General features: G+C 39.9%; 1 protein-coding gene and 1 long non-coding RNA gene across 3 annotated transcripts; one reads left to right on the top strand and one right to left on the bottom strand.

Annotated features, from left to right (window-relative positions):
• Positions 1-35,317: 35,317 nt before the first annotated feature.
• Positions 35,318-94,169, top strand: LOC140518722 (uncharacterized). Of its 2 annotated transcripts, none has more exons than XR_011971997.1 (4): positions 35,318-35,406; positions 36,450-36,523; positions 90,958-91,023; positions 91,407-94,169. It is a non-coding gene; the product is annotated as an uncharacterized lncRNA (long non-coding RNA). The 2 variants fall into 2 exon arrangements; XR_011971996.1 differs by lacking the exon at positions 35,318-35,406 and adding an exon at positions 35,832-35,985.
• On the bottom strand, positions 77,435-129,510 carry HRH2 (histamine receptor H2). The gene is given in 5 exon segments (XM_072631072.1): positions 77,435-80,338; positions 80,341-80,417; positions 80,420-80,529; positions 96,872-98,718; positions 129,094-129,510. Coding segments are annotated over 4 exon segments (1,512 nt in total). The 5' UTR covers positions 97,957-98,718; positions 129,094-129,510; the 3' UTR covers positions 77,435-80,098.
• Between the last annotated feature and the right edge of the window lie 14,669 nt (positions 129,511-144,179).

Raw genomic sequence — 144,179 nt, 5'->3', positions numbered from 1 at the left:
CAAGAGCCAAGATGGCAGGGAGAAGTCAGGAAGTTCTCTGAATTCCCTAAGAAGCAGTGTTAAATTAAGCTTCTAAATGGATTATGGAACAACAGAATCTACAAAAAGACAGAGTGAGACAATTTTCCAACTTAATATAACTTAGAAGGACTTCAGGAAAGGTCTGTCTTACTTGGGCAAAAGGGGAGTACAGCCCAGCACAGATGGTGTCTGGGAGAACCAGCAGGAGGCTCTTAGCCACAGCACAGATCAGCAACTGAGATGCCTTGGTCCTGGCTCAGCAGAACAGTAAGCAGGCCAGCTATGAGGTCTCCAGCCCCAGGGCAGAAGGCAAGTTGTCAGCCCTGGAAACTAGGTAACAACAGGTGCAGCTAGGCCAGGTCACCCCAGTGCAGTGAGCAAGCTGTCAGTACCTGAGGTCCTGTAGAAAGCCAGTAACCAGGCCTCTGGCCCCCTGTTCAAGAGGCTTGAGAGAGTGCCCCCTGTGCCCCAGAAGAGCTCAACTTTAAAAGCAATGAAATATGCCAAAAAATGAGCAAGAAGCAAAAAAGGAACCTTGACCATAGAAAATGACTATGGTTACAGGAAAGATCAAAACACAAACTCAGAAGAGGACAACATTGTCAATTTGCCTGCATCTGAAACCTCAAAGTGGAATATGATTTAGTCTCAAGCCCAAAAAGCCTTTTTGGAGGAGCTCAAAAAGAATTTTAAAAGTCAAGTAAGAGAGATAGAAGAATTGGAAAAAGAAATGAGAGGTATGCAAGACAGAGTCAACAATTTGGAAAAGGAATGCCAAAAATTGGCTGAAGAAAATAATTCCTTAAAAAATATAATTGGTAAAATGGGAAAAAAATCCACTGAAGTAAACAGCTCCCTAAAAAGTAAAACTGGCCAAATGGAAAAGGAGGCACAAAAGCTAACTGAAGAAAATAAGTCCTTAAAAATTAGAATTGGGTAAGTGGAAGCTAATGACTCTATGAGACATCAAGAAACAGTCAAACAAATAAAAAGAATGGAAGAAATAGAAAAAAATGTAAGATATTTGCATATGTTCTCTGTATCTTTTCCCCATTAGACCATAAGTTCCTAGAGGCAGGACCTACATAATTTCCAATCTTTGTAACCTTAGCACTAAGCTCAGGGCCTGACACATAGCAGATGCTAATAAATATTTGCACAGTTTAATTTTCATGTATTCTCTCTTTATGAAGAGGAAGTGGCTTTGTACATATGTATTACATATAAAGTGCTTTGAGATTCTAGGGGGCAAGGGAGTAAGCCATTCATTCATTAGGAGAACCTACGCTCTGTCATATAACCAACTGGACAAGCCATTTAACTATTCTGAGTCTTTGCTTCTTATTCTGTCATTCTCCTCTTCATATTCCTTCTTTGGCTTCAGTGAGAATCTCCTAAAGTTATTGCCCTTTGAGGAACACCCCTGACTTCTTATTGCCTTCATCCCCATTTCCCCTCCAGTGTTAAATTTTTCTTCTTCCCCCTAAATACTTGGACAATTGTCTCTTTGGAGAGACATAGACTATTATAATTGGAAGGGACTTTAGACCACATCTAGTTCAATTCCCTCGTTTTTCAGAGAAGAAAGTAGGTTCAGACCAGGGAAGGGACTTATCCAATGTCACACAGTGGTTTTGTGGCAGATAAAAACCCAGGTCATTTGTCTATTAACCCATTGTTCTTTCTGCCACATGTGATTGCCTCCTCTAGCCCACAAAGTATAGTTTCATTGGTTAATCTCATTTCAGGGTGATTGTATTGGAGAGAATTAGAGTCTGATACAGTAGTCAGGGCTGGGAATGGTGATGTTTTGTTCAGTCTTTTACTGAAGGATTGTTCTCATACCCCAAATCATGGGAAATCTCTGAGTTTTGGTGGAACGGTGGTGTAGACTGAGTAGTACACTGTCATGGAAGCTGAAAGAATTTTCTTTGTCCCTTTTCTTATCTTCTTGCCTTTCTTATCTTCTCTGGGAATGATGCCTAGGGGTTACTGACACAAAAGAGGGGAGAGAAGGTAGATGAAACTGAGAGGAAAGGAGAGGAAAAGAGAAGAAAAGAGGAGTAAGAAAGGAAGAAATAAGAGCAGTACAGGAGGAATAAGGGAGGAAATAAGGAGGAAAAATATGGGAAAGGAGAGACAAAAGTAGGGGAAAAGAAGTAGAAGAAGGAAAAGAGAAAAAGAAAGGATGAGAGAGAAGGAGAGGGAGGTAGAGAAAAGAAACGAGGATGAGGAAAATGGAGGAGTAGCAGAGGAGAAAGAAGGAAAGCATGGGAGGCAGAGGAAAGAGAGAAGAAAGGAAGGAAGAAGGGGAGAAGAAAATAAGTAAAAGAAGGAAGGAGAGGGGAAGAGTTAAACAGAAGGGAGAAAATGAGCAGATAATAGAGATAAAGAGATAGGAAGAAGGGAAAATATGGGAGAAACAGGAGAGAAAAAAGAAGAAAAAAAAGACAGGAAGGAGAGAAAGGGAAGAGGAGAAGAAAGATAGGAAGAAAAAAGTCTTTTCCACTCCATTGGTTTCCAGAACTGATCTTGGGAGCTCAATCCTTTGTGAAGGACAGCCAGAAATCCTTGGCCCATTTTCCACATTTGCTTTCCTCTCCCTGTTGCTTCCTACCCCTGTCCAGCATGATCTGATCTTTATCTCAAGGCTGCTGTTTTTGGAACAAAAGTTTGAGACTACCCCCAGGGATGCCCCCAGTGTGATGGTACAGCAGAATTTGTGACTAAGGTTGATCACCTAGTCTGGCCACTTGTTCCATAGGAGTCCTGGCTCCCCTCTCTCCCCTGCCCAATACTGATGTAAACTCCAGTTTGTTGTGTAAATCCCCTTCTCTGCTTTGGGGAAAGGAACCTCAAACTGAACTGACATTAGCCAGGCATTTGCCAAGAAATATTTGAAGATCCCAAGGAAACAGCAGAAGCCAGATAAATTGTGGGCCTGCTCACTCTCTGAAGCCTTTCCCCACACAATGAACTGCCTTGTCACTGAAGGTTTCAAGAAGAACCTGGAGGACCAACTGCCAGAGAAGCTGGGGAGAGAATTTTTCCATTGGGCGGGAGGTCAAACCAGATGCACTTCCAAAAATCCCTTCCAACTCTGAGATTTTGTCATTTGATGAAACCATTTGCTTTTATATTATGGAATAATATAATCTTAGATTTAGAAGGAACCCTAAAGGGCCTCTAGCTCCATCTTTACTTTCACAGAAGCTCCTTGAGAGACCATGTGGTACACTGGGAGAATACACTGACTCTGGAGTAATAGGACCTTGGTTCAAATCCTGCCTTTGAAGTTTACTGCATTTGTGACTTTAGGCAAGTCAGTTCACCTCCTTGGACCTCAGTTTTCTCATCTGTAAAACTAGAGCAATTGACTAGATGCCTTCTCATCTTTAGATTCCTTCCATCTCTCCCTTCTCTCCTTCTCTCCTTGTAAGGGGGTTATTAAGAAAATTCCCTGATGAGCTTATAGGGTTGTGAGCCTTTGTTTGTAACTGTGATTATATCTCATCTATTGAAGGGTGAATTGATTGGTTTAGACTTTTGTTTTTGGTATTGATACCATTCTTTTCTGCTGGGTCGATAAGAAAAGTCAGTCACATAACAGACTTTTTTGTATTTTTTTTTCAAAGGCAGACCAGAGAGTAGCAGAGCTAAGAGAAGCCTGTGCACACCCCAGCCCTCTGTCTTGGGGCAGGAGTGTATGTGAGGTGCACATGCTCTTACCGATGTGACCTGAGAGGAGAGTTCCTTGATCCCAAATTCTGGAATTGAATCTTGTAGATAGAGATGGGGAGAGCTCTTGGGTAGTGGCAGCTTTAGGATTGGCTCTCCAGCAGGCCCAAATTTGAGAGTTTGGGGACTCTATACATTCAGAGAGAAAAGGGGGAGTTCCTGGACAGTGACAACATCTTAGGGGAGAAGGGCCTCTGGCCTTGAAGCTGGAGGATCAGCAAGGGATTAAGCTATAAACCTTGCCTTCAACTTTTACAATGAATTATTTGGATATGACTTGTTTGGATAATCAAGGTCCAGTGGAAAAGGGTCTTTCTAGTAATTTCAAGTAATCCTTGCATTCTAGGAGGAGTGCTAAACTTTTAGGGTAGTATCATAAAGCTAGAAGTCTTTATGTGTACTTGGGGTGAAAGTAAGATTTAGTAGATGGTTGGGGAGGGGGGGACAAGAATGCTTTTGCAACATCTCCAAGTTTGTTTTGGCCATTGAAAACTCAAGGATGGAAATATATCAGCAAAAACCATCCAGGATAGTCTAGGGGATCTGAAGAGATGGGATTCTTCTAGGAGGAAGAGAGGGGTCAGGGAATTTTGGAAACAAAATACAAAACAAAGTTTGCTTTCATAGTTGAATGTAGAGCCCCCCAAATTTTTGATGAATATGAGTAATATAAACATTGTATAGTAAGGAGCTGTGGTCCAGTGGAAAGACTTGTAGACTTGAAACCTTCCCTGCTGTCAGTATGTATTGCCCCTTTCCCCTTCTGTCTGTTTCTCAGGAATTGATAATTTTGCCACTGTGAAGGATGTGCACTTTATAACTTCACTCAGAATTTCCAGGTTGCCCAGGCTAAAGATTTTGTGGCCTGATCACCATTCCCTGTTCATTCATATCCATCCCTTTAGTGTTCCCAACCTATTCCTCCCTATCCTTCCAATGTATACCCTGAAACCCCTGTTCTATTGATAACAAATTGACCTTCATGTTAGATATGTGTCGTTTTCCAGGAAATTACCTTGTATATATTTTATGATTATATGTGTAATGCTGCTCCCCCCAGTAGAATATAAACTGCTTAAAGATAGGAACTGTTTCATTTCATCTTTGTATCCACAGTGCCTAGAACAATACCTGTTACGTACGAGGCACTTAAATGAATAGCTGAAATAAAGAAATTAAATAAATGCTCATTGAATTCAAATCACAAGATCTCAGCTTTCTGACCCTTACTTGCTATGTGACCATGGGCAAATCTGTTTTTTTTCACTGCAAAATCAAGGGGTTGTGCTGGCTGATCTTCAAGATTCCTTGTAGCTCTGACATTCCATGTCCTAAGGGTCCTTCCAACTTTGACATCCTGCTGTGGTTTCATTAATACTTCAGAGCAGAAATGTGGCTAGTATTGAAATAGCCCTGAAGCCTTATTCACACAAGTGTACTAGAGAGCAATACTCTGGAACCCTTGGGTTTCATAGGTGGCCAAGGAGAGAAGTACAAGAAAACAAACAATACTTAGATAGCAGTTTCAAATGTCATCAAGCAACAACTCCTGATCGAAAAACCTGTTTGACCCTCTTGTCATCACTACACACACAGAATCTCCATTTCATCCTTTCCTTCCTTTCTCCTATCCCCTCCTTCTCCCATCTAGGAGGGAGAGTCTGGAGTTGATTGAATTGGAGAGGAAACAAAATCCTTCACAGCTATCTTACTTTAGCTCCTCATCTCTTTTCTCCTTCCTGAGCTATTTTTAGAGCCTTTCAACCAGTCCCCTGACTCCAGACGCTATTCATTCCAATTCATCCTACCCTCTGCCTCAGGTATCCTAATGCAATGCCTTGATTATCCTACCCCTCTCCTTAAAAACCTTTAGTAGCTCTCCACTGCCTTCTGAATAAAATCTCAATGCTTGATGATGATATCCAAGGTCCTCTCCCATGTGGCTTCAACATACTTTTGAAACATTATCACCCACAACTCCCATTCAGGTGCTCTATATTCCAGCCTAAGTGGACTACTCTTTATTGTCCTGTTCTTTCATCATTTCTGTCTCTGCTTATACCGCCTCATGTGTCTTCGTCTGCTGAAGTGTCCTCCTTCTTTCGAGGATCAAATCAGATGCTGATTCCTCCACGCATCTTTCTCTGATTGCTGTATTTTCCCTCTTTGAAAGTGCTATCTCCCACCTTCAAATTCTCCTAGCACTTTGTCCAGACTTTTCATCTGCATTCATCTCAGTTTCTTCTATAACAGTTGTTTGTGCACTTGCCTTTCTCCTTATAACATTGCAAGCTCTTGCAGAGAAGAGTCTTTGTCGTATCTGTCTTGATATTTCCAATGCATAATACCATGCCTTGCACATAATGAGTACTTAATGTTTTCACTGAATATGAATGAGTTTTTTTTAACTCTTTCCTGGGAATGTGCCGTCTTAGAGAGGGAAATCCTCTTCTTTCTGAAGATTGGACAAGTGAGTGAAACTTATTGACAATGAATCCAGGAGTTTCTTTATGACCAATCTCCAAATACTCAAACTTTGGACCCATTATTAGAGGTTCTTAACATGGAATCCATTGCTCCTAAGGAGTCTGCAGATAGATTTCAGGAGATCTGAACTTGGATCGAAAAATTGCATCTTTACTTCAATATAATTGGTTTTGTAATCCTTAGTCTTTAATTTTATGCATTTAAAACTATTATTCTAAGAAGGGGTATGTGACACAAAAAATGTTAAGAGCCCCTGATATGAGGAGTCACTGTCCTAGAAGCAATTGTTAAAAATAATAGGAAATCAGATTTTGATTCAGTGAAATAACAGCAATAATAATAATTAACATTTATATAGCTCTCACTGTATACAGGGAAGAACTTCACAGTAGTAATTGTTTTCTACTAACAGAATGGATTGTATAAGAGGTCATGAACTGCCTACCACTGGAGGTCAGAAAATCACAATATATTTTTCCTCAGGTGTTTAATGCATGTTACTAGTGAACATGTGACTTTCACAATATTTTTCTTGCATGTTAAAGAAAACCTATTTTTCTATTATTTCTTTCCTTTTAAAAATGTTTTATTGACATTTTCTCTTATCATTATCACTTCCCAATGATCTCCCCTCTCTAGAAATAATACTTATTCTTATAAAAATTAAGTTCTACCAAACACAACAAATCAACATGACTATGAAAAAAATATGAACATATATACACACATACACCTTATTCTGTGCATATTACTCATTACTTCTTTGCTGAGAGGCAGGAGGCAGAATCATAGGATCTTAGAGTTGGAAGGGGCCTCATATAGACCAACTTGTTATCCAGCAGAGGAATTCTCCCTTGAACATTCACAAGAGATGGATCACCCAGTATCCATTTAAACAACTCCAGTGATAGGAGCTTGATGCCTCCAATAGCAGTTCCTTCCATTTTTGGACAACTCTAATGGTTAGAAAGTTCGCCCTTCTACCAATTGGTTCTAGGTCAATGATTCCTTAAGCTTGTGCAGATGAGGATTGTTCATAAAGATACCCTCTGGATTCATTGCCAGTACCCTGTATTCACTTCTCTGGAAAAAAAGGGACTCCCTCAGTATGATGGGGCATCTCTGGTAAATAATTAAATTGCATTCAATGAGACATATGAGCCTTCTTGTGGTTTTCCAAAGTTAGTCTGAGTTCTCCCCTGTTAGTCACATTGAGCAAGCTTAATTCATCTCCCCATGACAACCCTGCATATATTTGAAGATAGTGATCATGTCCTCCTTAAGACTCTTCTGCTTCAGGCTAAACATCCCCAATTCTTTAAACTGATCCTCATATGACACAGTTTCCAGCCCCCTCATCATCCTAGTTGCCTTCTTTTGTATGTACTCCAGATTGTAAGTGTCCTTCCTAAAATATGGGAGGTGGAGCCAAGATGGCAGAAAAAAGGCAAGAAGCTGCCTGAGCTCTCCCCAAATTCCCTAGAAACAACTTTAAATCATGCCTCAAAATGAATTCTGAAGTGACAGAACCCACAAAAGGATAAGGCAAAACAATTTTAAAGCCTAAGATAACTTACAAAGACTGTAAGAAAGGTCTATCTCACTTGGATAAAAGGGGAGCATAGCCCAACACATGTGGTGTCCAGGTAAACTGGTGGAAGGCCTCTGGGCCCAGTACAGATCAGCAACCAAGGCCCTGAAGCCTGGCTTAGCAAGCTAGTGTCAGAGCTAGCCAGTTATGAAGCTCCAGCACTTGCATAGCAGGCTAGTGATCAGGTCTGGCAAAGGCCCCAGCATAGTCAGCTAGACCTGGCAACTCCAGCACAGTAGGTGAGCCACTAGCCCAGAGACCTGGTGCAGAAAGACAGTGAGTGACCAGGCTCCTGGCCTTGGTGCAAGAAGTCTGGGACAGCATCCCTTGTATCCCAGGAACAGAACTTAAGTTTAAAAGTCATGAAATAGGCTGGAAAATGAACAAACAATAACAAAAGAAGCCCTGACCATAGAAAGCTACTATGGCCACAGGGAAGATCAAAACACAAATTCAGAAGGGGACAACAATGTCAAAATGCCTACATGTGAAGCCTCAAATAGAAATATAAATTGGTCCCATGCCCCAAAAGTCCTCCTGGAAGAGCTCACAAAGAACTTTAAAAATCAAATAAAGGTAGATGAAAAATTGGGAAAAGAAATGAGAGTTATGCAAGAGAATCATGAAAAAAAGTCAACAGATTGGTAAGGGAAGTACAAAAAAATGGAAAAAGAAAACAACTTCTTTAAAAATAGAATTGGCCAAATGGAAAAGAAGAAACAAGAATCCACTGAAGAAAAAAGCTCCTCCCCAAATATGGTCCCTGGAACTAGAAATACTTCTCCAGAAGTAACTGACCAGATCAAAGGACAGCAGGACTATCATCTCCCTCAATCCAGACACTATGGTTCTGTTGATGGCATCTGCAATTTTATTAGCTTTTCTAGTCAAAATGTCACATTACTGACCCTCATTGAGCTTGTAGGCCATTAAAGTATCTAGCTCATTTTCATACGAGCTATTGTCTAGCCATATCAAAATAGCCCTTTTTATCATTGTCTACTCCACCCTGTATCCAAGGACTTAATTGATCCAATTGCATCTCAGTCTTGTAAGGAGGTAGCTTTACTTCCTTAATACCACAGTAGAAAAATATAATTCTCCCCTCACCAGCTAGTCACCTTTTGCTTCTAGTAACTGCCCTAGTGAGGAGGAGTACATCCAGAAAAGTTAGAAATGAGGGAAACAACCTTACCTGTGATCTTGGCTTCAGCTGGATCTGTGTTTGCCTTAAGTTGACTAGTGCAGAAGCTCCTGACTCAATGTATACATGTCAGAGGAGGCATAAACCACTACAGGAGGAAAGAAAGGAGAGGGAGTAAAGTGAGCTACCATGTAAATTAGTTTCAAGTCTCCAATCTCAGATCTCAGGTCATGCTTTCATCTACAGGTGGAAAGAACCATAGATGTCATCTTGTCTAAAATCTTAAATTTACAGATGTGGAAACTGAGGCCCAGGGCCATGGTAAGACCTGGGTATAGTTGCAAAGAAAAAGGTCAAAGAAACTAAACCTAATGACTTGAATAATTTCCCCTTTCTGAGCTTCAGTTTTTCCTTCTGGAAAATGAAAGAATAGGATTCAATTATATGTAACAGGTCCCCTCTAGATCTAATATTTTGTGTTCATAGCCTCCTCATTCTGAAATTCTATGTTTCGTATTCTAAGATAGATTTCAATTCTGACATTTACATTCTAAAGACCCTTCCAACTTTGACACTCTATTTTAAAAAGGTGTTTTCCAGTTCTGACATTTCATAAGTTCATTCTATGTTTGCTCTAATGTCTGTAATTCTATGTTCTATGTTTTAAAGTCCCTCTCAACCCTAACATTGCAGGAACTAACATTCTCTGTTCTAAGCTCCCTTTGAACTCTCATAGGTTATAAGCCTGTGAGTTCTCAGAGGACTCAATGATTCTATCATGATCTCACCTCTCTTGATAGTTATCATGTGATACAGTCCTGTGGGACCAGTGTAGCTCTAAGGAGAAGCTGAGGAGAGAAGATGCCAGCCCTCTGATCACTCCTAAACTGCATCTTAGCAACATCACAGCCTTTGCTTTGGCAATCTTGGCACTGCCTACTCAGCTTTTACTCTGTATTAAGCTTCACTTGAAGGTGGCATGAGACTACCATACCTTTAGACACCTTCTACTAGACAAACTCAACTAGGACATAAACAGACACTAACTCCTTGCCCAGTGGAGGCAGATAATGTCTCCAACCATCATTTTTCCCTCTGGATGGTGCCATAGTGGTCCAACCTTGGGCTAAGAAGGAGAAATTTACTTGGATCCTTTTAGGAAGGTAGTGTGGTATAATGGAATGATCAAAGGCCTGATAGTCAGATGACCTACCTGGGTTCTTGTCTTTATAACTAATTCACTGTGTGGTCTTGGGAAAATAACATTCTCTTTGTGTGTCTTTTCTTCATGCGTAAACTTTCTTCAAATTTGAGCTAAATAACCTCTAAGGTCTCTTCTTGTTCCTATATACTATATTCTAAAGTTACTTCCGTATCACAAAACATATATTAGTCCCTTATATGTTATAAAATCTCTTATATAACAATGAATTGATGTATCAATTATTCCATAAGCATTATAATCAACCAATGACTTGCAGGAAGCACCAGTAGATGAGGGATCAGGGAAAGTCTCCTAGAGGAAGAAGGTAGTGTTTGAGCTGAGCTTTGAAGATGGGGATTCTAGGAAGTGGGGCTAAGTAAGTATCATATTCCTTATGGGCCTGAGAAATAGAACAGCAAGTTGGCCTGGATGGTAGAAATATCCAATCACACTAGAAACTCAAGTTCAGAGCCAGATTATAAAGGGCTTTAAATGTCAAATAGAAAAGTTTGTGTTTTGTCTTAGCTGCAATGCCATGGGAGATTTTTGAGCAAGGAAGTGCTATGGTCAGACCTCTGCTTTAGAAATATTGCATTGGCAGGTATATGGAGGCTTGGGAGGGGAGAGATATGGAGGTATGGAAGCAAATTAGGAAGCTATTGAGATAGTTCAAATAAGAAAGGATGAGGGTTGGAACTGTCTTAGAACATAGAATTTCAAAGCTAGAAGGACCCTTTGAACATAAGATGTAAGAGTTGGAGAGGATGCAAATAAGAGATGGTGTAGAGAGAGAATTGATAAGACTTGGCAACTTGATTGAATATGGGAAGTAAGTGAGAAGGAAGATTTGAGGTTGATTCTGAGATTGTAAATCTGAGTGACTGAAATGGTCATGGTTTCTTCATTAGAAATAAGGAAGTTGGCAAGAAGGGAAGCTTTGGCAAGGGATGGGGGCGAAATGAATTCTATTTTATATATGTTGAGCTTGAGCTGTTTATGGACCATCCAATTCAATAGTTAGTTGGTGAAATGGATCTGGAACTCAGGAGTGAGAGTAGAGCTGTGGCTATAGTCTGGCTAGTCTGTGTGTAGAGATCATAGTTGAACTCATTGGATCTGATGGGTTCAGTGAGAGAGAGGGTGTAGAGAGGGAAAAGGGCCCTGGCAGAGTCTTGATGTATGCCCATAATTAGGGGATGCTACATATCTTCCTTCCAGAAGACTGAGGTGAGAGAACAGGGCCATGAAAACCCAATGAAGAAAGTATATTTAGGAGGCGAGGTGGACAACAGTGTCCAGTGTTATTGAGAGGTCATAAAAGTTGAGGAGTGAGAAAAGGACATTGGATTTAACAGGTAAGAGGCCACTGGTAATTCTGGAAAGAGTAGTTTCAGTTGAGTGATGAGGTCAGAAGCCAGATTATAAGGAATTGAGAAGTTGGTAAGAGAAGACCCAGTGCGGGCCCTGAATGTAGAAAGTTTTTTCTAGTAGTTTTAAAGTGAAAGGGAGGAGAGATATAGGACAACAGTTTGAGGGGATATGGAGTCACTTAGAGTGTTTTTCTTGTAAAGAATGGAGAGTGCTGGGTATATTTTTAGGCAGTAAGGAAGGAGCCAGTAGATGTGGAAAGTTCTATGAGTATATGAAATAAGAAATGAATAACTTAGTAAAATAATGAGAATCAGGATTGTTCACTACCTATACGTCAGATTTCTCAAGCAGAGAATTCAATTAAATCCATCATACTGTGGAGTATTTTGAGGGTACCCTGGCCAAATAGCCGAAGAAAGGTCATTTCAGATGTGGGAGGGCCAAAAAGCTTGGCAATTTCTGGATCCCCCATACTCACCATAGGCACCAAATTTCCTCACTGAAAAAAGAGACTTCCCTCCAACAGGACTGAGCTGAGAATTCAACTGTCCCTCTGGGGTCTAGGCTGAATGCATTTCATTAAACACTTCGGCCCAGAGAGAGCTGCTGTCTGTGACCAAGGAGGAACAACCTGCAATTTCACAAGGCCCAGGGGTGGAGGTGGGGTAGAATTGAGCAGTGATAATATTTCTGAGGTTTGAGAATTACAGAAAAACAGAATATTAGTGGGGGACTATTTTCTTATCTGTACACCAAGGGAGTTATATTGGTGAGAGGCAGTGTAGTGGGAATGGAAGGCTCCCACCTTAGGATTCACTAGACCTGTATTCTACTCTTGACTGTCACTGACTCATTGTGTGGAGTTGGGAAACTCCTTTCTCTTACTCAAGAGCTTCAGTTTCCCTATTAGATTAGGTATTTTCTATGATCTCTTTTGATTCTGAAAGGCCATGAATCTATAGTTGCTCTTTCTATAGCACTTTATGGTTTACAAAGTGCTTTTTCTATAATACACTTGTGAGGCAGTACCAGTGTTATCCCCATTGTTACAGATGAGGCAACTGAGGCCCAGGAAGTGACTTGCATATAGTCATACAGTAAGTAAATGATAAAATCAGGACTCAAAGATGGGTCTTTTGATTCTCAGTCAAGGATATTTTGGTAATATGCCACTTGAACTTCCTTTATCAATGTCATGCCAGTGTAATTCAGATGTAGGTGAGGGAGAGTGGGAAGGTTTATATTAGAGTTTGATATTTTTTCTTATATTATTTCAGGATACTTCAGATTTCAAACTAGTCCTGCAAAAAAGGCACTAACCCACTGATAGGATAGGGATAGGAGTGCTTTTGCATATTGTTTGTCAGGTAAACAATTGCTCTTATTTGCCCTTTGAGCACAACTTTTCTAACTTACTGGGAATGTACACCTACTCTATGTGTGGGTAGGTCTTGTCCCTAAATGCTTCTGCTAGCAAGGGCTGGGATATAGTGGATTTATTTGGGAGGTAGGAAATTGATGGAAGAGGGTCTCCTAATGTCCCACATCATCTGAATTGTTAAATCTATGTGTGCTTCATTCTTAGCCCTCAATCTGGTATCCACACCAGCAGACATGTTCTGACTTCTCCAAAAAGATATTTTAAAAATAAGGGTCTTCAAGAAGACATATCCCTAAACATACTCATAGAATCTCAGGGTTGGAGGAGACCTCACAGGTCATCTTGTTCAACCTGCTTTTGAACAGAAGTCTTCTTTACCACATTCCAGAGAAAGGATCATCTAGCTTTTGCTTAAAGACATGAGCAGGAACTTACTCTCTCCGGAGGCAACTTATTCCACTTTTCAGAATCACAGAATGTCAGAGTTGGAAAAGACCTTAGAAGTTTCTAGTCCAAATGAGAACTGACCACGAACCCTCTAGAATAATGGTGTCAACCTCAAATAGAAAGCTTTACTGCCTCATATTGACTTAGAAACTCACAAATTGACATTATCTGTGATGTATTGTTTTTAAAATGTATTTTGTTAAACAATTCCAAACTTCATTTTCATCTGGTTCCAGCCACATTTAGGGTTTTGCACCTGGAGGCTGCAAATTTCACACCTCTGCCACATCCTCCAAGAGCAGTTATCAGTATTCTCTCGAAGATCCTTTCTTCCCAAGATAGTCTGTTCTTACTTTCGGAAAGGTCTGATAGGAGGTTTTCCCTTATATTGAGCCTAAATCTTGCCTCGCTGAAACTTCCACTCATAGTTCCATGACCAGTCCTTCAAATATATGTTTCTTGCAAGTCTTTTCTTCTCCAGGCTTAACATGTAATATCAACCAATCCTCTTATATAACAATCTAGAACTCCTTCACCATCCTCATCATCTTTCCAGGGATTGAGGGCCTGTTGCCTCGAGGCCATATGTCTCAAATGTGTCCCTTTATTCAGTCAAAAGGCAGCACTTGAGGACCTAGAGGGCCACATGTGGCCTTGAGGCAGGTTTCCCACTCCTGTATCTAGATCAATGCATTCCCAAAAATGTGGGATCCAGAGTTGAACACAATTTATCAAATGTGATCTGATTAAGTCGATGTACAATGGGATTATGACCTTCCTAGTCCTGGTTATCATGCTTCCCTTAATAGTCTAAAATTTATTAGCTTTCCCTCCTGACATATTACATGGTTGACTCACATCAAGCTTGCAGTTTACTAAACCCCTAGCTCTTTTTTCAGATAAACTGATTTCTCCAACAAAGCTCCTCTAAACAAGTTTCCTTCTCTTGAAAATAACACTCAGTCACTAGAACCTTTGGCATAAAATAGATCTTTGGCATAAAAATAATCTTTGTCTAGGAATTGAGATTCCCAGGTTCTAGTCTTAGCTATACAATGAATTCTGTGCATGACCTTGAGCAAGTCATAGCCTCCTTCTAGGGCCCATTTTCCTCCATTGTAAAATGAAAGAGTTGGACTATGATTTTTAATGTTCTTTCTAGCCCCAGTGTTTCTGAATTCTTCACTAGAGTGCACAAAATCTGTTAACTATTGCTATTATTTTTGAGAGATCATAGATTTAGAACTGGAAGAATCCTCAGAGGTTGAATCCAACTACCCCATTTTACAGATAAGGAAACTAAGGTAATTTTTCTTCCCTGTAATAAGAATAACAACAATAGTCTCTTATTTGTGCATAGAGTTTAGTTTACAAAATGCTTACGCTCCTTTCCCCTCATTTGATTTTCATAACACTACTATATGAGTATGACAGGTATTATTAGCCTCATTTTATAGATGAAGATGCTGAAGCTCAGAAGTTCAGTGGTTTACCCAACGTGACCTCTCGTCTTTATCCTAAGATGACTTCTCACTTTGAATTCTATCTTTTAAGACCTCTTTGAGGACCAATGTTCTGTTTTCTAAGGTCTCTTCTGATGCTGATATTTTATGTTCTATTTTCCTAAGGTCCTTTCCAGCCGTCAAGTTCTATGAACTAGGAAGAACCTAGGGTGAAAATCAGCCAGCCTTCTCCCCACTCCCCCCCCCCCATTTCCTGGCTGCTTACAGCCTCCTGGCTTAACACCCATTTTCAGTTTAGTTTCTTTAATTTTTTTCAATGAACAAAAATCTGTGTTCTCTTCTTTCCATCTACTCCCCTTGCAACAAAAATGAAAGAAAGAAAAAAGAAGAAAAAAAGAAAAGGAAAACAAATCTCTCATAACAAATAGCTTAGCTTTCTAAAAAGATCTGGGATAAATCTAAACTGTGCTTCCAGCGCAGACCTAGGTGGTAAAGGGCTTTCTTTTTGTTTAGGGGGCGGGGCATGCACAGTGGGTGCGAGGGAGCAGCAGGAGGCAGTCCGCTACCCGAGAGGCTGCTTCCCAGTGATTTCCCTAGCCCCTTAGCAAACTCTCGGCCTCACTCACACTTTCGAGGGATGTTCAAGGAGGGACCAGTACAGGGTGATGGCAGTTCCCATCCGCGGGTGAAGTCTCAAAGCCGAAGGCCCTGAGAAGATCTGCTGCTAGGGATCTCTCTCGAGCCCTTCTCCTTCAATTTCTTCCAGCCCCCTTAAACTCTCTGCAAGCTGAGGCTCCAGGCCTTACCCTCTGGGAAATCACGCCTCTGGTACCCTGGAAGAGTAACTAAAAGGCCTGGGGGTTATTCCTCCCGGGCCTAGCCCCCACTTTTAAAGGAACCCGGCCGATATCTCCTCCCCTCCCCCCATACAAAACTCCCTCCTTTCATATCCCCCTCTACTCCTCACCCCAGCAAACGCTTCCAAACCAAAACAAATTCTGACGTAGAAACGCGGTTATTAATAGCTTGGGGGAGCCAAGGCCTTGTGGCGTCTAAACAAGGTGTTGACTGGGACATCCCTCTGGGGACTCATGAGGGAGGAGGGAGGAGAGAAAGCGAAGGGTTAGGGAGGCCCATAGTCCCGGGCCCATTATCCACCTGCAGACCGCAGCCTCCCCCGGGCTCTGCTTTGTCTGAGCTACAGGACCAGCTCGGCTAAGGGCTGAGGCAGTTGCTGGGGTTCAGGGGCTCTGGGGAAGCGGAGTTGCCCCCTCAGGTTTGGTGATCAACTAAAGCGGCCTCGGGCTTGGTAGTAATCAGTCGGCTTCGTACTGACCCAGGGAGGCTGGGGTTTGGGAGCTGTCCCCTACCATTGTGCTGAACTATGGAGGTTCTAGTTTAAAAGCTCTGCACCCACAAGAAGCTGACAGAGGCGGCGGGGTTCCGGAGCTGTCTCCCAGCATAGGGTTGACCTGAGGAGACCAGGATGAGATCCATTAACGGAGTGGTACTGAACCCATGAGGCTAGAATTTGGATCTGTCCTCCGTGTTGGTGCTGACCCAGGGCGAACCAGAAAAGAGGAAAGGGAACGAGGGAATAAGGGCGCTGCCTGGAGCGTGCTCCAGCTTAACAGGGCCTAAGACTAGAATATCTCTGGCGCTCTCGCTCTGAGAAGCTGGACGATTCACAACAAAGACCGTACGGTACCAACCTGCTGCGGGCTGCGGTTCTTTCCACCCTCGGCGGCTGGAACACTGTTTTCTTTCTCGAGCTTCTCTGCCTTCCTTCTCCGCTCTCCCGCTGCTCCGTGGAGACTGGCTCCCTCTTGCAGGGGAACCGGGCTAGTACATATGCACTAGGGGAGTACCAAACAGGGGCTCTGGTCCACACCGACTCTCGGCCGGCCTCCTAGGCTCGGGTTTGCAGCTCTCAGGCGGCCCCGCTTCCTGGGTGAGCCAGGCTTCCTGAAAGGAGGAGGGGGAGGGGTGGAGGAGGAAAGACGAAGAATAGGGAGAATGAGTGAGCTAGAGAGCAGCTGTAGCTGCAAGATAGAGAGGGAGTCGGCGGGTCACTCATCCCTCTTGCAGTCTATACAGATTTCTACCCTGACATGGGGTGAGTAAAAGTCCCAGTATGTTGGCTAGAAAGGTCATTCTCTGGGGGAGGGGGTCTTGACAGCATCCTTATCTCGTTCTTAATTCCAGGACTACGAGACCCTTGGAATCGATATCTTAAAGGCACTTCACCTCCTGAATATCGAGGGGGTTAATGAGAACGCAGCATTACAAGTGGAAAGGGCACTGAAGTGAGAACCGGGAGACTTGAGTTGATGTTCCAAATCTGCCACGGTTTAATTCTGTGACCTTGGATAAGTCACTTCCTTTCTTCACCCCTTCAGTTTTCTCCTTGTAAAAAAAGGAGTTGATGATCTTCTAGGTCTCTTAAAACTTTGAATTCTGTGTTCTAACATTTTCTATTCTAAGTCTACTCCCAGCTCTAAAACCCTATGTTTGGAGAGTTCATACACCTCTCACATATTCTAATTCTATAGTGAATGAGAATTTCCCAACTAGAAGTGGACCAACAGACACTGATAAAGGATGATAGCTTTGGAGTAGGAAGGAAATTTAGAGATTATCTGGTCCAATTCCTTCATTTTATCAATTTGGATACTGTTAACCATAGAGCCATTGATTTACTGAAGGTCACAAAGGTAGCAAGTAACAGAGTTGGAAATCAAGGAGGTACATGGACTAAAACATTCCAGTGCTCTTTCCACCAAATCTTGCTGCTTCCAAAGCTTTGCCTCACAGTAATGGGTGGGAAGAGAAAAAACAGAACCAGGAAGTTGGAAAGGCTTGACATTGGCCCTTTTTGGATTGGTCTTTTGGATTGGTCCTTCAGTGTCTACTCTCCTACCTAAGGAGAGCACTTGGTTAGACTACGTCTCAGGAAGTACATGGTAAATACATGGAGGAGTTGCTGAAACACATATCTTTGCTTTATAGGAATTTCCTCATAGCTATTCTTTCCTCTTTTTATTGGGACGTATAGGCAGGATGCATGGATGCTCTCAATGTTTCAGTTGAGAACAGAAAAGAAGGCAGTTGGTATAGTGGAAACCATTGAGCCTGGAGCTAGGAGGTGTGAGTTATGGTCTCAGCTCTGTCACTGATTTACTGTGGCTTCAAGCAAGTCATTTCACTTCCTCAGAGTCTCAGTTTCCTCATCTGTAAAAAAAAAAAAGGCTAGATTAAATGATTTCTAAGTTCTCTCCCAGTTCTCACATATTATGTTGTATGTCATAAGGGCCCTTCTAGCTTTCACATCCTATGTTCCAATATTCGTTTAACTTGTTAAGGTTGCATTCTAAATATTTTTCAGTTCAATCAATTTGTGTTCCATGCTCCAATGTCTTTTCTGGTGCTGAAAGACTATATTATGTATTCTAACTTAACTTCCCTTCTCATTCTAATTTAAAGACCCCCCCCTTTGACTTTGACATTCTATGTTCTTGGATCCTTTCTAGCTTTAACTTTCCTTGTTCTACAATTACAACTCTAAAATCAGAATATCCTAGTTTGGAGAAGGTTGTAGATAAACTTGAGAGGATGGAATTCTAGATGGAGTTAGAATGAACGGGAGCATTTGAAGGAATGCTAAATACTTAGAGCCAGGAGATATCAAGACTTTCAGGCAAAAGAATTACCCTCTGCTGTAAAAATGCCACAGATTTGGATTGAATCTGTCAAACTGTGAAGTAGAATTGGATACAAATTCATGGCTGGAATCCAAAACCTCTCACCAGCTGGAGCCTTTGCTTTAGGGAACCAAGAGGGTAAATAACTCTTCTATCTTATTGAGTACTCAGAATTCTTAGCCTGGTAGGAGGGTGGGAAGGTTGCTCACTAGCTGTGTGACCTTGGGCAAGTCATATAGTCTGTCATAGCTTCAGATTTCTCATTTGTAAACTGGGGATAATGATTCTTGTTATATGCCTCTTGGGGAGGAAAATCCTTGCTAATCTTGAAAGCACAATAGAAATGGGATATGCTGTTATCATTGCTTTCTGTGATTTCTGTAGAATCAGATGTAAGTAAATGTTTTGGTAAGTTGACTTTGTAGCAACTTGTTAATATGAAACCAGAGAATCATAGCTCACTAGAGCTGGAAGAAATCTCAGAGATCATCTAATCCAAATCTCATTTTTACAGAGAAGGAAACTGAGGCTCAGAGAGACTTGCCCTCTCAGAAATAACACAATGGGTTAGTGGCAGAACCAGGAGCAGAGGCCAGGATTTCTGACTCCTATGTTAGAGGCCTTCTCCCCTCCTCTCACATTTATTTTTGAGAGTCTTCTAGAGATCTCATTCTTATAGAGATGTGTGATTAAGAATAGCTATTTTTGAAATTCTTAGATAGTGGAGGAGTATTAAGGTTAATTACAAGCAAGATCTACATTCTAGTCTACAAGTAACTCAAGTTTTCAATAAGAAGTAAAAACAGTTCAAATGCCCAGTGTCTTCATGGCAGTGTTTCTCCCTGCCACTAGCTATATCAATATTAAGATACTGTGAAGTATACAATGGAATGATAAGTTTTCAGAGACATTTGTGACTTTAGAACATGGATAAGACCTTCAACAATTCATAGTTTGACAGAACTAATAAGGGGTCTCAGCACATAGAATGTTAGAGCTGGAAGAGGATTTAGTATATAGAATGTTAGTGCTAGATGTAGAACATAATATGTTACAATACAAATGTTAGTGCTGAAAGACACCTCAGAACAATGAATTGATCTACAGTATTAGTAAATAGAACCTGCTATTCTAGGTGTTTCCTAAGCAGTGAAGACTTATGTTGATTTATGTTGAACCATTCATTCTATCTAGTCTCTGTTACCTCATACCAATAAGACACATTGGCAAAGTGGCTTTCCTGCATCTGCATCTACTCTCCTCTGGTTTTACTCTTAGCTATCTGACCACTTCTTAATCTCTTTTACTTGTTTGTCATCTATGTCTTACCTATGGTTAAGTATTCCCCAGAGCTCTGTCCTGGGTCTTATTCTCTTCTTTCTTTATCCTGTTACTCTTGGTGATCTCATCAATTTCTGTGAGTTCAGTTAATTTCTATTCAGATGACTCCCAAATCCACATATCCAGTTTCTGTCTTTCTTCTTAACTCCAATACAATATCACTAACTGCCCCAAAGTCATCTTCAACTGGATGTTCCATAGGTACCTCAAATTCAGCATATCCAAAGCAGAACTAATTTTTCTTTTTTGTTTTAAAAATGTTTATTTATATATTTTATTTTTGTATTATCTTTATTTTTGAATGTCTTCTCCCTAATCTGATCCAATAATCTATCCATTGGAACAAAGAATTAAAAATGAGGAAAAAAAAATCAGTTCAGCCAAATCAAACAAAATGATCACTAAGTCTAACAATGTAAGCAATAATATTACATATCTATAATTCTTTGTTGTTGTTTTGTCATTTTCAATTGTGTCTGACTCTTCATGTCCCCATTTGGGGTTTTCTTGGCAAAGATACTGGAGTGATTTGCCATTTCCTTCTCTAGTTCATTTTTTAGATGAAGAACTGAGGAAAATAAGGTTAAATGACCTGCCCAGGGTCACACAGCTAAGAAGTGTCTTCCTTACTTTCCTACTTACCCTGAGGGCTCTATTATGCTAATTACCCAGATTTGCAACATCAGACTCTTCAGCTCTTCCCTCTTCCTTATTACCCTCCATATTTAATGAGTTGTCAAATCTTGTTGATTCTATCTCTACAGTGTCTCTCAAATCAATTCTATTTTCTCCACTCACAAGCTCATACCATAATTCAGGCCTTCATTAACTCTCACTTGGATTATGGTCATAGTATTAACTGGTTTCCTGCTTCTAATCTCTTCTATTTTCCCCATGTAGTTGCCAAAATGATATTTCTAAAGTATACTACAGATCTAACAAAGTCGCTTCTCGAGAAGCACAAGGGCTTTCCTCTCCTTTATGCAATTACACATTTCTCTGTTTGGCAGTTAACATCCCTTGTAATCTGTCTCTATAGGCTTATTGCATGTTACTTCTATTATATACTCAACTTTTCAATTAAGTCAGCATACTAGCTGTTCTTTACACCAGACATTCCCTCTCTTATCTGCTTATCTTTGCACAGATCATCCCCCTATGATGCTCACTTCTGCCTCTTAGAATCCCTAATTCCCTTAAGATAAAGCTCAGGTTCTTTCCCACAAGTCATTCCCTGACCTCTCTAGTTAGTGCTGTCAGCAAAATTGCTTTGTGTTTATTTTATTTTTACTTCTCTATATACATGTTGTTTCCTCTTTTTAGAATGTAAGCTCTGCAATTTAGAACTATGCCCAAAGGTGATGAAACTGTGTATACCCTTTGACCCAGCAGTACCACTACTAGTTCTGTATTCCGAAGAGATCAAAGAAAAAAAGAAAAGGACTTGTAAGAAATACTCATAACAGCTCTTTTTTGGTGGCATAGAATTGGAAATCGAGGGGATGCCCATTAATTGGGGACGGTCTGAACAAGATGTGGTATATAATTGTGATGGAATACTATTATACTGTAAGAGATGATGAATAGGATGGTTTCAGAAAAACCTGGGAAGACTCACATGAACTGATGCAAAATGAAGTGATCAAAACCAGGAGAACATTGCGCACAGTAATGATGATCAACTATAAATGACTTAGCTATTCTCAGCAATACAATGATCCAAGACAATTCCAAAGGACTTATGATGAAAAATACTTTCCATCTCTAGAGAAAGAACTGATGGAATCTGAATGCAGATTGAAACAAAATCTTTTCTCTTTACCTTTTCTTGTTCTTTTTTTTTTTTTTTTGTGACATGGCTAATGTAGAAATATGTTTTGCTTGGTTTCACATGTATAATTGATGTCACAATTCTTGCCTTCTCAATGTATGTGTAGGGGAGGTGTGGGAGAGAGGGAGAGAATTTGGAACTCAAAATTTTTAGAAAATGAATGTTAAAAAATAAGAATGTAAGCTTTTTGAGGACAGAGGTTAATTTTTTTTGTCTTTGTATTCCCAGTAGCTACAATGGCACCTGGAATAGAGCATGCAAATATTTGAATTGAATGGAATATCCTTAGTTTTTTCAACCAATCCACATGTTGTATGGTTTCCAGTTCTCTCTCTCTCTATCCTGGTTACTCTTCTTTTGTGAATTCTCTAACTTGTCAATGTCCTTCCTAAAATTAGCCGTAGGCCTACATACAATACTCAAAGTGTAGTCTTTTTATGCATGAAGGACAGTGGATGTATAATCTCCTTTTCCCTGAACCTGCTAATTTCATTAACACAGTCCAAGATTGCTTTAGCTTCTTTGGCTATCATGTTGCACTGTTCATTCACATTCAAGTAGCAATTCACTAAAATATTCGTTTTCTCTGTCTCTGTCTCTCTCTCTCTGTCCACACACACACACACACACACACACACACACACACTCACACCTCTCAATGTTATTACTGGAAAGAACTTTAGGGAACTCTCTCATTTTAATTTTAAAAATTTACTTAAAGAGTTAAGAACTTGATAAACATAAACAAACATGAATATTTCCCCAAATAAAGAAGAAAACAAAAAGAGGACAACACATGAAACTGTGAATCTGCACTCTGTACAGCTTTTAAAAAAATATTTCAAGTTTAATATGGTAGTTCTAACAATTGCCTGTGTTTTTTTTTTTGGAACATTCTTCTCTCTTCTGTGTATTTAGTAATTGATTCATTGAGACTCTTCTTTTTTTTCTTGTATTTTTGCTAACATTTTTACTGTCCTCTCATTCCTCTCAAAACTCTCTCTCCCTCCTCCCTCCCTCCTTCCCTCCTCCCTCCCTCTTTTTTTTCCTCCCCAAACCCTCCTTATCTTCCTAGGAATGGGAAGCATGGCTCATGGTTAGGCTTCTTCCTGATTTTTTTTTTACATGAACTTTTATATATATGCATGTGTAACATGGACTCTGGGATATCTAGTTTAATCTGTCTTGAACAAGAATCCCATTTATAAAATACCCAACAACTGGTATTCTTGCCTCTGCTTGGCACCTACAGTGTTGAAGAACACACACCCTTTTAAAGCAATCCATTTCATTATCAAAATGTATTTTGCTAAATTACATGCATTTATCACAGTGTACTTTCCTCTATTTTTTTTCCAGTGGGGGAGGTGGGAGAAAAAGGAAATAGATTTTTGTCAATTAAAAAATAAATAAAAAGGAAAACTCTCATTATTAGAACACTGTAATTGTTTCCTTGTGACTTTGTAACCCTGGACCAAATTCTTCTCTCACTATTCTAAATTCAAGAGAGAGGGAACTCTGTGCTGATGATTCTGATTAATTATGGTCTTTGGTCCCTGAAGAAACTACTCGTTAACTGAGAAAGCTGGGATTTCATATTTTTTTCTATGCTTTCTAAAAAACCAACATAAAAATTTCCCTCATCATACAAATGTTTTATTTGGTCATGGCAGTGACTGGGCTCTGTTGAGTCAGGATTTTCTTTACACTATTAGCACATGAACCTTTTTAGTTTCTGATTTTCCATGTTAACATCTTTATTAAACATCAATAAAATTTTTAGGCAATCAATTATTTACCACTGAAGTCCAGAATTGGCTGTGGAACTGCAATCTACTTTCCTCGTAATTCCATCAAGCACAGGACATTTGACCTCTACATAAGTGGATTCATTGGAGATGTAATTTATAGCTTGGTCAGGTCTTACTTCTTTAATTATTCTTGTACTAGGAGTCAACAACCTCACACTGTTACTAAGATTGAGATTAAAGACAATTGCTGCAAATTCCAACCGTTTGGAACACTTGGATGTGTATCCATTCAGGTATATACATACTGCAGTCAAGGACCTTTGACTGTTAGATAAGATTTTGAGGGTGAGAATTGACAGAGAAAATATAAAGAATTATTGAGAAAGACCCTATTGTATCTCAGGTATTTATTTCTTTAAATATATGTTTGTTAAGATTTTTCAAGCCTACTTCTTTGAATAAAATGGTATATTTTTAATCAAAGTAATACAGAAAATTCATGATTATGAGTCCTCAGAGTCTTAGGTCTCATTTGAATCTCAGGGAAAGCATAGGCTTCTGTTGGACCATATGATTGAGGTACCACCACCACCACCTGGTGGCAGTATACCAAAGTTGCAAGTTCTATTTTGAACAAACCTCCTTGGCATTTTGCAACTGTTATATTACAGAGAGAAAGAAAAATCACTGAATGGCAATAAAATTACAATATACTTGATCACATACTTGGGTTAATCAGGACAGCTTCCTACTGCTCAGTTATCCATGATAAAAAGAAGCATGAGACCCAGAGAGCATCCTTAGACCTCCTTTTTAGTAGTCCTTCATCTCACTTTGTTTTCTCGCCAAACTGGTCAGAATCTGGGTCTCCTGAGGGCAGGGTCTATCAATGTCCTTACCATAACCAATACACAGCACTGACTGCATGATAGACATGTATTCCTACCATTGTAAATACAGCTTAATTTGATTCTTTTCCTCGATAGAATGTAAGCTCCTTGAAGACAGGGACTATTTTATTTTTGTCTTTGTATTCCCAGAACTTAAAACAATGCCTGGCACATATACTAGGAATTTTTTCTTGGAGCCTTTTGATGTAGGAGTTTTGACTTTGTGGTCTTCTTCTGGTTGTATATCTTCTTTGTCACTGTACTGTGCTACTCTCTTAGACTGGTGCAACAGATCTTTCTTGTTGACCTTCCAGGTTGTCTTGGACTGAAAATTTGTTTCACTGTGTCATTTTGTGGGTTCTGCTGCTCCAGAATTTGCTTAGAGTCATTTTTTTTACAGATATTTGGAGAGGTTTGGGGGAGAGCTCAAACAAGTCCCTGTTTTTACTCCACCATTTTGGCTCCACCCCTCTTAATTGATTTTTTAAAAAGATGTATTACATGATCTTGCTTGATAATATCCTCCACGAAGGAGAAGGACAACTCTCAAAGGCTCTGCCAGTGGAGCTCAAGTTTGGGCAGATATTACAAAACCAGAATGGCTACAAGGAGGGACCCAGTATTGGGTTATGTGTTTGTTGTTGGAAGCCCAAAGTGCTGAGACACACCAGAAGGTTGGTCATTGGGAGATGATTTTTTTTTTGCCCATACTATCTCACAAAACATTTTCAGCTGATGTGTGGAAGAGCTGAGATCTTTAAAAGTAAAAGTGGAGGACCCACACTAAAGGAACCATGGATGCTCAGAATATTAAAATATTATGTGCTGGTCATAGAATGATAGCAGAAGATGCTACCAGCCAGGGGAGAGCTGTTCTTTGTGTCTGATCCTGATCTAATTCACCTTCTTGGCAGAAAATACAATTTCTCTCAGATTATTAACTCCTTTCCCTGAACTCCTATAGCACCAACTTTGTTACTCACAAAATAATAAAACCCCAAAGTTATTATGGATCTAGAAGATTATCTAATCACTTATCCTGAGCCTCAGTTTTTTTTATCTGTAAAATGGGAATAGTAATACCTGTTCTTCCTCACAGGAATATTGTGAGGATCAAAGACATGAATTATGTCAGACAGTATTATTATAGTATTAATGGTACTGGAAATGCCCCAGTTTCTTTTGAAGAGAGTCTGTGCCACCCATAGGGACATTTCTGAGAATGAGAGTGAGGCCTCTCCCTATGCCAAAATTTTTCTACCCAAAATAATAGGACAATTCCATTAAAAAATTTGGCATTTATGAAACATCTACTAAGTACTATACTCAGAATTATGAAAAATGACAAAAATGACACAGTTTCTGACCATACAGAGCCTACAGTCTAACAATCCTAAGAGGATACTCCATGTGCACAAATAAATATTGTACAAAGAAGAATGTGAGAGGAGCCAAGGAGAGAGTCAGGCAAAAGGCCTTAGGAAAATTTGAGAGGGAAGAGATCCCATGTAGTTGGGGTAGGAGATTGGGGTGAAAGGTCAGAGAAGGTCAGAGAAAGCTTCCTGAAGGAGGTGACATCTGAAAGGGACCAGGAAGAAGAGAATGGTTTCCACAGGCAATGATGAGAATAGCCTGCATTCTGTTCTAGGAATAGAAGATAAGAGGAGATGGCAGCACTAATCAGTTCGATATTTCGCACTGAATAAGTACGCAACCAGTTTGGCTGAAATATAGTGTGTCATGGAGAGTAGCAGAAAATAAGAGCCAAGATAAGTAGGAAGATAGTAGGAGAGGTCCTGTACTAGCTGCCAAATGCTATCAGAATGCCTAGCTGCCCTTGACTGACTATTCTGAGGCACTGAAGGAATTGCTACATGGGATTGCTCCGTCACTCAAAGTGATTTTTGAGAGAAGATGTTCAAGAAGAGGGAGCTACTACAGGACTAGAGAAGGGCCAAAGTTGTCTCAGTATCTTCCCTGGTTTAGCCAATGGATGAATTTGAGGCAGAACAAAAAGGGAACACATAGATGAAGGAGATGGATTTCAATTCCTGCTGTAGCACCTGGGGCACCCCCTTTCCTGTGGAAGACAAATATCTGTTTTAAATTCAAGGTACTCTGAGGGGCCAATTCTACTTAATACCATAGCTCTTGGTCCTTTTCTCCCTCCCTTCCCCCATAGGTCATGTGCATGGCAGAGTACACATATGTCTTTGATATAGCAGTATAACCAATATCTTCTGCTGATGTCATTAAGCTGCTCCACACCTTTTACTCCCTTATGGGCTTCTCTGTACTCTCTTTGTCTTGTAAACATCCCCAGCAGAGACTGCAAGACAGAGTACAGAGAAGTCCTGAAGAGGCCTTAAACTTTAATGTAACAGTCACTACTTGTTTACCAGTTATGAAGCTCCCTTGCATGATGCTGACAAAGACATCTCCATCCTGTTTTGCTCAGTTTCCATGTCCAAACCCGGCATGGGAGGGATGCCTTGATTCTTTGGAAAATCCCCCAACTTATTTTTGTACCTCTGGACCACCCTTTCTTGCATAACATTAACAGATGACCATCTTATGATTGATCATAAGATGACAAATTGGACTTATCGGAGATGACTCTTGTCTTGTCCATCTTCATTTTTGGCCTTTAAAGGCAAGTTCTATCAACCAATAAGATTCTATATTTTACCATGCCTCTTGCATATTTGGATATCAAACCTTATACAAGTAAGTCCTGAGGACTACGGGCATCTCACATTGTGAGGAAGATCTGAGATCCACTTCATTAGAGAGGACCATGGACCCTTTAATAAAGTGCCATTGGCTCAGAACTCTGCCTGTTTCTTTTGTTGTAGGTTGGACAGTTTTAAACTCCACACTCTCTCCCTATAATAGCAAAATACTTAGAATATAATATTAAAGGGATCATGAGTGAACATCTGAAAAACCTGCCCCGAGAAGTTCATTATTGGGAAAACCTCATCACCCTGCAAGAGCCCATCAGCCTTGGTACTGCCTTCATCCTATCTTCTATACCAAGGGGCCATTGCCAGTTGTGCTGGCAATGTGCAGTTGCCATTGGACTATGATGACTCTGGAGGAGAGAGTAAGGCTAATGACTTTTCACAACTCTGTCTCACTTCAATCCAATTCACTTGTAAGTAAAGACATTTCCCTCCTGACACCATTGGTCTTCTTTGAGATGAAGAGCAAACAACAACACCTTCTGTCCCTCTTTTTGAAGAGCGGAGCCATGAACTCCAAAGAGTCCATTTAAGGAGAGAGCTCAGTTCACCTGGCTGTGTGACTTGGTGATAGTGCTGACTTTTCTACTCTGCCCTTGGGCTGAGAACCTTCCCAAGCCACATACCACCCCTTCCTTTTGTGTATTGTCTTCCCTCACAAGCTCCTTGAGGACTGGAACTGCTTTCCTTTGTATTTATTTTTCCATTGATTTGCAAAATGCTTGGCACATAGTATGTGCTTAATAAATGTTTATCGACTGTGAACTAGTGACTAAGCTAGAATAGTTTCAGCAAGTACAGGTCCTGCCAGACTAACCTCATTTCCTTTTTTTGATAGAGTTAGCCGGATTGGTAGAGCAGGGGAGTATTGTAGTTATAGTTTACCTAGACTGAAGTAAAACATTTGGTAAAATCTCTTAAGAAATTCCTGTGAATATATTGATCAGGCAAACTAACCAGACCTTTTATATGCAAAACAGCAGACACATTTTATTACTATAGTTCTTTGAAATGATCAGACACTCAATTGGGCCAATCAGGAAACACCACCCAGGACTTGCCCTCTTTCTGCCTAATTGGTTGGCCAAAGCCTACTACCAGAATCTCAGTCAACTAACTGATTCACATTGCCCTAATAAAGATATTTTATAGCAGCAGGTTGCATTGTTGTCAATAAATGTGTAAACTACAATTGTGCATTGTCAAAACCTTCATGGACTCTAAAACTCAGATCCACAGAGGCCTGATGGAGCTGTTCATTCAGTGATCACTCATCTGTATGATAGTTAGACCAATACAAAGCTTCCTAGATTTCTAGAGGCAGACAAATTAGAATCCAAGATGGTTATGCAGGAATTCTTCAGCTGAGGACTGCCTGTGAGAGAAAGAGAGAGGGAGAGATCATTATTCTGGATGGCAGAATCTTCACATTCCAGTAACTTCCAATACTACACGGACTATACACTTATTTTACTGTAGCTTTTTTCATATTGATAGTTTCTCAATACCACTTACACGGTATACTTGCGATTTGTCTATCATTGTAAATAATAGGCAAGCTAGATTGTGGGTAGAGAACTGGACCTGGAGTCAGGAAGACCTAAATTTGAGTCTAACTTCAGATAGTGACTAACTGTAAATCTCTGCCTCCATTTTCCCATCTGTAAAACAGGAATAATAATAGCACCTGCCTCCCAGAATTGTGAGGATAAGGTGACATCATTTTGTAAAGTAGCTCGCAAACCTTAAAGTTCTATATAAATGCTAGTTATTATCATGATTATTATTATTGTAAACCTGCTTATAGTCATGCTTTATGGCTAACCCACAACCTAAGAATGCTCTATCAGCCAATTTATCCCTTACCTTCACAATTTTGTGATTGTTTCTCTAGTTTGTCTTTGTGAGGCTGAGGCTGGGGTGGGGCTGAGAGCTAGACTCTTGTTTCCACCAATTTGATTACTTTGTATGTACTGAAATACTTGCCACTCCCATCCACTTGACAGTGATCTTTTTCATCTTTATTAATGTCATTAATTTAGAAGTCATTTGATTAAGCTAGATAAAAGGTAATAAGAACAGAAACTTTACTTGTATGTAACATAGACCATACATTCCATTTAATTCCCAGTTCCAATCCCTGCCCCACTGAAGAGCAGAAACTATATTTGATCTGAGATCTACGTCCCTAGTACAAACCACTAATGCTTGAGTTTTGGGATTGTATGTGTTCATAACTGTCCTGGTCACCAGTAAGCCAGAAACTGCATGCATATGGTTTAGAGAGCTGTAGAAGCTTAAAGTTCCTTTTCTAATCATGGCTGTATGGGTAAATAGGACAGAGGGTGCACAGGGCACCCTAGTGGCTGTTGTAACACTAGTTTTCTCTCTCTATATCTAAAGCTCCCTTAGCCCTGGAACAAAATTTGTTGGGTTTGTGTGCAGGGAGATAACCATTGCTTACTATCATCAGATTTGCCTTCACAGGCAAAATTGCATAAGGAGGGTGTGTGAATTGCTGCTGGTAAGTTTCTCAATCCATGGTTATTTTTCTTCCAATTTCCTTGATAAACCTCTTTCACAGGGATTCTCTACATGGGTGTGCATACCTCTCATAAGCAGCACCTGTTACACACATATATTTTTATATACCTAATAAAAGATTATGGAATTTTAAGGTGAATTCACTCATTACTTTTGATGTCAGAAATTTAAACAACAATGAACAAGATGGAAAGATATGGATAGACAAAATAATATAATTAGGGGAATTCAGAACTACTTGAATGACAGCATGCCAAGAAAGGTAATTAATGGTTCAATGTTAACTTAGAGAGAGCTCTCCAATGATGTGCCCAGGGATTTAACCTTGGCCAGTACTATTGAACATAGACTTACAGGATCCTAGTCTTAGAGGAAGCAGGGATCTTGGAAGCTATCTGGTTCAACCTCCTCATTTTACAAATAAGGAAAAGGAGACTAAGAGAGGTTAAGTGACTTGCTTAAGCTCAAAAGACCATGACATTAGGGAGGTGATGCCGTGGCTGGCAAATGGATTGGATTTAAGTGAGGGAGGACTGTGCAAAGTCACCAGCCTCTCTTTCTTCTCTGAAGTCATCTAGGTCCAGTGGCAAGATATAGACCAGGATGACTGGAGATGGCCCCCTGCTTAAGGTCATACAAGTACTAAGTGATAGAGTTGGAATTTGAACCTAGGTCCTCTGACTCCAAACTCAGTATTCTTTTCACTGCATCACTTTGTTTCCCATTATCACTGGTTTAAATCAAGGTATAGATGGCATGCTTATCAAATGGGTAGATCACACGATGTTGGGCAAGATAGCTAGTGAGTTGGAGGATAGTCAGTATACAAAATATTTTGATGGGCTAGAACATTGGACTGAATCTAATAGACTGAAATTCAATTTGGATTAATATTAAGTACAGCATTTGAGTTAAAAAAATCTACTTTTAAATTCAACACTGAGGTACTATAGCTAGATAAAAGTTTGTCCAAAATGAGCTTTGAGGACTTTAGTGAATTAGAAGTCTAAGTCGAGTCAACAATGTGATCTGCTGACCAAAAAAATTCTTATGTAGTCTGAGACTACCTTAAAAGAGGCAGGTTATTTGGGACTAGAGAGATGATAGTTGCAGTCTACTTTGCCCTGGCTGGACCACATGTGGAATATGGTATTCTGTTCTTGGTGCAACATTTTAGGAAGGCGTGCTTTCCTCTGTAAACTGGAGAGGTTCTGAAGGAGGGTAACCAGGATGGTTGAAGCATCTTAAGGCTGTATCATACTAGAGCTAGTTGAAGAATCTTGAGATATTATGGTTATAGAAGAAAAGACTTAAGGGGGAAGTGATTACTAATCTCAAATGTTTGAAGGGCTAGCATGTAGAAGAGGGATTACAATTATTCTTCTTGGTCCTATATAGAGCCAAACTAGCAGGAATGAATGGAAATTTCAGAGAGGAAGATTTAGGCTCATATTAGACCACAGATTTAGTGCTAGAAGGAACTTTAGAAAGCCATTGAGTCTAGAACCCTCATTTTACAGTTGAGGAAACAGAGGCACAGAAAGATTAAATGACTTTATTGGGGTCACCCAGCTCAGGAAGTATCTGAAATTGGATCTGAAGTTAGGTCTTTCTGACTACAAGTCTGTTGCCCTATCCCCTACACCAGGTTGCCTTGTTTAAGTAAAAAAATCTGTGATTCTGGGCCCAAAGAGGTTTTTATAGTTACTTCCCTCTATAAGTCCCTTCTGAGAGAGCAGGCCTAATGGGCCCAGAAATAAGTTTTCAGGATTCCCAAGCCCCAACTCAGTCCTAATAGGAAAGGTCAGTTGATTTTCCTCCATGTTTCTTTCTGTCAAATGGTTCATAATCCATTTGACTTCATCCTTGTATCCCTGTATCCCTGAGTGGAGGAGAAGATGAAATTTTTGAGTCATGGTCACAGGTAAATGATGATCTAGGGATCAGGATTGCCTCTGGTCAGAGGAGTTACAGTTACAATTTACAGATATTGAGGGTGGGTTCCTCTTGGTCCCACCACAGCTTGGTTTTCTAACTTTTTGAAAACAAAAGCATTTTAAGTTTGAAAGGGACGACAGAAGCCATTCAGTCTAATTCATACCTGAGCAGGAATCACACGTGTACTGGTCACTGCACCTTGAAAGGCTTCCAGTAAGGGCCAGAACTCTTAAGGCAGCCCATTTCTCTTTTGTATGTAGATCTATTAGAAAATTAGTCTTTACATAGAACCTAAATTTGCTTCTTTGCAACTTCCTCTGTAATTCCTAATTCTACTCCCTAGGTCGAAGAAGAATAAATCGAATCCCTTTTCCACATGACAGGCCTTCAGATACTTCAAGACAGGTGTCATTTCTCCCTCAAGACTTCTCTTACTGGTTGAATCTTCCAAGATCTTTCAAGTTGTTCTGAACTTACATGATTTCTAGACCCTTCTCTGTCCTGGTCACCCTCATCTGGCTCTGCTATAGCTCATTGCTGCCTTTCTTAAAATACAGCTCAGATGGGGTCTCACCAAGGCAGAGGACAGGGGCACTAATCACCTCCCTATTTCTGGACACAATGCTTCTCTCATATAGCCAATGCTTTCATGAACATTTTTGGTTGTCACATCACATTACTGAACTTTCAGTTCAATAACACTCACCCCAGATCATTTTTTTTAGACTTCTTTCTCAAGGCCTGGGTGCTCCAGACCTTCTCCACCATATTACAGCAATGTTTTCATTCTGAAAGTACACTTTGCCTCTGTGACTCTTTTCTCTGATTGATTGGTTCCTTCTAGAACTTCCATTTTAAGGAGAGTGTCTACTTCAGCCATGTCTTTGTTCCCCTCTTAGCTCCACTCCTGACTCTGAAGTTTCTCATTTTTCCCCATGCTCACCATGGGCTACTATGTTCTTTCTTCTAAATCCATTTGCTTTTATGTGTCTTCTCCCATTAGAAGGTAAGCCCTTTGAAGGAAGGGACTGCCTTGCTTTTTGCTTATATTTTTATCCCCAGTTCTTAGTACAGTGTCTAACACTTAGAGCTTAATTAATGTTTATTGACTTGACTAGATAAACTGTGTTGAGCCAGGGGACAGAGGACCTGTCCCAACTCCTTCTTTCTTGGGTACCCTCTTTTTATCAACTGCATCTTTATCACCTAGGTCAGGGGTAGGGAACGATGTGTGGCCATGTGTGGCCCTCTAAGTCGTTAAGTGTGGCCCTTGGACTGAACTCAAACTTTAAGTTTGTACATGTATATTCATGTATATGTATGTATGTGTTTGTATGTATGCACACACACATACATATATATGGAGTGTTCAAGAAGGACTAGCACCTCTGGTATAAGGGGTTTTCATCTACCTTTGGTGTCCACCTATCACCCTACTCTCACCTGTGGCACCAACAGGCTCAGTAGCCACACCCTGATCTCAGCAGATGGGCTAAACCAGGCTGAGGGTAACAAACAGGCCTCAAATCCATCAGTGAGTTGGGACATTGTCTAACCCAAGCATGTGAAGACTTTCCCTGGAGGAATGGGCAGATGAGAACAATTTGTTCAAACAGCCATGAAGGTGGCAGAAGCAGGCACTGTGGAGTGCTTAAAGCTCAGTCAGACATTGAAGATGCCAAGGTCCTCCACTGCATCCTGGGCCATTGCCAGTTGTCTTGACTTCTGTCTTGCCACTGAACTTTAATGACTTTGGAAGACAGAGTGAAGCTGATGATTTTGTGCACCTTTGCCTCACTTAAATCCAATTCATACGTGAATGAAAACATCACCTGCAATGTTATTGGCCCTCTTTGAAAATGAAGGATGAACAACATATAGATACACACACGCAAATGAATATCAGAGCTGAAAGGGCCAATTAATATAGAGTATATAATGTTAGAAATGATAGATTCAAACCTTTCACCTCACAGATGGGTGATTGAAGGCTGGAAGGAGGAAATGACTTATCCAAGGCCATGAAATAAGAAAATGGAAGAGATAAGACTAGGACCCAGGCCTTTTGACTCCCAGACCTAGTATGTTCTCCTTCCTTTCCCTATTTTCCTGTCTCTCATGTGCATAGTATAGTATTAATCTGCTTAGTTATTCCCTACATGTCTGGAACTGGGCCCTTTGTGATTAAGCTGCCTCAAGGCATAAAACTCAAGTTGATATGTTCACTAAACATGTAAACCAAAACAAAACAGCATCAGCAAGCAGAGTTATGAAAACAGGCCCAGTCTGCCAGTTCTGGTTTGGTCCAGTATTCAGGACTAAGGAGGCAAGGGTTTTTATTAATACAAAGTCTGACCGTAGCGCTAGGCACCTCAGGGAGTCTTTCAGCTTTTCTCAGAGTTCGTATTATGTTAATGCGCTGCTGAAAACCTTTCAGCGACTCTCCATTATCTGAAGGAAAATAGATATTATAAGTCCTGGCATTCAAGGCTCTCTATCATGTGACTCCATCTTGCCTTTCTGATCTTATATTTTGCTACCTTCCATCACATACTGATCATTCTAACCAATGTGGACTATTCACTACTCCCTGACCGTATTCTGTCAGTGCCTCACCTTATGTACTCCCTAGAATGCTTTCATGCCTGGAATGCATTCCATTCTTATCTCTGTTTACTGAAATTCTCCTTTTCATTCAAGATCCAGTTTAAGTGCTGTCTAGATATTGCTCAGTGGAATAGGTGAGGACTCATTCTAAAGTAAGAGGACTGGGTTCAAATCTCAGTTCTGCTACTTACTATGTGTGGGACCTTGGATAAATCACTTAACATCCCTAGGTTTCAGTTTCCTCATCTGTAAAATGAAGGAGTTTGACTAGCTGATTTCCAAGGTCCTTTCTAGTCCTAATTCTGTAATTTTTTCCCATGGAATCTTCCCTGATTATCCCAGTTGAAAGTGTTCTTTTCCTTTTTGAGATTTTCTTTGACTTTCTCCTAAGCCTTTAACATATTCTACCTTAAATCATACTCATCTTTGTACATGTATTATTCTTCCTAAGATAGTGTATGCCCTTCAAAGGCAAATATGGCATCTTCTTTCATCTTTGTATTCTTAATGACTGCACATAGTAGGTTCTCAGCAAACAGTTCTTGAATGCTGAATGAGTTAATGAAATATCATAAAGAGAGTATAAGGTCTAAGGCCTGTTCCCAGATTGCTATGGGAAAAAGAATGTCCTTTTTGACCAGTCCTCTTGCCAGTGACCTAATATATGTGGTGCTTCTATTTAATATAATTATTAAATTCTATAGTCAGTCAGTTGATAAGCAGTTGCTAAGTGCCTACTATGTGTTGGACACCGTGCTAAACACTGGGGATTCAAAAAAAGGCAACTCCTCCCAAAAAACAAAAATGAAAAAACAAAACCACTCCTTGCTCTCAAGGAGCTCACAGTCTCTGTTCAGAGGACAGTATGAAAACAACTAAGCACAAGCAGGATGTAGACAAGATAAATTGGACATGATCAACAGAAAGATGGCATTAGCATTAAGGGGGATTGGGAAAGGCTAGTTGGAAAGGATCTTAGAGATTACCTAGTCCAAATCTGTGTATGATAGGTGATTCTTTTTGCTATATCTCTAATAACAACAGTAGCATCGTCATCACAATCATCATTACCACCACCACCACCATCATCATCAACAACAAAAACAAGACTTTCAGTGCTTTAGAGACTTCAAGAATGGGGAGCTTTATACCTTCTGAGAAATTCCACCCCACTGTTGGACAGCTTTTATTGTTAAGGAATTTGCCCTTATAGTAAGTAAAAATCTGCCTCCCTTTAGTTTCTTCTCATTATCTTAGTTTCACCAATGGGTCAATTAGAATACAGATAGCCATCTCCAGTCATCCTGATCTGGATCCAGAGGAGAAAGTGAGGCTGGTGATCTTTGCACAGCCTTCCTCATTTCCATCCAGTTCCTTTGCATGTCATGGCATCATCTCCCTGATGTCATAGTCCTCTTCGAGAACAAAAGACAAACGAGTAGAATATGGCCAATACTTCTACACGATGGCATTTCAGATATCTGAAGATGGTATATTTCCCTAAGGCTTTTATTTTCTGGAAAATTCCCCCTTTCTTTTCTACCCACCTCCCCATTTCCTTCAACCAATCCTTCTATGACATAGATTTGCCACTGTAAGTTCTAGAATCTTTGTATCTGGGAAAAGGAGGGGCTAAGGTGATGGCTCACCTTGGGAGTGTTCTTTCAGGAAGGAGCCCTGGAACACTGATATTTCTATGCCAATGAAGGATTATTAGGGATTGAATATAGGATGAGCCAAGAGTAAGGAGACATTGTTCTTCAGGATGAGAGTGAGGAAAAGTTTACTTAGGTATGGCCATGGGAGTGTGGTTGGAGACTAGGAAGAAAGCCCCCAATTATCAGTCTCTAAATTTCAGCACCCTTGGGCAAAGCCTTCCCTAGTTAAAGCTTTGGTATGAATCTGTCTCCAGAGAAGATTCTTGGGGGAAGTGATCAGATTGAGTTTCTGTATTAATGAAGCTGGGAACCCAGTCTTCATCTTAGAATGAGCAGATGGAGACATCCAAGAAGGACAAGTCTCAACATCTAGCCTTATCCATTACTTTACAATAGGGATAAAGAGGTATGGCAAAGTCCTTTAAGGTCCCAAAGCCCTCTCTCATCTGCCCTGTAGTTGGTGTCAGAGGACCTGGGTTTTGATAGATAGATAGAGACATAGAGAGATAGGTAGATAGAGCATTTATTAAGTATTTACTATGTGCCAGGGATAATAATAGACTCCAGACTCATGTTCTTTTGTTTTCACCATTGTAGGGCTCAATCAGCTGGTCTCGTTTCAAGACAAGTTCTAGCCAGCATGTGGCTGAAACTTATTCCACCTTCAGTCTGTAAGTCATGAGTACAGAACATCAGGTTTCCTTTTCTAACAATGGTAATAATAATAATATTAATAGTAGACATTTAAGGTTTGTAAAGTACTTTACATGTTATCTCCCTTGTTCCTCACAGCAACCCTGGGAGGTAGGACCTATTATTATCCCCATTTTACAAATGGAGAAACTGAGGCAGACAGAAGTTAAGTGACTTGCCCAAAGTCACACAGCTAGTAAGTGTCTGAGGCATATTTCAAGTTCAATTCTCTTTGACCCCAAGTCCAACTCACTATCTACCACACCTTCTACCTGGAATCTATTATAGGCTCAGTAGGGAAAATTTTTCCTCTCAGTTCCATTTGTGTAAGTGTGTACAAGTGGGTAGATTGGCCATTTCTTAGCATATCAGTCTTTTCTTTCTCTCACCCCATTTGCTTCCATCGTTTGATTCCATCCTTGTATCTCTTTAGCACTTACAATTTCAATGAATGTAGTCATTTCTCTATAGTCTCTGTGGCTCACAGCAAGCTGAAGCTGGAAGGGACCTTTCAGGGATCCTCTTGTACAACACCCCTCCCCCAATTTTACAACAGATGAGACTGAGACTCAGAGAAAGGACACAGTCTGACAGGTCACACAGCCAGTTAACTGATATAGCCTGGGCTAGAACTCAGGTATTCTCTCTCTCATGGTAGCTCTTATTTAGCAGATACTTCCCTAGGTTTCCTGGGAAGAAACAGGCACAATAAATGTGAAATCAATCAGTCAGTTCCCTGGTGGATCCAGTTTATGCTGAGGGCCTGAGGAATGAAAATGATCAGAGGGCTGACAGTCTCTTTGCTGACAGCCCAGAAGTTGCCTTGCTCCCCAGGGCTGATTCTTAGGGTGCTGGCTAAGTAGGGCATCCAGTCTGTGATAGGATGCTTGACAGGGGATCATCTGGGAGAACAGAAACTACCTCTAGGCTACCAGGCTTCTGCCTACTCAGATGGTTCCAGACAAGGGGCAGCATGATATAGTGGAAAGAACGCTGCACCTGGAGTCAGAATGATCTGGGTACAACTCTCGGGTTATGCTACTTTCTACCTGTGTGACCTTGGAAAAGTAATTTCCCCTGTCAAGATCTCTATAGTTCCTTCTCACACCAAGTCTTCCCAAGAGATTCTGAGGTTTTACTGTGCTGAGATAATAGCTGTGAGAGCCCCCAGGAAGGCTAAGTCTTCTTTACCAGGAGCCTCAGGACCTTAGCTAGGCTTTGGGCACAGGCAGAAGGAAAGAAATGAAAAAAGAAAAAAGAGATTAGAAGGGAGAGACAATGTGCTGTAGGGGAAATAGTCAGGGGGTCTAGTTCTACTCTTGGTCCTGTTGCTAGCTCATTCTGTAATCTTGGGAAAATCACTTACCTCTCTGGGCCTCAGTTTCCCTATCTGAAAATGAGGGAATTGCACTAGATGACATTTAAGTTCCCTGCCAGTTCAAAAAGTTTCATGATTTGATGAAATTAAATTCACAATGGAGGTTGTCTAGTAGGTGCTATGGGAGATACAGACACAAAACCTGTCTTCATGGAGCTGGTAATCTAGTTGGTGGATAAAACACAAATACAGATCATTGTATGACACAATATTACATGAGCAGCACCTTGGAGAGGTATAAGCCAAGTGCTTTGTAAGGACAAGAGAAGGAACAGTCCTTATGAGTGGGGGAATCTTACTGGGAAAAACTTCTTGGGAGAAGATAACTGTATCATCCAATAAATTCCCTTGTGGGAAGTAGTTTGATATCATGGAAATAATACTGAAATCAGAGGTTTTAAGCTGAGTCCCAGCTTTGCTACTTGTTAGCTTTGTGACCTTGTAGAAGTTCTTTGCCTTCCCTGAGCTTCAGTTTCTTAATCTATGAAATGAGAGTTTGACTATGTAACGTCTGAGATCCCTTCCAACGGAAACACACTACAATATAAGAATAAGAAGAACTTAAAATAATAACTGATATTTATATAGTGTTTCAGAATTTGCAAAGTGCTTTATTTCATTTGAAACACAATGATTTTATGAGGTAGGTGTGATAAATATTGTTATCTTCATTTTATAGGTGGGGATGCTTCTAGATTAACAAAAAGTGACTTGCCTTTGGTCACATAACTATTAAGCATCAGAAGCATTATTATAACCCAGGTCTTTCTAACTCCAAGGCAAACACAGTAGCCACTAATAACCCTTCTTCTTCTTTTTAAATAGTATTTTATTTTTTTCCAATTACATGTAAAGACAATTTAAAACATTTATTTAATAAATTTTTTGAGTTCCAAATTTTTTCTCTCTCTCAGTTCTCTCCTTCCCTAAGATGGTAAGCAATTTGATATAGGTTATATATGTACAAACATGTAAAACATATTTTCATATTTTGAAAGAAAAAACAAACCAAAAGAATAAAACCACACAAAAAATAAAGTGAAAATATATGCTTCGATCTGCATTCAGACTCCATCAGTTCTTTCTCTGGATGTGGTTATCATTTTTCATCATGAGTCCTTTGGAATTATCTTAGATCATTGTATTGCTGAAAGGAGCTAAGTCATTCATAGTAGATCATTTCACAGTGTTGATGTTACTCTGCACAACGTTCTCTTGGCTCTGCTCATTTCACTTTCATAAGTTCATGTATGTCTTTCCAGGTTTTTCTGAACTCTGCCTGCTCATAATTTCTTATAACACAAAAGTTTTCCATTATAATCACATACCACAACTTGTTTAGCCATTTCCCAATTGGTGGGTATCCCCTCAATTTACATTTCTTGGCTGGGGCATCTAGGTGGTGCAGTGGATAGAGCACCAGTGTAGGAGTCAGGAGGACCTGAGTTCAAATCTCACCTCAGACAATTGACACTCACTAGCTGTATGACCTTGGGCAAGTCACTTAACCCCAATTGCCTCATCCTGGGTCATCTCCAGTCATCCTGATGAATATCTGGTCACTGGATTCAGATGGCTCTGGAGGAGAAGTGAGGCTGGTAACCTCCACAACCCTCCCTCACTCAAAACAAAGTCAAGTTCAAGTCATGTCATCATTTCTCTGATGGCAAGGCCTTCTCTGGCAACGAAGGACGAACACACAATTCTTGGCCACTACAAAAAGAGCTGCTATAAATATTTTTGTCAGTGTAGGTCTTTCCCTTTTTTTTTTTTTTTAAATGATCTCTTTGGGATACGTCCCTAGTAATGGTATTAGTTCAGCCTTCTTTTAATGAGTTAGAAGGTTAGGGCTAGAAGGGACTTTGAAATATAGAATATATAGTATCAAAGCTGGAAGGGACTTAAATTCATCTCTTCCAATCTCCTTATTTTATAGAGAAGATGACTGAGAACAAGAAAAAGGAAGTATAACTTGTTCTAGATGGTGAGTACCATAGTGGGAGAGAGACAATGAAGGAAAAGGAGGAACAGAAAGATGGATGAGAAGAGAGAGTGAGAGGACCAGTAACTGGTCTCATTGATGGCCCTGAGGTTCATTAATGAAGATGTGGCCCAGAAGGCTAGTTCAAAACCCTTCCTATGCTGAGTACTCATGAGACAGTTTGGTTTAGTGGTTAGTATGGAAATGTAAACCATTTCTGGTGACCAAGGGCCAGCTAATCTTGAAAATAGGTGTGTGTGCCAAGGACTAAATAAAAAAAATAAGCATTAAGCTGTCATTTAATCAAAGAGCAAAAAATAAATACTCAATTAGACACCGCAGATTGCATATTAATTGCAGCTTGATCAAAATTGCAACTACTTGAGTCCCTGGGGCCCTCCTAAGTCTTCTGGTCTCCCTGCTCTGGGGCTCTAGGTAAGCCTTTCACAGCCTTAAAGCAGACCAGTATGGGAGAGGCTGCAATAGTAAAGGTCAAAAGGAGATTTTAGAAGGGAAAAAATGCATCACTTTATCTCAGTCTCTGCTTTCTTGAAAACAGAAGGTTACAAACCCAGACTGCCAGCACTGGAAAATTATCTTAGAGACCATCTACCTAGTCCAATAGAAGAGAAAACCGAGGCCTGCAGAAAGGCAATTGCTCTGGGTTGAGAACTGGACCCTAGGTTTCCTGAGGCCCATTTCAATGCTCACTCCTAGCAAAGGCATGAAAGAAACTCTGACTTGATCGGGTTGGAGGTGAGGTTGTTTCTAGCCTTTAATATTCCCTTTCTCAGCCTCTCTATGCTATCAGAGAATGAAGCATTATTCTGGAGCCATTTGGATTCTTAGAGGAGGCAGCATGATGCAATGGAAAGAGCAGAGAATTTGGAGTCAAGTTCTGGATGCGAATCTCAGCTCTGCCACATAATGCTTCGGTGACCTTGGGCAATTTGCTTCTTCAACACGAGTCTCACTTTCCACATTATGAAACAGAGTGGTTTAACTGGGTGGTTTCTGAGGTCCCTTCCAGCTCTGTTAATTCCAAGCTGTATTCTAATGTCCTTTCCTGTTCAAAATTCCATGATCTTATGATTTTGAAATCTTGTTTTTTTCCCCTCTCAGCTTTCTGGTCTCACTGACAATTTCACGTGGAAGCAATTCCTCTGAAATCCTTGTAGACAGATGGTGGTCCCCTCTGCTCTCCAGCTTTCCTGTCACTATCTCCCCAGGCTTCTGGTGAATGATACCATGGTAACCTGCTAAACTGTGCCAGATGCCAGGGAAGTGGGAAAAGCAGGTTTCTAGATTCCCATAGCTCACCCCCTCAGCTTAGGAGTTTGCTTCGGGAACAATTAGCCTAGGACCTCTCCCATCCCCTTCCTAAAGAGGAGGGTTCGTTGGGGATAATGTCTGATTTAAGTTGTGAAGACTCTAGGCTAATACCCAAGAATCACTGGGTGGCTACAAAGGAAAGGTTGGTCGGGAGGAAATAGCAATAATCATAGCTTACATTGATTAGGACTTTCTGGCTACAAAATGTTGTCTTTATACCATCTCATATGGTTTTCATAACATCCCAGGGATAGTACAAGTAATCCTCATATCAGAGGTTCCACTCCAAACATTAAGGGCCCAAACAGGAGGACTTAGGTGATGCAGTAGACAGAGTCAGGAAGACTCCTCTTTGTGAGTTCAAATCTGGCCTCAGATACTAGCTGTGTGACTCTGCCAAGTCACTGAATCCTGTTTGCCTCAGTTTTCTCATCTATAAATTGAGCAGAAGAAGGAAATGGCAAACCACTCGAGTATCTTTGTCAAGAAAACCCCACACAGGATCATGGAGAGTCAGACATGATTGAAAAATCACTCAGCAACAACAACAGAAAGACTTGGGAGGGGAGAACCTTCTTTTCAAGCTCATTTGTCCATGTCTAGATAATCAGGGAATGTGAGCATCTGACATAACTCCAGAGAGTGTAATTATTGACTTCCCTTGGTTCCTTTTGACTGGGTCCAAACTTCACAGAAAATTGGACTCAGTCAAAAGGCCACACCCAAGGACCTAGAAGGCCACATGTAGCCTTGAAGCTGCAGGTTTCCCACCCCTGACATTTGAAAAGTTAATAGTAAGTCAGGGGGAGCAAATAGGGTCAAATTGGAGTTACTAGAAAATTGCCATACCAGAGATATAACTCTTCCTTGAGTGTTTATTATAGTCTCAGGACTCCCACCAGGCATCTTGTTGAGGCTGGCATGTTCTCTCTTGTGGCTGAGTTGTTCAGCCTGCACTTCTCAGAAACTTCTAGCAGGTGGCACCCAGCATCCTCTCCTTTTGCTCAGCCAGCTGTCAGAGGCTGGTCTCTGCCACTCTTGGTAGGATCCCATTGTCCTCTCCAGCTGCTCTCTACTAGGTGATGTCTCAGTCCAGCTGTCCCAACAGGAGATACTTTCCTTCAGAAGAAGAAAGAGGAATGTCACCAGAGTGTATTTGTCTGAGTTAGGAACTTGGGGACATTTTTCTCTGCCCACAGAAGAGTACTCTGTGTCTCCTCTAAGTACTGAAGTTCCACATGTCTCTCATCCCTGAGAATATACCCAATCATGAGTAACACCATACGTGTAGTTCCAGATTCCAAACTATTCTTCTGGTGAACTTCCCAACTCCCCTCCCTTCTACTGCTCTTAGCCTCTTACAATCTAGGGACAGGTGGGAAAAGCCAGTCAATTTTGGGTGCCGTATCTTATTATCTGGTGGGAGAAATGGGTGGATAAAGCTGAGGATATCCTTACCCATTCCAACCTCTCCCTCTCCCACAATTGGAGGAGAGCTAACTGTTTCTGCTATATGAAGATCACCATCCCCTTAGACAAAGGATGGAAATGGGGCTAAGAGAAGAGGTGTCTGTTGAGGTTCATAGCTAGGAAAGGCCTGATCTGGAGCTCAGACTCAATTCTCCTGGCATGGCTCTTTCCACTATACCGGATGAAGTAAAGGGACCATTCCTTCCTCCTCTTACCCAGCTCCCTTTAGGGGGTAGCTCATCACCTTCCTTTGAGAGTTTTCCCCCATTCTCCAGTTATTAGTACTCTCCCCTCTGAAAAATTATTGGGCACTATTTACTTTTATATATGCTATATTTACTTATAGGCAGCCAGATGGCACAGTAGATAGAAAGAGCACTAGACCTGGAATCGGGAATACCTGAATTCAAAACTGGCATCAAGCACTTCCTAATCACTTAACCTCTGTCTGGGCAAGTCACTTCACTTCTGTATGTCTCAGTTTTCTGATCTGTAAAATGAGGATAATAGTAGAGTATATACCTCCCACCCCTGCTGTGAGGATAACATGAGATATTTATAAACCTTAAAAAACTATATCAATCTCAGTTATTTTTGTTCTTCTTTTTATTACATCTCTTCAATGAGAAGCAGAGAGATAGGATGAGAGTCAGGGATGAGAGATTGAGACCTGACCTCAGAGCTGGAAGATCTGGGTTCAAGTCCTGCCTCTGACTGACATACTGACTATGCGATCCTGAAGAAGTCACTTAACATTTCAGCGTTCCAGACAACTAAGACTCTAAGTTTTAGATAAGGTGTCAACCTGCATTGGTAGGGAGAGTGTCCTTAACTAAGAATTCCCTATATTAATGAAATCACTGGCCCACTCTCTGTTCCTTAATTATCTGCAAATATATCTTCCTCTAGCCCTAATTGAATATAAATTCCAGGAGGAGAGGGGCTACATTTGTATACACAGTGCTGACACATGGAAAATACTTGACAAAAGCTTGTGGACTGATTGATTGACAGCTTCCAGAATCCAGTATCACCTCTATGCCAGGCCATAGCATCAGAGGAGGATGGTGGTGAAGGACTATGCATGTATTTTTTTTCTCACTTTACTAATGAGGGAGTAGAGTTTCGGAGGGGTCAAAAGGTCTAAGGTCACAGAGCTACTAAGTGCTTGAGCTATGCGTCTTCTGATGTCACATCCAGTTGTGACACATTCCACTGTGCTACATTATTAGTGAGATTAGAGTTTATGGGGCCTGGATTAGGATTTTCTTCAGTCCAGCTCTTGACCTAAGTATGCACATCCAATGACCAATCTCAGATTCATTTTATTTTGAAAAAATTTGTTTCCATCTAGCTGTTAATTTCTAACACTCATTTAAAAAAATTTTGAGTTCTAAATTATCTCTTTCCCTGCAGCCCCTTCCTGACTCATTTAGAAGGCAAGTAATAAGATACCCATTATACATTGGAAATCATGCAAAACGTATTTCCATACTAGTCATGTTGTGAAAAAATAGCAAAAAAAAAAAAAAATAAGAAAAGTACAATTTAATATGTACTCATAGTTTATCAGATCTCTCTCTGGAGGTGGACAGCATTTTCCATCATGGGTCCTTTGGCATTGTCAGACCCATTTTAGAATGACTGGACTCTTTAGAGATGAAGTTGGGCTTTTTTTTTGCCATGATTGTACCCATGCTCTCTTGGGTGGGAATGGGATTGAGCTCACAGAATTTTAGAGCAGGAAGGGACCCAAGAGGTCATCTAGTCTCGCTTCCCACCTGATTTGGGTATCTCATCTGTAGTATACCAAACAGGAAGTCTTACGATCTCTGCTTGAATACTTCCAATGATGTGGAGCTCACTGTCTCTGGAAGTAGAAGTCTGTTTTGTTTTCTGATAGAGAAGTAGTGAGTGAGTCACAAGCCATGGACAGAGCTCTCTCTGTTCTAGTAGTAGAGGAGAACTGCTCTGTTATCTCCTCGAGAATGATGCACTGCAAGCCTGGAAAGGGCTTAATCTGCTCCTAAAGAAGGCTTTGAAAGATCCAAGAAACTTGGAGCTTTGAAACATTCATTTTTTTCTCTTTTTACTTCAAGGCTTTTTTTCTTCTTTTAAAATTTCATCAGCTTGGGACAACCTGGCAGCTCTCAACAAAGCACATATGGAAAACCTCCATATGATTTTGCCAATAATAGATACTCTCAAGGACAGAGTGACTTTGATTGAATACCTTCTGTTGCCTTCAGGACACTTTCCTGGATTAGGCTTCTGGTACTATGACAAGATGGTTGGATGGTCTTGGACATACAGCAGCCCTCTCTGCCTCCTCCTCCCCTCCTTCCTCCTCCCCCTCCCCCTCCCAGATGGCTCTGTCAGTCACTTTGACATCTCAGAACAACCTGCTCACAACCCACCTGGAGAGTTCCTGTATATAAAATCTCTGAAGGAAGCAGAATTCCTTCAGTTTAGTCATGCTATAAAGAATCATTTAAAGAAGCTAGGGGATATTTGGCCTAGGGAAGAGAAACTTAAAGGGGTTACACGATAATGTCTTCAAGTATCTGAAGGACTGCCACATAGTGCTAAGGGATTTGAACTAGTTGGCCACTGAAGTCTTCCTGCTCTAGTTTTATGATCCTATGACCCTGATTAGATTGACTCTGTGTGGCCCCAGAGGATAGAACTTGGAGAGCTGGGTAGAAGTTGCAGAAAGGCAGATTTTGATTCAAAAAGAAAGACCCTCCAAAGCACCCAGAACTGTTCAACAATGGAATACGGACCCTATGGAGGAAGTGAGCTCCTCTTCCCTAAGGGGAAGGGAGAGTGGTCTCAAGTAAAGGCCAATGATGAAGGCAAAGAGGGAAAAGAATGCTATCCCAAGCATAACGAATAGCCTCAGAGAAAAGGTTCCTTTCAGTTCAGACATCTAATGTTCTAAGATCCTTGTTACTTCTGACATTTAATCTCTGTGTTCTGGCTAATAATGCCCCTTTTGGCTTTGAGATTTTGCGCTGTAAGGTCCCTCCCAGGTTTGACACTCTATTCTAAAGTCCTTCCCAGCTCTGACAGTCTTCGGTGTTCTTATGTCCTTTCTAATGCTGACATTTTTAGTTCTTTGTTCCAAGATTGCATCTAGTTCTTCGTTCTGAGTTCTTAAAGACAACTCCAGCTCCGGGATTCTAGGAGTCTATGAAAAGATGTGTGAACACCAGGTGAGAAACTAGAGAGGAGGAAAAAAGGACATTTAGCAAATCCAATTGGAAACGAATTGCATTTCATGGATGTTTAAGTGGGCACCTGGCAACTGCCTCCTCACCAAATGAGTGGGATGATGCTTTGCTGTGGGTGATGGTTTTATTTTCTTGAAGCTTTGCAATAAGAACAAAACAACCTGTCTTAGAAGTAAAATTAAGTCCCCTTTCTTCTTTTTAACTCCAGACATGATAGGGCCTTATATGTCTTGCCTTTGCCTTCCTTGGCATGTAAAAAAGCCTTTTACAAGTTCAGTTTCCCACAGAGTTACTGAGAGTCCTGGTGCTTTGAACCCTTGGTCAGTGACAGGATCACAATTTTTTATAGAATCCTAGAGCTCTAGAATATCAACATAGGAATAAACCTTAGAACATACACTATCATAGCTGAGGATAGCTGGAAGAACTTTAGAATGTAGACTATAGGCTGTTAGAACAAGAAGTCAACTTAGAAATTATTTCATTGAACCAGTTTATTTTACACATAGGGAAACTGAGGCTTATAGAATTGAAATGACACACTGAAGGTCACTAAGTCAGTCAGTGGGAAAGTCAAGACTAGAGCTCTGGTCTCCTGTCTCTCAGGAAAGATTCTTTCCTTTCTACCACACTTTGCTCTGAAGTTTTCTACCTGGAAGACATACTCAGTGTCCCTGGGAGAAATACTCCTTGGTAGAAAATTGCATTTCTACATTTCTACTTTAGGGGGAGAATCCTATGACCCTAAAGAAAGTCATCAGACTATGCAGTCAAGGACATGAGGATGTCAGAGCTAGAAGGAACCTTCGAGGTCATTCAGTTGAGCCTCTTTTTTTTCAGATGAGGAAGCTAAGGTCTGGAGATGGGAAATGACCTGCCTAAAGTCACAAGCAGGTAGTGGCAGTGTCCAGACTCCCAGACTACCCCAAAGGATCTGGGAATATCACAAAAGGGCTTTGTTCTCTTCTTCACAGTTCTAGAGTCAGGGCTGCAAAGGGGTGGGTGGCGTGAAAGGATGTGCTTCAGTTACTGGTGAGAGATTTTTTATTCATGTATTCATTTTGGACAACACCTTCCTCCTAAAGAGCTCCAGGCATGGAGCACAGGACTCTGACTAGTCAACAGCAAACATCCTTCAAAAGCTGCAGAAGAGTCATGAGCAGTAGAGGCAGGAGGAGCTGAAGGGAAGGGAAGAGGAAGGAAAAAAAACAAACCTTAGACAGATTGCTAAGAATTATACTAACAACAACAATTATAATAAGAACTCATCTTTACATTATGTTTTCCTCCACTAATGTCAAGTGGTGCAGTGCAAAGAGTGCTGGATTTGGAATTAGAGAATCTGAATTCAAATCCTGACTCTGCCATTCCATGGACTGTGTGATCTTGGGCAAGTCATGTTACTTCTCTAGGAATCTGTTTCCTCATCTTTAATATTAAGGTGTTGGACTAGAAAACTGATGTAAAATTCTTTCTAGCTCTGCCTTTATCTTTCTCCATGCCTCTATATAATATGAAAGTATAATAGCATTCCCTGTGATCTGGGAAATTTCAAGCTGAAAAAGACTTCAAATAGTTGTGTCTGGCATCCAAGAGCCAACTTTGCTCAGTACAGGGGAAGGAAGGCCAGGAAGTTGGCCATCAGGCAATAATTTTCTTTTTGGTCACAGCCACTTATAAAGATAATTAATTAAGGTGAAGTGGAGGTTGTGATCTGCATTAGATAGTGGAAGTCCTCACTGATGAAACCACAGATCCATGGGGTTTTGAGTAGAAAATGACTTAGAGTGTCCAGAGAGCTCTATCATTTCAATGAACTTTATTATTTCATTTGATCCTTATATTAACTGTGAAGTAAGAAGTACAATTATTATAATTCTCATTTTACAGAAGAGGAAACTGAGGCACAGAGAGGGAAGTGATTTGAACAAGGTCACATAGTCAATAAGTGGAAGATAGGAGGTTTAACCTGATGAGTCTTGACTCTTTTTAGTCCAGGGCTTTTCCTCTCAGGGGTGGGATATTTCTAAGGGAAAAGAAGGATGGGGAGAGAGAGGAATGGAAAACTCTGCTGGTAATTAGTCAATTAAACCAGATTCTTTTCTTTGGTCCTTCTTAAATTATTTCATCTCCAGCCTGATAGCCACTTTCTAATTCTCCTCCAAATGGAATGTAGCCCAAATTCTCAGTAGACCTTAGTTTCCTGCCTAGTAGGTGTCAAGGCATGGGATGGTGGCTCTAGGCAAGGCACATGGCATAGTTGACTGGGATTCAGGGACTGAAAGGTTTCTGTCCCACCATTACCACTTATCTGCATTGTGTTCTTACATCTGTAAGATGAGGGGTCTGGATTAGATGAACTTCCAGCTCTGACAGTTTATATTCTAAGTTCCCATTCCATTTTCACATTGTCTTCTAAGGTTCCTTCTAGCTCTGCAATTCTATGTTCTAAGATTCTTTTCAGCTCCAACATTTTGTGTTCCATTATCCAAAATCATTTCTAGCTTAGATATTCTATGCTCCATGTTCTAAAGTTTCTTCCAGTTTTCTATAAAATTCTTCCTCTCTTTCATTAACAGTTGCAATTCCATTCAGACCTATTAATGATGATAATCAGTATCTCCATCTCTCTTAGGTAGATATATCAAGAAATGCCCCCTTTAGTTTTATTGAAATGCTAAGCTCTGCTAGTACCATGGTGATTTGACCACCAAATCACTTGAGTTGGGATAACAGCATAATCTTGAATTTCTGGAACCTTAGGTGCCCGATAGAGCTTTCTGTTCTATAGAAACAGAAAACAGAAATAGAAACAGTGTAGGGAAACCATTGAAGTTGTTTTTTTCCCTTGTCAAAATGAAGTTCAAAGTCAGGGACTTTCTAGCAGGTAGATATGCATAATAAAGGCAGGACTTCTGGAACCAGGAAGAAGGGAGGGCAATATCCCAGCTTTCTTAAATGAGCTTTTGTTCTGACTTCCAGTTTCATTTGTATGCTAATCAACAAGGCTCTTTGGAGTAGGGTTCACATCTGCACCCCAGCCTCTACACAACTTTTGCTATTTTCTTTTTTTGAATTTTTTAATTGAATTGTTTTATTTGTTTTCAGTAAACTTTTGCTGTTTTCAAAATAGATTTTTGGGACGCAAGTCTGGGACCATGGCTTTTAAATCAACACCAGACAAAGGACTTTCAATGTTCAGTTGTTTTTCAGTTGTGTCAGACTCTTTGTGACTCTATTTGGGATTTTCTTGGCAAAGCTACTGGAGTGGTTTGCCATTTCCTTCTCCAGCTCCTTTTACTGATGAGGAAATTGAGGTAAACAGGGTTATACAGGTACTAAGTGTCTGAGGCCAGATTAGAACTCCAGAAAATGAGTCTTCCTATCTGAATGCCCTGCATTGTGTCTACTGTGCCACTTAGGTCCCCTTGACAAAGAACTATCAAAAGAATAGATTTAATTTTAACTTTGGGCGTTTGACTGGTTTTTGTTTCCTCTTTTGGCCAGGTGTGGTACATCACAATCTTGTCTACACACTAAAAAAAAAATGTCAACCTCCCCTTTTCAGAGAGAGGTTTTTAAGTCACCAGATTTTGGTGAATGGGAATAGTCACAGATAACTCTGAAAAGCTGAAGCCCAGTGATGACACTTAGATGAGACAGAGAGCAAAATGATGATGTTGATTGGGTACAAGCCCAAGTCAAGACTCCTTTTCCCTTGGATTGAGAGGGCTATTGTTCCATTTGTCTAAAGGGCTCTGAAAAATCTGGCCTTGGTGGGGCGCTCCTTGGATTCTCCTTCCATTTCTCTCAATCCCTATCTTATCAAAACCCTATTGCCCAGACTGTTTAGCATTCTTTTGATATTCCTTCCTTTGATCCTATTACTGGCCACCCCCTTCAGGATCCTCCCTGGGTTGGATCTATCAAGACCATCCCTGAGACCTGAGACTGCTTGGCTACACCTGGATTCATCCCTCAGTCGTTTTTGGTATTTAAGTTCCATCTCGCCTCCATGAAGACACTCAGATTCAATCCAGCTCTGACTCTGTCTAGCTGAGATTCTATCGGGCCTGCTTGTTACAAGTGCTTAGGCTCCTTAAGAGCCAACCCAGTATGTTTAATCTTTAATAACTTTGTTTTTCTTTGGCTTTAAGAAGGCTTGTGTCGAATTCATTCAAACAGGACTCGGCATGTTGGTATTTTGGGGTCCCCACCACCCCAAACCCCAACAGTGTCACCAGCCGTTGGTAGCTCTATAGACTATAGGTGTGGGTTGTCCCAGCCACAAGTGTATCCATGTCACATATTTCTGCATGTATGCCTTTAATACGTTTCTTCCTCCAATGATGGTGTGCGGGTGGTATATCCTATGTCTATGTAGAGTGAAATGGTGGACAGCTTTCATTTATTTGCAGTGTTTTTTGATTGAATATCTTTCATTCTGAACTAATGTGTCCTTGGGTTGGCTGGTAAAAGCAAACACATTGGTGGGGGCTCATGGATTATGTTTTTGAGTGGGTATTGACTCATAGAGTACTTCAAACCTAGCATAGCTTTTCTGGGGTCCTACAGATGAGGCTGTGCCTCAAATGCTACAAAAGCAATCTGTTTATACGGGGAATATTTAACCTAGAATGATAATTATGCAGAGACAGTTAAGAGTTTTTACATTTTATTTTCCTTTCTACAAAAACCCTCAACCCCCTGTTCTGGAACACTGTCCCCCAAATTTGCATAAAATCCTTCTTAGCATCTCCCTAGCAACAGCTACAGCTCATCTCCAATAGTTTTGGCCCTGCTTCTCCAGAGAGGGGCCCCATCCTAACAAGCTGCTTGGAGGAAGGGTCTCTTCCAAAATAGCACTTTTAAACAGCTAGTTTCTAAAGGGAAATTTAAATTCATTTAATCAAAGAAACTCACCCTACTGGGGGTTGAATCTTTCCTTAGATCACAGATAGACAAAGCATTTATTAAATGCTTACTATATGCTTTGCAATGAGCTCAGCACTGGGGATATAAATAAATAAAAAAAAGACATTGCCTTCCCTTGAGGAGCTTATATTTTCTTCAGGGTAAGGGCATCACTGGTGCAAAGGCTATTGATGAGGAGGTAGAGATTTCCAGAGAGTAAGGGGTAGTCAGAGTGAAGCTAAGATAGCTTGGGCACCATTTTCTTATGAAATGGTGGTCCCAGCTAGGGATTTATCAATCAGTAGAGAAGGGGGCACCTTCAGTTTTCAAAACTAAATAAATTCTTAGGACACAGAAATCAGAGTGTCAGAGCTGGATAAGTTCTCAGAGGGTGGGAAGTTGGACTGGATGCCTTCTATGTCCCTTCCAGCTCTGCGATTCTAGGAAAGGAGTAGGGGATTAAGCATTTTGATGCCTTATCTTTTTTTTTTTTAAGCCAAGCTCTTTCTTTCCACATGAATAGTTCTGGTTTGTGACTGCCTCTTATCCTTGAATACAGATTTGTCAAAACACCATCTGGACCTTCCAAGGGGGATCCGCAGATTTTTGGCAAGGTTGTTTTGAATTGAACATTCCTGACGTAATAGGCAGGACTCCAAGGATGTCCCTAGCACTGCAAGCAGGTGACAGGTGCCTGCCTGGACTTGGAATGGGACTTTGAGACATGGTTCCTTTCTTGGTTTGGCTATGATTAGGTAGGGATAGGAGAAGGAAGACTTTTATATAATAATACCAGTTCGTATTTCTATAACATTTTAAGGTTTACAAAACGTTTTCCTCAAAGCAGTCTTATGAGGAAGGTAGTGAAAAAATAGTTCTCCCTACTCCACAAATGAGAAAACTGATTCTCAGAGAGGAATTTGATCAAAGTGAAACAGTTAAAATCAGAGTGAAACCAGGACTTAAAGCCAGGTCTTCTGACTTAAATTCAGAGCTTTTTCTACTACACCACAGCTGCCTGGGAGTCTCTTGTGGTAAGCTCATACTTGCCTTAGCATATCTACAATGGGCACCTGCTATAAAGGAGATTCCTGTTCAGATATGGATTGGAATAGATAACTTCTCATGTCCTTTCCAAGCCTAATAGCTGAGGATTCAACGATTCTATGGGAAGTTTCACAAATAGAAGCGAAGAGTTGGCTTTTATCTCATTCAGAGGAGAAGGGTGATAAAAATGAAATTGGGAGAAGGGCCTAATGGGTTGTTGGAACCACCCTGGAAAATTAAAGCAGCTCTTTTATCACTGGGGAATCCATTCCCTATAATGACTTTATTCTAAAGTCTTTTCTCAATACACATTATAGTTTTCTTGTTCAAGAGGTTTTATCTCATTGAATAACCTGTCTACCTTTTTAAAAGTTCCTGTTCTTATGTAGCATGTGATGTCTCACCCTTCTTGTATGTGGGTCTACAGAAGAACTACTCCAGGTCTGAGGCATTCTGTGGATCAACATACACTCAAAATCCATAGTGCACAAACCCTCAACAATGTGTTTACTTTTCTGAGCCAAACATTTTTCAGTCATCTCTGACTCTTTGTGACCCCATTGAAGGTTTTCTTAGAAAAGATACTGGAATAGTGTGCCATTTACTTTTCCAGCTCATTTTACAGATGAGGAAACTGAGACAAACAGGATTAGGTGACTTGCCCAGGGTGACAACTAGTAAGAATCTGAGACGGGATTTGAACTCAATAAGAGGAGTCTTTTGGACTCCAGGCCTGGTGCTCTTATCTGCTGTGCCACCTAGCTGCCCTAGTCAAACATCAATTAAAAGAAAACATTAATCAAATGATAGAATAAAGTGATAAGAAAAGATCTCCCCTTTTTATAGACTGAATACTCTTTCCCCTAAATGGGAGAGATCACACGTGTACAGAATATGTATAGCTAGGAAACATTCACAAACAAGGCAGGAGTAAAGGTACCTTCATGGCGGGGGCAACTTATATCAGTATTGCAGAGCTGCCTGCATCCACTGGTGATGTCACTGTGCAGTCTTCTGCTACTGTCTTGTCTGTCTATCTACACATCACATCCCCTCTGCTGTATCACATCTCTGCTCTGTTGGAAGGTTTATGGTAGGCACCTTGACTAGTCTTACGTTTGGTAAGCTGCTTTTTGCTGCCATCCTCTAAGCTTCAGCTATTTAGAATCTTTAGGAATTTATTTTTATCTCTGCTACCATCTATTGTCCTGTGGTACCTAGAAAGCCTCTCCCTGATAAGGATAGCTTTATCTCTTTTAGTGTATGGCTATGAGACATCACCACCAAAAAAACAAAAACAAAAACAAAAAACCATGGGCTAAACAGATACCTCTGGTTTTACTTATCTTTTTTTTTCTCTTCTGGTACAGTTTTAAGGTCTTTTGTTCCAAAAGATGATCTTACGGGAATCTTTCTTTTAACTTTTGATTCCTTATTGTGACTCTAAGTCCTACTTTTGTGAACTCCACCTCCACCCCCAAATCTATAAGACCTGTACTTCAGCTCAGGTTATGGGATTCCCTTTGCTCTCCTTCTCCATTTCCATTCAATTAAAATGAAGGACAAGAACAAAAACTAGGTGAAAAAGGAAGAATGCCAGAATGCCTGCTTTACTTTTTTGTGCTCAGTACATACACGTGTCAGCGATTTTTACTTTGGCTTTAGAATAACACATTTCATTGTTCTTGTGATTAGATTTTATGCGTGTGTGTGTGTGTGTGTGTGTGTGTGTGTGTGTGTGTGTGTGTGTGTGTAATAAATAGTCCTTGCCCTTAAGGAGTGGATGTTTTAATAGGGGAGGAGACAACATGCAAATAACTAGGTGCATATAGAATATATACACAACAGATGGAAGGTAATCTGAAAAGGGAAGGCTTTTGTAGTTGAGAGGACTAGGAAAAGTCTCCTGAGGAGCATGGACTTTGAGCTGACTTATAGGAAACCAAGGAAGCTAAGAGTCAGAGGTGAGATAAATGAGTATTCCAGGGGTGGGGAACAGCTGCTACAAAAACTTGTAGACAAAAGATGGAATGCCATGTTTGAGGAACTGCAAAAGTATACCAGAATAGCTGCATCATAGAGTTTGTGGTCAGGTAGGTGGTTCCATTGTGCTGGGCCTGGAGTCAAGAAGACTCATTTTCCTGAGTTCAGATGTGATCTCAGCAGAACCAGAACAATGCTGAACACAGTAAGAGCAACATTGTGTGATGATGAACTATTACTGACTTAGCTCTTCTCAGCAAGACAATTATCCAAGACAATTCCAAAAGACTCATGATAGAAAATGCTATCCACATATAGAGGAAGAACTAATTGAGTCTGAATGTAGGTCAAAGCACACTATTTTCATTTTATAGATTTTTCCTTTTGTTTTGTTTCTTCTTTCATACCATGATTAATATGGAAATGATCAAATCTCATGAAGGGGGAAGAGGGAAGGAGGGAGAAAATATAGAACTCAAAATTTTGTTAAAAATTGGTTTTTACATACAAAAACCAAAACATTATTAAAATAAATATGGCCTTAGACACTTACTGGTTGTGTGACTGTGAGCAAGTCACTTTAACCATGTTTGCCTCAGTTTCCTCATCTATAAAATGAGCTGTAGAAGGAAATGGCAAACCACTTCAGCATCTTTGCCCAAAAACTCCAATGAGACCATGAAGAGTAGGATATGATTGAATAGCAACCGAGTTTGTGAAAAAGAGTAAAGTATAAGAGGGCTGGAATGGTAGAAAGGGATCAAGTTATAAAGAGCTTTAAATGTCAAAAAGAGGCTTTGATATTTCATCTTCAAAATAATGGAGAATCACAGCACTTACTGAGCAGGGGAATGACATGGCCAGACATATAGTTTAGAAAAAAATCACTTTGATAGTTGAGCGGAGGATGGCTTAGAGTAGATGTGAGGCAAGGAGACCAGTTTGAAGGCTATTTCAAGAGTACAGGTGAGAGGTTATGAGGGCCTGAACTAGGGTTGTGGCTGTAAATAGAAAGAACAGAACAAGTCCTAGAACTGTTGTAAAGATTTGGCAATAGATTGTTGTGGAAAAGAATGAATGCAAAGAGACAAAGAACAGAAGCCTATATTTATGGGCCACATTTTGGCCCAGATGGGGAAGTCCTCAAGTTTCCCTTTTCTAGAGGTTTACAGTGTAAAATATCTTTCTCACTCAAACTAGCCAGACAGGAAAGGGGATCCAAATCATCTGGTTAATGCTACCTCCTCCCTTTTTAAGGGGGAATAGGAAAGATTTCTCATTGAAGACTATATTTTATTATTTTACCCACTCTTTAGATAGTATTTTTCTTTTTCCCCATTTGCATATCAAGAAAGTTTTTAGTGTTCATTTTTACAAGATTTTGAGTTGAGTTTTTTTTCCTTCCCTTCCCTCTTCTGAAAATGGTAGGCAGTTTGATATAGCTTACACATGTGCTATCATGTGAAACATATTTCTATATTTGTCACAGTTGTGGAAGAAGAAACAGATCAAAAGGGAAAAAAACCATAAGAAAGAATAAAGTAAGGTGAAAAAAATACACTTTGATCTGCATTCAGAGTCCATCAGTTCTTTTTCTGGATACGAATAACATTTTCCTTTGTGAGTCTTTCATACTTGTTTTGGATCATTGTGCTGCTGAGAAGAGCTGAGTCATTCATAGTTGATCTTCATGTAATGTTGCTGATATTGTGTATAATGTTTTCCTGATTCTGCTCATTTCACTTTACATCAGTTCATACAAATCTTTCCAGGTTTTTCTGAAATCTGCATGTTCATTATTTCTTATTGCACAACAGTATTCTGTTATATTTACATACCACAACTTGTTCAACTATTTCCCAATTGATGGACATCCCTTCAATTTCCAAAATTTTGCCACCACGCAAAGGGCTGCTATAAATATTTTTGCACAGGTAGATCCTTTTCCTTTTTTTATGATCTCTTTGGGATATAGATCTAGCAGTGGTCTGGATCAAAGCACATGCACGGTTTAATAGCCCTTTGGGCATAGTTCCAAATTGCTCTCCAGAATGGTTGGACTAGTTAACATCTCCACCAACAGCGCATTAATGTCCCAATTTTCTCACATCCTCTTCAACATTTATCATTTCCCTTTTTTTGTCATATTATCTAATCTGACTGGTGTGAGGTGGTAAATAAGAGTTGTTTTAATTTTCATTTCTCTAATCAAAAGTGACTTAGAGCACTTCTTCATATGACTATAAATATTTATTTCTTTATCTGAAAACTGCCTGTTTATATCCTTTGACCATTTATCAATTGGGGAATGGCTTCTATTCTCATACATTTGGCTCAGTTCTCTATATATTTGAGAAATGAGGCCTTTATCAGAGACACTTGCTGTTAAGATTCTTTCCTGGCTTTCTGCTTTCCTTTTAATCTTAGTTTCATTGTGTTTTTTTTTTTTTTACAAAAGCCTTTTAATTTAATATAATAATTCTACATTTCATAATGCTCTCTATCTCTTATTTGGTCATGAATTCTTCCCTTCTCCATACATCTGACAGGTGAACTATTCCTTGTTCTTCTAATTTGATCACCTATCTCCCACTCTCCCATCTTCTCCTCTACTGAAATAGATTTTTTGAGCCTCTTAATATAAGAGAATTTACCCCATTCTATCCCTCCCTTCTTTCTGCACCCATTTTGCTTCTCTTTCTCATCTGTTTATTTTTTATGTCATTCTCTCAAATTTACCTTGTATCCATGCTCTCTGTATATGTATATGTATATGTATGTATTCCTTCTACCTGTACTATTAGTGATACAATTTTTAAGAATTACAAATATCATCTTCCCTTTTAGAGTTGTAAACAGTTTAGCTTTATTGAATCCCTTATGTTTTCTTTTCCCTTTTTACCTAGTTATGCTTCTCTTGGGTCTTGATATTTGAGGTCAAATTTTTGGTTTAGTTTTGGTCTTCTTATGGAGGCTTGAAATCCTTCTATTTCATTGAATGCCTATTTTTTCCCTTGATGTATAGTGATTAATTTTGCTGGGTAAGTGATTCTTGGTTGCAGTCCAAGCTCTTTTACCCTCTCAGAATAAAGTTCCATGACCTCTGATTCTTTAATGTTGCAACTGCCAAATCTTGTGTAATCTTGACTGTGACTCCCCAATATTTGAATTGTTTCTTTCTGGCCACTTGTAGTATTTTTTTCCTTGACCTGATAGTTCTGAAATTTGGGATAATGTTCCTTGGGTTTTTTTTTTAATCTCTTTCTGGAGGTGATTGGTGGATTCTTTCAATGCTTATTTTGCCCTCTGGTTCTGGACATTAGAGCGGTTTCCTTGATAATTTCTTGAAAGATGCCGTTCAGGTTCTCTTTTTAATTATGACTTTCAGGTAGTCCAATGATTCTGACATTGTCTCTCCTGCATCTATTTTCCAGGTCAGTTGTTTTTCCTATGAGGTAGCTTACATTTTCTTCCATTTTTTCATTCTTTTGAATTTGTTTAATTGATTCACTAGGTCTTATAGAATCATTAGCTTCCACTTGCCCAATTTTAACTTTTAAGGTGTTGTTTTTCTCAATTAGCTTTTGTATTTTCTTTTTCATTTGGCCAATTGTAAGGAGTTGTTTTCTTCAATGGATCTCTTTTTCCATTTGACCAATTCTACTTTTTTAGTAGTTTTCCAAACTGTTGAGTCTTTTTTCATAATTCTCTTGCATGACTCCCATTTCTTTTCTCCATTTTCCTCTACCTCTCTTATATGATTTCTCAAGCTCCTCTGAACTCTTCCACGAGTTCTTTTTGTGTTTGAGATGACTTTCTGTTTTCCTTTGGAGTTTTGACCATAGATGTTTTGACACTGTTGTCCTCTTCTGAGTTTGTGTCTTGGTCTTCCCTGTCACTATAATAACTTTCTGTGGTCAGATTGTTTTTTTGGTTGGTTTTTGCTCAAATTTTTTTGACCTTTTCCCTTTCTTTTAAATTTGAATTCTGCTCCTAGGGTAGAAGGCTTCTTGTGCAAGTGGCTGCAGACCCTGGATAGTTACCTGGTGCTGCACTGATGCTTCCCTGAGGTCCATAGGGGCTTTTCTTATCTGGGGCAGTGCTGAAGGAGTCGGGCAGAGAGTTGGCTGGCACTGCTGGAAGTCGTAGGGGTCTAGCAGCTTAATTGGTATTGATCTGGGTTTCTAATGGTGGCATTTAGAGTGTACTGAGGCCTGGTGGGTTGTTTCTGCATTTCTTTGGGGCTATATTAAAGCATGTAGTAGTCTGGCCTCTGGAGGCTACACTGAAGTGTCTTAGGACAATTGTGACTGCAGGCTGCCCGTTTGCTTAGGCACCTGTAGGGTTGGTATCTGTCTGTTAGCCTGAGACTGAGTTGAAGAACATGGGGGTTTGGCTGCTGAAGGACACCTGTCTGTCTGGGACCCACTAAAGCATGTGGTAGATCTCAGAGCTACAGTCTGCCTGACTATGCTAAGGCACATGGGGTGTCCTGGTGTTGACATTTGCTTGATCCACCACACTGGGGCTCAGGATCTCCCACTGGATTGCTGAGGTGGGGCTTGATGCTGGCTTGCTGGGATATTTCCCATACTGTACTGCAATCTCCTTTTACCTGAGTGAGATGGATCTTTCTTGCCAATTCTCCAAGTTTCTTGGGCTAAAGATTGTTTCGCCTTCTTTTTGCTGGTTCTGTTTTTCCAGCATTTGTTTTGGGATTCTATTTTGTGGTTGTTTGGAGGTGAATATGGGAGACTTAAAGTGATTTACTGCTTTTTTCATCATCTTGGCTCCCGGAAATCAGAAGTTGGTTAATGTCTTTTGTAAGCATTCTCATTTACAGCTGAGCAATCAGTTAAAAGACTCCTCTTCTTTACATGGCAAGTAGATAGGAAATAATACTTATGCATGCCCCAAAGTCCACATGGGTGGACTTGACCACTTGACCAGTCTCTTATATCATTATCACTTTCTATCTTCTCATCTTTTTTGATGGGAGTTCAGATAAAAATTATCTGAGAATTAACTATCCTACAGTTGTTCTTTTATTTGTCCTTTTTTTTTAATGTCCTCTGGGATATTGCATATTTGCTAAATGGACTGTTTTATAATTAGATAAGAGTTTTAGAACGTAAGCTCAGCTTCAGTGGACCCATTGAAAGCATATTTGGGACAATTTTAGTAGCAGACAGTAAGACTGTATGGGGTGTTCAAGGAGGACTGGCACCTCTGATTTGAGTGCTTGCTGTAGCACCAACACAGCATTCATAGAGCCTATGGCAGCCATGAATATCTCAGTGCAATTCTGAATCATGAAATACAGCAGATTCTCCACATGGAAGACAGAACCAAAACATTTATTCAGACACCAGAAAGCCAAATCCATCTTAATCTATACACACTAACAATGCAGAGGACAACACCATCCCCAAGCCTTCCCCCTGCTAGGTTTCCCACAAACCAGCTCTAGTAAAGAAATCACAAGCAGGCCCTCTTAAACAAAATCACAAACAAGCTCTTTCACTCACACCAGCCAGCTGCCTGCATCCTTCCCAGCTCTGACTGCTCTTATGATTAACTTTCTCTCAGCTCTGATCTAGCTCCTCCTCTTCTTGTTCCACCCCTCTGATTCCACCCATTCAGCAAACTCCTCCTACCACAGGCTCCATGTGACTCAGACTTCCTTGTGACCCAGGCAGGTCACATGGGCCTATTAATGAATGGGAAAGATCTTCCCATTTAAATTACCATTACACTTGCTCAGCCCTTTTTAGAGCTGGTCATCCTCCTTTGGTATCTATCTGTCACCCAACTCTCACCTGTGGCTCCAAGAAGCTGAAGCATATGTGTTGGTCACACCCCAATAAAACTGTCTCAGCAGATGAGTTAAACCAGGTTGAGGGTAACTGACAATCCTCAAACCTACTAATGAATTAGGGGAATGTCTAACCCAAGTATGTGAAGATTTCCTTCCCCCTGAGGAATGGGTGGATGAAAATAATTTGTTCCAATGTTCATGAAGGCAGCTGAAGCAGGTGCTGTGGACTGCTTAGACCTTGGTCAGACATTGAAGATACCAAGGTCACCCACTGTATGCTGGGCCATTGCCACTAGACTTTGATGACCGGAAGAGAAAGTGAGGTTGATGACTTTATTCAACTCTACCTTCCTTAGATCCAGTTCTTGTGCAAGTCAAGACATCATCTTGTGATGTCATTGGTCTTCAAAATGAAGGATGAACAACAACATAGTAGTAGACAGGATGATGTGCACTTGGTCCTGTTCCTACATGGTTTAAATTGATCATTATTACTATTATTATTTTCCTCTCTTCTGCTCTTATTGCTGCTGTGGCTCCAGCCTCCAAACTGAACTGAAGTGTCAAGCCACTCTACTTAACACTCTCTGGGACTATACTGCCCTTATTCACCTGGGCTATTGTCACTCTACCCTACATCTCTGGTTATCCTCTTCCCCATCTTTCTAGTGCTTTCCCTGAGAACTATGACCAAATCATCATTACCATTGACTCTTGAAAGGATGTATCAGTGGGCTGCTATGTTGTTCGTACTACCATCTTTGTGATTTTCCAGACTATAACTTCCTTCTTTGGCTACAATTCTCCCATATATGTTGTCTTCCCATCAGACTATATAAGCTTTTTGAGTACTGGGACCATCTCATTTTTCTATTTTTATCTACCACTTAATAAAAGTCTTTCATTAAGTCTTGTTATTATAATTACTATATTTATAATCAATTTTATTTTGTGAAAGCATCAAGGAATAATGTATAGAGGACCAACTTTGGAGTCAGGAAAACCTGGGTTCACATCCCACCTCTGAAACATATTAGATATATGACTATGGGCAAGTCACTTAACATCTCAGGGATCCAGTCAATTCTCAAAGAATTCAAATTGTCTATAATGCTCCTCTGCATTAGTGGAAGCAATTCCCAAACTCAAAAGATAGGTCTGTTAAAAAAATAGGTCTGAATCCAGTGGTTTTTTTTTTTTTTTGGGGGGGGGGTTAGGATAACAACTCATCCTTGTAATTTCAGCTTAATTAATATTTCCATTTATATATAGATTTAATTGAATACTAATAAGAACCTGGTAATTCTTAGACTTATAACTCAAACAATGTTAGGCCTGGAATGGACCTTAGAACATAGAAAAAGAGCTGAAAGAGTCTATTGCAATAATCTCCTTACTGATCTTCTTGACTCTATCCTCTCTCCTTTCCAATCCATCCTTCACACAACTGCCAAAAATAATCTTCCTTATGCACAAGAGCTAAAACATAATATGTGAAATCTGAGAAGTGGAAGGTCCTTTACAATTTAGCATACTAGAGCTGGAAGACAGAATCATGCTAATCTCCTAACTGGTATTCTAGCATCTCTCCTTCCAATCCATTTTTCACACAGCTTTCAGAATAATCTTCCCAATGCCCATATTTGATGATTACCACTCCTCTCTTCAGTAATTTTCACTTGTTCCCTTATGCATAAAGGAAAAGCTAAAACTGCCTAACTTGGCAATTAAATTTCTTCATAAGTTAACTCCAACCTATCGTTCCAAGCTTATTTCAAATTATTTTTCTTCACAATTCAAAATTACAGACAGATTGGACTATTAGTTTTCCTTAAAATTAACATGTTGCTCCCCTCCTTAATGAATGCTTGTAGAACCACCCCATACTTTGAATGTACTTCCTCTTTATCTTTGCCTTCCACCTTTCACATCTGTAACATCATCTCTGATCCACTTCTTTAATTCCCACTAGCTTTGAGATGAGTCCCCAGAGGGTGGTTGACTACTTCTCTCAGGGTTCTAGAGCTAACCCTTAGAGGTGGTGGATTCTCATTTAAGTTTCGTTAAATCTCACATAAAAGGTTCCTACATATTTATTTGGGCATGTAGGATTGAATTTATATATGACATGATTGTCAGCTTATAACAAATATTTAAGATTTGGTATGTGTGAGGCAAAGGGGTTGACTCCATGATAACTTAATGCAGACAGTCCTTTTCTTTCTCCCAGTAGTCTCCACTACTGTGACACTTGGCACTTTGAGGCCAAGTGTCACAACAGAGGAGCTGCTCCCTTGTTCAGTTGGGCTAACTCTTTTCAGGATGTAGTGTCATGACTGAGAGTTCAATTCACTGCTAGGCTGAGTCAAGCAGATATCTCCTCAGGGCTGACTTCTCTGTAGACCCAACTACTTCTAGAGCTACAGGTTCTGATGTTCTCTGCTATCAATAAGGTAGGATCTGTCTCTAGAAACTCCTTTATGTTAGATTAGGCAAGAATAAACACAAAGAGACAAAAGAAAGAGAGGTGCCATGCATTTACCACATGGTGGTCACATAGGAAATAGGGTTCCCTGACTCCTTCTGCCCCTAGCAACAATACTCACTTAAAGGTCACCAGGTAAGATAGATCTCCCCTTGAACTTTCTATATGCATGGTCAGTTTTGCCTCTGTCATCAGGCCTTTTTCTGAAGCCAATTAGAAAAGTTCTCCTTACTGCGTAGCACCAGACCCTCAGTCTCTCTTGTCAGGAAGAATGCTCACCCAATCTCCATTACTGAATTGACAGCAAGCAGGAAATATTGCCCTTGGCCCTTATTGGCCAATCCTCCATTGTTGTGGTTGTTCAATCATTTTTCAGTTGAGTCCAACTCTTCATGGCCCCTTTGGATTTTTTTTTTTGTGTGTGAAGATAATGTAGTGCTTTGCTCTTTCCTTCTCCAGTTCATTTTATAGATGAGGAAACTGAGGCAAACAGGGTTAAATGACTTGCCCAGGGTCACAGAGCTAGTAAGTGTCTGAGGCTGAATTTGAACTTAGGATAAGGAGTCTTCCTTACTCCAGGCCATCTAGATGCCCAATCCTCTATTTTTTTTTCATTTGTGGTAATTTTGCATATAGTCTGTATATATAAAGGTGAGTTGCTTTTGGTGAATTTCTGAGGAATGAATGACATGTTAGAGGGTATGAATGACAATTGCACAAATTGGATAGGTATGAGTAGGTTGTGGTCTGTATCATTGGAAGGGAATTTCCAAGTCAAAGAAATCTCAGATTCAGGTATTGAATACATTTATACTTTGTTGTCTGTGTATATTCTATTATCTCTCCATAGAATATAATCTTCTCTATGGCAGGAACTGTTTAGATTTTTTTTTTTGTCTTTGCATTCCCAGTGCCTAGTATAGTGCTGGTCACATAGAAGGCAATAAATACTTATTGAAAAGAATTGGATTGGATTGAATGGAGCTGAATTGTTACTTCTGGTGAAATTTTCTTTTAACTTTCAATGAATAGTAACTGATTTAATTACTAATTTGACAGTATGTGCAATATTTGATATTGCAATATCTTTTCCTTCTCAAATTTTCCTAGAATACCTTGTCTAGATTTCTCTTTTGCAGGCATAATCCATCACTTTAGAATGTGCAATTTGGATGTGTGTTATTTCCCTCTAGTAGATTATAAGGTACTCGAGGGCAGGAACTATGTCATTCTTTTCATCTTTGCATGAGTAGTGCTTAGGTTAGTTCCTTGTTCGTAGAACTTAGTGCTTAAAAATGCTTGTTGAATTAAATGTACCATAGAACACAGAAAATAGAATATCAACTCTGGAACAGAATCTAAGTTTCTTCTCTGGGGTCTCTGGGAATGTGATAAAAAGGGTAGGTTGGTGATTGAATGCAGCATTTGTAGGACTGTTCTGCCCTCTAGTGGAATGACATCTAACACACTGGATACCATCACTGGACAAAATTTTAGAGCTTGGTTAGTCTAAGAGTCTAAAACTGAGTCCCAGAGATGGGAAGAGATGTGCCTGAGGTCACATAACAAAGCTGGAGAGAGGACTAAGGTCTCTGAATTTACCATCTGGGGTCCTTTCTACTGCTGCGTGGTGGTCCGTACTCTTGACTTTTTGTTCCCTCAATTTCTTCATGTATCAAACATTATATATATATATATATATATATATACATATATATATATTAAAGTTTCCATTAATGTATAGATTTAAGTGAATACTAATGAGAACCTGGTAATTCTTAGACTTTTATAGCTCAAGCAACGTGAGAGCTGGAATGGACCTTAGAACCTAGAAAAAGAATATTAGAACTGAAAGGAACTCTTGTAATAACCTCCTAACTGATCTTGACTCCATTGTGTCTCGATCCCTGACATAACTCCTTTCTAGAGTTATTATGGAGACTATTGTTGTTGTGTGTCCATCCTCGAAGAGGACCATGACGTCAGCAGGGTAATGTCATGACTTGCAAGTGAATTGGATTTAAGTGAGGGAGGGCTGTGCAAAGTCACCAGCCTCACTCTCTCCTCCAGAGCCACCTGAGTCCAGTGACCAGATCATAGATCAGGATGACTGGAGATGGCCCTGGATGCAATGAGAGACCTTGGTCTTATTAAACAAAGGTCTTTCCCAGGTCTCAGTTTGTCTGAGACAATGCCCATTCACTGATTAGATCAGATACTGGATGTGGAGGTACTTTCTAACCTGGAACACATTCCCCCCCCAAATACCTAAGGTGATATTGTTAGCATTAAGATTTATGATCAGGCCATACAGTAGAAATAAAAGGGGTCTAATCCAGCCTCTGTCACCTGATAGTTTTATGACAACTTGTTTAACTTCTTGGAGCCTGAGTTTTTGCATATATACCTTTTTTTTTAACCTTTAATACTAGCAGTGAAGGGCATCACTAGTGAGGAAACTCCCATTACCAATGCAGAGTTGCCCAAGTCTCATGTGCAGAATGTATCAAAGGTAAGACCTGAACCCCATTCTTCTTGACTCTGAGACTAGCTCTGTCACCACTAAAACGAGTTGCCTCTCATCTATAAAACTGTCATAGTACTTTTATACCTAACTCACAAAGATTTTCTGAGAAAACTGGGAGAAGGTTTAGGGTAAGGGAATTGAGAATCTCGGAAGTATTTCCAGATCATTAAAAACAAAACAAAACAAAACAAAACAAATCCACCATTTTACTGATGTTTTTGTTTATCAGTCACAGTGATTTCTTAAATTAGCTCCCTATCTCCAGTGCTGAACTCTCCCTTATGATGAAGAAAAAGAATTATGTAAAAACAACTGATTTAGTTACTAATTTGACAGTGTGTGCCATATTTGACCCCTGTAGACTCCTTTTTCTCTGCCAAGATGAGGGCTACATGTTTTATTATCTGTTCTTCAAGATCAATATCACTCATTGTAATTTCTCAAAGTTTGGTCGTTTTTTCTCACCTTTTTCATTCTCTTCATTTATGTTACTGTAGATAGTAGATAGATGGCTCTCATTCAATTTTCTTCATCCTTCATCAGTTTATACAGATCTTTTCATGTGTCTCTGAATTCCTAATAGTCAGTATTTCTCACCATACTGCAGTAGTCCATTACCTTAATGTAGCCACAATTTGTTCAGCCAAATTTCAGCCAATGCTTCTCATTCTTAGCTACCACAAAAAGTACTGCGATGAGCATTTTGCTATATATGGGGCCTTTTTTTCTGTTTTTGACCTCTTTGGAGAGTTTATGCAGTATTGAGATTGCTGGGTCAAAGTACATAAACAGCTAAGTCTCTGTTCTCTCATAATTAAAATTATTTTTCAGGATGGTTGGATTGATTCCATCAATTACTTTATTGACTTCCTACAGACTCTCTAGTAGGGATTCTTTCTGTCCTCAACCCCTATCGTTGCCAATTTTCTGGAACAGAAATGAAACTTCATCCTTGCTTTAATATACATTTCACCTCTCAATAGTGATTTGGAGATTTTTAAAAAAAATATAGTCACTGATAGTTTACAATTTTCCTTTTGAAAACTATTCATATCTTTTGACCACTTATTTATTGGGGATAGTCCTTGATCTTACACATCTGTACCAATTTCCTACAGAGCTTGAATATCATACTTAAATCAGTGATATTTGACATAAAAGCCCCCCTTCCCATTCAAGGTTTTCTCTTCTCAGTCTAGTTTCATTGATTTTGATTGTACAAAGCATTTTATTTTTAAACAATTAAAGTAATCTATTTTTTATTTTGTGATGGCATCTACTCCTTGTTTAGTTAAAAATTGCCTACTACCCCCAATTATAGCAGTGAGAAGAAACTCCTTCTAGTGTTTGACTTTTTTGTTTTGTTATAATGTGACTTTTTATGTGTGGTTTCTATCTCTTTGAAATTTGTTGTGGCCTACAGTATAAGAGTCTGGTCGAAATTTCTGACAAATCACTTTCCATTTCCTTAAGATTCTTAAGGGTTCTTGTTGAAAAGGAATTCCTTCCTTCTCTAGTTTGTGTTCTTGGATTTCTTAAACATGGGGCTAGCATTTTCAACTTCTTGTGTATTTTGGTGCCAATTCAGGTACCAATTTCTCAGGTCTCAGCTATCTCTCTGAAAATTTCTCTACTTCTCCCCCCAGTGACTGTAGTCACTTGGGAGGGAGTAAATATTTTATTATTATTTTATATAGGTTATAATGACTGGCTGAATTATAGAAGATGAAATATAATAGGGACAAATATGATCAGAAGATTTAGAGTTGAAAGTGAATTTAGAGACCACCCCATCCAAATCTCTTTTGTACAGACGAAAATATTGAGGCCCCCAAAGAGAAAGTGATTTGCTTGAGGGCGTGTAGGTAGTAAGGTGCAGGTATAGAATTCGAACCCTGATTTCCAGACTAGGGCTCTTTGTACTACAGTATGAATGTAGAGAAATACACTTGGATTCAAAACATGAATTGCATTAATACAAACTGGGAGAAGTCTAGTTCAAGAGCAGTTTACGTGCAAAAACAAGGGAGTCTGAGTGTACTATAGGCTCTATATGAGGAAGTAACGTGACATGGGATGTAAATAGGTAAACACAGTTTTAGCCTACATGAATAGAAGCATGTTGCATAGAATGAGGTAAGTGGTATTTCTGATGCTGTCTGCCTTAATCGGATTATCGCATTCAGTTTTGGATGTCACAGTTTAGGAAGGGTACGTTGTGATATGTCCAGAGCGGATTGACTAGGATAGAGAGAAAACTGGAGGTCACAAAATAATTAGTGTGGAGAGGAGCATAGAGGAGGACACATTCTTGTCTTCAATTATCTGAAGGGCTATTATATGTAAGAGGGATTTGATTTGTTGTGCTTGGCCTCAGAGGACAAAACCAGGAACAGTATGAAGAAATTGGGGGCAGCTAGAGGGTACTGTTGGTGGAGCGCCAGGCCTGGAGTCAGGAAGATCTGAGTTCAAATTTGATCTCAGACATTTACTAACTGTGTGACTTGGAGCAAGTTACCTAACTTGTTTGTTTCAGTTTCTTCATCTGTAAAATGAAGATAATGATAGCACCTACTTCCCTGAGTTATTGTGAGGATCAAATGGGAAAATAATTTTAAAGTACTTAATATAGCACCTGGCATATATTAAGTGCTATATAAATGTTATTATTGTTATTTTTATTATTAATTATTATATTACAGTGAGGGAGGTTTTAGCTGAACACAAGCCTTACAGAAAGGTTGCCATGGAGTAGTGGATTAGAAAGCTGGACCAGGAAGAGCTGGTTTAAAACCCTGCCTCTTACTCATCCTTCCTGTATGACCCTGAATGATCTCCCAGAGTCCCAGACAATTTTTCCAGGACTCTGAGTTGCATAGGAATTGCTGATAAGCATTAGTAGAGGGGAATTTACTCACCATTACATTATATTACTTTATAGGTCTTCTCTTTGTTACCTCCCTCCCCCAAGTCTAACAATTAGAGGTGTTTAAAAATGGAATGAGCCTAGGTCATGAAGTGGTGTCTTCCCCATCCCTGGAGGTCTTCAAGAGAGGCTGATGACTTGTTAGGAATGCTACGGAATGAATGAATGGTATGAATCTTTACTGAGGAATGAATTGGATTGAAGGAGGTAGAGTGTCATGGTGGAAGACATCCTAGTCAGGAGACCTTAATTATTGTACCTTTTTTTGGCCTAACTTTCCTCATCCATGTAATTATGAAGTTGGACTAGGTGAGAGCCTGAAACTCACTCTGAGGCTTAACTCTTATGAGTTGAAGACCATTAAGATCCCTTCACACTCTGATTCTCTGAGGGACTCCACTTTGCCTGTATGTCTGGATATAGTCAGCAGAGGGCAGGCCTGCCTCACATTCTGCCTCTAGATTCTCATTGCCCTTGACAAATTACACTTGGATTACACATTGTGCCAGCACTGAGCCCTCCATCCTTCACAAGAAATGTTCTCATGGAATAGCTAAATAGCCTGGCAGAGAGACTGAGAATGGAAAGATTTAGAATGGAAGTGCCCTCCAGACTATCAGTGTTATTTCACCAGCTATCAATGAGAAGAAAAACCTTGTGGAAAAGAGACCCACCTTCATTAACACCACCACCCCAACCGCTATTGTTGTTAGGTGAGCCCAAGAGCCCTGGGAGGGGCAACACCATTCTCCCCCGAGACTACTGGTTTTGCTTTCAGCCCAGCACTACAGCTATCATCCTGGAAAACAATTGCCATGGTGATTTGACCTGATGACTGCTTCTGCAGATGCTGTGGTCGTAGCTACTGAAAAACCTAGGGGGAAAAGAGTTCTCACCATCAGATCCTTGACATTGTCAAATAGATCAACCAGAAATTGTTATGATCTTATCAGTGGAAATGACATGAGTAAATATGCATTACCATCTGCTATGCTTTCATGTCCCAAGAACCAGAGGGTCAATCTGACTTAGAGCTAGAACCTTTTCTATGTGTTATTTCCCCTATCAGAATGGGAGCTCTTTGAAAACAGGGACTTTTAGTTTTTCCTCTTTGTATTCCCAGTGCTTAGCATAGTGCTTTGTGTATAAGGTTTAAGGAATGTTTTTCATTCATTCATTTCATTCAGTGAAATCCTCTGATACAGCCTTTTTACAAATTCATGTGAAAATCATAGCCAGGCATTGTGGATCAGTGGGGGACTGAATTCCAATTCTTCTACTTATTTGCTCTTTGACCCTGGTCAGATCAAGACAACAAACATTTATTTATATTGGACAACAGCTCCAATTGGGTGGCAAAGTCAAGGAAAGGTCTTTGAAGGGTTTCAGAATGACAGTCTTAATTTGCTTCTGTTTTCTCTGCCAAGATGAATGACCTTTGAGCTAGAAATGGAATAAAAAAGTGACTAACAGTGAGTTGATAAGCAAGGCAAGGAAGGAGATGGTGAGACAGTGTCTTGTTGCCCTTGAAGAAATCAAGTCACCTTGCCCAGAAGAACTATATCTTTGAGTAATGAAAGAATTGGCCAGTATGATTGGTGAATCACTATCAGTAATATATGAAAGATTGTAGCAAACAAGTGAGGAACCATGAAATTGGAGAAGAGCAAATGTCCCAGTTTTTGTTTTTGTTTTTTTTTTTTACAAAAGACAGGAGAATAGTTTGCAAATTATAGGATACTGAGCTTGGCTTCTATTCATGAGAAAATCCTAAAATGGATTTTTACAAAGATGGTTGGAAAATATATAGAAAGGGGATCAACGATTGCAGGGAGTCAGCATGACTTCATCAAGAATAGGCTACATTAGACTAACTTTATTTCCTTTTTTTTGACAGGATTGCTAAACTAGCAGACAAGAAAGCTGTCAATATGCTTTACCTAGGTTTAGAAAGGCTTTTGATCAACTAATTCATACTCTCATGGATTCAGATTTAGTTGGGTGATTGGGCTCAAAAAGTAGACAGTGGTTCAGAATCAAAGTGGTAGGAGATCTCCAGTGGAAGATCTGTGCTGGACCATGTACTGTTCAACATTTTTATCAGTCATTCAGATAATGAAATAGATGACATGCTCATAGAATTTGCAGGTGACACAAAGCTCATACACAGGATGAAAGGGTCAGGATTCAAAACGATTTTGACCATCTAGAACATTGTGCTGAATCTAATAGGATGAAATTTAATTGCTTACAACAATCAACTTCAATCAATTACATACTCAATGAGCATTTTTAAAATAATGACTGAGCATCAGTCACTGTGGTAGGGTCTAGTACTTTTAGGTTTGAGGTTAGGAAAAACTTCTTAACAATTCGACTGGTCCCAAAGTGGAATGGAGTACCTTAAGAAATGGAAGGTTCTCTTTCCTTGGAGGTCTTCATGAACAGACTAGATGACCTCTTGTTGGATATGCTGTAGGGAGAATTCCTTTCAGGTCCATATGTTGGACCTGCTGGTTACTTTCCCTTCCCAATTTTCAAAACTGTATGCTTCTGTAATTATTAGTCATCTACTTTTTTATGGGTCACTATACTAGATACTGACTGCAGTTACAAAGAAAAAAATAAAATGGTCCTTGCCTTCAAAAACATATTCTATTTGGGAAAACAGCAGCCATTCAGAAAATTACATTATATACAGACATATATGTATACACACATGTATGTATGCACATATGTATATATGTATATACATATGAAGTAATATCCTGGGGAAGGGAATTATCTACCACATCTTACCTCTCATACCTCTCAGTATCAGTATAGGTGTTCTATAGGAGGTGGTATTTCTGCTGAGCCTTGAAAGAAAGTAGTAGTTCTAAAAGGGAGAAATGAGGAAGGTGGGCAATCCAGGCATCAGGCATAGGGTAAAGCCTATGCAAAGCCACAGAAAAAGGAGATGGGAAGTTGTATAAGGGGAAGACAGATGAGCATTGAGTTCAGGGAAAAACTCATAATCCAGCCTGGCTGGAACATAAAGTTCATGATATGGAGTGTTAAGCAATAAGGCTGGTAAACTAGGTAGAAGTCTGATTATGAAAGGCCTTAAATGCTAGACTGAGGAGTTGATATTTTATTCCAGAGACTACTGCCTCTGAAGATTTTATCATCATCATTACCTTTTGTTTTTTAAAGCAGGAAAGTGACATGAGGACAACTATGCCTTAGAAAGATTATTTTGGCAGTTGTGTGAAGGATAGGTAGAAGAAGGTGGAGACTGGAGTCAGGGAGACCAAATATCGGTCATCCAAGAGAGGCAAAGAAAACCTGAACAAGGGGGCTGGCTGGGTGAGTGAAGAGTATGAGAGAAATGCAAGACAACTTGTTGAGGAAGAAGGGACAAGACTTGGCAACTGATTTAACATGGGGAATAAGGGAGACAGAAGACCTATGTTGATGTCCACTAAGCAGGGGTGGAGAAAAAGACTGCAGATGGTAGCAACAAGGAACCTTGATGGGACATGAACTGGCAATGTGACTTTGGTGCTATAGAGTGTGTTGTGTAATGATGGTACAAGAGTGACCTGGATGTGTCATTGAGGAGTAAGAAGTATGCATAATCCTTCCTCTGTCTTGGGGTAGAGCTGAGATGGTGGAGTAGAAGCAGGGATCTGCTAGAGCCCTATCCCCCGAACCCCTCAAAAAACCTGTAAAAAAGACTCTAAGCAAATTTTAGAGCAGAAGAAGAAACAAAATGACAGACTGAAGCAAATTTCCAGCCCAACACAATCTGGAAGGTTGACAAGAAGGGTATATCACACCAGTGGCACAGGATACTTTGGCACCAATGTAGTTGGAGCAGGCCTTAAGGAACTGAATCGCTGGCAGCTGCTGTGGTTTCCAGACTTCTCAAGCCACAGATGGCAAAGACAACTTCTTGTTGTCTGAGAGGGGAAAATGGTCAGCCTCAGCCTCAGCTCCAGGGCAGTGGCAGCCACTGCTAAAGCAGAGGCTGCTTCTGGAGCTCTCCACTTAACAAAGAGTTCAAAAGCCAAGTAATTGGTTGGGAAAATAAGCAAACAGAGGTGGGGGGGAGGTTGAAGAAACAGACTATAGATTCTTACTTTCTCAGTGAAGAGGTATTTTATTCTGTCTTTGCTGATGAGAAAGATCAAAACATACAACTAGTAGAAGACAACAAAGTCAAAGCTCCTGCATCCAAAACCTCCAAGAAAAAATGAATTTGTCTCAGTCCATGGAAGAGCTCAAAAAAAGATTTTGAAAATCAAGTAAGAGAAATAGAGGAAAAATTGGGAAGAGAAATGAGAGTGATACAAGAAAATCACGAAAAATGAGTCAACACCTTGCTAACAGCAATGGCAACAGCAACTAACAATAGCAAAAAATGCTGAAGAAAATAACACCTTTAATATTAGACTAAGACCAATGGCAATAGAAGTCCAAAAAGCCAACGAGGAGAAGAATGCCTTAAAAAGCAGAATGAACCAAATGGAAAAAGAGGTCCAAAAGCTCACTGAAAAATATACATCCTTAAAAATGAGAATGGAGCAAATGGAAGCTAATGACTTTATGAAAATTCAAGAAATTATAAAACAAAGCCAAAAGAATAAAAAAATAGAAGACAATGTGAAGTATCTCACAGGAAAAACAACTGACCTGGAAAATGGATCCAGGAGAGATAATTTAAAAATTAATGGACTACCTGAAAGCCATGATAAAAAAGAGCCTAGACATCATCTTTCAAGAAATGATCAAGGAAATCTGCCCTGATATTCTAGAGCTAGAGGGTAAAATAGAAATGGGAAGAATCCACCAATCACTTCCTGAAAGAGATCCCAAAGAAAAACTCCTAGGAATATTGTAACCAAATTCCAGAGTTCCCAGATCAAGGAGAAAATATTACAAGCAGCCAGAAAGAAACAATTCAGGTACTGTGGAAACACAATCAGAATAACACAAGACTTAGCAGCTTCTACACTAAGGAATCAGAGGGCTTGGAATATGATATTCCAGAGGTCAAAAGAGGTAGGATTAAAACCAAGAATCACTTACCCATCAAAACAGAGTATAACACTTCAGGGAGAAAATTGGACACTCAGTGAAATAAAGCACTTCAAAACATTCTTGTTGAAAGGACCAGAGTTGAATAGAAAATTTGGCTTTCAAATACAAGAATCAAGAGAAGCATGGAAAGGTAAACAGGAAAGCAAAATCATAAGGGACTTATTAAAGTTGAACTGTTTACATTCCCACATAGAAAGATGATATTTGTAACTCATAACACCTTTCTCAGTGTTAGGATAGTTGGAGGGAATATGTATGCATCACTTTCTCAACTCTAGACAATAACAAGACAAGAAATCCAGCCCTGATTTGAAGTGTTTGCTGATTTCCAAGATGTAAATTTCTCAGACTGAAAATTTAACAATCAGTTCTATACAAGTTGACTCCAGCACATCCCAATATAACACACCTTTCCACAGTGAATTAATTTTCTGTGAGCTTCAGAAGATGGAAAGAGTATGAAAGGATGAGTTCTAGCATGAAGGGAAGTTTGTCAATGATTGAAGGGGATTGGAGGGAGGTTTCTAGGGACCTCGAGAAAGAGACCAGGGTTCAAGTGGACAGAAATGAGAGCTTAGGAAGAACTTTTATGGAAAGGAAAGGAGGATTTTGCTTTGGAAGATGGTGACTCTCAATTACATAGACTAGGGGAGCCAGAAGTGAGAAATTCTTAGCCGCAGGAACAGGGTGATATCATTTGGTTGAGGCTCCTACTTTTTTTCAAAGCTTTGTGATGATGGAGGGTGGGTGTAGGTATTTCCTTTTCAAATACAGGACACTTGGGGGCGGTGATAATAGGGATTTCAGGTCAGAGGTCTGGTTCCCTGGGGACTGGGCTGAACTAATATGTAGCACCAACTCTAGGTATATCCTAAGACAGGATATAAGGATGAGGCTCATTCAGAAGATAAATTCATTTAATTCTGTGTCAGGTATGGTGATAGAGGTTCTGGTACTTGTGGTGTTAGGCTGAGTATTGGAGGCTTTGACCCTGGGGGACCATATGAGGCCTTTGCAAGGCCTTTGATGTCATTGGACCTCAGTAAAATGAGGAGACTGGACTAACTGTTTTAAAAAGTTCCTTCCAACTCTAACTACTATGATCTTAAGCTTACTTCTCATGGTGTTGGTGGTAGGGGATATCCAAGTTCCTGTCCCAGTAGTGGGACCAGGGAAGATATGCACAGGAAAAGAACTTCTACATAAAACCTAAGAGTCAGAGAGGAGAAAGGGCTTATCTGTGAATGACCATTACTTCTTTTGGGGCTTTCCAGGCTATTGGGAATTTGCAAAGGAGAAGTAGGTTGATTGGTGATGACTGACTTTGGTGGAACTGTTGCTATGCTGGTGGATCACCCTATCTTTTAGACTCAGAATATTAGAACTAGAATGGATTCTAGGGATCATTTATTCCATCCCCCTCATTTTATTTGGAGCATCTAGATGGAGTAGTTGTGAGGATCAAGTGAATTAACATGTGAAACACTGCAAATCTTAAAGCTACAAATAATACTAGCTATTATTATAATTTTAAAATGCTTTATTGATGTCATTTTCTTACATCATTGTTGTTTCCTAATGACTGATTCATCTTCCCTTTCCCTCTGCCAATAAAACTTTCTCTTATAGCAAATAAGTACAGATAAATAAAACAAATCAATAATTTGGCTATACCTAAAATTGTATACCTTTTCCTACATCTATAGTCTATCACCTCTCTGCTGAGAAACAGGGGGCATATATCACCATTGTTTCTCTGAAGTCATATTGTATGTGGCATTAATCAGAGTTCTTAAATCTTTTAGATTATTTTCCTGTTTATTATCATGGTCAACATGTAATTTGTTCTCCTTTTGGTGCTCGCTTTCTTTAGCATCATTTCATTTGGTCTTCTCCAGTTTCTTTGAATTCTTCATATACCTAATTTCTTATGGCACAATCCACCATGACTGTTGGGGTGTAAGCTCAGTTCTCTCATGAATGGTCTCGGGCAGCTAAAGGTGAGGGCTTCTTGAAACTGCCAAGCTCTCATGAGGCCCCCCAGGGAACAGCTGGGAATTGAGGAGTGAGACATGAGCTATCTTGTTTTCCACCTCTTCTCAGTGGAAACTTGATGGGGAGAGCATCCCACCCTTGAGATTGGTCCGTGGTCTGAGCACACCTGTTGTTAATTGGCTAAGGGGCTGAGAGCGTGCATGGTGTCCACAAGCGAACTAGCAGGGGGAGAGCTTAAATGGGGACAGGAAAGCCTAAGGGTTCCTCTCTCTTTTCCTTGTTCCTCGGGAGGAGAAGGGGGCTCCTGCGGCAGGCTCCTGAGGGGAGCACTAACCCTGCATACTTGGGGGTAGGGTTCCTTTCTCCTCAGGAAGAACTCACCCTGCATGCTGACATGTAGGTAAGATCTGGAATAAAGCCTATAACCTCTGTTTGACTCTGGAAGTCTCTTCTCTTGATATGTTTATCTGGCTAGCCACCGAAGACCTGAGTTAGGTAAGAAGGACCCGGCAGCCCACAGCAGTTAGGCTGGACACATTACATTTATATATCCCAATTTTTGCTCAGCCATTTGACAATTTGTGAGCACCTGTTTTCCTTCCAGTTCTTTGCTACTACAAAAAAATGCTATTATAAATGTTTTATATATATGGGATCTCTTTTTCTGTCTTGGAGCACCTTGAGATATTTGCTTTTTGGTGGTATCCCTGTGTTGAGTCCCCCTCCTTTTATAAAGGGAGAAAGTGAATCTTAAAAAGAGGCTTCTTGCCAGACCTCTAGTTGTATAAAATACTGCAGATGTACAGGAAATACAACTACCTACCAAATTGAGCCCAAACTAAACATGTGAAAATAGATTTGTTGTGTTTTGTGATATTTCTTAAATCTTAACTAAAAATGCTTTTGGAAAATAAATGCTAACAAATTCTGTTAATTTTTTTTATGGCATGTTATAGTGAAATAAAAAGGAAGTAAAAAAAAGAAAAAAAAAGGGTTGAAGAAGAGTCCTTCATCTATTCCATGCTTTCTATCCCTCTGGGATAATTTCCTCATAAATAAAATGGGGAGAATGTTTCCTGCTGTGATAATACTGATAATAGTTGACTTTTTAAATAGACTAAAAATAGACTTTAATGTTTACAAAATACATTAAGCATATTAACTTATTTGAACTACCTTCTGGGCTAGGTGTTGCAAGTAATTATTCTCATCTTATTGATGATTAACCTAAGGTTTAGAGAGAGGAAGTGACTTTCCCAAAGAATATATATTGTAATCCAGATATCCTGAATACAAAATTTTGCGCTTTTTCTATCACACCACAGTTGTCTTAATTCAAAATCTGCCTGGAGCTAAATAGGAAGGCTTGGACCCATAGTGGGAGCACTATTTCTAAGGTCCCATGAATGCATTGGTTGGGATTCTTTTGTGTGACTCTTTGTAAAACTAGGACCTGGGTTCTTCCCTATTATGGAGGGCCAGGAGTTGTTGGGGAGGGGGTCACAAAAAGTGGATCCTCTGCTTGAAATCAAGATCTGCAGAGGGGGAACCATTGCCAGGAAGTGAGACTATGTAGGACTGATCCCTTTCTGTGTTAAGGGACTTCTGTTTGTGGTGCATCACTATTTTCATGAGGGGAAGTTTCTCGGAGAGCAAGGGACCAGTGCCCTCTGTGTATGGGTGAATATTTGCATTTGACACCTTCCAAATGCACAAACCTGGCTGCCTCTTCTAGTCATTAAATAGAAATGAGTCTGTAGTGAGAAAACAGAGAATGCTGGGTACAGAGCATGTCAAGGAGACATCTAGTCTTAGATATTCTCTGTCAGAGCTAGAAGAGACCCTGGAGATCATTTTACAACTATTAGGACTTAGGCCAGAGATGGAGAAGTAAAAGCTGAAAGTCTTAGGCTCAATTCTTCCAAATTTGGAAGGGAGAGAAGCAAACTTTGCCCAGGTGTGGTGATATGGGTGTGCCTGTGTTGCCAAGTCCATGCCTGAGTCCAAGACTAGCTACTTCCCTGGCATTCTTTGTGTCCATGGGTGTTTGTATTGATAGGGGGAGAGGATGTTGGGGGCCTCAGGACCTTGTGGGAATTTCTTAGCTCATCGAGTCTCACTTCCTTATCCTGGTCCTCCTCAATCGCCAAAAATCTTCTTCCCTTCACTTTCTCTCTCAGCCATATGGTGAAGGATGTGGGGGTAGGGCTGTGCTTACAATGTAGTATGTGTGGATGATAACCTTCCAAAGGACCTGGAATGAAGGCAGTTAAAAGTATGCCCAAGGTCCACCCTTATGTGCACCCCTCCCTTAACCAAGTTTTTGGAAGGAAATGGGATGGGTGTGCAGGTTATTGTTTAAATGGGCAAGATAACCTCAAGTCAAGGTCAAAGACTTAGTTAGGCAGGGTAGAACTTAGAGGGTAGAACCAGGAACAGTTCCTGGATGTAGATTTCAGCTTGATAAAAGGAAAGATCTCATAATAATGAGCTGTCCAGCAATGGAATGGTAGTGACAGAGTGAGCTTTGTGTTCCTTAAAGTGTTCAAGTGGAAGCAGTGCGAGCACTTGATGGTGATGTAGGCAGGATTCAGGATTCATATAAGAACTGGACTTAGATAGCCTCAATGATATCTTTCACATCAAAGATTCCATGATTCTATAGGCATCAATAACTGAGAAAAAATACGGAATGCATCTTCCATGCCCTGCATGCTGTTTTCTACAAAAATAAACTCTTTATTAAAATAACAACATGAATTAGTTAATTACTCATATTACAAGGTGGCTAAACATTGAAGTACAACAAGGAACACGATTCAAAGAAGCACAAACACTAGTTCACGCTGGCACCTTCCCTCTCCTTTTAAGCTCACATTTTAATTACTGGTCTCCTTTCTTGTGGTTGGTCAAACTTTTACTTTCTACCTTTTAGCTTTATTTCTCCTCCACTTTCTAATGGTGTCCATCTGGTTTGCAAACCACTATGGCCTCCAAAGCTATGTTTTACCTACCTCTGCTACTTTGAGGTTTTTAGGGCTTTGGATCTTGGCATTCATTCATCCATTCCTCAATCATTTTTTTTTTAAACTTGCCACTTTTTCCAATTAGTTCGTTGTTATAAGTACCTTTGCGTACAACCTTTTACTGCTTGCTTTAAAAGATAATTGGTGCCTAGGAGTGTCTTTTAGTAACAGATGAAAAAAATAATGGAATCTTTTTGTATCATCTTATGCTCAAATGGACCAAAGTGATACTGACCCTTGATAGATTTCAATAATGTTAATTCAACAAACATTTATTAAGCACCCACTGTGTGCAGAGCTTTGTGTTTGTTGCTGGAGAAGATTCAAAGTTTATGAAACATAGTCCCTGCTCTCAAGAAACTCATAGTCAGGGAATAAGATAGCAACACAGATAGGTATAGTATACAAGAATACATGCATCACAGAAGTGCAAACAAAGTGTTCTGTGAGGTTTCAGGGGGAAGGGCATTATTATTAGATTTCCTGGAGGTGGTTTCAAGGATCTTTTGTTGTTGTCTTTGGGATCTCTGGCCTGGTAGTCCTACATTTCTGTTGGCTGTCTGATTTTTCCATTGAATGCTAGTGCTCAGAGGACTCTAGATGCAGTGCAGCCCCCTTAATTTTAATGAAAAGAAACTGATACCTGGAGAAGGGAAGGGAGTCAGAGGTGGAAGAGACCTTAGGATTTCTAGTTCTCCCCACCCCTCCTTGCCTTTTACAGATGTGGGGGCTGGAGCACAGGGTAAGGAAGATATAAATCTGCCCAAGGTCATGTATAGAGTTAGCTGCCATATCCTGGAGGGAGCCTGACCGATCCTCTTGACGGCTAGGTCAGTGATCTTCTCAAAGCTGTCCTGCTTTCTTGATTGCCTCTGACCTGTCATACTTTGTGAACTTTCCTGTTCTCACCAGGCAAGTTTTCCATTTTAAAAAAGGTGCTTTTTCTCAGAAGTTTCATTAATTCTGCCAGTTGGGTAGGTGAGGAAAGTCGGAGGGACCAGGAGAAAGGAAGTGAAGGAGGATTTTTGAGCACATGACCCATTGGATGTACAACTTGCTCAGTCCTCAGTTTTCAACAGTGTTTGAAAACTGAATCCATACTTTCTGGGGGCTTCTCCTTATAAGAACACATTCCATCAGGGCCTCCTCTGCCCTTCCCCTCTATTTTAAAAGAGTATTCTCTTGTAAAATTCAGCAAATGTGAAAGGTTGTTGTGTGTGTATGTGTGTGTGTGTATGTGTATGTGTAGGAAGATCTGGAAGGATCTAATGGAGGCTTGGGGAGTGCTTAGTCCCTTAGCTCCATGCTCTCTACTCATCTAGAAGTTCCTCAATCTGCCACCTCTCATCTAGGCTCTTCATCTCTCATTTTTCATTCCTTTCGCTTGCCACTTCTCTTCACCACTACATCCCCACCCCTACCTCATATCAGCCTCATTTACAACTCTTACTCTGTTTTATTCTCCCACCTCTAACCTCATTTCCCTCATACATATCTCAGATGCTCCTCCTTCTTGAACTGTTACCCCCTAATCCTCTACTTTACCCCTTCCTTCTTGTGTTCCCCCCTCCTAACCCTGCCACTGCACTTATCCAAAGGAAAAATGCTTAGCACAGTTCCTGGCACACAGTACATGCCACATAAATGCTTATTCCCTTCTCCCTTGTCCTTTTTCACATCTCTCACTTCATGTACTCTTTCTCACACCCCTTTCATCCCTCTTACCCTCCTGTCAGCCTCCTTACATTATCCATTTTCTCCCTGAGACTGTAGTCAGTGTGCTGGACATCTCCGGATTCACAATTCTCAGTGTAAGTGTGTGTGTGTGTGTGTGTGTGTGTGTGTGTGTGTGTGTGTGTGTGTGTGTGTGTGTGTGCGCGCGCGCGTATTTTTCAGGACCCTAAACTCTCCTAGAGTCCCCTCTGCCTTCTTAGTTGAACTGTTATAAGGTGGAGCTTCTTCAGCATGAGTGACAAAAAAAGTGTGAATTCCTTCCTTTAGGCTGTGGTTAGATGTGGGTTGAGGTGAGCCACAGGTTCAAGGGGGAGGATAAGTAGAAGTGGCAGGGACAGGAAAGGGAAGGCATTTCAGGGTCCTCCAGGTGCGTCTGTGGTTTAATTCTGGCTGGATGAAGGTTAAAGGAACATTTTATCTTTTTTGCTTCTTTTCTGGGGTTCACAATCTCCCCAAATGACTGACAGGCTTTTTGATGAGTGAGTTCTTTCTCTGTCCCAGCCAGGAGTCAACATGTGCACATGTGCGCACACACATGTTTAGAGACTTACTTCACTATAAGGGGATTCTCATAAACAGTTTTCTGACATCCAGGAATCCTAATTCAGATTCCCAGAGCTCACAGTTTGAAAACTACTGAATCATTGTCCTCCCAGCCTGGTTTATGAATTTGTCTTGAATGTCTCCCAGTCAGACCATAGGAAATAAAAGCCAACAATTCAGAGAGGGATAATGTACTCAGTGAATTGAGAGTGGAGAGATGGTTTTTATGGACCCAGGGGATTGTGTCCTTGGTCACCTGGTTGGTTGGTCTTGGGAATGCTGCCATCACTCGTATGGGAGGGTTTCCAAGAGAGTTCGGTGAGTGATGTCCTCAGTGGTCTGAGAGGTGATGTCCTGAGTGATCTGGGATGGTGGTGTTCTCTGTATGTCAGAAGTCCTCCCCCAGATTCCTCCATTTGTCTCTGGGAGAGGAACTTCAAGCCCCATACATTTTTCCAGCAGGTGAGGATGTTTCTAGAGTTGGAGGTATAGGCCAGAAAAGGCTTCCTGGAGGAGGGATAATAAACACAGTGATCAGTATGGCATTGTCCATATGTCCAGTGTGCCCAGTGTCATTACTTTCTGCCCCCACCCATATCAAAACTCTTCTTCCCCAAAGTGGGAGACGGAAGAGAATTTATAGAATATCAGAATTGGAAGGGACCCTGGAAATCCTCTAGTTGGCTTCTACCTCAATAGAAATCTCCTTAATTACAGTTTTGACAAGTATTCAACAAGCCTTTATCCACAGACCTCTAGAGACAGGGAGCTTACCATGGTACAGTTTGATATAGTGAAAAGATCTCTTCGCTTATCAGAAGACATGGTTCATGAATCTTGGCTCTTACACTTAATGGCAAGTGACAGTCTCTCTAAATCTCAGCTTTGTAAAATGGGGCTAATAGCACTTACAGTATTACACTTATGTAGTTCAGATTACAAAATGGAATTAGATGGATGTTTCATAGCTTTGATCTATTAGTGCATGGATCTCAGACAGGCAACATGCATAGATTCTGAATTGGCTCCTGTAGGAGGGAAGCAGGTAGGATTGCTTTTGGGGAAATTACATCATGTTTTTAATGAGCCCAGGCTCCTCCCTGAGGAGTCCTCTCTTTTTAAAATTTGTTTTTTTAAACAGTGATCTTTTGTAGTCATTTTATAGTTATTGTAGTCATGGAAGTCATGTCATGGAATACATGGAATATAAAGTCACTAAAACACCAAAGCTGCAGGTCCCCTGAAAAACCTTTCAACACCCAACATTGGCTAAGAATTACCCAAGAGGATGTCCTAAAGGGAAATACATCAGGGAAAACAAGGTAGGTCTGTCATGGATCAAGAGTGAGGGTTGACCAGTAGATAGTCTTACTTCCTTGGCATCCATGTAATGTCAAGAGGTCTACAAGTATATGGATATGAATGAGCCAGAGTGGACCACTTGTATTGGATTTATGGAAGGATAAGGGTGAATCAGGATGGGTCCCCTGTATTGGATTTGAGGGAGGACATGGATGAGTCACATAGAAAGGGCAGATAGGGATGGATTGTGAACTCAACCATGGTTGGGAAGTACCACCCATCATAGATCCCTCAGAGTATGAAATAGATAGACTTGCACTACCTAGCTCACAGGGTATTGTGAAGAAGAACTGAGGAAACCTTAAATTACTCCAGAATGACAAGTATATCATGAATGAGGCTGCCCATTTGGCGTTTGGACAGCTCTGATGGTTTAAGAAGTTGTTTCTTCCATTAAACTTAAATCTATGTCTCTGCTCCCTCTATCCAATACTCTTAGTTCTGTTTCCTGGGAGCAGGCAGGACAAGTATAATCGCTCTTTCCCACAGGACAGCTCTTCAGATATTTCAAGAAAGTGATTCTTTCCCTTCCTCTCCATTTTTTTCTCTTTTCAAGGTGAAATACTTTCAATTTCTTTAAACAAACCTTGTCTAGCAAGGTCGGCAGTCCTTCCCCCATCCTACTTTTCCCTTCTCTGGATCAGTTCCAGATTGTGATTGTTCTGCCTAAAATGGGCAACTAATTATATGTGACAGCTCTTTTTATCCTCTGCTTAGCAATCAGGAGGATCCTTAATCAGCTGTGAGTGATCCTATGTTTGCAGAATGAGCTTAATTCAGAGCACCTCAGGGGCACAACAGCAAACGGTGAGTGGAAGCTTAGGCTGAGATTCTAGTGGCCAGGGGTGTCACTATTCTCTCTGAGGGTCATGAGACATCTGGATACCACATAATGGGCTCCTAGGATCTCATGAAGGACATTTAAAACTTGGACAATTTTGACTGAAGGTCAGCCTTTTTATTTGCACAGTTAAAGACCTTACCTTGGGTGATAAAATGGAAAGAACACTCAATCTAGAGTCAGAAGTTTATCTGGAGCCAGAGTTTAGGTCTGGGCTCTGCTTCTTGTTACCTTTGTAACAGTGAATAAATTACTAAAACTCTTTGGGTCTCAGTTTCCTCCTCTGTGAAATGAAAAGGCTGGACTAGATAAGTCCCTTCATGCTCTAAATCCTATGATTATTTCTCAATTTATAGATTTGCAATCTCTTTAAAAAAATAAGCCACTCAAAATATACTTGTAGTACGGATTATGTAGGGCCTGGACTATATAAGATTAGAAAGAAAATAGGGACTGGCATTTAGTAATGATGGAAGCAAGAGAGAAAGGAGATTGGCTAATCAGAGATTTGTTAAAGAAGATTCCTGAACTCTGGAAACTAGCAGTAATAATAACAATAGCCAGCTTTTATATAGCACTTCAAGGTTTGCAAAGTGCTTTATATATTATCTTATTTGATCCTTATAACAATGGGTAGGTGCTATTATTATCCCCATTGACAGAAAAGACTGTAGGGGTCATGTGACTTGCCAAACAGCTGGTAAGTGGCTCAAGAAAAATTGAATTCAGATGTTCTTTACTCTGTGATCAGTCAAGTTCATGGATCACCAGTGTTGTTATTTGCTGGAGAAGGAGGTTAGACCATGCTTGGAATGACGTGTTCAATTTGGGGGCCACATTTTAGACAGGACATTAATACTGTAGAGGATGTGACTTGAATGGTGAGGAAACTGGAGATTATGCCAAATGGGGATTGGTTGAAAGGATTAATGATGCTTACCTTGGAGAAGATGTTTAGTGAGCATATGCCAATAATCTCCAATTATTTGAAAGACTAGAAGGGAATCACCATAGCTCTAGATCTAGATGGCCAGACACCATCTCTACTCCATGTTTCCACTCCCATCATTTTATAGATCAGGAAGCTGAGGTCCAGGGAAGATAAGAGACTTTGCCAAAGTCACACAGACATTTAATGTCAGAGAATGGACTTGAATCTATGTCCATGGACCCAGGAGCCAGTGCCTTCTTTTTTTCTTTTTCCTGTAACACACTGTTGCTTTAATAGAAAGGAAATTAGATGTGTTCTGCTTAGATCCAGGAGGAAGAATTAGGAAATTGCAGAAAGATTTTGATTCACTGTGAGGAAAGACTTCCTAACAATTTTGTTGTTGTTCAGTCACTTCAGTTATGTCTGACTCTTTGTGACTCAATTTGGGATTTTCTTGGTATGGATACCAGACTGATTTGTCATTTCTTTCTCTAACTCATTTTAGAGATGAGGAAACTGAGGTAAATGGGGTTAAGTAACTTGTTCAGGGTCCCACAGCTAGTAAATATTTGAAGCCAGATATGAAGTCAGGAAGATGAGTCTTTCTGACTTCAGGCTGACACTTTACCCCCTGAGCACAGCTTAGCTACCCCTCCTAACAATTAGAGCTGTCCAAAAGAAAGCTGGGCAGTCTTCTGAAGGAGTGAGAGGCTTATAGCCTTCTCCTTATAGCTGGTGGTCTTCTAGGAGATGCTGGGTGATTAATTGCCTGGGACACTGTAGAGGAGATTCCTGCTCAGCGCAGAATAGGACTCAGTGGACCCCATGGTCTGTTCAGATTCCAGGAGTATGTGATTCTGTGGTTCAGAATTATGGATCTATAAATTGGGGTTTATAATAGGAGGGTGTTGGTAATAAAGTACTTTGTCAGCCTTAAAGAGCTACAAAAATGAGAATCACCATTATTTTGCTATTTGAGAACAAGCCCAAGATCAGGTAAGCTCTGCTTGTTGACCAAATAGCTCTTTGATATTGCTCTAAGGCTGAGGAACCTTGGGAAGGACAGAGCATTACTGAGGATAGGGCTCCACATAGGTCCTATGTAGACCAGTCTGATCTGCACTGTCAACTTAGTGAAAGGAATCTGGGGCCCCTTATTTCAGGCATTGTCCACTATGCTTTACTGCAAGGTAGACCTGGAAAGAGTGTGGTTGGTTCAGTGTAGTCATTTCCTGTACCTGGCACCATGACTGAAATCCTACATTCTTTGGAGGGTGACAGAATAGGATCATCTTTGTCTGCAAAAATTTTGAGTAAAGGCATCACCTAACTAAACAGAAAAGTATATTTCCATTTCATATGACAATTCATTAAATGCTTCACAGAATCACAGAATATTAGAACTAGAAAGGACCCTTGCATGTCACATAGTTTAAGTTCCTCCTTTTACAGATGAGGAAACTAAAACCCAAAGAGGTAAAGTCAACTTAATGATGAGAGGAGATAATTTTTACTCTTTTCTAGATTTGCATGCCCCCATGATGCATGCACCCATAATATCTCCAGATACTCACCAAAGAGCCCCGCTTCTGCCTTTCCTGTTTCCAGTTGTAAGTCTAAGCATGGCCTTAACCTCAAACGAATTAGGAAAGGACTGGGATTTTCTACACCCGGACTCATGGAGACTTAGGAAACTGTCCAGAGCTAGAAAAGGTTAAATGGCAGACAAAAAAATTAAATTGATCAGGGATCCATTGCATAACTTGAATTTCAAAGACCTTGTTTATGGTGCCCAAACCTCAATGGACCATTTGAAAAAAAAAATTAGCGGCTTCCTATTGTCAAAGGAACCATACTCTTACTCTTTTGCTGGCATTCTAAATTCTCTCTGACCTCAAACCACTGTCCATGTCTAGCATTATCTCATACCATTCCCCTCCATACACTCTAACAAGTGCAGTAGCATGTAACTTTCCCTTCTCTGAATGTGCATTGTATCTTCAAACGTTTGCTCAGTCTGTTAGATGCGGCTAGGTGAGATGATGGAGAGAGCACTGGAGTTGGAGTCAGGACCCAGGAGCCAGTATCTTCTTTTTTTCTTTTTCCTGTAACACACTGTTGCTTTGATAGAAAGGAAATTCTAATTTCTGCTTAGATCCAGGAGGAAGAATTAGGAAGTTGCAGTTTGAATTCTGCCTCAGATATTAGCAGAATGACACTAGGAAAGTCATTTAAGCTCTCATTAACTGTTTCCTTATCTCTAACATGGAGATAACAGTGATATCTGCACACAGGGTTGTTGAAGATCAAATGCGATAATATATGTAAACATGCTTTGCAAAACAAACAGATAAACAAATGCAAACTATTATTATTAATTAGTATTCTCTATTCCCATTTCAGGAGTAGCTAGATAGTTTAGTGGATAGAGTGCTGGATCTGGAGTCAGGAAGGCTCATCTTCCTGAGTTCAAATCTGGCCTCAGATACTTACTGTGTGACCCTAGGCAAGTCACTCAACCCCCTTTTCCTCAATTTCCTTCTCTGTAAAATGAGTTGGAGAAGGAAATGTCAAACCACTCTAGTGTCTTTGCTAAGAAGACCCTAAGTGGGGTCACAATGAGTCAGACATAACAGAGAAAATGACTTTAACAACAAGAATAAGATGCAGAAGATGTCAGAAAAAAGATACAAGGACTTTCATGAACTTGAAGCTCAGAAGCTTATGAGTCAACAATGTGGATTCGCAGTCAGAAAATCTAATGTGATCTTTCATCAGGCATGGCATCCAGAATGAGGGAATTGATAGTTCTGTCATACTCTTGTCAGCCTATATCTGCTGTACCGACTTCCAGACTTCTCTATACTATATTTTGCAAAGGAGATTTGTAACTAGGAATATGCCCACCCAGAGGAGGGTTGCCAGGATGATGCAGATCCTTAAGATCATGCTTTGTCAGGATCACTTAAGGAAACTAGGATTTTTAGCCTGGAAAAGAGATTGGGGGGAGAGTGACATGACAGTTGTCTTCAAGCATTTTAAGGTTTGTCCCGTGGAAGGGGGATTAGACTTGTTCTTCTTCCAAGGGTGGGGAACTTGCTACAGGTTTCCCACCTCTGAGAAGGTAGAACTAGGAGCAATGGATGGATGCTGAAGAGACACATCTATTGTTCAGTCATCTGGGCAAAGATAATAGAGTGGTTCACCATTTTCTTCTCCATTTTTTTTTACAGATGAGGAAACTGAGACAAACAGTGTTAAGTGACTTGCTCAAGGTCACACAGCTTCTAAGTGTCTGAGGCCAGATTTGAACTCAGGAAGATGAGTTATCCTGACTCCAGGCCCCATACTCTATCCATTACTGCTACCTAGCTCCCATGAAGAGAGATACATCTAGGCTCAAAGTAAGGAAAAACGTCCAAACAAGTAGAACTACCTGTAGGTGAGATGAGCTGCCTTGGGACACAGTTCATTCCAGATGTCTTCAAGCAAAGGAGCAATAACTACTTTTTGAGTATTTTGTAGAGCAGTCCTGTTCAGGCATGGATTGGGCTAAATTCTGTGATTCTTCGCCTTGCCCAATCTATCACAAAGGGTTGTTATGAAGGAAGTGCTTGTAAACCTCAAAAATTACCATATATATGAGAGGAAGCAGAGGTTTTAAGCCTGGGATATGGAAACTTGATTTTTGCATATTTTGAAAACTATATTTCAGTAGAATTGTTTTCCTTTGTAATATTATGTATTCTATTTTATACATTTAAATATGTAGGCTTCACTAGACTGCTGGAGGGGTTTAGGACTCCTTTCCCCCTCCAAAAGGTTAAGAATTAGAAAAAAGGTTAAGAATTAAGGGCTGATCTTAGAATTAGGAAGAACTTGGTTTAAGTCCTTCCTCTGACACATACTGGCTATCTGACCATGGACAAGTTCCTTTATTCCCAGGCACTCAGTGCCTTAAGTTAGAGGAGTTAGAAGACACTTGCTCATCTGAATTTGTGGTGGAAATTTCCACAAAGCAGGCAGTGCTAACACATATGAAACCACAGGTCTGCACCAAAACAAATATATGCACTTTTATTAATATTCTTTATTCAGGTCCTTCCCCGAAGTTTTATTGTGGCTTTGGGATTACCTTGAACTTGAAAGGGCTCTGCCATATAAAGTAAAATCTGGCAAATTTGATCAAGCTTGAAAGACTTTCAGTATGGGTTCAGTGATATGTATCTGTAGTCCAAGAACAGACTAGATAAGAATGGAGAGGCTTGTCACTGGAGGGAAGTCCCTTAAGTTTTTTAGCCTAAAATCTCCTGAGACATCATCAGACAAGGAATGAGGGGTATTTAGCATTTGCATTAGTTAGGAGGTCACTTACACGGTGACTTTGTAGATCCTTAAGGTCCTAAAGTTATTCCTACTCTTCTGACTTTCAAGGATTGTTGATCTATCAGAGGCTTTTCTCCCTTATACTGTGCTGATTCCTGTGAGTATAGTTGAATTAGGGGTTCAGAGGAGCTCACATCTTGGTTTCTATTTCGAAAGAAGGATGCTTAATGGGAAATTCAGGACCATCCAGAAAGGATATCCTGGGTCAACCATCTTGGCCATGGGCACTGAGCTGAGGATGGTACAAAAGCAAACCCAGCACATGTCCAGGTCAAATGGTCCAGGGAAGATCATTTGCTAGAGGGTCTGGACTCTTTGTAGTGTGGGGGTAGGTTAGTGGTGCTTCCTGGAGCTTGCGGGTAGTGGGAACATCTGTGGGAGTCAGATCAATTCCTCTAATTCATGGTTCCTCTTAAGTATATCCCAGAAAGTGAGTCTCAGGGACCCAGAGTACTTCATTTTTCATCAATATAGGAAGTGATTCTGTATTTCTGTGAAGTGGATGGGTCTGCTGAGGAAGAGAGGGGGTGGTGAGGAGGACTCTCTTAGATAAAAGCAGTAGTGGGCTCAGTTTTGTAGCATAATGAGATGTTCAGCTCTATTTTAAGTGCGGGTTCTTCATCTCCCATATGTGCTACCACCCTAACTTCATGGTGGTCTTATGGAAAGAACCCTGGACAGGGAGGTGGGGGATCTGGCTTCTATTCTGACTCTACTGCTCACTTCCACGGTGTCCTTGGCAAGTCACTTAACCTCTCTGAGCCTCAGTTTCCTCAATTGTGAAATGAGGGTGCTGATGGTATACTAGATGATCTGTACTATTCTTTCCTGCTTTAAATCTATGATCCTTTGCCTGGGTGACCTCTAAGGTCCCAGTTCTAAATATATGACCTGATCAATAGAAGCCAGTGGCACTAGCTTTCTGTGTTTTGTCTCTGCTCTGAGGCTATGAATCTGGTAACAATAGAAAGCTTACCAGTTTTGTAGTCAGAAATTGATGTTTACTACCTGTGTGCCAATGAGCAAATACCTTGTCCTCTTTAGTGCCCAGTTTCTCTATCTCTCAAGTGAGGGGATTGGACTAGGCCCCTTCCAGTTCCACCAGCCTTTCTTCATTTGTGGACTTTAACATTCTCTCAACTTCGAGTGCTCTCCCTGACCTTCAGCAATTTCTTCCTATTTATTTTGTATCTAGTGAATATATGTTTATTTTTGTACATGTTTTCTCCCTTATTGAGTGTAAACTCTTTGAGTTAAAGGCTGTCACACTTTTTGTATCTCTAGCACCCAGAACAGTGGAGGACACACAGCTGGGGCTTAGTCACTCAACCAATCAACAAGTATTGAAGTTCTGGAAATACAAATGGAAAAGAATGATCCCTACTTTGAAAGAACTTACTTTTTAAACTGCTTACTATGTTTTCTGATCAATGAAATATTTGCATCTTCCAGCTCTGCCCTTTCTATGCTCTGTGTCCTAAGGTCCTTTCTAGCTATAAGTTCCTATGAAAATTCATGATTATACAACTACATTCAACTGGTCTTACAAGGTCAGAAGAAGGCTGAAACCACTGAGTTGATAAAGTAATGGCTAACATGGACTACCATGTTTTTAATTCCAAGAGCTACCTGAGCAAGCCCTCTAAGTGGATGGGTGGGAATGCAGTTTCTGCTCTCTAACTGTGATCTAAGTGCCTGTCTGTTTCTCCAGGATAGAACAGACTCTCAACTATCTCTCTCTAATGCATGTTGTGTGTGTGTGTATGTGTGTGTATGTATGTGAACAAATCTCCACTACTACCTTCCTCTCTCTCCTAACTCTCCCTGGGGAGCTATTCTCCAATGGAAACACTGGGTCTCTGGAGCTGCCAGCGTTTAACTAAGAAATAGTCAAAGACTCTTAAGTTGGCATTCCCAGACAAGGAGGGGAGTCAACATTCAGAGTAGTACCCCACCCCAGCCTTGGTTCTTCCTGAGGTCTTCTTTCTTCTAGGCAGGGATTATTAACCTTTTTTAGTATGGTGAAACTCTTGGGCAATCTGATGAAGTCATGGACCTTTTCTCAGAATAAAGCTTTTAAATGCATAAAATAAAATGCATAGCGTTACAAAGGCAATTAAAATTACAATTATAATGAATTACTGTTATTAAAATATTAAAAAGTCCAAATTCATTGATCCCTTGCAATCTGTCCAAGGACATGCAAAGTTAAGAACGCTTGACTTAAGGTTTCCCTTTCCTGTATCTGCTGGGGGGCCAGTGATCTATCATCTTCTTTCCGTAGCTTTATATGGAAAGAAATAGCCTGGCCCAGCTAGAACTGATGGTAACAGAAGAGGGATCAGCACCTACAGAGAATCACAGGCAGGAGTGTGCTGGAGTCAGTTCTAACTGGTTTTTGAGCTAGTGGTTAAATTTTCATTATGAACATTTACACCTAAGAAATCAACAAAGGGCTAGGGTTAGAACTGGTTACAATCAGGGCTTGATTTATTGTTTTGTTGATTGTCTAGACTTAGGAAACTGTTAATAATGAAAATTAAATTTAAAAATGCTCATACTCCTCCCCCCCCCATATAAAAAAAACCAAACATTTCCCATTTATTGCCCTACAAACTTTGCTTGAGCTCAGCAAGAATGTAGTAGAAGGTTCAGGGAATGAAATCATCACCAGACTGGGGGCCTAGTGACTATCGGCTAACATCATCATCATCATCATCGACACCAACACCAACAATAGTCAATTATATAGTGCTTTAAGTTTTGCAAAGTACTTCAGATCCATTATCTCACTTGAGCTTTATAACACCCTGGGATCGGAATTTAAATTTATGAAGGCCTTAGTCATTATCTAATCCAATGCCCAGGAATGAGGAAACCCAAAGAGATTAAATAATCTGCCCAGAGTCAGATAAATTGTAATCAACAGAGTTGAAATTTGGATCCTGGTCCTCTGACTACACAACTGATTGGTTCAAGATTGAGTCAAGATGTGTGCCTGCCTCTTGTCTGAGGAATAGTTTAGCCATATGTGTTAAGGTTCGTCACCAGAGTTGGCTACCAGGAAATGAGTCTTTTGACCGTAGAAAGTCATTGAGATCTGTCTATTAAGGCATCCTGGATCCATCTATCCCCTTTTTGTTTTCTTTCTGTCTATAAACATAGCTCAAATAGACACTCTTGCTATTTTTAACCAGTTTCCCTTAGCCTAATCTATCCAATGTACGATTGCTATGTATGTGAATGCTTCAAGCAATGTCATCTCTGTGGGACCTCTTTACGCTGTCCCAGATCACAACTTTTCCATTCATTATTAGTAGATAGTTTATCTGGTTATTGACCACTACTAATTATTGACTAGTCCTAGTTGTTGACAATGCCACTGTTTTCAAGAGTCTGAATTTTGTCTGCACAGGTTGTAAACTCTCCTGGAAGGGGTTGAGTCTTCTCCAGTCTCTTAACAATAATAATGGTAATCACGGTAAGGATAATATTTCTAACATGTTCTAACCTATACGCAGTTCTTTCCTCATTCTGGGTCTATGAAATAGACCCAGCATTATTATCATCATTTTACAAATGAAGAAATAAGAGATAAAGTGGTTAAACCAGGATGACATAGTCCACAAGTGTTGGTGTGAAGACCTGGTCTGTTCCTAGAGTGTTCTATCTTATGAACTCAGACTTCCGAGCCCAGTGCTCTTTCTGCTGGACTGTACAACCTTCTTATTCCGTCTTTAAGATTTAGAATAGAGTGGGGGACACATGAACAGCCAATAAAAGACAACCTAGCTCCCCTGTTTTATGATTACTGAAAACTTTATCTAATTGTTTGTTTGTTTGCTTGCTTTCTGACTTTTCCAGAGGAAGAAACTGGCCTCCAAGAGGCAGACTGACTTCGTCAGTGGCAGAGATGAGACCTGAACCTGAAGCTTCTGGCTTTGCAACAGCAAGCTTCTGGAAAGCTGGGTCAGGACAACCATAATTAGTCAAACAGGCAAGGCTTTTGATCACAGAATCTCAGAACCCCAAAAGTCCTGAGGACTCCTCAAGCCCAGACCACTGCTCTTGAATTTATAGTTTTTGCCTTTTTAGTCCAGGCCCCACTGCCTCTCAGTGGACCAGAACCCCAAAGAGTTGGCCCATTCTGGGTCCAGGGCAATCCTCTGAAAGTAAGTTCTCCTGGGGATCCTCACTCCTCACGCCCATGGGCTGATGGTGATAAGGCTCAAGAATGAACTCATTGTTCTGTGCTCTACTGAATGGGTACACGTTATCAGTCAGGAGGGAAGCCAGGAACCAGGCTTATCAAGTTGAGTCAGAGACTTCAAATAGCTTGTTTTGTCTTCCTCCCTTTCTCCAGGTTGCTGCCTGACCTTCTCAGTGGTGGAGGCTAGCTCTCCCTTGCTCCTTCAGCAGACTCCAATGTAGGACCAAGATGAACGGTCCATTATCATAATTATCATCAATAGTAATGTTAGCTTTTACAGTGTTTCAAACTTTATAAAACTCTTCCTTTCCAATAATCCCGTGAGGCAGGTAGTTAGCATGAGCATTATGATTGCCTTTTATAGAAATGGAAACAGAAGTCCAGAGAAAGCAAATGAGTTGCTCACAGTCACATAGCTAGTTTAAGTGATGGGCAATACAAGTTGGTGCCACGTCTCTAGAATTCAAGTATGGTGTTCCTTATGCTCTGTTGGTCTGCCTTTCTAAGTTTCCTACATTTGGGTTGGACTCAGTGCTAGACTTTCTTCGGTTGAGAGCATGGTGTAGTACTGGATTTGGAAGCAGAGCACTTAGTATAAAATTCTCTGCCATTTTTCCTATCTGGGTAACTATGACATTCCCTCTATCAGAACAGTTGTAAAATGAAAGGGTTTGATTAGATTAGATTAGATCAAACACCTCTTTACTGCGGTCTACAGCACTCCTGAGTACTGCTTGAACCAGATTAAAATGTAATTAGGAAATATTTTGCAAACTGAAAATATAATAGAGCATAGATAATGTTAATATGTGGTTTTCTAAGTCAATATACAGTCAGCAGGGCCACTTAAATATGGTTTAGTGGCCCCTGTTTCTATTTGAGTTTGACACTACTGAACTAGATGACACTGAATATTCCTTCTGTCTCTAAATCTGTAATGCTGTGATTTGAGGGCCTTCTTACAGAGACACATTCAAAATGCCCTGATGTACTATTTTCCTTCCAGGTTCCTTCAGAAATCATCCAGGCCTATCCTCTTATTGTACAGATCAGGAGACAGAGATAAGATGACTTGTCAAAGGTCACTGTCAGTAAGGAACAGGATTGGCATTTGAACCTGACTTCTGACTCCAAGTCTTTCCATCTGTTTCTTTCCTCCCAGTCTATAACACACATATGGCATAACTTAGTACCATGTGGATTTGTGTATGTCAGATTGAATCATGGCCCCAAGACATAGCTAGGCTGGTTGGTCTTGTTGGCCAAGTAGTCATGTGGGGTGCTTACTCTCATAGAAGTCAGTCAATTGTCGGGGGGAGTGGAGGAAGCCCTGGCTTGGGAATTAGAAGACAAACTCTCTCCTAGTTTCTTCCACTAACTTTCCATCTGATTTCTTCTCTCTAGGCTTTGAATTTTCCCCTGCACAAGGAGGGGGTTAATTACTCTAGATCAGTCTAAGTTTCCTCCCAGTGCTAATGCTCTAGGAGTCAAAGGTCCCTCAGCACCAGCTTGTCTTTATTCTATGAAGGCGTTAATTTCTGATGTGGTCCTTAGCTCCCTCTTCACTTGGCACAGCAGGTGGCAGGGCTGTCAGCACAGATGGGTTGGTAGTTGGCGGGATCTCTTGGGTAGCAGTTGTTTGCGCATAAGTAATGCGTGCCTATGCTCACGACTCTTTTATGGCCTCACAAGTCTCTTGGCTGGAGGTTCGAATACCTACTTGGGAGAGACCCTAATAACTGGCTGGGTAGCTTTCAGAACCTCTCAGTTTTCTGGAAAATGAGGACAAGCACACTAATATAGAGCAGATATCAATTAAGGGACATTAGAGTATAAAACATAGAATTTAAGATGTAGACTATCAGAAGTAGAACAGACCTTAGAACATAGGATGTTAGAGCAGTAATGGAACTTAGAATTGTGGAATATAGAACACAAGAGATAGAAGGGACTTTTGGATACATGATATTGGAGATATAGGAGACTATAGAATGTCTGAGATGGGAAAGGTTTTAGAAATTGTTTTCTGCATCATTGGAGAGAAAGCCTGCATTGACGAGAGTATTAGAATATGATGTGTATTTTTATGTAATAATAACCTCCAATGTCTTCTTTACATTTTATGTTCTATGTCATAAAATATAGATTATATATAATATAATCTTATATTATATAATGAGATAATATATAAAAATATATAATAATAGAGTGTGTTATTTAGAACAAAGTTTTCAAACATGTGGCCCACAACACTCTCAAATGTGACCTGAACCAGATTAAAATATAATAGAGAAATATTTAACAGAATAAATAAAAATAAAAAAAAACAGATAATGTTACTATGCAATTCTCTAAGCCAATATGCAGTTTCCAGGTATCCTTATCTATGGTTTAGTGGCTTCTGTTTCTACTTGAGTTTGATACCCTTGATTTAGAATTTAATAATAATATAATTTACAATTCAGTATAACACTTCTAATTCTAATATAATACAATGTTATGTCCTTTCTGTGTGTCAAATTCCTTGTCTGTGAAATCAGACTTCTAGTACCTGAACCTACCCATCTCACAAATTTATTGTGAGATTGGCCACTTCTCAAAATAATGGGAATATCTTGGTTTGTGTGCAGAGTTGGGAGCAATCTTAGAGGTCATTTAGTTCAATCTCCCATTTTACAGATGGGAAAAATGAGATGCGGGGAGGTTAAATGATTTGGCCAAGATTACACAAATAGTTTAAGTTTGGGACGTTGACCCAGGTCCTCCAACTCTGAATTCAACATTTTTCTCCCAACTACAATAAGCTCTCCAAAATTGCAACCTATCTAGCAACATAGGAACAGGGCCACAGACTTTGAATCAGATGCCAAGGAGCAAGGGTTCCGATTCTTCTATTTACAACTGATGCAACCTTGGGCAAGTCACAACTTCCCTCGAGCTCATTTTCCATCTCTGTCAAACAAAAGAGGGAGGGATTGCTTTAGAGATCTCTAACTTTCTTCCAACTCTGAAACTGATTTTGTGACATGAAACCACCTACCAGAGAAGCTGCAATCTGAACTGGAGGAAGTATCAAGGCTCTTTTGGTAATATGGACATCTCTTTTTTATATTTCTTTTGAAAACTGAAACTTATAAAGCACCAAGGAGTTCCTGAAACTTTTGCAACTCTGAGCTTGTTTTTCCTGTGCCTACCAGAAGGGCATCATAGATGCCTTGAAGCAATAACTCTACCAGGAATTCTAAACCAGAAAAAGGATTTCCCATGATGGCAGCTGTTTCTTTCCCCTTGCTTGCTGAGCTGAGCATCAAAACTGTCAGATTTAAATGTCTTTCTGTTTATTCAGCCCAGAAAAAATAATTCAAGAAACTAGATAACCAGAAGGGATTTTTTTCAAGTGTACAAAGACAACTCTTTGACATGTAAGTCAAGTCAAGGAGACCACTTAATTCACTAAAACAATATTTGATATGTAATAAACAAATTTGGCCAAGGGTGAAACTTTCTTTAGCATCAACCATTTAGAACATTTGATATGGAGTGAGAGGACCAGGGTACTCATCACAGCTCTGCCATTTACTTCTCGTATGACCTTGGTTAGTTAATCTCTTCCTTGGGTCTCAGTTTTTCATCTATGAAATGAGGGGATTATTAGAGATGCCCTCTGAAGTCTCCTCTGATGCTAAATCTGAAATTCTGTGAAAGCAACATAGTTTGACTGACTGGGTCATCTGGGGATCTCCCTCCCTGAGGGAGACATCAGGGTATGTGTGGGTGGATGAGGATGGATTGTATTCTTAAATACTTGCCTCCAACATTTGAAGATGGTCTAAAAATAGCCAAACAACAATAATAGCAAACTTTTATATAGTACCTACTATGTACTAGGCATTGTGCCAAGTGCTTTACAAATATCTCAGTAACTTTCCACAACAACCCTGGGAAGTAGGTGCTGATATTATTTCCATTTTTACATTTGAGGAAATTGAGACAGAAGCCATGGCTTGCCCATGGCTAGTCATGGCTAGCAAGCGTTTGAGGTTAGATTTGAACTTAGGACTCCTGGACTCCAGATTTATCTCTCTATTCATTGTACCAACTAGATTCCTCCAACTTTCCTTCAATAACCTGTTCTCCATCTAGCATTTGTGGGATTGGCATAGGAGAAAGAACATGAGAGAGAACTCCAAGACCTGGGTTTTCATTTCTGCTCTACCATTAACTTGATGGAAGGCCTTGGGCAAATAACTGCCCCTCTCTGGGTCTTTGTTGCCTGCCCTATAAAAATGAGGGTATTGGGGTAGATAATCTTCCAAACTTCTTCCATCATTAACTTTGTTCTAAAGTCCTTTCCAGTTCCAATATTTTATGTGCCTATTACCACTATTTCCTTCCTGCAGTGACATTCTAGGTTCTATATTCTAAAGTTCATTTCAGCTGTAATATTCTATGTTTTATGTTCTAAGATCTCTTCCAGCTTTAACATTATGTTGTATTCTCTAGGGTTCCTTCCATCTCTTACCACCATTTTTTTTAAGCAGAGAAACAATAATAAATTGAACAAATGGGAATTGTATTCCTGTCTCTAGACTTTTCAAATCCAGAGAATGAATGTCCCATTTGAGAGTCCAAAGTAAGCAACGGGGAGCCTATTCCTTTTTTTTTTTTTTTTTTTTTGCAATCAGGGTTAAGCAACTTGCCCAGGGTCACACAACCAGTAAGTGTCTGAGATTGGATTTGAACTGAGGTCCTCCTAACTTCAGGGCCCATGCTCTATCCACTGTGCCACCTAGCTGTCCCTGGGTGTGCCTATTCTTTACTATGCTTCCTATGAGTCAACAGATACTCAAAAACCAGAGAGCTGAGACTTTGGGGTCTGGACTGGATCTTAAGACCAAGAACTTTGTTTCTACATGAAAACAGGACAGGGCTATCACTCAGGGTGGCTCTGAGAATCATTGCCAGATTTGCAGGCATTATTCTCTCTTAGATATCCTTCTCTAATGGGGTTAGGGAAATATGAGACAAAGGAGAGACAGAGCTACAAAAACACCTATTTGGACAATTGAGGAAAGCATTACTACTAGGCTAGTGTTCCCTCCCTCTTTCTTGCCCATACCTCTGGCCAGCCAAACTTGAAGTTCCATAATTATCTGATTCCTGGGGGAATGGGACTTCACTTCCATTCTGCACTGGGAGTCTCAGAGATGTCTCTTCTTGAAGTCTTAGTGTAAGTTGGTGGGATTGGTTTTGGGATTGGCGGCAGGTGCTAGGAGACAGGGAGGACCCCCTGGAAGTGATAGCATTACCCCTGCAACAGAAGAGGCACTGGTATGCTGTGCGGAAGTCCCTATTCAGAGCAGCATACAAGATGGGGTTCAGAGCTGAGTTGACATATCCAAGCCACAGGACAATAGTTTCAAAGGTCTCATTGATGTCACCCCATATTCCTCGGTAAACAAATACTGTGAAGTAGGGGAACCAGCAGATGATGAAGGCCCCCATCACTACTGCCAGTGTAACAGTGGCTTTGTGCTCACGGATGGTGACAGCCTTGTTGTAGTAGCTATGGTTAATTCTCTTGGCCTGTTCACGGGCAATTTTGAAAATGCGATAGTAGGTGGCACACATCACCAACAGTGGGATATAGAATGTGATCAGTCCATCTACCAGGCCATAGGCCTTATTGACCTGCAGTTTGCACTTAATTGAGGTCGAGGTTAAGTTAGTGTCATTTTTTTGAGTGTTCCACTCTAAGTGGATGGGTAGGAAGGAGAAGGTGATGGAGATTATCCAGATTAAGATAAGTACAATGGTCACACGTTTGGGTGTCACCACCATGGTGTAGCGTAGTGGGGCTGTGATGGCATAGTACCGATCCAGGCTGATCATGAAGAGATTGAGAATAGATGCAGTGCAGAGCATCACATCTAGGCTGGTATATATCTTACAAAGGGGCTCTGCAAAATTGCATGTCCGGCCCAGCTCACAGGCAGCTGAGAATGGCAGCACGAGGAGGCCCAAGAGGAGGTCAGTGATAGCCAAAGACACAATGAAGCAGTTGGTGAGGCTCCGGAGCCTGCGATTCAATCCCACAGCCAGGCACACTACCACATTACCCAAGACTGTGATGAGGATTAGGAATATGAGGACTAGGCCAATCAAAACCTGATGCCAACTTGGGCCTTGGCTCTTAGCATCCATTTTACTCCTCCAATTCTAAAGACCACAACACAGAAAAGTTTCTGGGACCAGATCTCCACGAGCAGACTCCTTAATAGATGGCCTCTTCTGGCTGTTTTTCTATTTAAATATCCATGCCTATTGAGGCTTTAATGATTCAGTAGATTTCCTTTCTTAATTAAATTAAGAGATGGAGTTATGGACCTAACCAGGCAGTGCTAATGTGGACTTCCTGGATGAATAAAAGAGAGGCAGTATAATGGAGTGGAGAAAACATTGGGTAAAGAAGCAGAGGACTTGGGTAAAAATGCCAGCTCTACTCCTTGCATGTTCTTGGGTAAGTCAGTACCTATTTCTAGGTCTCAGTTTTTTCATCAGTAAAGTGAATTTGGATGAGATAAGGGGTCAAGGTCCCTTCCAGCTCTCATTCCCTAAACTGATAAAGACTCTTGAGATAGCATCTTATAATCACTCTATGATTCAAGCTTCAGGTGTGAGTTAGTACTGAGAAGACTTGAGGTCTGAGTGGGGATGACACTGTAGTGTTTGACTTTTTGCTTTCCAGTGTTCCTCATTTTCCTTGTCTTATGAAGGCCATGACAATTAGGAGAAGCCTATCGAGATTTGGCTTTAGCGTCATGCTCAAAGAAGATGGAGTGTGGGGTGTGATTCATGCCATGGCAACTTCCTTCTTCAGAGTGAGGCCATAATCTGGTCAGATATGGAGCAGGGAAAAGAGAATCCAGAGACAGCAACAGGTTAAGTTAGAACTGAGGTCTTGATCTGAAAAGAAAAAAAGATCAAACATTCAAAACTTTGAAATAAGATAGAGGATAGTAGATTCAGAATCCCAAAGCCCAACCCCTTCATTTTAAAGATGTAGAAAGTAGGCCTACAGAGCTAAAGTGGTTTGCCCAAGATCCCCCAGGTAAATGGCAGAGTTAGGATTGGAACTCAGGTCCTGTTCTTTTAAGTGCAGCTCTTTTTCCCCTGTATCATAAGTTCATACTGAACATGTTTTCTACAAAGTCCTCTTGTGTAGACTACAACTAGTATGTTGGGTCCAGCTCTACATGTCCCATCTTAGGAAGGACATTGTCAAGAAGAGGGGAACAGGGTGGGGATAGGATTAGATGCCTTATAAAGATTAGTGGAGGGAAGTAGAAGTGTTTAGCCCAGAGTAAAGAAGACTCAGGAACTGGAAAATTAAAGATATGAACTGGATAATATCTAAGGTCTCTCCTAGCTCTGAATTCTATGATGTCTTCAGACAACTTTTAGTTCTGTGAATCTATGGAAGAAATATCTATGTTTTCTATTTTCTTCAATTTAAATCTTGTGTTTTTTGATGACCTACTTGTGCAGCCGAGTGGTGCCATAGCGTACCTGGAGTCAGGAAGACTCATATTTGTGAGTTCAGATCTGGTCTTAGGCACTTATTAGTTGTGTGATCATCAGGTCACTTAATCCTGGGTGCCTCCATTTCCTCATCTGTACAATGAATTGGAGAAGGAAATGGCAAGCCACTCCAATATCTCTGTCAAGAAAACCCCAGATGGGATCACAAAGAGTCAAACTGAGAATGACTATAAAATAGCACTGTGTACAAAACTCTCACCTGAGTGCTACTGGGACAGAAGAGTTGACTAAGATGGAACTTCTCTGTGAGGTAGTGAATGGAGCATTAGATTTGGAATTCAAATCTTGTTTCAGCTATTTAATAGCTGTGTGATCCTGGACAAATCAACTAACCTCTCTATGTTTCCCCATCTATAAAATAGGGATACTATTAGAACTTACCTCTTAGTGTTGTTGTAAGGATTAAATGAGATAATACATGTAAACCCTTAAAAAGTGCCATAGATATGAACTGTTAACATTCTCAGGGAGCTAAAAATCAGTTCAGTATTTTTAGTCTTGTCTGACTCTTTGTGACCCATTTGAGATTTTCTTGGTAGAGATACTAGAGTGATTTGCCATTTCCTTCTCCAGTTCATTTTACAGATGAGGAAGCTGAGGCAAACAGGGTTAAATGATTTGCCCAAGGTCATACAGCTATAAGTGTCTGAGGCCAGATTTGAACTCAGAAAGATGTCTTCCTGGTTTTAGAACTGGTACTCTATCTGCTGCACCATCTAGCTGCCCATGTGAGACATGGTCAGAATAAACAGAATGCAAAGAATAACATCTTGTGAAAATTAAAAGGCACGAATGATCGTTTTCACCTTGGGAGACCAGGAAAGGCTCAGTATGGAAGTGTGGTATGTGAACTGGGACAAATAAACAGGATTTCCACTGAAGGAAATAAGGCAGGAGAAATTCTAGGCATGTACTATATTTTGGAAATAGAGAGATCCAATGGGGTTGAAGCAGAGGGTTTGTGAAAGAAGCCATGGGTGAAAAGGCTGGAAGATCAAGAGCCAGACTGTGGAGGGCCTCAAAAGTAAGGTTGAAGAGTTTGGCCTTCATTCATTAGGAAATGAAGAGGAACCAAAGGTTTTGGGAGCAAAGGAGTGGTAAGATGAGGCCTGTGATTTAAGAAAATTAATTTGGTTCCTTGGGTTGCATGGTTTGGAAGGAGAGAGTTCTGTGGCTCATCTACCAAAATAGTGTAGGCCAGGGATGGGGAACCTGTGACCTTAAGGCCACATGTGGCCTTCTAGGTCCTTAAGTGCAATCTTTTAACCGAGTCCAAATTTTACAGAACAGAAGGATTTCACAGAAGGATTTGTTCTATAAAATTTGGATTCAGTCAAAAGGGCTGCACTTAAGGACAAAGAAGGTCACATGTGACCTTAAGGCCGAAGGCTCCCCCACCTCTGGTATAGGCAATGAAAGCCTGAATTAAGGTTGCAGCAGTGGGAATGGAAAGGCTGGGCCTGATGTCAGAGATATTACTGGAGTAGAATTGACATTATACAGAGAGTGATCATGCAATTCTAATTCTGAAGAAGGCTAGATAAAGCTTTATCACTATTTGAATGGCTTCCTAATTGGTTTCCCTGCTTTAGCATTCTCCCTCCTTTCATCTCTCTATCCACAGCTGCCAAAGTGATTTTTGTTAGGCTTGGATCTGACCATGTTGCTTCTCTGTTCAGTAAACTTCAGTCAGTGCCTCGCTGTTGCCTCTGGGGTAGAATAAAGCCCCTTGTATTTGGCTTTTAGAACCTTCACGACTTGGTCCCAACTCACCCCTTGTGCTTCATTATGCATTACACTCCATGCCCAAAAGCTGCCTTTTTTCCTTGGGTTTACTGGCTACATTTCTTGTTCAAAGATCAAGCCTTAAACCCAATTCACTCTGGAGCTCATAGACTGGACAAGTCCCCACCCACTTAGCACAGAGTGGATGTAATTACTAAATAGTAATTGTTTCTCTTTTACCAAGGAACCCTGAGGGTATTCCCCTCCCAATTTTATTTTATTTTATTTTAATTTTTGATCAAAGGGGCCATCCCTTAAGTAAACTACTTAAAGAAGCCTATTCATTGAATGGGTGTATCTCACTCAAAGTGAGAATGTGATAAGACCTTAGCCTGAAAGGGTCAAGGTCTCTCATTGCATCCTGGACCATTTTCAGTCATCCTGATGAATATCAGGTCACTGGACCCAGATGGCTCAGGAGAAGAAAGTGAGGTTGGTGACCTTGCACAGCCCTCCCTCACTCAAATCAAAGTCAACTGCAAGTCATGTCATCATCTTGATGTCATGGTGCTCTTCAAGAATAAAGGACAAACACAACTTCCCTTCCTGTGCTCAAGCTGCCATCTGTCTTAGACTTTCCTTTGTTTCCCACACATGCTGCTCCATCTTCTGTCTTGAGAGAGTGGCACTGATCTTCCCCTATGCTTGAAACACTTTCCCTCTTCATGTCTGCTTCACAGATTCTTTCACTTCCTTCAAGACACAGCTTAGGCACCACATTCTACACTCTAGTCTTTCCTGATGCCCACAACAGCTAGTGCCCTCCTTAACTACCTTGTACTTATACCCAGTACTTTGTATTCCTAATACCTAGTATAATACCTGGGTCATAGTAGGCACTTAATAAATGCTTCTGGACTTGATTTATTGAAATATCTTATGTTTTCATATTGATTTTGCATACTTTATATGCCTTTATGTCTGTAGACTTTGTCTCCCCCAGTAGAATGTAAGCTACCTGAAACTTGGTACTATTTTACTTCTCTTTTTGCATCTCTATTAGTCAATGAGCCAATAAGTGTTTATTAAGCACTTTCTATATACTGGGCAGTATGCTAGGTGCTGGGGATTCAAAAACAAAGAAATAGTCCCTGTACTCAGAGAGCTTATACTTTAATGGGAGGAGATAATATACATGTATATACATATACACATTTATATTTATATACAGAATAATTGCAAAATACATAACAGGTAGTTAATACAAGCACCTAGCAGAGTGCCTGACACATAGTGGGTTCTTTTTTGGGGGAAAGGGGGAAGGCAATTGGGGTTAAGTGACTTGCCCAGGTCATAAGTTAGTAAGTACTCAAGTCCAGATTTGAACTCACATTCCCCTGACTCCAAGGCCTGTGCTCTATCCACCGTGTACCACCTAGCTGACCCACACATAGTAAGTTCTTAATAAACATTTATTGATTGACTGATGAGAGTGAGAGGAAAAAGAAGAGTTGAACATGAATCAGGTTTTGAGTATAGGTAACTAAGAAGACAGTGACAGCAGTGACGAACAATTCTTTTCTGAAGAACTTGGTTTAGGGAGAAAGATCATAGGCTTGGCTTTTAACACTGAACTGAAGCTATGGGAAGAGATGAGTATGAGATGGAGGGAGTGTAGAGAGAAGAGAAGGGGACTATGCTTCAGAGCCAAGCATGTCATGGGACAAAGAGCACTGGACATGGAAAAGGAAGAAAACCTGGGTTTAAAACCTAGGCTTTAAATCCTAAATCTTCCATTCACCAGCTGTGCAATCCAAAGTCAAGTTGCTTTCACTCTCAGGACCTTGTTCTCCTCATTTGTAAAATGAAAAGGTTATACTAGATGGTCTCTGAAGTCCCTTCCAGATCTGGCATTCAAGGCACTATGAGCACCAATACCTGCTATTTTACATGCATACACCCCAGCTTTTCAGAGGGGGCTGCCATGGATTTTTATCAAAACAGCTAGAGCTGATAATCTCCTATCAGATAGGAGGGAAAACTCAGAATGGTAAGAAATCAAGGAGTCATCACAGCTCCTTCCAAAAGCAGCCTTATTTCCATATTCCTTTCCAATGGAACATCTGTCAATTAAAATTAAAATTAAAATTCTACTGAGTCCTTGCCTGAAGCCCTGCCACTCTATGAATACAACCAGCTTCATTTAATCATAAATACTTAATAGATTTGGGGAGCACGAATCTGGAACATATTCCAGCACTCCAACCAGTCCCATTAGTTAGGTATAAAATGACTGATCCTTCTCGTATTTCCTGTGGAAGAGTCTTAGTTAAAAATATCTCTCTTCATTAAAAAAAAAAAAATCTCTTGGGTCTACCCTGCCAGGGCTAATTAACTTTGGTTATGTTGGTGAACAAGAATGAATTTTGGAGAGTCTCTATTTCTGCTCAAAGCACTTCCCCTCCTTCCCATCAGCCCTTGCCCATGGTTGATTTGCATATAATTTTAATTCTGAGAACCTTAAATAGCTCATAGGCTCAGGTTCCAATTGGTAGAGCTGGCAGATGCCTTAGAATATAGAATATTAGAACAGAAAGTGACCTTGGAACATAGAGCATAAAATGTTATATTTGGAAGATATTTTATTTTTTTCTTTTATCTTTTCTTTTTATCTCTTTTCTGTGAATTTACAATTATCATCCAACACTGACATTGTAAGATAAAAAGAATATGATAGAAGATCGTATAGGAAATTGTGAACTTTTGTTAAATACAGTTTTAAAGAAAAAAATATACACACTATATATGTGTATACACAAATGTGCATACATACCACATATAACACACACATGCACACATATTTGTTGTTTGTCAAGCATTTCAGTCATTTCTGACTCTTTGTGACCCCATCTGGAGATTTCTTGGCAAGAACACTGGAGTGGTTTGCCATTTCTTCTTCTAGCTTATTTTACAAGTGAAGAAAGTAAGGCAAATAGGGTTAAGTGATTTGTCCAGAGTCACATAGCTAGTAAGTGTCTGAGGCTAGATTTGAACCCGGGTCTTCCTTTATTCCAGGCTATGTGCTGTATCTACTGTGCTACCTAGCTGCCATCTATATCCATATCCATATCCATATCCATATCCATGTCCATGTCCATGTCCATGTCCATATCCATATCCATGTCCATGTCCATATCTACATCCATACCCATATCCATATCCATATACACATACATATACACATGCATACACATGTATACACATGTACACATACACATAAAACACACACATACATATACATAAATACATACATATGCACACACATACATATACATGTATACTTGATCAGCAAAGATGTCAGCGTAGAGGGAAGCAGTATTGCATGGCTCTCTCCCATAATTACTCCCACAAAGGTCAAGGAAGAGTACCAGACTAAATGGTATGATCAAGAAATCCAAGAAGGAACTGTAATGGATCATTTTTCCAGGTTAGGCCAGCATAAGGAGATAAACTGTGGACATGGGGAGGGAGGTCTGGCACAAACAAGGAACAGAAGTGTTTTTCTGACTCTGGTGCTGGGTCAAAAATCTAATGCAGAGGGAGGTTGAGACCTACTCCCTACATACCAGGGCAAGAAGTGGGGTTATGGCTTGGAGTGATCCTGGGCCTGTATATGGTACACAGAATAGAGGTAGGAGTGAGCCTGCAACTCTGTTGCTTTGATCTTGGAGCAGAAGCTTGCATTCATTCCATAGACCTGAGCTAAGTCTTGCAGCTGAGTAGTGAGGGGAGAAAGCTGAGACCAGCAAGTTTATAGTTCTATCTCTTTGAAAAGCAGGCCCTTCCAAGTGAATGAAAGGCACTGGGCCAGCAGTTGTTTATTGGAGTAGTTGGTGCAGTGCATAAAGTGTTAGGGCTGGAGTGAGAAAGACCTGAATTCAAATCCTTTCTCAGAAGCTCATTAGCTGTGGGGCCCTGTTTAAGGGTCTTGATTTATCTCAGGCTCAGTTTTCTCACCTGTAAAAAACTTCTAATAGTAACAGCACCTGAGTCAGATAGTTTTTTTAAGGATCAAATGAGACAACATATATAAAACACTTTGTAAGCCTTAAAGGATCCTATAAATACTGGCTATTATTATTATTGCTGTTGTTAGTGCTACTCAAATTCCAACTAGGGACAAACTTATAGTTCTGCTACCCAGACACACACCAGGGTTGAGAGTCTACAAACCTCAGACTAGGAACAGTGATTAGAACTTGTCCTATATCAGACTACAAAGGGCTAAAAGAACGTTTGCAGCTCCTTGGCCTGAGCTGCCTCCAAGATCTTTGAAAAATAAAATACTCAGTACCTAGAGAAAGTAGTACACGATATCAGAGAAACATGCCAGAAGGCTCTGACATTACTTTCTGAAGTGTATAGAGCCTGGCCCTAATAAAATTCTAATTCAAGTAGTAAGGTTGGAAGAAATGAATAAACCAAAAAAAGGTAACTATGATAAAGGGATACTTTAGATCCTGGGAAGCTGAAGACACAAACCCAGAAAAAGAGAATATATTATTCCATCATGTCTACAAGCAAAGACTCAAAGAAAAATGTAGTTTGACCACAAGTTCAACTACAATTCCTGGAAGAATCAAGCAAGAATTAAAAAAAATGTTATAAATGAAATTGGATCTCTAGATGAAAGAATTGGAAAAGAAATGAGACCAATAGAAGAAAAACTTAGAAGGAAAATTAATAGCTTAATACAAGAGGTACAAAAATTTATCCAAGTAATAGATTCCATGAAAATCAGACCATACCAAATAGAAGTTTATGACTCAATGAAATAATGAGAAATATTTAAACCAAGCAAAAAACTGAAAAAAAATGAGGTATCTCATATCAAAAATAACTGATCTGAAAACAGTTCAAAGGGGAAAAAAACCATAAGAATCATTGAACTTCCTTAAAGCCATTACCAAAAAGAGAAAAAAAGATATTGGGTGGCATGATGGATAAAGTATTGGACTTGGAATCAAGAAGACTTGAGTTCACATCCTGCCTTAGACACTTATTATCTTTGTGACTCTGAGCAAGCCAATTGGCCTCTGTCAGCCTCGGTTCCTCATCTGTAAAATCGAAGTACTAACATCATCTATATCACAGAACTGATGTGAGTATAAAAGATGATACGTATGTAAAGAAATTTACAAGTAGTGCTACATAAATGTTAACTATTTCAAGAACAGTTATTTCAAGCATGTTTTTCTTTCATATTTCAAGAAATCAAGGGAAACTGCCAAGTTCTATTTGAGAGCAAAGTGAAAATAGAAAGACTCCACCACTCACTTCTGTAAAGAAGCTCCCAAATGAAAACTCCTAGGAATATTAAAGCACAAATCCATAGCTTCCAGGCAAAAGAAAAAAAAAATTCGCAAGCAGCAAGACAGAGTTCAAATACTAACGAGCCACTGTCAGCTTCACATAAGATTTGGTAGCCACCAGCATACAAAAGAGGAGGGCTTGGGATGTGATATTCCAAAAGACAAACAATACAATTTTACAACCAAGAATAATTTACCTAGAATTCACCACTGAGTATTATCTTACAGGAGGAAAACAGACCTTTCTTGAAACAGAGGACTTCCAAGTCTTACTGAAGAAAAAGCCCAGAGATCAGTAGAAACTTAGAAATAAAAACACAGGACTCAAGAATATTATAAAAAATAAACATATCTGAGTAACTGAAAGAGACTAAAGAAACAAGTGTCTCTTAAAATTCCTAATGTCATTAGTGGTTATAGAGGGAGTTAAATAAAACAAAAGCCTGGTATTAGTTGTGTTGTGTTTTGATAATCCTAAAAAGAAAGAAAGAAAAGGAAGGGAAAAAGGAATACATTATTGAAGAAAGGGAGTCAAAGGAAATGAATGCAAAGAGTTTGGTGGAGATATATTCAACTCAACATGGGAACTGGGAGAGGACAGAGTTGGGAATAAGAGGAAGAGTAGAAGAAGGATGTATCATAAGCAAAACAAACCCCAGACTCAGAAAGTGGATCATAAAGAAGGTTTAGAAGAGAACAAGGTAAGAACCTATTATCGGCATCTGGGTGAGGAGAAAAGGGCAGGGGGGTGAAAGGAGATTCTATCAAGTGTAGATCACGAGTGCTAGTGGCACTTCACTCTCATCACCCTCCTATTTGTAAAGAGATGTCAGTGGACAAAGTTAGCAGAAAGCAGAGGAGAGCAAGAGGGAGTGATGGTGAGGAATACACAACTAATTATGTGAATGGTGATGAACTCACTTATAAAATGGAAGAAAAGAGCTGAATAGATTAGAAAGTCAAAGCCAAAACATGTTTATAAGAAATACGTTTGAACCATAAAATTCATGGAGTTAAAATCAGTGCCTTGAGCAAAATCTATATGCTTCAGGTGATCTCAAAAAGCGAAGGTAGCAAACATGGTCTCAGATAAAGAACTACAAAAACATATTTGATTAAAGAGATAAAGAGGAAAACACTTTTATGCTGATTTGCACTAAATGAGATAGGATCTAAATATTTAATAGAAAAGTTAAATGACTTTTAGGGAGTAGACAATGTGATAACAGTTGGGACCGCCATTTACTCCTTTCAGAACTACACAAATCTAACAAAATATAAATAAGACAGAACAAAATACCTATAGAAAATTCAAGAATGACAGAACTCTGGCAATTACAGAATAGGAATAAAAAGTATATGTATATTTTTTAGCTGCACATGGAATTATTATAAAAAGTTACCATTAATTAGGGCATAAAACCTCACACACAATTGCAAAATACCCTGAAAAATAAATATATTCTTTACTGACCAATGTAATAAAAACTATATTCAGTAATTTTTTTTGAAGAAATCATTGAAAGAATTGGAGACTAAATAGCTTAATCTTAAACAACTGATGTATCAAACATAAATCATAGGAATATTAGACAGTTTTATCTAAGAAAATTACAAGACAACATACCAAAATTTGTGAATTACAGGCAAAGTAGTCCTTAGAGAAAAATTTATATCTCTAAATGCTTTCATAAAAATGAAAGAACAAAAAGATGAATGAATTATACATGGAACTAAAAAAATCCCTAGAAAACAAAAATTTAAAAATCCTCAATAAAACAACAAAATGGAAATTCTGAAAATGAAAGAAGAAATTAATAAAGTGGAAAGAAAAAAACAATTGAATTAATAAATAAAGCCAGAAGCCATTTTGGGGGGAGGGGGGAAAGAAAGGATACAAACCAGATAAATAATCAGCTAATTTTATTTTAAAAAGAAAGAGAAAAAAATTGCAAGTATGAAAAATGAATGAAGGATAATTTAAAACAAATGTGGAAGAAATAAAGAAAACCATAAGAAAATATTTTGTCTAAGTATGACTATAAAATTGACAATTTAAATAAGATAAATGAATATTTACAAAACTATAAGATTCCCAGGTTTATAGAACAGAAAATAAAGATCTTAGATAACCCAATATTAGAAAAATATGAAAAAGCAATAGATGAGTTCCCAACGGAAAAAATAAAAGCCCAGGATCAGATGGATTTACAAGCAAATTCTATCAAACATTAAAAGAAAAATTAATTTCAATATTACATAAGCTGTTTGCAAAAATTAGGGAACGAAGGGATCCTTCTTAATGCCTTCTATGATACAAATATGGTCTTTAAACCTAAAACAGTGAGAAACAAAGTAGAAAAAGAAAACCATACCTATCCTAGTGAATAGCCACACAACCATTTTAAATTAAGTGTTGGTAAAGAGGCTACAGAAATATATTAAAGCGATCATATGCTGTGACCAAATTGGATTTATACCAGGAATGCAGGGTTGGCACAATATTAGGAAAACTATCGGCACAACTGACCATATTAATAAAAAGGACAACCAAAATCATAGTAATAAATATAAACTCAGAAAATGTTTTCGACAAAATTCAGCACCAATTTCCATTCAAAATACTAGACATTCTAGGAATAAAAGCTTGCTGTTGTTCAGTTGTGTCCTTCTCTTTGTGACCTCATTTGAGGTTTTCTTGCAAAGATACTGGAGTGATTTGCTATTTCTTTCTCCAGCTCATTTTGTAGGTGAGGAAACTGAGGCAAACAGGGTTAAGTGACTTACCCAGGGTCACATAGCTAGGAAATGTCCGAGGCCAGATTTGAACTCAGGAAGATAAATCTTCCAAACTCCAGACCCCCACACTTCATCCACTGAGCCACCTAGCTGCCCAGGAATAAATGGACTTTTCCTTAATATAATAATAGTATCTATATAAAATCAAGAACCAGCATTATGTGTAATGGGGGTAAATTAAATACCTTTCCAATAAGACTGGGGTAAGCCAAGGATGAATATTATTACAACTAATATTTTGCATACTAGTAGAAGTAGTAGACAAAGCATTAAGACAAGAAAAAGAAACAAAGGTAGAGGCATAGGCAAACAGGAAAGGATTGCTTTTTGAAAACAATAGGACTGCTTACTTAGAGAATAAAACAATTAATTAAAATAATAAGTTCAATAAAGTTTCAAGATATAAAAAAAATCCACATAAATAATTAACATTTCTCTACATTACTAATAAAGCCTAGGAGGGAGAGATAGAGAAATTATACTTAAAGTACCTCAAGAATGTATAAAATATTTGGGAGTCTATCTGCCATTACACACATAGGAACCATACAAATAAACTTACAATGCTCTGTTTACAGAAATGGAGACATAAATAATTCGAGAAATATTAATTACTTATAAGTAGACCTAGGCAATACGATCCAAATTATAGGGCTATATAAATTAATTCATTTATTCAGTGCCATACCAATCAAACCATCCAAGGAATACTTTGTAGAGCATGCAAAAAAATAATAATGAAGTTAATCTGGAGGAAAAAAACCTCAAAAATCTCAAGGAAATAATGAAAAAAGTACAAAGGAAGAGAGCCTGGAAGCACTGCATTTCAAACTATAAAACAAAGCAGTAATCATCATAACCAATAAAAAATTGATTAAAAAATTAAAGAGGTACGGATTAGGTACACAAGAACAAAAATAAGTGAACTTACTTCCTAGTTGGTGTTCTATAAACTCATAGACCCTGGCTACTGGGGTACAGACTCACTTTTTAACAAAAACTATTGGGAAAATAGGAAAGCAGTCTCAAAAAAATTAGGAATGGACCAACACCTCACATTAACATACCAAGATGAGCTCCAACTAGATACATGAGAGAAAAAAATTCATATCATATACAAATTATAGGAGCAAGAAGGAAATTTCCTTTTGGATAAGAGAAGCATTCATGACCAAATAAAGGATCATAAAAGATAAAATGGATGATTTTTGTTATATAAACTTGAAAAAAGTTTTTGCACAAACCAAATCAATACAGTTAAAATGGGAAAGGAAACAATTTACTAAGAAAAAAAATTTACAGAAACTTTCTCTGATAAAAATCTTATTTCCAAAATATATAAGGATGTACTCAATTTTATAAGAACAAGGGCTATTCTGTAATTAACAAATGGTCAAAGGCTATGAACAGTTATCTCATTAGCAGCCATGTAAAATATTTCTAAATCATTAATAATTAGAGAATTGCACATTAAAGCAACTGTGAGTTTCTACCTTATGCCTATCATATTAGCCAAGAGAGGGAAAACGACAAATGTTGGAGAGGGTTTGGGAAAATGGGCACTTTAATGTGCTGTTGGTGAGAATTAGTCTAACCATTTTGGAAAGCAATTTGGACTTATGCCCCTGAAGTCACTAAGCTGTACATACCCTTTGACTTAGTCTAGCATGTCTCATTGTCTCTGTTCACAGAGCAGAGCATTTTCATGCGTTAGTAATTCCCTCTTCCCCCTTTTAATGACTTGAACAAGCTTTAAAGTCTCTCATAAACATTCAGAGTGTGGAAGTGAAAACATATTTTCCATACTGGTGTCACCAACAGGGAGAACAGAAATTGTTCCCATTTGTCACTGACATTTTACAGGTTGATGGACTCAGGGGAAACAGAGGTGGGTATCTGGTTTGGCATCATTGTTGGAAAAGTCATTTTTAGCTAAGTCTGAGGTCTCCCTGTCCCCACTTAGGGGACAATCAGGACCAGTGAGGGCTTTTTAGCCTACAATATAGATTCCCAGTTTCCTGAATTAATAAGCTTACTTCCCTGGACATTATCTGGAGTGTTCCTTGGAACTGGGATATGAGAGAATCACAGAATTTCAGAGCTATACATCTAACCCCATAAGTGAAAAGGAATTCCCACTGTAATATACCCAATACATGAGCATCTGTCCTTTCCTTAAAGACCTCTGATGAGAAGAAATTCATTACTTCCCAAGGTTATCCATGCTATTTTGGGATAGCTCTAATTGTTAGGAAGTTTTTCCTTACATCAAATCTTTTTGGTTACAAGTATATATATCCCAAACTAAGATGGCACATACCAGTTGCTCAGTAAATACTTACTGATTGACTGGGAGGGATAAATAATAACACTAGGATCACAACAAAAACGTGACTTAGAGTTTTAAGGGACCTTGGAGAGCATCTCCAGGGCTTCTTAACCTGAGGACTGTGAAGTTCTTTTTTTAAGAAATCCTTTGCTTAACTGAATTTCAGGATAATTAGTTGCTTTTATTTTATTTTAGGCATTAAACATCTTATTCTGAGAAGAGGTCCTTAGGGATCACCAAACTTCCAGAGATGGAAAAAACATGCAAAAACTTTAAGAATGGCCTGATCTAGTTCCACATCCATTAGTGGCCATTTTTAAAGGGATTTAAAATTTTCAAAGTGGTTTGCATCATTCCTTGTTTGATCCTCACCACAATCTCGTAAAGTGTGTAGTGCAGGTATTATAACCAATCCCCCTGATACAGTGAAGAAGCAGGTTCAGAGAAATTAAATTACAGCACACAGTTAGAAAGCAAATTCGAACCAGGGGCTTTTGGCTCATTCGGCTAATTATATTTCCACTATACCAAAGCTGTCATTCTCTGTAGCCAAGAACAGAGAACGTAATGCTAATTGAGTTTCTATCCAGGCTGAGTGAACTTAGGTTAAGCTTGGGTAGGGTGAGCCTCATTTCTGAATTCTAAAGGCTCTAATGTACACAATAGGGACTGATGCTGCATTCAGGTTGATTAATTGACAAGGATTATTTGGCCAATTTGCAAGCAACCATTTAGAGTGGAGTTGGTTTTTTTTTTTTTTTACCAAGTGCCCAATACATGGTGAACACTCAGTGCACACTACCACAGAGACAGTAGATATATTTTAAAACTGTGACAGGAAAATCGATTTTCTCTATTTAGATTCAAGCCATTGGGATTTCTCCTTTCAAAGCTTAAATGATTACATGCTTGTGTCTACTGTGAAGCCAACTGAAGTACAGATCAGACAGTAGACTGGAAGCCAGGAAAATCAGGAGCAGTCCCAGTTCTGAAATCATTGTATGACCTTAGGCAAGTCACTTTCCCTCTCTGAACCCCAGTTTTCCATATCTGGGGCATGCTCTTCTTATACATGGGTGTCCCAGAATAGCTACTTTCAAAGTATTCTGTCAGTATGCATTCACTAAAAAGCCATAACTCATGAGCCCTCATTGATGTGTTTAGATTTTCTTTAGTTACCCAAATGACACAACTCTCAATGCAAATGCTTTAAGGAAATAGCACAGTAAGGAAAATTTACCATAGGACACTCCTTTCCCAACTAATGCATCTTCTTCCACAAATGTTCACACCACCAGTGGAGAAAGGAGGCTCTCACAGAGGTCGTGCATCAGCAAACATGTAAGGAATGTATTGGCCAGGGCACATGTATGGAAGAAAATATCATGTCTCTGATGTTGCAGGACAACTAAAATCTTCTGGTTATATTAATACACTGCCCTAACTGATCCTGCTCTCTGAATGCATCACCTCTGCTGAGAGCAATGCCTCGCTGATCCCCACTGTGAGTGATTACTGGGTCATTGGGAATTATTTTGCTGGTCTTGTGATGGCTACTGGGTTTGGTGGTAGTCTCTGTTGAGGCAAAATATTTCTTAAAAAGCATTGCCCTAGTGTACATATCGGTGCTGAGATGCTTAGAAGTTATAGGAATGTGTCTCCTTTGGGGAATGGTGCAATAGATAGAATGCTGCACCTGGAGCCAGGAAGACATGAGTTCATATCCTGCCTCAGACACTTATTAGCTGTATGATGCTAGGCATCCTTAGTTTCGTCAACAGTAAAATGGTGATAATAGTAGTAGCTACCTCTCAGAGCTGTTACAGTGAGGACTAAATGAGATTATAATTGTAGGGTGCTTAGCATATGTCTGGCACATAGTAGGTGATTAGTAAATACTTGTTCCCTTTCAGTCCTGGCATTCTCTATTTTGTTTTCTAAAAGCCCCCACAACTAAATCATTCTGTGTTCTTTGATTATAAGGTTATGTCTACCTCTCACATTCTATTTTTAATCTTCAAATAATTTCTGGTTCTGACTTTCTATGCCCTAAAATGCTTCTGAATTCTGACATTTTATGTTCTAATGACCTTCCCAGCTCTGACATTTTATAATTTATGTCGTAATGTTCCATACAACTGATGCAATCTCTTTACTTCTGACTGAGTTGTACAATCAAACTAAGCATTGTCCTGGTATGCGTATAGGTGCCAAGATGCTTAGAAAATAAATAGAAATATTTCCCCCTTCAGAATAAAAACTATACCATTTAAACAATCCCCAAGTTTCTGGCCCCTATGATTATCTGATTAGAGGTGGGTGAGTGTATTCACCATTTCTTATGAATATTTATAGGATCTCTGCTGTAAATATAATGTACTCACCTGGAACATTTTAAGTGGTATTAAAATTAAGTTTCTGAGAATTTATAGCCTATGACGAAGAGGAAGTGGCAGCCCTGGAGAGTAAGAATGACATTTCTTTCACCCACTAGAATGAGCTGGAATCTCCACCTGCCAGTTGACCATTATCTACTTGACTCAGCTTACATGCTTTCATTACCTTCTCACCTGGCTGAGAAGGCCTTGGAATCATAATTACAGAATGCTAGAGACAGGTCCTTTGGCTCAATCCTCTGATAACATAGATGGGGAAACTGGAGGCCAGAGAGGCCAGAGTAACTTGTTCATGGCAGAGCCTGGAGTTAGAAGAGCCAAGGCCTCCTGATGCCAGGTCCATGATCTCTGTCTAGTATACAATCATTTTAGCCTAAGCCCTTGCTACAGTTCTTAACTTTTTAAACCAGTAAGTGAAAAAATCACATCCTTCTTGGGCAGTTAGATACTGTGTTTAAGTGGAAAGAGCACATACAAACTCTTTTAAAGCAGTTGATGACATTTGCTTAAACAGTGGGTGACGTAGGCTCATTTTGGATTCTCTTACATGTTGTTGACAGGGGTTTTAGGCATATAAACAGGAGAGAAAACGTATCCCTGTCATAGTGAAGAGAGAGAATTAATGAGTCAAGAGGTGAGCTATAAGTTACTCTAGCAGTTTGGGGAAGTGGTTAGCATACTGGATAAGGAATTAGAGGACCTGGGCCCAGTCCTGTCCCTGACACTTACCAGATGGTCAGTCATAGACAAGTCACTTATTCTCTCTGAGCCTCAGTTTCCTTACTTGTAAATGGGAGAAATAATCTTAGAATCAATTCAAAGCCAATCTCTCTGTTAACTATTGTGAATAGGGCCCAGTTCTGTCTGCCTTCTAATGTTAGGCAAAATAAGTCTTTTTTTTTTTTTTTAAATTGTTTTTACCCTATTAATGTAAAAACAATTTTTAACGTTTTTGTAAAGTTTTGAGTTCCAAATCTATTCCTCCCCACTCTGTCATCTTCTTCCTCTTTGAGATGGTAATCTGATATAGGTTATACATGTGCAATCATATTAGTCATATTGTGCAAGAAAGCTGGTACTAAAAAAGAAAGTGAAAAATAGTATGCTTCGATCTATATTCAGATGCCATCAGTTCTTTCTCTGGAGGTGGATAATATTTTTCATCATGAATCCTTTGGGATTGTCTTGGATCACCTTATTGCTGAGAATAGCTAAGTCATTTACAGTTGCTCATCATACAATGTTGCTGTTACTGTGTACAGTGTTCTCCTGGTTCTGCTCACTTCACTCTGTATCAATTCATGTAAGTCTTTCCAGATTTTTCTGAAATCATCCAGGGAGAACATGTCTCATCCCTCTTTTACATGACAGTATTTTAGTTGCTGAAAGTCTGCTGTCATTATCCTCCTTACATTTTCTCCTTTCTAGCCTAAACATCTCCATTTCATCCATCTCCTCCTCCTATGACACATTTTCTGATTTTGTCATCATCTTTGCCATCTTCCTCTGGTCACAACTCAGCTTGCCTATGTCCTTTCTAGGAGGTAATCAAGTTCTGAATTGAACATGATTCTCCAAATAGGACTCTTTATATGGTTTAAGATCAGGTTAAGTGTTGGGACCACCTCTTCATACTCCTGATTCATGTTGAAATGGCATTTAACCCTGAATTTGAGGGTTTTTAAATTTTTAATTATAAGAACTGCTATCCAGCTGCATCTTCCCCATCCTTTACTTGGATTGATATAGAGTGGGCTCTTGGGCTTCTGTCCTAAAAGGCAAGTAAACCATCTATTTCAATTTTTTCCTGTTTCCTTCTTAAAGAACCCTTGCCCTCATGCTCTTACTATGAGCCTATAGTTTCCTGTTGAATTTCACTCTCCTCAGTTGTAAAATGGGGATATTACCTTTACCATTCACTTTCCAAAGGGTTTTCATGAAGAAATAGTTATGGCTCCCCCAAGATCACACAGCTAATAATTGTCAGAGAAAAGACATGAATCCAGGTCTTCATTCTACTATAGGACTGAAGGAGAAAGAGAGAGAGAGAGAGAGAGAGAGAGAGAGAGAGAGAGAGAGAGAGAGAGAGAGAGAGAGAGAGAGAGAGAGAGAGAGAAAGAGAGAGAGAGAGAGAGAGGATGAAATCTTGGTAACGTTCTGTTGCTGAGAACTCTGAGGCTGCTCTCTCTGTATCTAACACTGGAATCCAGGTCCTTCTACTGTACTTGCCTTCTAAAGACCCTCCAGGGAGGGCTGAGCTGCACCCTGAAGACTAGGTTTGGACCTTTGATTTCAGTAGTATGTGCAGCTCCCAGGTGAGGGAACTCTATCTACCAGCTGTCACCTCTTCTGTACCTTCTAGTTTTAGAGGGTTGTTCAGAGCACTGGGAGGTTAATTTACATGCCTAAGGTCACAAAGCCAGTAATGGATCAGAGGCAGGACTCAAACCCAGGTCTTTTTGATTTCACAGTCAAGTTTCTATCCAGTGGGCCTTGCCACCTCTGGAGTAACTGAGTGAATATACATACATGGAAACAGCAAAGAAGGACACTAGAGGTTACGTAGTCCAAGTCCCTCATCTTGAAGATGAGGAAACCCAGTCTCAGAGAGATAAAGAGATTTGTCCAAGGTCACACAGGGAATATATGTCAGAGTCAGGATTTGAACTCAGTTTTGCTGACTCCAAATCCAGTGCTCTTTCTACTGTTGCACACTGAACTTGGAGGGCTCATAGAGGCCACTGAGTCCTGTTGACTTGTTACCTCCATATGTATCTGACACACATTTTTCACTCACACATTCACCACCATAGTTCAGGCCATCTTGTTGGGACTATTAGAATAGTTTCCAAATATCCTCTTCTCTCTCCTCTTTAAACCATACTTTACACACCTGCCAAAATGTTTCTAAAATATAGTACTGACTAAATCAGTTCTTTGCACAATGATCTCCTGTGCCTACTTATTGCCTCTGTAGGATTGAATACAGACTCATCTGTTTGACATTTAAAATCTTTTACAACTTGGCTCCAATATACCATTCCAGGCTTATTATGCATTATCTCCCTTCGCTTACTCTGTGGTCCAGAGTTACTGGCTTTATTGTTGTATTTCATGCATGACATTCCAGCTCCTTTGTTCTCTCTGTACCCCATGACAGTCATGCACCCACCTCTATCAGTACATCTCCATCATTGGACTGAATGATCTGACCCATTTCACACAAGCAGAGATGAGATTAGAATCTCTAGCTTCTTTTAGAATGCAACTCATATATTATCTCCTATGGGAAGTCTTTTTTGATTCCGCTATATTCTAGTTCTTAACCCCCTCCTCCCATTTGCCTTGTGGTAATTTTCAGTCATTTCAGATTCTTCTTGACCCCATTTAGGATTTTCTTGGCAAAGATACTGGAGTGGTTTGCCATTTCCCCCTCTAGCTCATTTTATAGATGAGGAAATTGAGCCAAACAGAATTAAGTGACTTGCCCAGGGTCACACAGCTATTAAATGTCTGAGGCTAGATTTGACTCAGGCAGATGAATCTTCCTGACTCCAGGCTAGGGTCTCTGTGTACTATGGCACCACTTAGCTGCCCTGCCTGGCACATAATAAGTGCTTAATCAATTGTTCATTGGATAGTAGACATAGATCTAGAAGAGGCCTCAGAAAGTCATCTAGTCCAACCCCTCATTTTGTAGATGAAGAAAGCAAGAGTCAGGGACGTCAGGTGCCTTGCCCAGCGTCACATACGTATATCACAGAAGGGATTCGAATGTCCATTTGATGACTTAAGAGCGAGTGTTCTTTCTGCGGTGGCACAGGCTGCGTTGATTGCTCTATTTCCCTCAGTATCCAGAGGCAGAGGCTGAGCGGTGGCAGGGCCAGCATTACAAGCCCCATCTTCTGAGTACTGCTCTAAGTTCTTTGTGCCTGCACCATGAATCATCGGCCCATTTGTGATTATAACAAAAAAAAAAGCTAACATTTCTATGGTGATTTAAGGTTTGCAAAGCTCTTTCCCAATTGCAACCCTGTGAGACAAGAGGGCTGGTTTGTTTATCTCAGTGTTACAGATGGGGAAACTGAGAGACAGAGAGTGAAAGGACTTGACCTAGGGTCAAGTTACAGAACTAGCTAGCATTCAAACTTTGGTCTCCCAGCTCTAAATCTACATATTTTCTACCAGTGCATACTGCTTTCCTTCCCATTAATTGCAGAGAAAGCTGTGTGGGCATCCCACATGGTTGCTCAATCTTTGCATCACAGTGCAGGGACTGAAGAAAGTCACTGAGTGTGAGTGTGGGCTGGGGTGTGTAGGTGGCCAAGACCACAGGCTGGATCCTTCTGATTCACAGCTCCACACTTTAGCTCTCCCCCTCACAGCTCCCTGGGCCTCCCTGGCTTCCTCTGGCCGTGTCCCAGATGCTTCCCACCAGGCTCGATGCCCCACATTGGCCTGGCGCTCGGAGTCCCTAGATCCCCTCCGTGGGAGCCTCAGGCTTCATGCTGAGCAGAGGGCTAAGTGCTCTGGGCTCAGAGATCTTCCAGCCTCCACCCAAGTTGACTGATTTCTAAGGCTGCTGCTTTCTCCTTGCTTTGCTTTTAGTCCTTAGCGCTCAAGTGGGGATTTCATTCTCTTTTAAAAGGTCGATGCATTACCTCATTATGCAGAGAAGCTGACAGAGGCTCTCATTTGTTTTAAAAGTACTTTCCATCCAAAATGGTCCCTCTGCACCTCAGGCCATTCCCTTCATTCTACCACCCCCTCCTTTTTCTGCGACTATCTCTTTTCTTCTTCTTCAGAAGCCCGGAAAATAAGATGGCAGGAGCTGTATGCCAGTTTTAGGTAGATACAGAAAGAATTCCAGCTTCAGGCTTCTCAGGAAATGAACATTGCCAGAGGATGGGCAGATTATGGTCTTCCCTTCCCTCTGTAGCCATCCCACTCCTAAGTCTTTTACCCCCACCCCCATCCCATGCCCCAGTTGTCTTTGTGATTATTCCCTTTTCTTTCTGATCATGCTCCTTCCCCTCCTGTCATGATCTTCTACCAATCCCTTTTCTTCTCTCTACTCCCCTTTGTCCTCTATGACATCTCCTCACTCTTTAATCATCTCTCCCTCTCTTAGATCCCACTTTCCCTGTCTATAACTGTCTCTCTTCTCTCTGTTGTAAAGCATGGCCCTCTTCTTATTTCTCATATCTTTCTCTCTAAGAACATTCTCTCCTTTCTCTCTTCTCCCACCTTCTCCTTGCTCTCTGACCTTTCTGTTCCCTTCCTTCTGATCTTCTTCCCCTCTGTGACCATGGCCACCTCTAATTATTACTATTCCTTCCTTCTGATTCTCTTTTCTCCCTGTAATCATCTCCTTCCTTCTTTCTGACCACTTTTTTTCTTGTTCTTTAGCCCCTTTCTTAAGCACCTCTTCCCTTTGTGACCCTCATTCTTTCCCTCTGATCCTCTTCTCTCTGTGCAACTATACTTTCTCTTTCTGTGACATCAGTCTCTGCTCCCTTTCTCCCACTGTGATCATCTCTTCCCTGTTTCTAATCACTCTTTCTCATATCTACCCTATCTCCCTTTTCCCTCTAATTCTCTTTCCCCTCTGGGACTGCTCCCATTCCCCTCCCCTTCTCAGGACAATCTTTTCCTATCCAAACAAAATCCCATCTGGTCTCTGTTAAGTGTGTCCTTGGCATCCTAACATCCACATTCTAGGCTGTTCCAAGTGGAAAGTCTCTTGGTCAGTCCAACACAATGCATTTCTCTCCAGACAGAGATCCTGGGATCCTATCCTCTTTAGCAGCTGCAAGAACTTGAGACTGAAAATTTTAAAGCCAAGTTCCTCATTTGGGAAGACATATTGCTCTATGCTTATGGATGGGAAATGAAGCACTTCCTTCTCTATCACTGGCCAGGCAGAATGATGGCCATAGTGTTGGCCTACGTGCAGAGTATCCGCCTTCCTCTCCTCCACCTCTTGAAACTCCTTGCTCCATTAAAGATCTTGTTTAAAAGCCATCTTCTTCAAGAGGACTTTCCAGATTTTTTTAGTTGTCATTCTCCCTTCTCTCCCGCAAATCACCCAGTACTTATTTTGTATATCTCCTATTTACATATCTGTGCACATTATGTTCCCCAGTAAAATGTTAGCTCTTTGAAGACAAAGACTGACTTACTAATGCAAAAGTAACCTAGTAAGAAGTCAACAAATGCTGTCTGACATACGCCGCGCTAGTCTCTAGGTTTTCATGCCTCCCCCTATTGTTTTCCTACCTATTTGAATACTTTTTCTGAGTCTCCTTTACTGGATTATTGTCTGTTTCTATCCCTTATTCTTGGTGATCTCATTAGCTCCCATGGGTTCCATGATCATGTCCATGAAGATGACTCCCAGATCTGTATATCCAGCTCTAGTCTCCCTTCTGATCTCCAGTCTTATATCACCAACTGCTTGTTGGTTGTCTCCAAATGTATGTCCCAGAGGCATTTCGAACCCAATATGGCCATAACAGAACTCATTTATCTCTCTTCCTAATTGTTCAATTTATGTTGAAGGCACCAGCAACTTTAGACTCACCTAAACTTTTAGCCTCAGCATCAGAGAGAAACTCTTCAATTTTCCTCATTCCTTCTTGAAATCTCTAGCCTTTTTCAAGATTCTTCTCAAGTACTCCCTACAAAAGGCCTTTCTTGACTTTCCCATTTGTTCTTGATCCTCCTGAAACCACTTAGTATCTATTTTGCACATATTTTGGATTTGTTTATCTGTGCCCTGGATTTGGATCCCCAGTAGAATGAAAAACCTTAAAGGCAGGGACTGTTTTCACTTCTTAATCTTCATTTTCCTAGAGCCTGGCACAGTCCCTAGCACATAGAAGGTGCTTAATAAATGCTTATTGAATTAAATAGGGATCAGAAGGCACTGAGAAGCATGTAATTTTTAAAGACAATTTATAAACATTGATTTAAGCACTGTTATTCATTGAACCACATCAGTACTGACATCCTGAGAGAACTGTGAAAATTTTGTGAACCAAACTGACTCCATTTTGTAAAAGAGACTCCATTTTGAGCATTTTCCTGTAAATTCCACCTGCTTGCTAATTGTGAGAATTGAGTGACATCCTGTTTCATATCTGGAAAATTGCACCTGTTGTTCTCCCTTTCCCAACTTGGAAAGTCCCTAATCTTTTCTTCAGTTAGAAATCATACGATCCAATCTTGAATCCTGGTTTATATACTGTTAATTGCTTTCTTTTAATATATAAAGGTCTGTCTCCCCCTGTTTTTGGGGTCCAGTGCCAGGCTGAAGGAGACTGGTTTAGATTTGTTATGGAATTATCATGCATTGCTAAATAAATCAGTATGCTCGGAAACTCAAATCTTTATTTCCTTAGCTATTTCAGATTTCTTGTTACAGTCCTCAAATATGCTACTGAAAAAATGTAAGGGTTAGAAAAATAAAGTGAAGTGAGAGACAATAATAGCTAGAGGATAGCTCAAGTAGATTTAGGAAATATAGGAATATCTAGAAGAAGGGTATTGGGTAGACCTTCTCTGGAGGAGTTCTGGTTGAATATGAACAAGAGGGGTAGCTGGCTAATAATCTACACCAAGGGAGTGCGTGGCGCACCCCCCCTCCCCTGCCAGTGATTTCATAGATCCATGGAAGTTTTAAAATATGATCTGTCTTGTAGCTTTGGCATTCAATGCTCTAATATTCTATGAATCAGCAAGAAGAAAAGCAGTATGATGTCAGACTCAGCCTGTGGGCTTCAGGCAGCTGGCAAAACTCCTCAGTGAGTCTGAATCAGATTAAAATATAATTGGGAAATATGTAACAGAATAAATTAAAATGCAATATAACATTTGTTATATTTATAGTTTTCTAAGTCAATGTGCAGGAACACCACTGGTATAGTGGATAAAGAAGGAGAATGAGGAAGACCACAGTTTCAGACCTACCTGCATAAGAAAACATACTGGTTGTGTGATCTTGGGTAAGCCAGTTCAATGCTCACTGTCCCCAAGATAGTAATCTACGATTCTAAGATTGGCAACTGCTCTGTACCAGTAAAGGGAATTTTTCTCTCTGGAAGTTCTCACATTTGTTGTTGTTGTTGTTAGACTTCAGAGGGGACAAAGCAGATGGAGAAAGTGCCCCAAATTGTGCTAAATTAAGATCTCTTGAATGAAATGGGAATGTTTCACTTGGAGGAAAGAAAGAAAGACAAGATAATTTTCTCTGCATATCTGAAGAGCTAATGTAAGGAAGACAGTTGGGAAGAGTGTTGGATTTAGAGTCAAATGACACCAGTTCAAATCCTGGCTATGTCACTTTCTACCTGTGTAAATGTGGGCAATTATTTAATCTCCTGGGGTTTCTTTACCTGTAGAATGAGGGGGTTAAATTAGAGGATCTTTATGATATTTTTCAGTTCTGCATTTATGATCTTATTTTGTAGAGTTCTAAGGGGAGAACTAGGGAAGGAAGATTTTGACTCAAGAGATAGAAGAACTTCTTATCAGAGCAGTCCAGTCTAGTCAATTCGCTGGCTGTCTAAGGAATGAGAGAAGTCACTGGCAAAAGCTGCATGACTGACTGCTTGTTGGGATACCGACATATCATATAAACATGGATAAATTTATAAATTCATAGTGCACAGAGCACTGGGTCTGAAGTCAGAAAGATGCATCTTCATGAGTTCAAATCTGTCCTCAGACATTTCCTAGCTATGACCATGGGCAAGTTAACCCCATTGTCCTCAGTTTCCTCATCTGTAAAATGAACTGGAGAAGGAAAGGGCAAACTGTGCCAGTGTCTTTGCCAAGAAAAGCCCAAATGAGGTCACAGAGAGTAGGATACGACTGAAAATGACTGAACAACAAAGAATGTCAGGGTTAGTAGAAGGTCACTTAGGACAAACTGGAGGGCCACAAACAAGCAGCAAAATTCCTGGTTGCAGCCCAAATCAGATTACAAGTTGGAAGGAGCCTTAGAATGTAGCACAGAGAGCACAGAGGACCCTTGGCACATAGTATACAGGAATGTCAGTGCTAGAAGGGATCTTAGATCACAGGAAAAAAAATATGCTGGAGTTGGAACTGACCTTGGAGTATAGAGTTTTTAGAGATAGAAGGTATGTTAGAGATTATTTAGTCCAAAATCCCATTTCATAGAAAACTTCTCTCCAGTGTCTCATAGAGACAGGCAATTCTCTGACATTACGATGTCAAGTGTTGTGGCCTGAGATTTTCTTAGTTAATCATCTGCTAAAAATCTTTCAGGATATGACCCCTATATCTATTATTAAAGTGAACAATATGTTTATTGAAGTCACTTTCAGGGAAACTCTCAGCCAGTATCACTCATCCTGCAGCCCTGGGGTAGGGTATCCCTTAAGCCTTTCCATCCATTTCCAGCTGGAGAAACCTAACCTCCCTGTCAGACTTTCTGTAGCCTTAAGTCTGTAGGTCACCCTGAGGATAAGTCTTAGAGGCTGGGAAATGTGCTGGGAGCTCCAGCACATGGGATCTGGTTTTAGAGATCCTCCAGTCTAATATCCTCAGAGGAAGTAACTGAGGGCCAAAGGGGTGAAATGTCGCAAGGCAGCAGAGGCAATGGAGTGCCATCTGGATAGAGGGCTGGAGTTGGAGTGAGGTACACCTGAGTTCAAATCTGGCCTTATCAAATACTAACTAGCTGTGTGATGCTGGGAAAGTCCCTTTGTCTCTCTTAGTCTCAGTTTTCTCAACTGTAAAATAGGATAATAATAGCACAATAATTTCCTGGCAGAGTAGTCTCCAGGATCAACGAGGTAACATATGCCAAGCACTTTGCAAACCCGTTCATGTCAGTCATTATTATCACGACTAATAGTAATTGGAAGAACAAGTATCCAAATCCAAGTCCTCCAACTCCAAAACCCACACGCCTTCTCCAGTGGGATGACTCTTTGTACATAGGCAGAGTTTCTGGAACAGCTCTGAGTCCTATCTGAGATGATCCCACCCCTAACTTCAAGGATGGCCATGGCAGAATGCTGGAGAGACTGTAGGTCCACTCCCCCCAAGGCACCTCTGACAGGTTGGAGACCTCTCAGTGCTTGGGACCTTTAAGATATAGTAAGCTTGGTTTCTGTTTTCAGTTGCACTTTAAAGTTTGCTAAGTACTTACCTCAGTTTAACAAGCCCAAGCAGCAGATAGTATGAGGAAAATGATCTCTACAGGAGGCAAGTAAGACCCAGAGAGAAGTGTAAGTCTCTTTCCCTTTCCTCCCTCTCCCCAAGGGAATTAAGGCACAGAGATGAGAAGGCGCTTATCCAGAGCCTTAGCTAGTCATTTCTCTTTTCTGTCTTATCTTATTTGATCATTACAACTATCTTGGGAGTTAGATACTATTATTACCTCCATTTTACAGATGAGGAAACTGGGGCAGGCATTGGTTAAGTGATTTGCCCACTGAGTAAGTAACTGAGGCTGGACTCAGTTGAACTTAGGTCTTTCTGACTCCAGGTACTACCTACAGTCTCAGTGAATAGTGCGCTGGGATCAGAACTTTCTCTTCCTGATGCCAAATCTGTAGCTATCTCCACTGCACCAAGTTTTCCAGTACTTCCACTGTAATCCCTTCTACAACAAATCTGAACTCAAATACCTCCAGTGATAGGAAACTTTCTGTCTCAAGGTAGCTCAGTGGATAGAGTGCTGGACTTAGAGTCAGGAAGACCTGAGTTCAAATCCAACCTTAGAAACTTACTAGCTATGTGACCATCTGGAAGTCATTTAACCCCAGTCTACCTTAGTGTCTTCATTTATAAAAGGCGGGTGATAATAGCATCTACCTTCCAGGGTTATTGTGAGAATCAAATGAGACAATATATGTAAAATACTTTGCAAACTTTGAAATGTTAATTATTATTTTATTGGTATTATGATGGTGATGATGATGATGTCTGCAGGCAGTCTATTCTACTTTTGAATAATTCTAATTATTAGGAAGCTTTTTCTTCTGTCAAGTTGAAATTTGTCTGCCTTCAACTTCCTCATTACACCTACTTATTCCCTTTGGGGCTAAAAAGAATGAGTCCAATCCCCCTCCTAGACATCAGAGGCAGCAGGAGGCACTAGATTCTGGTGGGAGCTACATGTCCACGGTGATATTTGGACAGCTACTACTAGTTCCTCTTGGGAGGGAGAAGCAGAGCAGACCCCGGACTGCCAATCTTTTATGGTTGCCCTTGACTCTCTGGGCAAAGAGTCACCCCACCTTTGAATCTCAAAGTCTTAGAACATTTTTCTGAAGCTATCTGGGTTGCACCAACTCTGGCTACCTTGGGCACAAGCAAACTCCTTCCTCCCTACTCTAATACAAGGTTTCTGGCCTGCTCAGCCACAGATGTGTCTCACCGGTATCCAAGTTCTTAGTCCTATGCCTGTTAGCTGAAGAGAGGACAACCTTTAAACTATCTGGTCTTGACTACCTCTTAACTTTTCTTCACAAATCCTCTACTTCTTTTCTATGTTCTACCCTTTGAAACCTCCTTTCTGACTTTCTTTTCCCTCAACTTGGTTTTGTTGGAGCTTTGAAAACCTGTGGCTTTAGCCAATTCTGGAGGTGGTGGTGGTGGAGGTGTTGGTGGTGATATGTGTCACATTTTAGGGAGGACATTGTTAAGGGGCAGTAAGTCTAAAGAAATGGTTATAGGACTATAGGATCATTGATTTAGAGCTAGAAGGGACTTTAGAGGCCAAATCTTATCCCCTCATTTTACAAATGAGGACACTGAGGCACAAGGGAGTTAAGTGACTTGCCCAGGGTCATACAGTTAGTTAATTGCCTGAGTTGGGAGTTGAAACAAGGTCTTTTTGACATCAGGTCTAAAGTCCTATCCATTATACCTTGCTACTCTTCTGACCAAGGTTGGATGGGGACTAGAGACCACGGCATGCAAAGGCCTGTTGAAGGAACCTGGAATATTTAGACTGGAGGAGAGAAGACAGGGGAGGAAGTCATGATTGTTGTCTTCAACCAAGGCCTTGGATGCATAGTACAAGTGAAAGTCAAGGAGACAGGGATTTGAGATTTGAGTTCTGGATAAACCCCTTTCATCCTTGGACAAGTAACTTTCTCCCTGTTTCTTTATCTGTATAATGAGGGAGATTGGATTAGATGGTCTCTAAAGTTCTAGAATGTCAATAGGGACATTCTGCAGTGTGTTCTCTAGAGTCCCTTTAATCTCCGACATTCTGTTCTGTGCTTTGTCTTCTTCCAACTCTGACAATCTCTGTTTTCTAAATTTTCTATGCCTGCTATTTAGCATTCTGTCTAGCCCTGACATGCTGTGTTTTAATGGGCTTGTCCCTAACCTCCCTGGATCACCCTACTTTTCCATTGACAGGAATTTCCTTCTTTTAGCAGTACTAAATTCTTGTATAAGATAAATCTTACTTCCTCTTGTACGTGCCTCAGTCAGGATGGGAAACAGCTGGTCCTTCAATTCCCTCCTCACAAGCATTCTGCAGATTGTCTGGAGGTTCAGGACCAGGTAATCATCAACCCACACATCATTGGCTGTCCTGCTCTCAGTGCTGGCAATGTGGCATGATGTTAGGGCACTGGATTTGGATCCAAAACACCTAGATTTGACCCTCAACTCTGTGACCTACTACTAACTGCATGATTTTAGGAAAATTACTTTCTCTCTCTGGTCCTCAGTTTCTCCATTTGTAAAATAAAGGAAGTAGGACTATAGATGGCTTCCAAGATCCCTGATAGCTTTAATATTTTGTGACTCCTATTAACTAGGAGCAACCAGGAACACCTTGGAAGATGGGGCATGGTGAGCATTCAAATGAACCAGAAGAGACCAGGAGGATTTGAAGGAAGACATTTCCCCACATTCTCAATGAGCTAGGTCAATCAAGTAGGTCCGTCTTAAAGGGCTCCTTCCTTCCCTGTCAGTCCTTTCTCCTTAGCTAGCTCTCTACCATCCTTAGTATGCCAGGAAACCTCAGCTACTGTACTGATCTCACATGCCCTGTATGGTCCACCCTCCCTGAAACGTATCTTGTGCTTTAAGTGGCAATTACATTTCACTTAGATTTTCAAGAGGCATTTCAAGTAGTGGTTCTGACCTCTTTGCCTTTTTAGCAAACTCTGCCAGGAATGGATGGTTATTAACATTTTAAAGATGAAACTGAAGTATAGCTGCCCTTTCCCAGTCAGATTGGAGTAAAAGGTTGGAGCCCATATGTATCACAGATTAACAGAATGTTAGGGCTGGAAAGGTCTGCAGCTGGAACATCAAGACTAGATAAGAACTGGGAGGGACATTAGAACACATTAGAGCTGGAAGGGACTATTTTGCAAATGAGGAAATTGAGGCCCAAGAGGGAAGGTGACTTGTCAAAGAATGCACAGTGAATTAAAGGCAAAGACTAGCACTAGAACCCAGATGTCTCTTCTCCAAGTTGCTTGGTGTGTAAGCCTAGCCTGGCTCTATTTGGTGATTTCAGATATATAATGGGGTAGAAAACATTGAGAATGGAAGGTGAGACCTTGTTTCCATATCCCAGCTTCTCCACTAACTTACTCTGTCACCTTGCTCCCTCATTTATATAATGAGAGTTAAATTAGATTATTTTTAAGATAGCTTTCAGCTCTAATAGTTTGTATTTCTTGATTTGAGGAAAGATAAACGAAGGTGGATTGCCCTTCACACATGTGGTACTCTCCCCTTTCACAGCTCCATCCAAATCTGTTTCCTAGAAATATAAGAATGGCATAACTCCAAAGTAGGCAGGCAGGTAAGGAGCTTTCTGGGACCCTCTTGGGGGTCAACTTCTGGATTCCCTTAAACTGAAATTCAGGAAGAAGGGAAAAAAACAACAACCCCAGGTCAGACTCCTGCTTTGGGTAGGGGCTCAGAATCTCATTGCCGGAAGGAAACTTAGAGGTGATTTAATTTAACCTCTGCCTGAAGTCAATATTTCCTCTGCCACATCCTCTTGAGATATAAGATCTCTTCCAACTCTAGGCTTATAAGACTTCATGATTCCAAGATTCTATAATTCTAAAATCCCATGAGTTCATGATTCCAAGATTCTAATATTCCAATAGACTGTCTTGATAAATTTCAAGACTTCATAATTATATGATTTCAAAATTTGAAAATTCTCAAATTCTAAGTTTCTGAGGAACTAAGGTCCCAAAGTTTCATAAGTCTAACATTCCAATCTTACATGATTTTAAAACACCATGAATAATCACGCAGAATAGGTCTGAGGGGCTCCACATCTACGGAGATATTGCTCATGGCCCTTTGTATATAACGCTTCTACTTACACAGCCCTTACACCCAGGTACACAGTTGTGTCCAGCTTTTGGCACACAGTCGCATGGGAGAAGAGGAGTCATTGAGTTTCATACATTTGGTAGTCACCTTGGGGGAAGCTGTGCTTCATAACCCCAAAAGATTTACATAGTCACACACCTGAATGCTTAGCTTGCTAAAGCCAAATGAATAGTTTTGAGATAAAGAGATTTGAGTCTAAGGGGACTCAAGCTGTATGTAGATTCTTTTTGATGCTTTCTGCCAAGGACCTGGCTGTGCTATGGGCAAGCAGAGTGGAGATATTCCTAAGGCCCAGGCACTGATCCACCTTGAGAAACTGTGCATGAGAAGCCACAATAAAACTCCGTGGGTAGGAAAAACGATTTCCCTACCAGGGATGATGTGGCAGCAGTTCAGAAGATATGTGACTAATGAAATGCTGTGATAAGCCCACTCAGATAATTCCTGTTACTTTCCAAATCTACCTCTAAATCGACTCCCCCAGGCTCCTTTAGCCTTCAGGTAACTGTATCACATTTCAACCTCATTTCCCAGCCTTAAAGAACTCTAGCCCTCCCAAAGCCCTTCAGGGAAATCAGGCATTCAGACTCTTCCTTAGACCTCCTCATGTGGCCGCAGATTTCTTTTCTACCACTCACCCCATCTAGGTAGGTTTCATCCCTTTGCCTATATTGCACCCACTTCCTGCTCAGCGCCAAAGAATATTCAAATTGGGAGGGGGGATATAAAGACAATAAAGTGTGCACTACTGTACCTGATGCAGTCAGCTGCTGGAGGATTTGCTGACAGGATAGGAGAGCCCCTGATTCTCAGTGCCTCTCGTGGTCTGTCTCCCTGGCTCAACTTCCTGCAGCACCCGATTTAACGACTTGGAGCTCTCGGAGACCCCAATAGGATGGCAGTGGTTATAATGAGTGACAGAGGTTTTACTCCCTCCCTCTGCTTCCTCCCTCTTCTCTTCTCTCTCTCTCTCTCTCTCTCTCTCTCTCTCTCTCTCTCTCTCTCTCTCTCTCTCTCTCTCTCTCTCTCTCTCTCTCTCTCTCTCTCTCTTTCTCTCTCTCTCTCTCTCTCTTTCTCTCTGTCTCTCTCTCTGTCTCAGTCTCTCTGTCTCTCTCTCTTTCTCTCTCTCTCTTTCTCTGTCCCTTTCTCTATCTCTATCGCGCGCGCGCGCACACACACACAGAGACAGGCAGTATGTATATGTGAGTCACAGTCAGAGTGGGAGGGATCAGATATTTGACTGCAGAGTAAGTGGAGATGATGAAAATATCCCCAGTGATTTTAGAATCATAGAATGCCATTGCTGTATGGAAACTTAAAGCAATGACTAGAGAATATTAGAAGGGCATAGAAATTTAGAATACAGAACACAGAATATCAGAGGAGGACAGTCTTAAAACACACAACATAGAAGATCAAAGCTGAAAGGGACCTTAAGTCACAGAACTTGCCCAAGGTCAGGAGCCCGAACCTCAACTTCCTGATTCATAGAATGTGGATAAAATTTCTGCATGACCACCTCCTCTCTTGTGGACTAGGTGGCTTTTGAGATGCCTTCTGACTCTGGGATACTGTGTATGACAGTGCTTTGTAAACTTTAACATAATGAAAGAATAGGAGTTATTTATTTGTTCACTTATTTATTTATTTATTTGTCCATCAAGGTCCATGACAAAAGCTACCTTACCCAGGAGGTCTTCCCCAATTCCCCTACCCTGATGTATGCATCATATATCACTTTTATATACTACCTTTTATCAGAGCTCTTAGGTCCTTAACTGTCTTCTAGACTGTCAATTTCTACTTCTAGTCTTGTCAATTTCATCTCTTTTTCAGTGAAAGACAGGGTTAGTTGTTGAATTGAATTTGGATTCCCTTTGCATGAATCTGTGAAGTTTTCCAGAGATAGAGGGGGGTCCTAATATAGGGCATCTATGACCTTGAACAGTAAGGCAGTACCAATACTACCTTGCCCCTTACCCCTAGACTGTGGGATGTCTAGTCCCTGGGTAGCACTTCTCTGCTGTTCTCTCTCACTTAGTGATCTCATTGGCTCCCATGGGTACACTGATTAATTCTATACAGATAACTCCTCTAGTTCCACATCACCAACTGCCCATTGGATGCCCGATACGTATTTCAAACCCAGTATTATCTTTTTCTCCACACCCACCCCTCTTTTATACTGCTGTCTTCTTGTTGAGGGTACCACAATCCTTCAAGTTGGAAGTCATCCTTGACTTTTACAAAGGGGAGGGGCTCACTTCATATATCCAATTACTTGCCAAATTTTGTTGCTTTTACCTCCATGGAATCTTTCATGTATATTCCCTTCTCCACATTTATATGGCCACCATCCTAGTTCTGTCTCTTATTGCCTCAAAGCATAGGTCTGATCATGTCATCCACTACTCATTAAATTACAGTGGCTCCCTATTGCTTCTAAGATCAGATATAAATTCCTCTGTTTGACTTTAAGGCTCTTAACAACCTGACCCCTTGCTATCTTTCTTGTTGTCTCACTTATTTTCTCTTTGATCTGCCCATACTGACTTACTTGCTGTTTCTCATACATAAGCCTCTGTTTCCTGGCTCTATGCCCTCAGACTGGATGCCCGCCTATGCCTTTTTACTTGCATACACCTCCTAGGTTTTCTTCAACATCAGCTAAAATGCTGTCTTCTTCAGAAGGCTTTTTCTGACTCCCACAGCTGCTAGTGTTGCCTTGTATCTATTCTGCATATATCATCTATATAAGTACTTATGTACATGCTGCCTACCTTATTAGAATATAAGTTCTCTAAAGTCAAAGACCATCTTATGGACCCTCAGCACTTAGCACAGGGTTGGGATATAGTGTTTAATAAATGTTTGTTGAATGATTGATTGATATTCTTTCCAGTGTCTCTAGATCCCATGAACAGCTTGGGGTTTGGTGAATAATTAAAGAGAGCTTTGTATGAAAGTCTAAGGACATTTGACTTTGTGAGCCATGGGAAGGTATTGAAGAAAAACATTAGTGCCCCTCGGACCACCAACCACCTGCTAAGAAATGTGATTTTAGTTTCATCATTGATCTTGACTAACTGTGGCCCTGGGCAAGTTACTCCTTTTTGGGCCATGTTTTTTTTCCCCATCTATAGAAAGAAAGGGTGGGGTGATTTCAAAGCTCATTTCAAGCTCAAGGATGCTATGTTATTGTAGGGAGACAGTGAGGTTTTACATTGTCCAGAAATCAGTGGTAAAAGCCAGACTTTTTTTTTTGGTTGTTGTTACTGATAAGCAGAAATAGTTTAGGCAAGAAAGTGAACAAGGATCATGCCTCCTTTTCTTATCATTTGTTATTGCTTAACTTTTCATCTTAGTAAAAGATGGTATAGGGAGTAAAGTGGGCTTCATGCTCCAGACTTTACACACATTCTGTGGCTTTTTTTAATTCCTTTTTTTTGGTGCAGACCCCACAAATAGATTTTGGATGCAGAAGATCTCCACAAGGGTTTAAACTGGAGTTATAGGAAAATTTCTAATGTTAAATCAAATGGTTGTCTAGGAATCAGCACCAGTCAAAGGCAGTCCAAAGGATTAAACAGGGTGCAGAGCCAAGATGGTGGAGAAAAGACAAGCATTCTTCTGAGCTTTCTCGAATTCCCTCCAAACAACTTAGAAATAATATCATTTGAAATAATGCAACAAAATGAATTCTGAAATAGCAGAACCAAAAAAAGGGTGGGGTAAAACAATTTTCCAGCCCAAAGACAACTTAGAAGGTCTATCTCACTGGAGTGATAGTGGAGCATATTCTAGTGTAGGCCATGGCCAGCGAGCCTGCAGTAAAGCCAGAACCCCAATGCAAGTCAACAGCAAGGCCTCAGACCACTTTACCAAGCAGTCAGTAGTGGGCACTAGCCAGCAGCAGGTCTTGGGGATGACTCAATTGGCAGCAGTGTGTTCTGGAACTCTCAGCTCACAAATGGTAAGGGGATTAGACAATTGGTTAGATGGAAATTAAGGAGAATCCTTTGCTGGCCCTGGGGGCAGGACTCTGTGGCATTGCCCATACACAGTTCATAGTCACTGTTACAGGGCTAGAAGGAGCACTAGCACACTATAGCCTATGGCTTCAGGGAAGAGTGAACCTGGTCATAGTTCCAGGGTACAATAGAGTGCTTGTGGTTGCTCACAGACCAGAGCACAAGGCAGCAGAGCAGTGACCATACCTCTCTTTAGATCATACCATCCTGGAAGAATTGAAAACTTATAGACCCATAGAACTAGTTTGGTAAACAACAGCACAAAAAACCTGAAGGTTAGAACAGTACTGTCTCTACTGTAGGGGAGGAGTCTAACTTTAACATAAAGTTAAAATTCAATAAATAAGCTAGAAAAGTGAGCAAAAAACAAGAAAAGATCCTGACCATAGAAAGTTACTATAGTGACAAGAAAGATCAAAGCACAAATTCAAAAGTCAAAACAGCTACATTCAAAACCTCAAAGAAAGGTGTGAATGGGTCTAAAAATAATTCCTAGAAGAGCTCAAAAAGGATTTTTGAAAATCAAGCAAGAGAGGTAGAAGAAAGATTGGGAAAAGAAATGAAAGTGATGCAAAAAAAATCATGAAGAAAGAGCCAACAGTAGAGGAAGCATAACAATTGCTGAAGAAAACAGAATTGGTCAAAAAAAATTTCACTGAGAAAAACAACTCCTTAAAAAGTAGAATTGGCAAGTGGAAGCTATTAAGATCAAATAACAAACAAACAAAGCAAAAGAATGAAAAAAATAGAAGAAAATGCAAAATAGCTTATTGGAGAAAAAACTGACCTGGAAAATAGATTATTACAGTAATTATCCAGGAGGAATAATTTAAGAATTATTGGATTATCTGAAATTCATGATTAAAAAAAGAACCTACATATCATCTTTCAAGAAATTATCAAAGAAATCTTCCCTGATATCCTAGAACTACAGGGTAAAACAGAAATTGAAAGAATTCACTGATAACTTCCTGAAAGAGATTCCTAAATGACAATTCTCAGGAATATTATAACCAATTCCAGAGCTCTCAGGTCAAGAAGAAAATATTGCAAGCAGCTTGAAAGAAACAATTCACAAAGATCATGGAGCCAAAAAGGATTTAGCAGTTTCTACATTACAGAATTAGAGGGGTTAGAATATGATTTTCTGGAGGTCAAAGGAGCTAGGATTACAACCAAGAATCACCCACCCAGCAAAACTGAGTATAATTGTTCAGGGGAAAAATGGAAATTAATAAAATAGAGGACTTGCAAGCATTCCTGATGAAAAAACCAGAGCTGAATAACAAATTTGACTTTCAAATGTAAGACTCAAAAGAAGCATAAAAAGGTAAACAGGAAAGAGAAATTATAAGGGATTCAACAACGTTAAACTGGGTTTATATTTCTGCATAGGAAAAGGATCCTTGTAATTCCTAAGGACTTTCTCATTATTAGGGCAGTTAGACAGAGGGCACAGATGTGATTTAACCCTAATGAGATGATATCCAAAAACATAAATTAAGGAATGAGAAAGAAGAATATGGAGAAGAACAAAGGGAGAGGTAGAATGGGAGGAATTATTGCACATAAAATAGACACAAAAGAGCTTTAATGGTAAAGGAAAAGATGGGTGAGGGTAGTGGTAATGGCAGAAAATGCTTCAATCTTACCTTCATCAGAATTGGCTTAAAGAAGGTATTGCATAGATACTAAGTTGGATCTAGGAATCTATCTTACCATAAGGGAATTAAGAGGGCAAGGGGATAAGAAAAGGGGGGATGAGACTGATAGAAAGGAGGGTTGATTGGAGGAGGCAGTGGTCAGAGGCAAAACATTTTTGAGGAGCAACAGGGTACAAGGAGAGAGAGAGAGAGAGAGAGAGAGAGAGAGAGAGAGAGAGAGAGAGAGAGAGAGAGAGAGAGAGAGAGAGAGAGAGAGAGAGAAGAGAAAGAGAGAAGGATAATCAAGGGAAAAATAGGATGGAGGGAAACATACAGTTAGTAATCATAAAAAAATTTACAGCAAATTTCTCTGATAAATGTCTCATTTTTCAAGTTATATATAGAGAACTGACTCAAATTTATAAGAATACAAGTCATTTTCCAATTGATAAATGGTCAAAGATTATGAACAGGAAGTTTTCTGATGAAGAAATAAAAGCTGTCTATAGCCATATGAAAAAATGCTTTAAATCACTATTGATTAGAGAAATTCAAATTAAAACAATTCTGAGGTACCACTCCACACCTATTAAATTAGCTAATCTGACAGAAAAGGAAAACTACAAGTGTTGGAGGGGATTTGGGAAAATTGGGACACTAAAGCATTATTAGTGGAGTTGTGAATTGATCCAACTATTCTGGAGAGCAATTTGTAATTATGCCTAAAGAGCTGCAAAAACATTCATACTCTTTGACCCAGCAATACCACTACTAGGCCTGTATCCCAAAGAGATAACACGAAAGAAAAAATAAAAATGACCTATATATACATAATATTTATAGCAGCTCTTTTTGTAGTGGCAAAGAATTAGAAATTGAGGGGATGTCCATTAATTGGAGAATGGCTGAAAAAGCTGTGGAATACGATTATGATAGAATACAATTGTGCTATAAGAAGTGATGAGCAGGATGGTTTCAGAGAAACCTAGACTTACACGAACCGGTGCAAAGTGAAGTAAGCAGAACCAGGAGAACTGTGTACACAGGAACTGCAAAATTGTGTGATGATCAACTGTGGATGACTTACTTATTCTCAGTAATGCAATGATCCAAGACAATTCCAAAGGACTTATGAAAAATGCTACCCACTTCAGAGAAATAACTCGTGAGGTCTGAATGCAGATTAAAATATATTTAAAAATTTTTTCTTTATTTTTCTGGATTTTTTTGTCTGTTTTCTTTCACAATATGAGTAATATGGAAATATGTCTTGTGGGACTGCACATTTGCAACCTGTAGCAAATTGTCTGCTGTCTCAGGAAGGAGGAGGGAGAAAAAAAAGGACTAGAGAGTCTTAGGCAGACTAAATCTAATTGAGACAGGTCAACAAGGCTGACTTTTGCCGGCTTTCCTAAGGTATTTTTGACAGCTTAGCCACATAGAAATGAAGCTCCTGAGGCAACCACTTGTACATGAGCCTCAGAAAAGCTCCCTTAGGTCTAGAATACATTGTGGATCAGCATCCACTAAAAACATAATTAATGAACCCATACCTATGTGTTTATTATTATCAGTCAGGAGATGCATTAGTTCAAAAGAAACAAACAGAAAAGCTCACTTTAAGCAGTTTAGCTTAAATGGTAAAATAATCCCTCCTGTTCTCTCATATGGGGCACATCCTTCATGAGGTTATCATATCCCCAGTGGGAGGAGAGCACAAATTCAGATAATATACATGATAAGTATAGTGGACACAGACATAGGAAGGGTCATGTGTTAGGAACTTATTTAGCCAGGGTATAAAATAAGCACGGATCCATGAACAAGAGAACTCCCTTCTCTGTCAGTACAGGGCTGTCAATGTTATGTTGTCATCCTGTTCTCTGCTGCTCTCTATTGGATGTTACATCTTTTCTTTCCATTGGGTGTGTTTCTGTGCTGGGTGCTGAACCTATGCTCATTATCTCCTCAGAGTGTTTCCTTTGGTCTCATGGTCCCTGAGCTTTTTTCTTTGACCATCTTCTGTGTCTCATATCTTAGGGGCTATTTCCTGGCTTTCTGTTCCTATCTGCTAAAATGTGGTGGTCAGAAAGCTTTTCTCTGACAAGAGCAAGCTTGGTGCGTTTAGTGCTCAGATGTCCCAGATATGAATCAATTATAAACCACCACATTCAGTTAAAAGCAGTTAACAAAAAAACAAAACAAAACAGTGTGCTTTAGGCTAAGATTAGATCTACTTATTTTAACTACTTATATCTGCTTCTTACTTGAAGTCCATTGTTTCAGACAACTATCTGACTTAAGGTTAGAATGTTCTTGGGATTATAGTTCAATCTCTGATCAGGATCCTGTGCCCCACTCCCACCACCAACTCCATTTCATGGATTCTGCCCCAAAGCTCTCTACAGCAGTTGTGCAAGTGCTGTCATTGCTCTCAGAATAATCTTTGGCATGAAAATGCAGTTGAGAAAGAAAAATATTTAAGTGGAGAAAACAAGATCACTGCCCTCTTACTCCTTGCATAGAATTATGGCCTCATTTATGTGTATCTGCGAAGGACAAAACCCCTTAACTTTAGCTGATGTATTCTGGCCAGTCTCATTATCTCCCTAGGTTATCATATTCCATATTTTAGGGGAAAAGCATTTCCCAAGCCTTGGTTCCATGTGGACTCTAGAACTGCATATTATGGGAAAGAGCTCTGTCTTTGTATTACTGTCCAATCTCAACTATGTCTTATTAAAACTTTGTATCCTCCTTAGCACCCAAAATGTATGGTACTATATATAGTAGGCACTTAAAAAAATTTGCTGATTATTGATTGGTTGATTGCTTTGTGACCTTGGGAAAATCATTTCTCTTTTTTTTTTTCCAGATTACAGTTTCCTCTGAAATTAGAGGCTAATTTAGATGATTACTAAGATCCTTTTACAGGCTGATATTCTATTTTAATAGGGGCATTTTAATTTTAGAGCTGAAAGAGCCCTTAGAAATCATTTCCTCAGGCCCCCTCATTTTATAGACCGGGAAACCAAAGTTCAGTGAAGTTAAGTGAATTGTCCAAGATCACAGTTAGTAAGGAGTAGAACCAGGATAGGAAGTCAGGTCCTCTGATTTCAAATTCAGCAGACTTTCCAACACAGAATCTCTTTTGAGTTCTGACAATTCAACTTCTAAATACTCATTCATTTCTCATATTCTCTTTTCTATGTTCTTGCATCCTTTCCAAATCTATGGCTCTGTGAATCTATAAATTATCTCTCCAATTAAACAAGCCAAAGACCCTGATTTGAGGGCTCTAAAAGGCTAGGGGGGTTGGGTTGGGAACAGGAAATAGGAGGGAAAGGCAGCTTGATGATAAGCAGCTAGCCCTTGCCATTAATAGTTGATATCATGAGCCAAGGACGTGGGGGCAACCAGCCAGGCAATGCCTGGAAGCAGCTAATGAATGAGGAAGGTGTCCATTGTGGGATCTTTGCTACAGAGTTTTTTATCCTTCAATGCTGAAACTAGGATTTTTTTGGAAAGAAACAAATTAATCTTTGATTGGGCTAGAATTCAGTTACAGAAATGCTGTGTTGAAATCCTAAATGGACAAATCTTTCCATCTTTTTATCTTCTCAAGGTAAGATTTCTTTTTTTTTGATGGGAGACACAAACTAGAAAGTCTTAGACTTGAAACCAGAGGATCTGGATTTAAGCCTCTGCTTAATCAACATGAATTTATTAAGCACCTGTCATGTACTTACTACAATAGACACCCAGGGATACAAAGACAAATATGAAAGAATACCTGCCCTCAAGAAGCTTGCCTTCTAAAAGGAGAGAGAAATGCCTATCTATAGATATTTATAAAACACATACAAAAAAGATCCAAAGTGACCCATATGTGGGCTATAGAGAGATCAAGAAAGACATCACATAGAAGGTGGTGCCAGAATTGAATCTTAAATAGAAATCAGGAACACCATGAGGCATATGTGAAAAGAGAATTCTTTTCAGGTACGATGGGTAACTAGGGTAAACTGGTGATGGAGGGTCTTATGTAAACTACAATAAGAAGGCTAATATGATAACACTGTAGAATGTTCAGAGGTGAGTGAAGTATGAAAAGGCCTAAAAGGCAGGAAGGGGCCAGATTGTGAAAAACTTTAAATAACAAACAGTGTAGTTTATATTTGATCCTAGAGGTGACAGGGAACCATCAGATTTTGTTGAATAGGTTGTTTTTCCCTCCTAATTATCGTTATCACTCACTTCCTGACTGTTCTCCCTGGTTGTGGTTTCCCTGAGAGAACGAAGAACATAGAGTGTTAGAAATGGAAGGGACCTTTGACGTTATTTTAATTCTATTCCCTCATTTTGTAGATGAGGAACTGAGATCCAGGAAAGGGAAGTGACTTGCCCATTTCCTTCTGAGCCCCAGGCCCTAATCTCTAATTATCCATTGGTTGTATCAACAGTACCTCAAAAGCATCATGGGCAAAATGGAATTCATTACCTTTCCTTCTCAAGCAGCTTTCTCCCCTCTCTCCCCTAGCAGTCAGAGTTTCTCTTTGGAGAAATTAGAGAATGTGACATTGCAAGGTATATTTGTCTCAGTGGACCTGACACTAGACCTTGCATCACTGGCTGCTTTCCTCTGCCTTTTGTTTCCTTCTTTGACCAGTAGTCTTGGAAAATGGATATTTCCACCCTTCATTCTGAAGAGTCCAGGCTGCCCAATCTTTAGTTCTGTCTTGACTTCGCTTCTGAATTTCTGGACTTTGTCACCATGCCTCAGAAATTATATTGCCCTGGAATATCTTTCCACCATGTTGGCTCCCTTCTTCCATTGGTGACTTTCTCCCTGGGAGGAGGGAGATACACACATACATACATACATACATACATGTGTGTGTGAGAGAGAGTATGTAGACAATATACATTATAGTTATTTCTGTACATATGATTCTTTTGCATTGAGATAGAATCTGAGCTTCATGAAGTCAGAGACTTTGTTATCTTTCATCTTTGTATCATCATAAATAGTAAGCCCACTGGTTATAATTTAGGGCACAAATTGGTAAATGGTTTCTTCACGTCATCCCTAGTTACAAGTCAAGATGAAGAATCATAAGAGAAGGAAAGTCTTCATGGGGCAAGTGGGCTTCTGAATACTCCTATTTCCACTAGGTACTTATAGTATTCAAAAAAGTTCAAGTCATGCTGGATTCATGACTAGTCAGTCATTGCCTTGGGGCAATTTGTTTTTTTCTAGGTGAGGGCATGCTAGCATGCTACTGGGCTCCAGAATCTAATTCTGAAGCAGAGTAGTTCCTGTTTGTCTTTTGGTTAATCTTGCATGAGATCTGAGTTAAAGGAGAACCAAAACATTGGTATGCTGACCATTTAGACTAAAATAGAGGTTTATTGTTAAATAGTATTTAAGAAAGGAAAATGGTCAAGAAAGGAAAGACACAGCCCCACTATTCCCTACCCTTGGTGGGCATAATGACTTAATTTTTCTTAACTTAAAACTGAATTACCAAAGGTCATACAACCAAGCAATAACAGGCTTTAAAAATATTTTAATGATAATTCATATCATTCCTTAGTTTAAAGTTTGAACCTAGGCAGTGATGCCACTTGATACAGTGTGGCTCATTCATTGGTGATGGTGGTGGTGGAGAGTTGGGAGGTGTGTTCTAAATATTTGAAGGCTGATCACTTTCTGGGGCTAGTGTCTAGAGAAACTTCAGTGTTTTTGGGGTATTGCAACACTCATGTGCTAGAGAAGAATAAAGATGACTGCTAAGCAGGTGGCCTGAGAAGGGTACCAACTGGTGGAAAAATCAGATTTTTATTCCTTTACTGCATACTTAATATAGTGACACATCGTCTTTCTGTAGGTTTAAGGAAGATAACACCCAAACCAATCAGGGCTTCTTACTCTGCTGTGCCACTATTACAGTTCTCCAACTGTCCCGTGGTGTACACATAAAGTACCACGCAAAGTTCACAGGTATCTCATACAACTGGCAAAACTAGGCCTCAAGAGAGGTGAAGTGACTTGTTTGTCACATATTCAAGTAGCTTTCACAAGACTTTAAATGGCACAGATTGGATAAAAAATTTGCATCCTTCCCAAGAACAATGTCTTTCCCTTGAATTCTGGGAAGCAAATTTTACTAACTCACCTAGTACAGTCTGGGAAACGTGAAACAAGGCTGGTAAGTAAGCAGTGCTTCTTAGAGACTCTTGCCATAGGTTGTGCTTGCCAGGATAGATCCTGCCTGATGATGCCTAAGCACTTCCTAAAAAGTTGGGTGGAAATCAGACTGGAGCAAAATGAATCACCTTTTAAATATACATTGGGAAATTCATGGCCAAGTCAGGAATGCTCTTCATTGGTTTTGTCAGTTCAGATTTGTTAAGCGTGAGAGAGCTGTTTTTATAGACCAAAGGGCTGTATCTCACAGATTCCCAAAAGCTGGTATTATTTAAGGCAAACTTAGCTCAGTAAGCAATGCTGCTTACCCCAGTAGTCAAATGTCCCCAGACAATGGAGCTAAAAAAAGGAGACTTTGTGTGTGATAAAGGAGAAGGAGCCCTGACCTGGAAGTGAGAAGACTCACGCTCAAGGCCCAGTTTAGCCACTAATTTGCTTTTCAATTTTTAGACAATATATCACTTTCCATTTTTGTGCCCCCCTTTCCTATCTTACAAAATAATAATAGTAGTTTAAATTTCTATTATGAATTAAGGTTTACAGAATACTTTACATACTTTTATCTCATTTGATCCTCATGACTTTTTGAAGTGAGTGCTTTGATCATACCCATTTTATAGAGGAGCAAACTGAGACTCAGAGAAAGTTAAGTCACTAGTCTAGGGACAGCTGATAAGTATCTGATGTGAAATCTGAACTTGGGTTTTCTGGGCTCCTAGTTTGCTGTTCTAGCCACTTGACTTGTATTAGTTCTTGCACTGGAATTTTTTATTCGACACTTTTTGAATCTACTATGTTTTGAAGCATTTTTTTACATGAATTATCTGAGTCACAGCAGTTCCATCGACTGTATCTCAGGTACTATTATTTTCATTTTATAAATTACTCATGTTTATATAGTGCCTTAAGCAAAAGTACACCTGGCCCATACTTACCACCAGCATGAGGACTTTGAGAAATGGTGACTTTGGAGCCAGAATACAGGAAGGATGTCAGCTACCCTCCCAGTGGAGTCCTGAGAAGCCAGAGTCTGGGACTCAAGTTGGAGATGGGACTTAGTCCTTGGAGATTGGGACTGTGCTCTATTGGAAACTAAGCTAAACTATGAGCCTGATCTCCTATTCCCTAGAGACTGTGGTGGTGCAAGAAAGGATTAAGCCCCATATTCTGGGAAAAAAGGTTGACATTTTGTGATTCTACCTTTGAAGTAAAGATTTCTTTTTAAAAATTGATCTTTTAGTAGGTTAAATGGAACTAGGTTACAGAGCATCCTCCCCTACACTTTGGGGAAAACTATGGTGCAGACTGGAGTCATTGACAGAGGTCTGCTCAACTTTTGATGTTCTATGGTTCTACATCATCTAGATCTGACATTTGATGAGGGCTGTTAAGTTCTAGAGATAGCTGAGCTTTTGTGTCACTAGGAGTGGCTCCTCAGCAATGAGTAAGTATTTGCTCGACATTTTGATCAGAAGTGTATTCAGAAGTCACAAGCTATACTAAAGTCCAGGGCTAGATATTAGGAGACTAGGTTCTAACCCCAGCTCTATCTCCAGCTGTATGGCTCTGGTCAATTTTCTTCCCCTCTGTGGACCTCAATTTTTATATGAGTCAAATGACAGGAAGTAGATGTTCTCTACTGGTCCATCAAGCTCTGACATTCTGTGCATCTTAAGAGGGTCTGAAGGATGAAATCTTGGTAATGTGCCCTCACTTTTTTTGCTGAAGGTAGTGCAGGTTAGTGTTAAAGTAAGGGCCAATATGTAAAACATGAAAGGTGGAGAGAGAACGAAGGATAAAGGCAGATAGTGAGGCAGATAGTGGCCCAGTGGATAGAGCAGTGGACCAGGAATCAGAAAGATGTGAGTCCAAACCTGGTTTTAGACACTTACTAGATGTATGATGCTGGGTAAATCACAACCTCTATTTGCCTCAGTTTCCTATAATTAGCATACAAAATATACATGAAAATAATTATACAAAATAGAACTAATAATAATAATAGCTCCTCTCCCATGAAGTTGTTTGGAGGATCAAATGAGATAATATTTGTAAAAAGTGCTCAGGACAGTGCCCACCACATAGTAGGTGCTAGATAAATGCTTACCCCCTTTCTTTAGTGTCCTGAGGTTCAAAATAATCACTCCCTTTGCTACTCACCTTGAAGTTAAGTCTCAAGGTCTGACCAAATTGTTTCCTGACAGTCTTCAGCATGGTCCATCCAAGAAAGTAGAATGGCAATTTTTAACTTAGAGGAAATGTCAATGATTGTTTTCAACAGAGCTAAAAAAAAGTACCTTTGTAATTCATGATTTCAGCCAAGGAGAAAAGTTCCCAAATAAGGAAATTTTTAGGAATTCTTACTTTAATAACTATAGGGAAATGAGAGTAATTGCTTTGGAAATTCCGAATGAAAATCCCATTGAAAAAACTATCCAAAGAATCATATAAACTCAGAGAAAGAGGCACATTCGCTTATAGAATCTCAAGGGAGGAGAGGAGCTTAGGACCTAGAATACCAGAGGTGGAAAGGACTCTAGAGAGGACCTATCTAGCCCAACCTCTTATTTTGTAGATGGATAAATAGAAAAATAGAAAAAAATAGAAAAAAAGAAACTGAGTTTGATTTTGGATTCTGTCACTAGTTCTCCGTGTGACTTTTGGCAATCACTTATGCTCTCTAGGCTTTCAGTTAGTAGTCAGTTTACTCACCTGTAAAATGAAGGGGTTGGGGACTTTTAGGGTTACTTCCAGCTTTGTATAATGTTTTTAAGTAATGGTTCACAGTCTGTCCCCTCCTCTAACATTCTATGTTCCATATTCTGAAAGCCCTTTAAGTTCTTATTTAAAAAAATTTTTTAATTGATATTTTCTGTCTCATTTCACCACAGTTATCCTAAATATCCCTTCCCGTCCTCCTCCTAGAGAGCCTCCACATCTGACAAGTAGTACTTTTTTAGAGATTAAAAAAAAGTCAGGATGAGTGATCAATACATTGAAAAAGTCTCCAAACATGTGAAATGTATAACACCTGTGGACTGCCCATCTCCATGGAGGGGTAGGTTGTCCTCTCTTAAATCTTCATTTGAGTTCTGATCCATCTTTATGATTTTCTTGCATTTACTTTTGATTTTTTTTGGTGTGTGGTTGTATTTGTATTGTTTTATGTGCTATGTATACTGCTTGTTTCATTCTGTATCTGTTCATATAGATGATTTTGATTACTGATTTTTAATATAGTCTGGAAGTGCTAATGTCTCTTTGGCTCTATTTCTTTTCATCATTTCTAGATCATGGCATTCTAGATCTTTTGTTTTTCCAGACGAATTTTCTTATTACTTTATCAAGTTATGCAAAGTATCCTCTTGGTAATTTGATTGTCATGGCATTAAAACTGTAAATTGATTTTGGTAGTATTTGGTAGTATTATATTTTTTTTGACATTGCCTAGCCATGACAACTGAATATTTCTTGAGCTATTTAAGTTGTTCTTTATTTCTTTAAGGAGCACTTTGTAATTAAATCTATAGAGTCTTTATGTGCTTTAGGAGGTAATCTCCAGATATTTGATGCATTTTGTAGTTATTTGGAATGAGATTTCCCTTTCTATTATTGCTTCTCATGTTTTGTTATTATTATATAGAAATGTTACTGATTTTTGAGGATTTTTTTTTTTGTAGCCTGCAACTTTGCTGCAGCTATCAATTATCTCAACCTTAGCTGATTCCCTGGGAAAGTAAACCACTATATCATTAGCAAATGGGGATAGTTTTATCTCCTTTTTATCTATCTTTATTCCTTTAATTCCTTTTTCTTGTCTGCTATTGCTAGCATCTCTCAGACTTATATCAAATAATAGTGCGGATGATGCTAACATTTTGTGTTAGTTCACTCTTTTGACAAACACATAATAAAAGCATATGGATTATTTCAATAGATGTGAAAAAAGCCTTTG

The sequence above is a fragment of the Notamacropus eugenii genome, chromosome 1 (genome assembly GCF_028372415.1).
Source record: "Notamacropus eugenii isolate mMacEug1 chromosome 1, mMacEug1.pri_v2, whole genome shotgun sequence".
NCBI lineage: Eukaryota > Metazoa > Chordata > Mammalia > Diprotodontia > Macropodidae > Notamacropus > Notamacropus eugenii.
Note: the sequence above shows the minus strand (reverse complement) of the source record. Positions and strands in the feature narration are given on the sequence as shown.